The sequence below is a fragment of the Sciurus vulgaris genome, assembly GCF_902686455.1.
Source record: "Sciurus vulgaris genome assembly, chromosome: 10".
Classification (NCBI taxonomy): domain Eukaryota; kingdom Metazoa; phylum Chordata; class Mammalia; order Rodentia; family Sciuridae; genus Sciurus; species Sciurus vulgaris.
The window spans coordinates 135,019,460-135,152,519 of NC_136470.1; the positions used below are offsets into that span (position 1 = coordinate 135,019,460).

General features: G+C 42.3%; 2 protein-coding genes across 6 annotated transcripts; one reads left to right on the plus strand and one right to left on the minus strand.

Moving 5' to 3' along the window:
- The first annotated feature begins 28,364 nt into the window (after positions 1 to 28,364).
- GYG1 (glycogenin 1) lies at positions 28,365 to 59,762 on the plus strand. The gene is given in 8 exon segments (XM_079100506.1): positions 28,365 to 28,541; positions 28,544 to 28,553; positions 30,894 to 31,029; positions 32,567 to 32,741; positions 32,985 to 33,147; positions 44,532 to 44,658; positions 56,851 to 57,070; positions 59,448 to 59,762. Coding segments are annotated over 8 exon segments (1,167 nt in total). The 5' UTR covers positions 28,365 to 28,379; the 3' UTR covers positions 59,622 to 59,762.
- Positions 59,763 to 61,530: 1,768 nt separating this feature from the next.
- HLTF (helicase like transcription factor) lies at positions 61,531 to 112,613 on the minus strand. 5 transcript variants are annotated; one of them, XM_079100500.1, is made up of 26 exons: positions 112,393 to 112,613; positions 111,092 to 111,299; positions 104,802 to 104,968; positions 103,478 to 103,611; positions 102,533 to 102,630; positions 100,034 to 100,108; positions 99,715 to 99,906; positions 96,529 to 96,624; positions 91,557 to 91,641; positions 90,246 to 90,339; positions 88,674 to 88,753; positions 88,542 to 88,586; positions 87,402 to 87,491; positions 86,122 to 86,219; positions 82,143 to 82,286; positions 80,894 to 81,032; positions 78,154 to 78,289; positions 76,470 to 76,649; positions 74,419 to 74,543; positions 73,748 to 73,938; positions 72,274 to 72,399; positions 71,749 to 71,861; positions 71,123 to 71,303; positions 67,597 to 67,677; positions 64,940 to 65,111; positions 61,531 to 64,084 (listed from the first exon to the last, which is right to left on the minus strand). In XM_079100500.1, exons 1-25 carry the CDS (start codon positions 112,410 to 112,412, stop codon positions 64,959 to 64,961), a joined length of 3,051 nt encoding a protein of 1,016 aa, XP_078956626.1. In that variant the 5' UTR covers positions 112,413 to 112,613; the 3' UTR covers positions 61,531 to 64,084; positions 64,940 to 64,958. The 5 variants fall into 5 exon arrangements, with proteins under 5 accessions (XP_078956626.1, XP_078956629.1, XP_078956627.1 ...); XM_079100503.1 differs by having other exon boundaries at positions 61,531 to 65,111; positions 73,748 to 73,926; positions 87,402 to 87,488; positions 112,393 to 112,612; XM_079100501.1 differs by having other exon boundaries at positions 61,531 to 65,111; positions 87,402 to 87,488; positions 112,393 to 112,612.
- Positions 112,614 to 133,060: the final 20,447 nt, after the last annotated feature.

Here is a 133,060-nt window from a genome sequence, read left to right on the forward strand (position 1 = left end):
GGGAAGCCTCAGCTTGGTGGTTTCCTGCGTGCCTCATTCCTCCCTCAGCCCCAGAGTCCTCCTGTGACAGGACACTGCCACCCGTGTGCCAGTGTGGATCCCCGTGTGCCAGGAATCCCCACAGAGAAGCCTGAGTTACCGTTTCCTGCAGTCTCACTCTTTTCTAGGATTTTCCAACCAAAGAAAGGCGGCCAACTCCTGTTTTTTTTTTTTTTTTAAAGAATGCCTTTTGTCACACAGCTCTCAGGAAGGAACTTGGAGGGTTTCCACAGGGCAGGTGGGTTCAGGTAAACACCCACCTGGCGGCCCCTCTTCCTGCAGGTAAGCACTACCCATCTGGTTCATGGTATTTGCTTGACCTTGAGCTCTAAGCTCCTCCGCTTTCCACCACTTCCCAAGATTGGTTTCTATCCCCTGCTTCGTCTAATTATATTTTTCTTCTCATTGCCCTTTCGAAGGACCTCGGTATCGTCTTTGGTCTTGCTTTGATTCCCACCATGGGACTCTGACTAAAGGGCAGGAGAAGAGAAGGCACCTGGTTTAACCAGAGACCATAAACTGTTACTGACATCTGGACTCAGATCAGTTCTGCAGGAATCGGCCAGGCCAATGCTCCAAGTTCATCGGGCCCGTGAACTTAGAGACAGCTGGCAGGGCAGCTGACCTCATTGCTGTGTGTCTGCTACGTCCTGGACCGGCTGGAGGGGCATATAAACGGGGTGAGGGGCACAGAATCCGTGCTCAGGAGCAGATTCAAGTATTTATTTGGGATTCTGACCACAGGGCCTTGGCAAGCACACCTTTCTAGATTCCAATCAAACTTAACTTTGAGAGCAGACTTCGGCAGCTTAGAATATCCTGTCCAAGGCAGCCCAGAAACCGGCTTCCAGCATCTTCCACTGAGGAGCAAAAGTGGGCTGGCCATGTCCGGGGCGACCTCGCTCTTCACGTCCCCCTGCTTCCAGCCAGTGTCTGAGTCCTCCTCCTCCTCCTCCGTGCTGACTCATCCTCACTGACCGCCCTCAGCCTCCCCAGTCCCTCTTCCAGGATCAAACCAACCACTCAAATGCCCCAAATTTTCTCCTTTGGGATTCTGATATTTTTCATGTGCGAGGACCAAAGAACTATCACTCTCCTCATCAGCCCACCAAGAAGTAAATGAAAAACTCTGAAATCTCCATTTACTCAGGAGGCCTCAGTTAAGTGAGTTCTTACCCCTCATTTATAAAGTGAGAGGTCTGGACAGTGTTGTCTCCAAACTCCTGGGAATCTACAGAGATCTGTGGCAAAATGTGAGCCCAGAGGATATTTGTATGCCGGCAGAAGACTTTGTAGGTCTCTCAAAACCCTCTCCCCTCCCCCCCATCATCTCTATTTGTAGACTGTGTGATATTTAAAGGTGTCTGGGGAACTGGGTCACCGTCCCGCCCACACACAAAGGCCAGAAGAGCATTGAGCACCTCGTCACACCACTTCTGAATGGTGGCTGGCTGCTGCCCCCACACCAACACAGCTGGAGAATTAAAATTAGGGTCCACACCTGTCACAGACATCTACAGGCAGTCTGAGAAAATACGGGTCCACTTTACAACAAGGGACCATTTTGACCGGAAGCAGTGACCTCAGGCTTGCAGAAGCATGGCAGACTTTTTGAGCAGACTCTATGAGCAGCCATGGACACCACCCCCGCCCCCACTTCTGGCAATATTTGCAGATTCAGGCTGTGGTGATCTGACCTGGGGATGGCACTTGCCATGACAGTGGGTTTGGTATTTGATGGCTGGTTTGTCAAGCAAAGGACCATCGGTGGCTCTAATGCCTCCTTAAGAACCGGGTAATGGAATTATGTGCCTAAGATACACAGCTGGCAATTATATTCTCAACAGATCACTTCAGGCAGCAATAAAGATAAAGTGTTTTATAATGTATTCATTCATTTCAATACAGTGAATAGTGATGTTAGAATTTGTTTGTATCGAGAAATGGCTGATCCGCATTTGAAAAGCAGAAATGTGTTTTCTTAAAGAGATTATTTTGGAAAACCAAATGAATGCACATGAGCTACTTCATTAACTCGTAAGTCAGTTTGGCAGGTGATGCTAATATGCTCCTGGCAAGAGGGGGAATTCGAGAAACGGAAACCGTGGAAACAAATGAGCTACAGGTGTGCATTGTGTTTGTTTGTTTTTTGACTCCTTTAGATTTTTATGGGTTATGTCAAATGTATTTCAAAAAGTTTGTAGCAGATTATCCCAATAATTACATTTCAAGTTTCTAAAAAGCACCAAATAAGGAGATGATGGACAACTCAAGAGAAAATGAGAATCTACATCATCCTTTCGGAGACCGAAAAGCTCCCTGGTGTGTCCTCTTATTCCAAGGCTGCTCTCCTGGGAAAAGGTGAGTCACACTGGGAAGGAAATATACCCCTGCAATAAGGTGGAAAACCCTGAGAAACTACCCCCGCAGGAGAGGGACTGTCCACCTGGGTTATTCTGATGCCTAGAGATGCTCTGGAGAGCACGCACCGCATCCTCAGCCGTAACCTCTTGCCAGTCACCACAAAAATAATTTCTTCTAGAATGATCCATGCTTAAAGTTAACTCATTATCTTCCTCCTCCTCTTCCTCTCACCCAAATTAGCCTTTTCTTTTAACTTACCTATGCATCAATTATATGCCAGGCACTATATTCAGTGCTGAAGGCATCATTTTAAAAGAAAGAGATAATCTGTGTCCTTAGGACCTTACATCCTAGTAAAAAGAACAATAGAAAATAACCAAACAGATGGCTAAATTTATAATCTATTGTCCGTTGAAGCCTGTGATGGAGAAAACTCCAGCATAGTGTGGAGAGGAGAGTGGGGTGGTCAGAGAAGTCCTCTCTACGGAGGCCACCTTTTGCTTCTCCATGAGCCTAGGCTCTCCACGTCTACATTATGGTTTGGATGTGAGGTGTCCCCCAAAGGCTCCAGAGTGAGACAGTGCGAGAGGAGAAATGATTGGGTTGTGAGAGTCTTAACCCAGCCAGTGAATTAATCCCTGATGAGATTAACCAAGTGGTGGCTGGAGGAGGTGGGGCATGGGGTGTGGCTTGGGGTATATATTTGTATCTGCCAAGTGGAGGTCCCTCCTCTTCCTCCCCCCTTCCCCCTCCTCCCCCACTCCGTGATCACCATGTGAGCTGCTTCCCTCTGCCACACTCTTCCGCCATGATGTTCTGTCTCACCTGGAGCCCCGAGGAATGGAGTTGGCCGTCTAGGGACTAAGACCTCTGAAACAGTGAGCCCCCACATAAACTTTTCCTCCTTTAAAATTCTTCTGGTCAGATCTTTTAATCACAGCAATGGAAAAGCCAACTAAAACAGTCTGTGAACCTGCAAGAACCCTGCAGGGGAGTGATATTACCGCACTGTGCATTTGTTGGTGGAGAAGACCAGGTGGGGCTGAAAGTGAAGAAGCAAGCCAGGTAGGTAACCAGGGGCAGAAGGTCCCTGAAGTGGGGCCAGGCTGGCTTTGCTGGGGACACAGCTGGGAGACCTGTGCGGCTGGAGGCAGGTGAGTGAGGTGGGAAGAAGGCAGGGCAGGTCTGCCACCTCTTGCTCACCTGCAGGTTGGAAACAGTGGCCTCTTTCACTCCCCCACCCTTTCTTTCATTCATAGATTAGGTATCTTTTCCAAAATATGACTGTCTAAATTCAGCCCTTCCTTGCTGCCCTTCCTCTCTCGCCTTAATTCAGGGCCCCATTTACTTTATACTTGGATTATTCAAAAGCTCCTAACTGGCTTTCCAGCGTCTCGCATCTTCCATTGCTCTAATCCCCTTAAGCTCCCAGACTGATCTTCCTCAGCATCCCATCTGCCCCTCCCTTGCATACAAGTGGCTTAGCATCAGCTCTAGGGTCACGCAGAAGCTGTTTAACCTGCCTCCACCTCAGTCTGGCCCAAAGGGTGTCGCCTTCCAACTCCATTCCTGTCCCTCCAACTCCATTCCTGTCCCTCCAGCTCCAGGGTCATTCCTGTCCTTTCAGCTCCAGGGTCCTCCACACATCACGCCAGACTCTGCCTCATCACCCCAGGACAGTCCAGGAAGCCCGGCCTAGGGCCAACGGTAGTCTACTCTGAGTGACCCAGTCCTGAACAGCGAGAGCACTGTGTGTGTGCGTGTGGCCCCTTGCTTCCTTCTGTAGTCCTGCCTCTCCAGTTAGACCAGATGCACTGAGAATAGGAACCATATCATATAGATCCCCTATGTCATCTGAGTGCCATCTGTGCTCATGACATACTTTATATCATGTGAATAATAAAAATTAACAAAGAAAGATGGCCAGGTTATCATTGAATTGGATATAAAGTGAAAAATGATCATATTGTGTCTTGGAAGCCCTACCCTCTCTGCAGATCAAAGGGGCTATTTAGTGTAGCCCTGTCTTCACCTTAACAAGCAATGCTAAGTCCAGCCGATTGGCCACTAAAACTTTCTCATCACCCCCTGTACTCAGCTATTAGCTAGAAAGGTGATCAGATATCTAACATACTCATGTTAAGCGTGGAGTGTATGTAACTGCAAACTCTCAAAGGAAACCCAACCGACACGCTAGAACCAAACCTGGAAAATGTGTTCACAGCGTGGGGGGCGGGGCTGAAAAATCTCACGAGCCTTCTAAAAGGGGAGCAAGAAGATTCATTTCTTCAGCCTCTTCCAAAGCACTATCAGAAGTCTGGCAATAGCAATGTTTTGCCCACACAGAAAGTTCACATGGGCGCCAAGGGAAACATGGGCAAGACGTACAAAGCCTGCATTGTTACGGAGAAAACATAAAATCTCATTCTTGAATAGAAAGGTCTTCAATGAGAGGCTAAAGTAAAAATTCTTTTCAGCTTCAGTTGCCTGATGGCCTTGCACAGAGTCGCCCAGCAGAACTGGACCGTGTGGACAGTGTTTTATGTGGTTCTTTGAAGTTAGCACCTGCTAACGTCTTTGAAGTCCTATCTTTCAAACTACTAATCATAATAAAGTTAAAGATAGCAGAGGCAGGAATTCTGTATCCAATTCAGATTTTACTTGTTTTCAGCAAGAGGGAGCATTCCAAGGGAAAGGGCTGAGTGGAGTGGGGACAGGTCACTAGCCTCCAGCTGGCTCTCCTGTCTCACTTTCCACTGACCATTCCTGGAAGTCAGGCTGCCCTGTGGCCACAGAGGTGAGGACTCAGGCAGGTCTCACTTGCAGAGGAAGTAAGCACAGGCTTTCCCTGACATGATATGCAGATATCCTGCTGTCCCTAGGTCCTCCCATGGCCGAAGCCTGGAATTTCATTCCTCCAGTGTAACCTCCATAGCTCCCTAACTTCTCTGTGAACCTGCAGGAGTTTGGAGGCAAGATAATACTTGACTATTTCCTCTATGTCTTCATGCAAAGGTTGACACTTCAGTGTTCATAGGGCCAGACTGGGTTAGGAGAGGCAGGAAGCAGACAGCCCAACTTGGCTCCAGTCAGAGTCACGAAATGAGGGCCCAATGGTGTGAAGTCCTCTGACTAAAAATCCCCAAATCCAGATTTTTATGGAAAATGTCCCTTTTTTTAAAAAAATAATGACAATTAACTCTGATTTGTTAAGACTATGCAGAACAAGCCAAACTTTCCTTCACACCATCAGTAAAACATGTTTTCAACCTTGCCCAAATGGTGCCCACAGGAAGTGTGAGAGCCAGGCCCTGCTGGATGGCAAAGGCAGGAAGACAGCTCAGCAGGGTGGCAGCTCCGGAGCCTGAGGCAGGAGGATGGTGAGTTCAAGGCCAGCCTCTGCAACTAAGTGGGCCCGAAGCAACTTAGCAAGACCCTGCCTCAAAATGAAAAAATAAAAAGGGCTGGAGATGTGGCTCAGTGGTTAAGTGTCCCTGAGTTCAATCTCTGATGCCAAAAAATAATAATAATAAATAAATAAAAAGGGCAGGAAGGGGGAAAGGGGGAAGGGGCTCAGGGGAAGCCAAAGAGAAGTGTCATGAGGATTAAATGAGTTAATAGATGTAAAAAGGAGCACCGTACCTGCAATAGCAAAAAATAAATGTTAGTGTCCCCCCAACTGACTTTATGGATCTGGATATTAATAAAATAGTTAGGTTCACGTGTCAGTACTCTTAAAGAACCAAACACTGAGTTCATGAAGGCAATAGAATAGCTTCATCATGATTTCCTAAAGGTGACTTAGCTGTACCAGATGCAAAAGATGGATGACACGCAGGCTTGCCTTGGCTAGTTCTTAATGATACCATATTCCTTTAGTCAGCTGCCTGATTTGCCCTCATTTGTCTAAAATTCAAAATGAAACACTTGAGCTTAGAATTTATCCATGGATCTAAAGAGACACGGTCTTTCAGCAGGCCCTGCAGCCAACCTCAAAGTCCCTAGCAGCTTTCCTATACTCAAAACATGATACGAGGAGGCAACACATTCAAAGCAGCTGCAGGCAAGAATTTTAGAAAGTTCCACGCCAATGGGCTCCAAGTGCCAGTCCTTCTTGTGTACCGAAGTGATGATCAACTGTGATCTCTACTGTGATCCACAGAATGGTAGGGCAAGAAGGAGCCTCTGGGGACACTCTCACTCACGAGGGAGATGAAGGCCAGGAGAATTCAGGGTTTCCACAAGGTCATATGCATCTGTGTTTTCCTCTGTGTCTGCTCCAGCCACCTCTGTCATTTTGTTTATACTGAATTGTTGGACCCAATTTACATCTCTAATGCTAGACTTGTTGTAGCTAAAGATGTCCCGATCTCACATTTCTTTGGATGAAAAAAGAAAATGGTGGAAAAGGAAAATGTTGGTATTCAAGAATACGTGTTGAAATGAAAGTTCTTGAAGCTTTTATGTCATACCATATTGCTACTCCGTGACTTCCTTCCTCACCAGTTCATGAAGTGGCAGGCGGAAATGGAGACCTCGTCTGTTATGTTCTTAGGCTACATAGAGTCCATATGGTTCATAGCTACATATGGTTTAGGTATTGTGAAGGCATGAAGCATTTTCATTTCCAAATGTTCAAAAGGTTATATTAAAATGAGTGCTGTTTGATTTTGAAAGACCTGATGAAGATGTATCCAAAGCCACATGATTTGGTGATTCCTGAAGACAAGAATAAGCGATGGCATACGGAATTGCTGGCTAAGCTAAGGCTTTATTCTTTGCTCTCCACACATCATGGACTTTTAACTCCCCACAACTGCGAGAAACACTGATTCTCATCTAATCGGGAGGAAATGGCACAACTTTAAATCTGTTACATGAGCCAAGAACAAATGCATTTTTCAAGGCACATGTTTACTACAGCATAACAGTTCCCTTCCAAAAACTCAATCAGCAAAAATCCCATGCACATTTGCAAAATACTGTAATATCGCTAATTCTCCCCCAATCACATTGTTAGCCCATTTTATAGCAAAGGTGCTAGAGAAAGAGGCATATTCTGGAATTTATATAACTCAAATTCTATTCCGTTGTTGAGTGCTCTGAGCCATGCTGTGCTCTTAATAGATGTCTGTGTTCTAATAGATGTCCGAATCTTTCTTTGGGCCAAAATAAACCAATTGGTTGCATCTGAAATGACTGCTTTGTTAAAAATTGGTGTAATATATAAACAGAATGGTTATTTCCTTATAGCAAAAGAACAAAACGCATTCCTAACCTATGCTCACACACGACGTTCAGCTCTATGGGCCAAATGCAATTCCTAAACATAAGCCACGTCAGCACCAAGTGCCTAATGCAGGCTAATATGGTGGCTCTTTTTAACTGGACTATTAAGTCCATTAACACTTAATGAAACAATTTTAACTTTATCCACAAAAACACTCGCAATGCCTTTCCATCAACTCCCTAAAGGCAAAACAACATAAATTTAAAAGAAAAATCACTCGCTAAGTGCAAACAATTTCCACTGCACAGGTTAAGTCCTGAATTTCTGTCTCAACTCAGTCCACATTTGATTTTTACTACAAAGATAAACCCAAACTGGTAATTACCCTTTAGTAACCCTACCAAATAATCTCAGCATGAAAACACCAGCATTCTTCTTAGTACAGGGTAATGTATATAGAATTAACCTACATCATTTCACAAAGTTTTACTAATCCATTTCAGAACTATGCTACAAATCATTATCTTTAAAAAAATATCACATCAATTCTTTTCCCTTAGAGCAGTCTCAAAGGGAAATTGTGTTCACTTTCTCTTGAATGATTAAGAGCTAGAAACTTGAATGCTTTACAGAGATCCAACTGTCCATCTCCGCAGAGAGAAGTATATGGAACACACACACAAAATCTAATTAAAATTGGTCCATTCATTCAGCTGTGCAACAGTCTCTTCAACACACATGTTCATATTGGCCTGAATTGTAAGTCTGAACCTTTTTATAAAGATATTTTTTCCGAAGCCTATTTTGAAACTCCTAAGGCAGAGAGAGTTCAATTAGCCCCTTTACTAAGCTTTTTTAAAAAGTAAACTAGAAATTTTTATCTATTTCCTTAGTGCGACACCACTGTTGGGACAATCCTTTAGTTTTAACAATTCTATACCCACTTCTTCCAAATTTGATCCCTTTAAAAACAGCCTCCCTCAATTTAAAAAAAAAAAAAAAAAACATAATTCATGACTTATAGCCATTTTTTTTTTTTTTTTGCAAACTGATTGAATCATCTAATGATTAAAAAGAAATCTTTTTTGAAACACCTGCCTTGAAAGACCTCAAATGACAGCGTCAGGGATTTGAATACCTTTGAGAAACCTGAACATCTGAAGGCGGTAGTGGGCCGACATGGTTGAGGCCCTGAACATTTGACGTGGCAGTTGTAGGACTTGTAAATGCACCACAGTTGGAAGCAGCTTTCCCTGGACTTCAAAGAGCACGGCAGTTAATTATCTGGCTTCCAGGAGCAGCGTGGACTTCCCGTGACAGCTGGTAGGCGTGGACACGTGGGCACCTCCACAACCGAACATCAGCCTTCAGATTGTGTCATTGTTCAGCTTGGATCTCATTGGAAAGAAAAGCTTAAGGTCTCAGCTTGGTTCAATTCAAATTAGTGCAAGGGTTTTCCCAGATGGCTTCCCCGCTCCGCCCCTCGGAGCTGCCGTCCACAGGCACCTGCAGATGCTCAGGCTCCATTGGTAACGCCCTGCTCAGATGGAACCGTTCGCACTTTCTCTCCCCATCACTATGGAAATCAACCTGGAGGTCTTGTAACTTTGGAGAGAAGCGAATATTTCTTTTCAGGGAATATTTTAAATCATCTCTCTCTCCCTTCTCCCCACCCCCATCCCACATTTTTTTTTAACTGACAGAGAAGATTGACTGTTCCTGCCTTGTGCTTAACAGGTGGGATGTCTGAGGATGTTCTCCATGGCTGATCAAATATAGTGGGCCCAACAATTATTTGACTTGCATGAATCCAGCCAGGACCAGGCGCGTTCACAGTACCCCAGACATCAGCTTCTATCTGTAACCTTGTCAGGCTCCAGACCAATCATGGGAAAGTCCCCAGTGTGAGTTCCTTCTGGCTTCCAGGACCCCACTTCCAAATCAGGGGTCATGGTCAAAACTGTGCGCTCTGCTGTGTCTGGCACCTTGTATAGACCCAGAACTCATCTTCCTTGAACCATATCTGGTGGTCCACAAGCATAAGGCGTGTGCCCTCAAAGAAAGAAGAAAAAACAAAGAAGAATAAGTTCTTCTGATTGGACCTGTTAAAGATAGGAACAGAATTTTTTAAATAAAGGTTTTTTTGTTTTTAAAGGGATAGGATAAGAGGGCTCAGACAGCTAGTTAGGAAGCATTCAGGAAAACTTTTTAAAAAGGAAATTTACAAAAATTATTCAACGTGACCTAAACTAGCTTCCTCCCTTTTAGAAAATGTCTGCCTTCAAGTACTCAAAGTTAGTGACGTCTTGCTCTTCAAATCAAAACGTTAAAAAAAAAAAAAACTCCTGAACAAAAGTCCCCAGCAATGGCCACCGTCTTTTTGCCCAGTGTTTCTAGCCCATTCTCTTCAATCAGCCACATACTGTTTCTTGACACGTCCAGAGTCCCAAATGAGGCCTTGCTGATTCAAGCAGCTGATAACTATGTGCAATATATGCCAGACCATCTTCTGGGGACTTACAGAATCCAGGTCTCTCCTTTCCCTTCCATCTCCAGGAAACAGAGAGCAAATACTTTCATCTTTCTAGTGTGCAAAATGTTTTCAAGCTGCCTATAGAAAGCATGATGTGAGTGATTTGACTGAAATATTACACATACTTATTAATTATCTTTTAATGTGTTTATCTGCAGTTTTCAGTTCATCTTACATTAAGTGCTGAGCAAAAACTGACTTTGTTTCTTGCAGCCAAATTACACAAGAGGCATCAATCGTTAATATTCTTGATCCCCTTTCATGCTTCGACTTCTTCTAGAAGTGTCAGAATACCTCTAAAGAGCATGCTGGGTAAATTTCCAAGATGCCAGGCTGTTGGCCAAAGTACTCAAAGGTGAAAGATTACAGCTGCTTCCTTCTTCCTGGGAGAAAAGATGAAGGTCACTGGATGCTCAACACACATGTGAAGGCCTCCCAAGGAGATGCTCAGGAGGCAGTCAGAGCAGGATGCACCGTGCAGCAGGCTTTGGTTTTGTGGTCTAAATAAAGCAATAATCCATTGACAAATTATAAAATTGAATACGAAAAGGTACTTTAAAAATCTTATGGTCCAGAGATCAGATCCAATAATTCCCTGATAATGTCCCTACCAAGCAATCATATGTTTTGGACACGTGTGGGACAAAGAATGTACTCTGTGCTAAAAGAGTTTCCATGCATACAATTGTAGATAATAATCTCCTTATATACAATTAGACAACTGTAATTCATATCAAATTTCATAATATATAAAGAGTTGCTGAACCACACTCACAAAAACCAGTAGTCCCACAGAAAAGTCAGCAAAGGATATGGAGAGAGAAAGAAAGTGAAATAACTAAAATACAAAAAAAATGATAGAAGATATGCTCAAACTCACACATTGTAAGATAAACGCAAAAGTCAAAATTACACTGCGTTATTACTTTTCAAATATCTCATATCTCACTGATGTGGGTCTAAACTGATATAACCTCCATGGAGGGTAAATTAATAAAGTAACAAATGCATACGTGCGTGTGTGTATGCTTTCACTTGCCATTTCAACTTTTAGGAATTTTCACATGTGCAAAATGACCTATATATATTATCATTCACCGCAGCACTGTTTGTGCTAACAAAATATGTTGAAATAACCTAAATATACAGTAAGAGGGATCCAGTTAAATAAACAATGGTCTATCCATGCAATAGAATGCTGTGCATCTGTAAAGAAGAACAACAGCAACAGCAATAATAATAAGGTGATCCTTAATGTTCATGATAGAAAGAACTTTAAACTATGTTGTTCAGGAGACAAATGGTGCCCTCAGCAAACTAGGAGTAGAGGGGACCTCTTTATTGAATTGTATGATCAGGAATGAGGTCCCTCTCTCCACTGCTTTCCAACATTGCACTGGAATTCCTAGCTAGAGCAGTAAGATAAAGGAATAAAGAGTATACAGATTGGGAATGAAGAAATGAAACTGTCTTTGCACAAAGATGATGTGATCATCTATATAGAAAATTGGAAAGAACTGAAAAAAAATCTTGGAACTAATAAGCAATTAGAGCAAGTTTGCAAGATTCAAGGCTAATGTATAAAAGTTAATCATGTTCCTACACATCAACAATGAGAAAATGGAATTGAAATTAAAAACACAATATCATTTACATTAACTCCCTGCAAAATGAAATACTTAGATATAAATAAAAAAACTGCAAAACTCTGAAGGAAGATATCAAAAGTGAATTAAATCAACAGAGACATATTCCATGTTCATGGAGAGGTCTCAGTCCCTTCAGACTGCTATAACACAATGCCATGAACTAGGTGGCTTATAACCAACAGAAATTTATCTCTCACCGTGTTAGAGGCTGGGAAGTTCAAGATCAGGGCAGCAGCACCCATGGTGCTTGGTGAGAGCACATTTCCTGGTCTGGAGATGGTGCTTTTTGCTATGTCCTCACCTGGTAGAATGAATGAATGAATGAATTTGTGCGTTCTGCTTTACAAGAGCACCAATCCCATTCATAAGGGCTCCACCCTCATGACCTCATCGCTTCCTGAGAGCCTCACCTCTGATACTGTCACCTTGGGAGTTAAGATCTCAGCACTGGAATTCTGGAGGATACAAACATCCAACCATAGCTGTTAGGAAGTCTCAATATTGTCAAGATGTTAGTTTTCCCCAATGTGATCTCTAAGTTCAATGCAATCCAAATCAAATCCCATTGAGTTACTTTGTAAGTAAAAACAACCCTAAAGTTTTTTTGTTTTTGTTTTTGTTTTTTGTTTTTGTTTTGTTTTGAGAAACAAAAGGCCCAGAATAGCCAACTCAATGTTAAAGGAGGACAAATTTGGAGGACTAACACTAGCTGACTTCAAGATTTTCTATGAAGCTATCATGCTCAGAACAGTGTTGGGAAAAAAAATGAAAAATACATCAGTGGAACAGAAGACAGTGCAGAAGTACACACACATAAATACAGTCGATTGCTCATTGACACAGCATAAGCAATACACTGAAGAACACAGTCTTCAACAAATGGTGCTGAACAACTGGACACACACACACACACACACACACACACACACACACACACAATGCAACTGTGACCATCCCCAAAATTAACTCAGGATGGATCAAAAAAATTACATGTAAAATGGAAACTATAAAACTTTCAGAAGATCACAAGAAAATCTAGATGACCTTGAGTTTGGTGATGATTTTAAAGAGGTGACAAAAGGTACAATCCATGAAGAAACTCAATATCTGGATCTCTTCAAAAATTTCTACCCTGCAAAAGACATTGTCAAAAGAATGAAAAGATGAAGCACAGACTGGGAAATATTCATGAAATATGCATCTAATGAAGTATTCATAAAATACTACCTACTGAAAGATTAAAGAATTTAAAAGTATATGAAAAAGAGCCTGTTTTTCCCTATATTCTGTGGTTTAGATACAATCTGTCCCTCAAAAGTATCATGTGCTGTAAAGAAGAATGAAATGATGGTATTTTTTGGTAAATGGATGGAACTAGAGAACATCGTGCTAAGTGAACCAACCAAGCCAGACTCAGAAACTAGAAGGCTGAGTGTTTTCTCTCACATGTGGAAGCTCAAGTAAAATACAGGAAAGAACAGGAGATCACAAAGTTCTAGGGAGGATCAATAGAGTCAAAGGAGGTCGAGAGACAGAGTGGAGGGGTGGAAAAGGGAAGCAAAGTGGAAATTCCTAAAACATCATGTTAAATGTGCACATATTAATATATCACTGTGAAGTTCACCTTTATGTATAAGAGCAAAGAACCAATGAAATATAAAGAGATGAGTAAGGAAGGAGGACAGGAGGAAAAAGGGGGGATCATGAACTGAAATCAAAGTTAATGCCCATATGATTTTGTTGGGATGACCCCAACTACTTTGTATAACTGTAAATCCCCAATTAAAAAAATAAAAGTAAAACAACAACCAAAAAGTCCATGTGCTGGAAGTTTGCTGTGCAGGGAGGCAGTGTTGAGGTGGTAGGACCTTTAAGAGGTCGGTCGAAGTGGGAAGGAATTAGGGCCCCGCCCTCATGAGTTGATCAATCTGTCACTGGGAGTTGGTCAGGTGTCCTGTAACTAGAAGAGTTCAATTGAAAGCCGATTAGCATATAGCAAAGTCACCCAAGCACACAGCCAAATCTCGTTTTGCTCCTCTGCCATGTTTGATGTAGCCAGGGATTCCTCACCAGGCGGCCAGAGCCCTGCTGTTTGAACCCTTTAAGCCACCAGCTTCATTTACCCAAGCATTTTGTTATAGCAACACAAAACAGACCCAAACAGCTACCTTACTGTCAATTAAAATGCCCATTTCTAAATTGAAATCAAGCCCCAAATAATTACCTCTTTTATTAAGACTTTTTTTTAGCTAAGACAATTACATAATTATTTGTGGAGTCTAACCATGAAAATTTGGATCCAAACTTCTTGAAACTAAATAAAAATATTTTAAACATTATAAAATCTCCAAAGAAGAAAAATCAAATCATAAAGCATATAGGATGATGTAGAGACTATTTTCTTCCTATTTTAATCTCTGCCTTATTTTTTTCTTTATCTAAAACTTCACCTTAAACACCAGCCGTCTGTGTTGGTTATCTTGCCACCCTTTAGAATCTTGTTGGTGATCTCTTATCAGGGACGGAGGCAGAGAACGCACCATGCGGCCTGGGTCAGCCCTTGGGAACAGCTGGGCACCTCACCCAGCCCTTCTTACCAGCTGAGCACGGTCCTCGGAAACTGCTGCATGCCCTTCAAAGCATTTGTCTCCTAACCTCAAAAACAGCTGAACACCTTTTCTACACAAAAGCTCTTGCTTTCAGAACCAATTTGTCCTGCAAGTCTGTCAGACAAATCACCAGAAGTGGTAGCTTTGATAAAAGTCACACTTCTCGTGTCGCTGGGATGTTTCGTACCTTTCTCACAGACATCACCTTGTGATTTCCACATCTCTCAATCTTCCACTTTGCTGGAGAATCTGATTCTAGCCTAATAAGACACCAGAATTTTAAGTGAGCACTATTCAGGGCCCTCGGCTAAGCAACTCTGCCTCACCCACTGTGGATAGAACTTGCTTGCTTCCCAAAAGGGCTGCCCTCGGCTGACACCGATAGAACTTGCCAGAAAATTCACATGCTGCTTTTTGGATAGGCCTAACGGAGGTTAGATACTATCACTCCTCTAAGCTTTTGGCCGCACCAGAAGCTAGGTGCCTGCTAATGATAAACTGGCCAAACCCTTCTGGCAGTAGCATCCCGTTTGGCAGTAGAACGGTGAGGTATCAAATTCTGGTGACAGATTTCAGCTCTGTAGTATTCAAGGAAGATCCTAGGCTATAGGAGGGGTTTTCCTGATGCACACTGGCAAAGAAAAATCTTTATCTCAAGGTCAATCTGTGCTCCACGAAAGTCAGTCTACCCGTGAGACCCTAAATTACTGATTACACGTCTGTTTCCAGAATACAGAATTTAGCAAACCATGGTTCCTAAATAATTGCCAATGAAGATGAACGTGGTGGATACATTGGCACACTTTTTAAGCTGCTTAAATCTAAAACACAAATTCTCAACCATTCCACAGAGGAAAACCTGAAATATTGGTAGAACTGAACTTGTATCTTATCACAAGAAACTCTGAAAATAAAGAACATGAAAGTTCATCAAAAGTAGAATTGAAAAAAATTAGAAGCACAGACTTAGGAACCTTGTAGTTCAAAAATGAAGCAAGACAGCATTTGACAGCTCAAGAACCATATGGACCTGTGTGGGATAACAAAAAGTCACTTGTTTTCACTTTCCTTTTAAAAAAATGCTCAAGATACATAAGTGAAAGAGAAAAAGGTAAATACCCCTTTAAAAGTTTGAGTTCCAGAACTGAGTAAATGTCTACTTTTACATAAATACTTTTTCAGTTCACAAATGACCACAGCAGCCCTAGATATTCATGATTCCAAGAATTATGTTACTATAATTGACTTAAGTGCAAACTAGTGAAGCTTCAATCAGTGGGTCTTCTGAAAACATGTTGCTTTATTAAGAAACCTGTTTATATAATTCTTTATTAATCATTTCAAGAAAAAAGTATATATAATTATGTATGACCAAAATATCTTTGGACACAGTTTATTTACAGTCCATAAAAGGCATATTCACATTGAAAGCACACCGTTTCTTAATGTCTCAGTTTAATCCCTTTTTTTTTTGCATGTGCCAACTAGAGCTAAGTAAACCTCCTGCCCAGGATACTGAATGATGCCTACATATGCGTAATGCCTGTCTTGCTGGGCCTGGTACTAATTAGCTATCAAAGTGAGTGTCTCTTCCTCTTCAATCAGAATTCATTTTTCTCTCTATTTGGAGATGAAATGTTTTTGCCCTCTGTAAAAGAATTTGTGGGGGTTTGGCACCTTCTGACAGGTCACGTAGCCTTCTTCCCATGACCCCTCTCTGGTGTCTGGAGGAAGGGGTGGATCTAGCCTAGGAGCCGTCTGGGCCATGTGAGAAGCCAAGCCACACATTTCCTTGGAGACCAGCTTTTCCAGGAACTTGGAGGCCTAGCCCTGCCCTTCTCCTCTCAGCCTCGCCCCTCTCCCTGTGCCCCCTCTGGAACCTCATTTGCTCACCTACCTTCTGGCCCCTTTTCTCCACCTAAGGACTCTTCTTCTTCAAATACCAACACCCTGCTCATTCCCCCATTTCCTTTGTATCAAAAGGAGAGGCAGAGCTGGGAGCTCTTGGGTATAGTGACTCTTCTGCCACTAAACATCTTTGAGGTCCTAAATCCTGTACATTTCTTTCTTTCTTTTTTTTTTTTTTTTGCATTCCACTCAAATTTCCTGAAGCAGAAGAGTTTAAGTAACCCTAGACATACCTTTTTCTAGCAAAATGACCTTGAGCAGTTTTCTAACATCTTCGAGTATTGGTTACATCATCTGTGGTATAGGGTTGATAATCCTCCATGCGCTGAAGAGTGTCACTTTCACCCAAAGGAAAAGGAAAAAAAAAAAAATCCTCCTTTTTGTTTCCAAACATTGTGTACAACAGACACCCCTCAACCTCACCCTCACTTTGGAGGTCTGGGTCTGCCCAGGGGTGATGTGCAGTTTTGTGATGCCAAGAGGGCTGGGGCCTCAGTGAGGACCTGCTACAACCCAGCCTCCAGATGGCTACATATTTAAAACTCAGAGTTGACTGATTCGTCTCAAATACAATTGTTGCTGGTAGCCCAGTGGCTTTGTGGACGTGTCATGTATCCAGCCAGATCACTTGATAAATTGCTTTGAGGATCAAATGGGACAATCCACAGAAAATCACCTTCCATATTATACATTGTAACCTAGAGGTGACACTGATGTTCCCTCTCTCTGTGCTTGTGCTCTTCAGGCTAAAGTCTTGTAGTTGACAGAATGGCTAAGATGGCACATGTCTGTAATCCCAGCAGCTTGGGAGGCTGAGAAAGGAGGATTGTGAGTTCAAAGCCAGCCTCAGAGAAATCAAGGTGCTAAGCAACTCAGTGACACTCTGCCTCTAAATAAAATACAAAATAGGGCTGGGGATGTGGCTCAGTGATAGAGTTCCCCTGAATTCAATCCCCAGTAGCCTTGCTCCCCACCAAAAAAAGAACAGCTAAGACTAGTTTGCAATGAACCTTGAGGTCATCTCTTCTAATCCTTCACAAATGAGTCCTGGGAGTTCACAGGCTGGGTGCAAACAGAAACAGATGGCACTAAAGGAAAGAAATTCTTCAGCAACACACTCAGGCAGTGTGTCCTTTCTTCCTCAGTTACTCTGAATGGATACCAGATCATCTTAGGCTATAATCACTTGTGTATAAAAACAATAGCTCCTATTCTTATGGGTCTCATCCAAGTTTGGCAATGAACTTTGTTAAATGCCATTCCCATCAAGTTTAATATAGTGTCTTTTCAACTCAACAATCTCACTCCTGTACTTGAATATTCGTGGCAGTTTTATTCATAAAACCCCAAAGTAGAAGCAACTCAAATGTCCATCTGCTGATGAATGGATAAATACACTGTGATATGTGCATGCAAAAGAACTCTACTCAGCAATAAAAAGGAGTGAACTGCTGATATAATCAGCAATATGAATAAATCTCAAAAGCATTATGCTAAGTTAAAGAAGTTAGACACAAAAGACCGTGTGCTCTATGATTGCATTTGTATGAAAGTTCCAGAAAAGGCCAATCTGTAGGACATTAATCAAAGCTATGCTTGCCAGGGTCAGGGTAGGGGACGAAACTGACCATAAAAGGATAAGAGGGAAATTAGGGGGATGATTGATTTCAGAGATAGCTTTATGATTGTCTATAGGCCTGTCAAAGCTCATTGACATTTATACTTTTAAAAACTGAATTTCACTGCATAAAAATTTTACTTCGATGAAGCTGATTTTAAAGAGAAGGTAATAGCCAAAGATACTCTTTTAATTTTAGCCCACTTAAATGATCTAACCACCATCTAAAAGATCACAAATAGGGTAACTAAAGTCTATAGGGTAACTAAAGTCTATCAGCAGCATTTCACATGTATATGAAGTGTTGGGAGATAGAGACCCCAAAGAAATTGATCCTTCTTTTTTGACCACTCTCAAGTTGATATGTTACTGGTAGAATACATAATGAAGTAAAATTGAAAGATCAAGTAATCATTTTGTCTTTTGAAGAGTTTTAACTAATTACAGAAGGCTATTCCCATGACTGAATTGATAACCACACTGCTCTGAATCATGAACTCTTCCTGTTACTGACAAATCACTTTGAAAACCTCCAGAGTCACCCAAATTGAGCTGAAATTTCATCTTCCTTGTTTCACTCCCTCTTGAAACTCTCTTACCATTTAATTATTTACTAATTAATTCCCTGTTCCTCTCATACTTCCAAAGGATCTCAAGCAACTTCATTAATAAGTCAGTAAGGGTAAAAATGAGGGGGAAAGTTAAAACACTGATAAATAGAGGGCAAAGGGCCTACATAACCATGGGAAGTTGTAGCAAATTTTGCTCTAAGTTTTTAAGTGGCCCTACAAAAGGAGAAACATGCCTTGATATAAGATTCAAGATGTCTATAAAATAAAGAAAACCAAATGTCAAAAAATAAAACATTCTTTCTGTTACCAAAATTTAATGTGAAAAATTTTCCACAGATCCAAAAGAGAAACTTGTATGAAATAGCAAATGGATTTAATATCACAGTGGGAAAGTCACACACTGAGTTCCTTGTGGCATCCTTAAAGCCACAGGAAAAAATAAGAGAACACCACACTAAAGAGGGCAACATGGTGGCCAGGGGACAAAGGGAGTCTTATTGGTCACTGTGACTGTGACTTTTTATGTATAACCTTTTCAGTTTTCGAGAAGTGCCCAACTTACCCACACTACTAAACAGCAGCATTTCAGTATACATACTGGGGAGGGAGGCTGCAAATAACCGGTTGAAGAATGCTGGGCACCCTCTGTGTCTCAGCTCTACCATGGGGATCAGAGAATATCTCCCACATTAGGTAGCTGGTTAAATGGGTTAATATGTGTACAAGGCTGGCCATCAGCTAAGTGTTCACTGTTACTAATGATAATGTCAAAATGCAATTTTGTAAAGGTGGTCTTGTGAAAGGCCAAAATGTTGCTTCATGTGGAAAGCTCAATCGTGATTCGATTTTAGTCAAGAATATAAATTTAGATGTGAAAATTAGTTGCCATGCCTGTGGAGCCTTTGCAGATAACAGATCCAATTATTTTGAGTTTTATGGTGTGTTTTCAAAGGCATTGTACTACCATATATTATGGAGTGACAGCCAGGAATATCTCAGTAAATGAAAAAGACATCCCATGTTCATGGATCAGGAGCTTAAGTTATCTAACTGACAAGACTCCCCAAGCTGATCTTCAAGTTGAACCCCGTCTCTAACAAAAGCCCAACTTCTTTTGCTGCAGAAATGAATGAACTGATCCTAAAATTGATACGAAAACAAGAGATTCGGAACCGCCAAAACAATCACGAAGAAAGTACATGGGAGGAATCACATTTCACAATTTCAAAGTCACTACAAGCTGAGCATCCCTAATTTTAAAATCTTCTCCAAATTTTGAGACTTTCTGAGTGCTACCATGAAGCCATAAGTGGGAAAGTCCCTACCTGACCCCATGTGAAAAAGCTGCAGGTGCCCAACGTACACTTTATTCAGCATTCCCAAGGGGAAAAAGTCCCTCCTACACTTTGTATGGTTGCTATATTTTCTGTGCACACCCGATTCCATGCAAGCCCACCCACAAAGTGTCCTGAAATGGTGAGGGTGCAGATTGGATGCACCAAGGACACTAGACAGTGCTGGTTGAAACACCTTACGGAAGGGGATGCTGCGGAATGGCCATCATGTGGGACCTGGAGAGAAACAGTCGAAATTCCATGCTGTCCAAAGAAGTCAATGAAAAACAGAAATACTCAGCATAACGCTAACAACAAAGTTGTCAGTCTTGTAGGGAAAGGGAGGATGTGTCAGCTTCAGAGTAAAATATGCTACCTAATGCTAGGCTGCTAAAGAAGCAAGCAGTGATCTATCATGATGAACTGAAAATTGGACAGGCTGCTTGCAGAAACTGAAGAAAAGACACAGCATTGCATCTTTAAATATTTGTGGTGACAAAGCATCTACTGGTCATGAACCAGCAGAGAAATTTGTTGATGAGTTTGTCAAGGTCATTGCTGGTAAGACCCTAATGCCAAAACAAGTCCATAATTCTGAAGAAACATCACTATTTTGGCATGATTACCCCAGAAAGATACTGATAACAGCTCATGGGACAGTCCCTACGAAAATAAAGGGTGTCCAGGACAGAATAACTCTTCTGGGATATGCTCATATGACTGGTATATAAAGACAAACTTGCCATGACAGACAAAATCTTGCCTTCCTGGGGCTGGGGTTGTGGCTCAGTGGTACAGCGGGTTCCTGGCACATGTGAGGCCCTGGGTTCAATTCTTAGCACAATGACTAAATTAATTAATTAATTAAATAAAGGTCCATTGACAATTGAAAAAATATCTTAAAAGAATATCCAATCAGCCTGATGTTCCTCTAACAGAGGTACAGATCACCAGGGACATTCTTTTCCAATTGGTTTCACATTTTGTACCACTTGATCAGTTCTCAGTGCAGGGAAGCTGGCCTGGATGATGAATGTGAAATTGTATCATTCCCTGATGACCATTCTGCTCTTCCTCCAGCAGAAATACCCATCAGAAATAGTGTTTGGGTCATATACCGTCCCCCCAAATGTGACTTTATTAATTTGGCAATGTGACCAGGTATCCTTAAATCAACAAAGAGTAAATATAAGAACCCTTGCCTGAATGTCATACAATCCCTTCCCTTCTCTTCCCTTCCCCCTTCCCAGCCCCTCCCTACCCCTCCCCTCCTCTCCTCTCCTCTCTTCAATCTCTCTCTCTCTCTCTCTCTCTCTCTCTCTCTCTCTCTCTGGCCTGAGCCCAGGGGTTTAACCACTGAGCCACATGTACAGTTCTTTTTACTTTTTCATTCTGAGTCAAAAGTCTTGCTGAGTTGCTTAGGGCCTCACTAAGTTGCTGAGGCTGGCTTTGAACCTTACATCCTCTTGAGTCAGCCCTCAGAGCTGCCGGGATTACAGGCATGTGCCCTGCACTTAGCATGTGGAAGTTTTCAAAATGAGTGCAGTCTGAATAGTGCCATATGAGCTCTTGCCGATGTGTGCATCACCATGACTAAAGACGCAGTTCTGCAGACCAGCCACAAATGGATCCTTGACTATGTTCAGTGACCGTGATGAACAAGGTGGTAACCAAAGGATTCCGTAGGTCAAATAAGAAAAAGAAGTGATATCTGACCTCCACAGTCCATCAGTGAACTGGAAGAAGTGGCTATCAGAGAACTTTTCAAGGTCAATATTACTCCAGTTTTGCATTCTTTGACCAATGGTGAAAGAGAGAAAATGGTTCTGCATTGAGATAATCATGAAGCTAGTGACAATGAAGATGATGTTGTTAATACTGCAGAAAAAGTACCTAGACTCAACGTGGTGAAAACGTGGGATGGACGTACCGAAGGACTACAGCAGCATGCATTCATAACCAAACACGACATTTTTTCAATTTATAAAATCAAAGAGAAGCTGGGCACAGTGGAAGGTGGGCTGGAAGCCCCAACTACTCAGGAGGCTGAGATGAGAGCATCCTTAAGCCTGTGAATTGGAGACTAGCCTTAGCAACACAGAGAGACCCTGTTTTTTTAAAAAAAAAAAAAAAAAAAAAACTAAGAAGACTTCTAAGATTAAAAACCATTGTTAAAAGCAGATGATTCTGGGGAAAAAAATTTCAAATTAGCATCCAGCAGAATTCTTTCTTTTCTCTAGAGGACTCACTTCCTGGTTTCTGATGATTTTTTCACCAAAAAAATAAAATACAGTGTATGGCAACCTTTTGGTTGGAATACAGCATTGCAGGTGGAGACTGAAAACCTGGTGTTTGTTGCTGTTGTGGTAGGTTCAGGCACTCCAGCGATGCTACCGTGCTGATTACCCAGAACACAGTTAATGGCATGTTGTATTTTTACAATTAAGTATTCATGGTGAAATTTAAGTGTAAGAAAATGATCGTTTACTGGCAGCATAAGAATCCAGAGAGTCAGGAAAGAGGGTGATGCCAGATAACCAGTCTGTCCACACGGGTGACTGACATGGTGACACCTTTCCTTTCTAATGGTGAGTGTATACAGACTTTGTTTCATGCACAAAATTATAAAACAGATTATCTAAAACTAACTTCAAGCTATGTATCTAAAGTATATGTGAAACAGGAATTTTATGTTTAGACTTGAGTCCTATCCAAGATATTTCAGTCTGTTTATGCAAATATATTGTCATTAAAAAAAAAAAATCCCAAATTTAAAACACTTCTGATCCTAAGCATTTCTGAACAAGGAACATTCAACCTGCACAAAGCCACAGAAATTGAGACACTGTGGAATTATTATTAGGATACACACATCTACCAATGGAATAGAATTGAGGCCAGAAATAAAATTGACATTTATCAACCATCCAATGGGGACAGAATAGCTTTCAACAAATGGTGCAAGGACAACTTGATATGCAAATGCAAAAGGCAGGAGCTGGGCCCCTACTTCTTTCTTCCACAGCTTTTATTAGTGCACTACAGTTGCACATCATGGTGGAATTTTTGGTACATATTCATACATGCACACAACATATCAATAAAATTGGGCCAATACCAGTCCCCAGTACTTCCCCTTTCCCTTCCCCGCTCCCTCCCACTATGCCCTTCCTTTTATTCTGCAGATCTCCCTTCAATTTTTATGAGATTCCTGCCATCTTTCTTTTCATTTTTCCTCTCCAGCTTCCGCATATGAGAGAAAACACACAACCCTTGATGTTCTGAGTTTGACGTATTTTACTTAAACTAATGGCTTCTAGTTCCATCCATTTTCCTGAAAATGACATAATTTTATTAAACACTCCATTGTGTATATAGACCACATTTTCTTTATTTATTCATCCATAGACAGACACCTAGGCTGGTTCCATAGTTTGGCTATTGTGAATTGTGCTGCTATGTATGCATGTATTTCTATTGTATGATGACTTTGACTCTTAGGATAAACATGGAGGAGGGGTACAGCTGGGTCAGATTTTTGAGGAAACTCCAAGCTGATTTCCATAGTGGTTGTACTAATTTACAACCCCACTAACAGTGTAAAACTGTTCCTCTCCACATCCTCTCCAGCATTTGTTATTGTTTGTATTCTTGTTGGCTGCCATTTGACCGGTGTGAGAAGAACTCTGTCTTGCTTTGATTTGTCTTTCCCTAGTTGCTAATGATGTCCAACACTTTTTCATGGATTTGTTGGCTATTTGTAGTTCTTCTTTTGAGAAGCGTCTAATTCGCTTGCTCATTGAATTGGGTCATTGGTATTTTTGATGTTAAATTTTTTGAGTTCTTTATATATTCTAGATATGAGTCCTCTGTCAAAAGAGTAGCTAGCGAAGATTTTTCTCCTATTCTGAAGGTTGTGTCTTCATATTCTCCTTTCCTTTGCTGTGTAGAAGCTTTTTAATTTGTCCATTCATTAACTCTTGAATTATTTCCTGAGTTTTAGGTAGACCCTACTTCTTACCATACAAAACTTACCAAAAAATAACTAATAAAGGACTAAGTTTAGACTTCAACTTAAAAGCTAAAACTATAAAATTCTTACAAGAAAACACAAGGGTAAATCCTCATAACTTCAGTTAGGCAACAGTTCCCTAGGTATGATGCCAAAAGCTCAAGCAATAACAAAAAAAAAACAAATTAAACTCTATCAAAAATTAAAACTTTGTGCTGCATTCAGTATCAAGAAAGTGAAACGTTAATCCACAGACTGGGAGCATATATGTGCAACTCATGTATCTGATGAAGAATCAATACAAAAGAGTATAAGAGGTTCTCTTTTGACTCAATAATAAAAATACAGCCCAATTTAAAAATGAATGCAGGGCTTGAATAGGCATTTCTCCAAAAGAGATACACAAGTGGACAATAAGCAGGTGGAAAGATGTTCCTTAGCAGAAGTCACTAGGGAAAGGCCAATAAAAATCACAACTCGCTGTCACTTCAAACCCATTAGGATTTTTGTACCCAAACAATCGCAAAAGTTAGTTAAGAAATTCACATTGTATTAGACAAAGGGGAATGAAGGGAAGACAGGGGGATGGGAACAGGAAAGACAGTAGAATGAATTGGACATCACTTTCCTGTTCATATATGAATGCATGACCAGTGTAACTCCACATCATGTACAACCACAGGAATGGGAAGTTATACTCCATGTATGTATATGCGTCAAAATACATTCTACCATCCCGTACAACTAAAAAAGAACGTATTTTAAAAAGGAAATTGGAATCCTCAAACATTGCAGGTCAGAATGAAAGACTATGCAGACATTTCAGTCTGGCAGCACCTGAAAAGTTAAAGTTTTCATCTGATCTAGCAACTCTACGTTTCACACATATCTAGGATAAATAAAATACCCTGTCTACACAAATATTGTATACAAATATTTGTAGCAGCATTATTCCTACAGCCCCGCTGACATGTTTATCCATGGCGAATAGATAAACAAAAGGTGGAGCATCCATCTTGAATATCACTGACAATTTAAAAGGAATAAAACACTGATATGTGCCAAGCATGGAAGTACCTTGAAAACATTATGCTAAATGAAAGAAAAGAGTCACAAAAGACCGCATATTGGTAACTCTCAACAGACAGCGTGGAGGAACAGGACGTAGATTAGCAGTTGCCTTAGGACAGTGCAGAGGGAGGATCGAATGAACAGTAACTGCTAAAAGGCATAGGTTTCTTTATGCAGTAACAGTTGTATAACTCTGAATATCTAAAAATCATTTGTACACTTCAGATTGAATTCCACATTAACAGTTGATTTTTATGGAATGTGAACTGTATCTCAATCAGGACTTAAAAAACAAAATGTAACTAGTCACCAGATCCCTGTACCTTGTGGAGTGTGGGATTCTATCTCTTGAGTGAATAAAGGCTGCTTTGGGCCGCCAAGGATGTTATTTCTTGAAATTAAACTTTTGATTCAAATGAGCATTATGATCACTGCCAACAATTCTGGATATAGATAGTTTATAGTTTATAGGGCAAATTTTTAAATAGTTAACTAATTAATTCCTATGTCTGACCAGATGTGGCATATTCATTTCATGGCCTGTCTGTGGGAACAATTAGAATCTTGGGCCAGTAGGTTGCCTTCGGCTCTGGAATACATTTCCAGGTCAGTTGCCCCACTGTCAATTAGTGTGTGTGCTCAAGGGGATGCAAGCTGATTTCAACACTATCTTAAACAAAACATAATTAGGAAGGTATGTGTCTTGCCAAAAAATTACATAATGCATTCCAAAGCCAATTAAAAGTGAATTTTAGACCAACCATGCTGAATATATGCTTTTAGCATAGCTTTGAGTGGCTAATAGTTATGCATACTCATGTAGAGTTTAACTTTTTTTTTTTTTTAACTTCAATTTTTCTTTTAGGATTCAGTAATTCTGCTCATTCAGGTTTCACAAGAAAAGGTTAACATGTCTCAGACGCTTGCCTCATGATAACATACCCATTCACTACCTCTAATGCCTTACAACCCAAAACGTCAAAATGGCTCGCTCTTCAAAACTGGTCTGCAGCCTGAGGATCACCTGAGAGACCCACCTCACACTATAGAGTCTTAATCTGCATTTTAACCAGCTCTCCAGGCAATCTGCACATTAAAGTTAAGAGGCCTTGCTCTTCCATTCAACTGAAGTTCAGTGGATAGACACCTCAGGAAAGTAAGCCAGTGGCTCTCGACCTATAATCTTCTTTAGGAGCTGCCTATTGCAACCTCTAAACATCTCTGTTTGATTGAAAGAAATAAAGGCCATAAAATTCATGTGAATACACATTAAGCCCAGGAAAGAAAGTTGTAGTGATCCCTTTTAGTTAAAAACTCTGGGAAGCTTTCCCATGTTTTCCAGTTGCCCCTCATTTTTCCTCCTGCCTTTGCCCCTTTGTCCCAGTGCCACATTCCTGGAGAGGGCCAGCCTGAGACACTTAGGCTGAGAGCAGCAGGTGGTGAAATACCTCTGGTGGCAGGAGGATTCCTGGGTGAAAGACAGTTCACCCATCCATCTGGAAAAGAACAATCCGACTGGGAACAATCAGACCTCTTTCTATCTCCCCACTTAAGTGCAACCCAACTCTAGCCTTTATGTTCCTTAAGAGGCTCCAGTTCCTCTAAGCCTACAGGGTTCCAGTAAGTGGAAACACATCTCTTGCCCCTTCACCCCCATGTTTCCATTTCCTGCAAAGGAAGTGCACAAAGCCAAGTAACTGGGAGGTCCTCCCACGGAGACCAGGGCTCTCCAAGACGTAGTGGGGGTGGAGGGACCAGGAATGACTCCAGAAAGGCTCCTGGGGGGTGGTATTTTGAATGCTGATTCTCAGCCTCTACCCTTGTGTTTCTCATTCAGGAGACAGATAGCCAGTTACTCAGATCTGACCACTACATGTTGTCTACCTGTATTGAAATGTCACACTGTACCCTGCAAATATGCTTACTTACTGTGTGTCAATTAAAATTATATTTTTAAAAAGATTCTGATTCAGGGTCTGAATTTAGGCCCAGAAATTTGCCTTTTAACAAATACCCCACAAAGATTCTGATGTTAAGAGGTCCAGGCCCACATATGAGACATAGATGCTTCTGGAATTCAGGGATGGGGTTATATCCCCATGAACCCATTGCATAAGCAGAAAATATTATAAGCTGGAGATGCTCTTAATACACCTAACAAACCAAACACCATAGCAGCATAGCTTAGCAACACAGTAAAATTTCGTTGTTTACCTTCGTGATCCTGTGGCTGATGGAGCTGGGGCTCACTGCCGCTGCCTGGCATCCTGAAAGAGTACCACATATGGCTAGCCCAGCAAATGATCCAAACTCACATTTCAAAGTACAGTTTCAAACGATGCATGCTGCTTTTGCACCAAAGTTGAAAAGGCCTAAATTCAACAAGCATTGCACGTTGAGGGCCCACTGTGGTTGGTGGAGGACAGCAGTACTACCTTTGCAAAGAAATCACTCCTTCTTAGGCAGCCCTGTCGTTTTCTGAACTGATGCTGTCAACTTTTGTCATGTTCACTCTGCATTTCTGAGAAATTGCTGTTTGGGACCGCCCATCCTACCTGAGGCTTTCCTGCTGTGCTGTGCAGGGTGGGGTGTACGGCTGCATGGGAACTTGTGAAGGGGGTGACCACTTTAGAGAGCCGTTTCTCAACTTCCTAGAAAAAGAGACAAAAGACCATTTCAAGATTTGTGAAACCTATTAACCAAAAACAACTGCATTACCTAATCAGAGTTACCATCATCTACTGTCAGGGACGGCTACTGTACCAGAGGCAACAAGGCTTTGAGAGCGAGAAGGCCAAGTCGGCCAACCGCCAGGTTCAAAGCCTACCTTCTCCATTGCATTCTACGACCGTGGAAAAGTGTCTGAACTTTTCCCTCGTCACCTTCTTTATCTGTAAAATGAACATATAACACCTATCCCACTGAGTTGGGATGGGATTAAATGAAGCGCTCAAATATCTCATGAACTCATGCAGCTCTAAACATCTAAATAATGATGAAATATCCATTATACTTTTTAGGTGAAACCCTCAAAACCATTGAGTACACCAAGAAGTGATTCCAGAGGTTAAGGTGGAATCCTAGGTTTAAAAAAACAAAAACAAACAAACAAAAAAACTGGAATTGAACTTGATGTTTAATTTAAGCAGTGCGAACGAACGATTATAACCAGAGTGATCTGAGGCATGCTTGTTTTTCAAGATTCCCCAACTTTTAGCTTCTTGGGAAGTCAGGACTGAACGCCACCCTCTGCTCCACCCAGTCCCACTTCAACTCGCAGCCTGCGGAGGACAGGGAGGCACGCAGTCCCAGGGGGCGCCCCGCGGGAGCAGGGCCGGGGGCACCAGGGAAGTGGGTCGGGAGCCCAGCCGCCGGGAGAGGAGCCGGGACCGGGTCCCGCAGTGCGCAGGCCGCCGCCCCCGGGGCCGCGCAGCTGGAGGATGCGGCCGGCAGCCGGGAGCGTGCGCGCCCACGTGACGGCCGCTATAAGAGCGCTCGGGGCGGACGCTCGGCTCCCGCCGCGCCTCCTCGCTGGCCGCGCTCCCTCCCGGCGCCGGCTGCTCCGACCCCGACCTGCGGCTGCCGCGGCCGCAGCCCGGACTGCACCATGACAGGTACGCGCCGCGCCGCGCCGCGGACGCCGCCCCGGCCCCGGCCCCGGCCCCCGCCCGGCGCGGGAGTTCCCCGCGGGACCCGAGCGCTCGAAGTTGCGGCGGGCGGCGCGGAGGGGCTGCTGCCTGCGTCACGGCCGCCCGCGCCCCGGCGCGGAGTGGGGGGCGGCCGGGCGGCGCGGGCCTCTGCGGAGCCGCCTTCGCTGTGTGCTCGCCCTGCTCCTGCGCCTGGCGGGGCCGAGCGCCGTGGGGAGCCGGGCGGGATCCGGGGAGCCGCCCCGGCCTCGCGCAGGCAGGCACCCCGGGCAGGGGCGGCGGCGCGGTAGGGACACCCGCGGCCTCGGCCCGCTCCTGGGCGGCCCGGCGCGGCTCTGGCCGCCACGCTGAGCCTATTTTTAGGCCTATGGGGCCGGGTTTCGGGGAGCTGGGAGCCGGGCTAGCGGCCCCGGGGGCGGGCCTCGGCCCCACTTGTTGCGCCGGGAGGGTCTGCCCGCAGGACCGGGAAGCTCGGGGCCGGCTGGTCCTTCCGCGTCGTTGAGACCAGTAGCTGGGGTCATTGCAGCAATTGGACTGCCGAAAGATTGCAGGTGTCACCCAGAGTTGGCTGTCTTTGGAAGGTTAACACCTACCCAGCTGTCCTTGCTCTTTCCTGTTCCTTTACAGTGTTTGCTGGTCTGTCTTCAGCCTATGTTCCTAAGGATTTGGCCTCTCCCTTATTTAATCTTGGACATCATCCATGTCCTTGCTTCCCGAAATCCTTGAGTCCTACTCAGAGTGAATTTTTTTCTCCAGGATCTCCTGGAATCTGCATTGAAGCATAGTTTAGTTTGCCCAGAGTAAGTACCTTTGTACAGAATAACTTGGAAAAGTTACAGTCTGTTGTTGGGTCGACGATAATAGACGCAGGTAGAGGCAGAGGTTGATCCTGCACGTAAAGAGACAAGTGTCACAGATTTGGGCTTTCTTGGAGTGTGACTGACTGGGGTCGGGGAACACCAGTTAGTCAGATCACCACTTAGGAGTGGCCTGCCCTGCGAGAGGGCCGTCAGTATGTTTGAAGTGGCAGTCAGGTCCCTACCTGGGGATGCGCTGGCCCACTGCACAGCCCACAGCTTCCTCTCACTTCCTCACGGAATTTCCACTACTTCCAGCCTCCACGTTGGAAAATGGGCAAGGGACAATGAGGAAACCTAAGACAGGAGAGTGACTTCATGACAAAATGTCCTAACTCCCTGATTGGGCAACAGTGCCCCCAAGTGACCCCAGCCAGAGTTTGATCCTAAGTGTCCTATGCATTTGGATGCCCACCAACCTGCTGGTGTTCAAATCCCCTCGGAGATGACGCCTTCAAGGCTGGAGGGTGAGGATTATTCAGTCGGAAAAATAACCCATGTGTTTGCCTTCTGTTCTCACAAGTGATTATTGGAGATTAGTGTCTGTCTGTCTGTTTTGGGGATGTAGGGGACAGGGCAGGGGGTTCTGTTGCTTCTCCAAAGAAGAGGAACAGGTTTCCTGGAACTTGTGAGGTGGTCTCTAAATCATTTAACAGTGACTGGTGCCTAGATAGCAGCATCAAGGAGGGACGGTGCCATTTGAGCAGAGACTCAAAGTGACTCTACAGGGGTGGTGGGGCAAGGGAGCTTTTGCTTCAGGTAGAGGAAGGAGTAAGTGTAAAAAGCCTGAGGCTTAAACACACACCAGCATGAAGGATGTGACCTCTGCTTTCAGACGGTCTCAGTTGAGGTTGACAGTTCCATTGTTGCTTATTGAAAATATTGTGTACCGCACCCTGGAGGAGAAAAGGAAGATGGTATTACCGGTCTCCTCCTTACTACTTGCTTAAAGTTCACTCCCTGGTGTTAAGCTGTTGTTCCATCATCTGGTCTGAGAGTTCAGCATGTCTGGATCTAATTTGTACAGCTCATCCATCCTTGTGAAGGTTGTCAGCCGTTCCTCCTAAACTCTAGTCTTGAACCATTCCCTTTTCTTTTTGCAATGCTGGGGATTGAATCTAGGATGCTCTACCACTGAGCCACATCCACAGCCCCTTTTCTTTTGAGATGGGGTCGTGCTAAATTGCTCAGTCTGGCCTTGAACTTGCAGTCCTCCCACCTCAGCCTCCCAAGTAGCTGGGATTGCAGGTGGGCACCACCATGCCCTGCATGAACCATTCTTGAAGTGACTACCTGGGTTCCCTCTCAGAGATCCTGCTGCTTTACTGATAGAGCAAGGTGACCTCTGAGAAGCTGATTTTGCTGAATTATTGTTTGAAAAGGGTCCTGGGGCAAGACCCTTTGCAGGTAAGATATTGTAACCAGTGTGTCTTCTTTTCTTTGTATTAAGATCAGGCCTTTGTGACACTCACCACAAACGATGCCTATGCCAAAGGTGCCCTGGTCCTGGGCTCATCTCTGAAACAGCACAGGACCACCAGGAGGCTGGTTGTGCTTGCCACTCCACAGGTCTCAGACTCCATGAGGTGAGGACTCGCTCGATCCAGGTGTTCATGCTCTCTGCTTAAACGCACCATTAGGTGGTCACAGTTCACCTACACTCCTGTCCCTTAGTACAGCAGGGCTATATCGTGTCCTGCTTCAAACCAGGGAAACCCTCCAGTGAGTTTGAACAAAAAGTAAGTTTTCTCATTGCTAGTTGACATTGGTAACCTAAAGATGTTTATTTGTAATATAATACACCAGAATCTTTATCAGAGAGCTGTCTGAACTAAGGATTTTGCTGGGGAGCACCTGAGTAGCACATGCTACTCTGTTAGTTTACTTTGATTTGTTGGAATTAAATTTGGGGGCATCTGAATGAACTACCTGATTCCTGATTCTAACTTTAAATGTGTCTGGGCACACTAGCAGCTTCCTAGGGTGCTCAGTTTGCAGTCTCCCAGACTTCCTAGAAATTGAACCCCCCCCCCACCTTTTTTTAAAATGTAAGCATAGGCCAAGGGCCTCTGAGAAGTAGGCATTGTGTGTAGATACACATATCCTTCCCAGGAATGGCCTTGCCCCTAAGGCCAAACAGCTGGTTCCTAACGTGCAGTCCATTAGTGAGGTGTGTGCAGGAATCCAGATCTCAGCTCAGATCCCCACCACCCCAATCCACTGTGGTTCAGTGGTGCCCTGAGCAGTTCTTATCAAAATATCATTTACTGCATACACTAGAGCATATTTTTGAACAGCATTGGAGACAGAATACACTGCCAGCTTGTCTCTTTTTATCTCACTTTGTTACAAACTTTCAGTGAAGGTGTTTGTGACATACCTTTTTTCCCTAGTGCTGAGTTCAGTGTCTTACCTAAGTCCACCCCATTAACCAACCTCAGGAGCTTTCTAAAATAAAGATTTAGTTAATTCTGGCTGTGGAGTAGTGTTGTACCTCACAGACCAAACTGAGTCTCTCATTATGCCTAAATAGAGTGCTAAGCACATGATACATGTAGGTTATATTGTATTCACAAAGATGGCAACCTAATACCTAAGCCCTGTAGCTTCTTTTTGGAACACAGGGCTTCAGGCAATTCTTAGTCAATTGCTTTAGCAAAAGTGACTACTTAGAGACTTCATTATGCATATTATATGCACATTACTCAGCATCATTTGTAAAAATATGCAATAGTGAGAATCATAAGAAGATAGTGTCAAATACCTAGGCTGTTACAAAGATATACTCTTACCAAATGTCAATCACATTTTTAGAAACTATTTCCACAACTTGCCTTGTATTGAATAATACAATAAAATTTTCAATATATAATAATAATGCCTTAAGACAAGTACTTCATCCTTCCCACAAAGAGTTCTTTTGACTTTATAAAGTTAGGTTATTGTGCAACTGAACACAATTTGTTCTGAAGTGACATCAGGACAGCTGTAAGGGGGTGTACTATAGCAAAGCAACAGATTGTTCTGGTGATTGACAGGGCAGTGAGGCAACAGTCTTATATTAGAATGGTCACTTGTTGTGAAAAGACTCCGAGTGCTGTTTTCTGGAATTTGTTTTGACAGAAGAGCTTTAGAGACAATCTTTGACGAAGTCATCATGGTGGATGTCTTGGACAGCGGTGACTCTGCTCATCTGACCTTAATGAGGAGACCCGAGTTGGGTGTCACGCTGACGAAGCTTCACTGCTGGTCGCTGACACAGTACTCAAAATGCGTGTTTATGGACGCAGATACTCTGGTGAGTATGGCTTTGGAGGATGAAGAGATGGAGACCTGTAGGCATTTGAGGAATGCTGCGAGGACTTGACAGTGGAGTTCAGATAAAACCCCTATCATGGAAAGTGTCGAGTGAGGAGGGAGAGTGGTCCCTCCCAGCTGCCCGACAGCTGTCGTCATCTTTTGTCTTGGGTGACATGGGGAGAACTTCAGAGGAGCGTGCTGCCAGAAGCATTTCTGTAATGCCTTTCTCCCCTTGAATCAGGTCCTAACAAATATCGATGACCTTTTTGAGAGGGAAGAATTATCCGCAGCCCCAGACCCCGGATGGCCTGACTGTTTCAACTCCGGAGTCTTTGTCTACCAGCCCTCCATGGAGACGTATAACCAGCTGTTGCACCTTGCTTCTGAGCAGGGTAGTTTCGATGGTACGTATCTGTGTCTTGTCTGACAAGTATCAGTAACTTCTCAGGGCTGTTCTTCTCAGAGGTAGAGTTGTTGCTGTTTCTTATGCCTGGAAGATAAGTGAGATGTGGCAAGCATTTAAAATTGTGTTCTTTTGCAGTAAATACTGTCGCGTGTCACTGTCCATACATCTTTTTTTTCTATAGATGCATAAGATTAACCTGAATTAAGACAGTTTTGTAGGCTTGCCTTTAAATGACCTTCCTGGGTCTAAATTAGAGTAAAATGAATGCACAATGGTAATTCAAAAATAAGACTGATGAATAAAAACTTCTGTCTTTAGGGCTGGAGATGTAGCTCAAAGATAGAGTGCTTGCCTAGTATGCATAGGGCCCTGGGTTTGATCCCCAGTAGTTCAGAGACAAAAACAAAAAATAACTACTGTCTTTAAACCTGAGTGAACTCTTAGCTCAAGAGGGTTTGACAGCCATTGCTAACATGACAACCAAGTATTGTCTCCATGGAAACTTGAGAAATAAACCTGGTAATTTGGCTGTCATTCTCTTGGAAGGCCTTAAACACCAAGACAGAAAGTTCGTGGGAAAAATCTTTGTTTCTACACTCTCATTTTCTTTCAGGCTACATATCAGATCAGCCCTACATATCAGATCAGGCTACATATCAGCCCTGCAAGGCTGAGGAGTATGCCATTGACAGAGTTGGCTAGCATTTTCTCCTACGGGTAGCCTCCGTGTAGGCAAAGGGCAGGCTCCGTGATACAGGACCACACCCTCTTCGGAGAACTTACTTTTCCTTTTGTGGTACTGGGGGCTGAACCCAGGGCCTTAACGTGCTAGGCAAGTGCTCTCCCACTGGAGAATCTTAATGAAGTGAATTAGCAGGCATGCTTCCATTTCAGGCCCATCCCTGAAAGAACAAGCCAGTTTTTAAAGATGACAACAGCAGAAGGCAAAACCGGTAGTTAACATGCAACGGCAGTTCTTTTTAAAATGATTCCTCGGGGTTCTTTTGCCCTGTATAGACAAGAGGAAGGACATGCTCCAAGAAGCCCTCCCGGCTGTGGTTCCCTGATGCATGACACTGTGGCAGACCACAGGCGTGGAGGGCGGGCCCGGGCCAGAGGCCTGAGCGCTGCAGAGACACCTGCAGCCTTTCCCTGCAGAGCAGGCCTCAGGCTTGCGGCCAGTAGATCTTTCTGAACAGGCAGGAGCAACCTTTCTCGCTCGATGTCAGATTCAACCCTGGGTGCTGCCTTCAGATTCATTTCTATTAACCAGTTAATAAAGTTAAAAATCAATATTAATTTTTTTTTTAATTTAGAAGATTAGAAGTTGGTTAGATTGCTAAAATTAAGATTTTGAAACTTAAAACATTTCAAGTTATACATAAAACTGAGATTGGGTCTTTTGACCTTGCCATTCATAGAAATTGGATTCTGTTTATTCACTCCACTGAGGATTTGGGATTTGCTATTATTTGAAATCTCACTGAGAAGAAGGAAGTTTAAGTTTCAGTCTTGTTTCACTATTTGGCTAGTTTACATCCTAAGCCAGCTGTCTCCATCGAGAAGCAGTTCCACCCACCAAGGGACATTTTGCAGTGTCTGGAGACATGTTTTATCATCTCAAGGGAGAGGGTAGGTGTGCTGCTGGCATCTGTAAGTAGGAGCCACAGATGCTGCTAAACATCCTACGATGTCTGGGACAGCCCACCACATCAGTAGTGCTGAGGTTAAGAAACTGTTCTATGGCTCATGCCTGTACTCTCAGTGACTCAGGAGGCTGAGGCAGGAGGATCACAAGTTTGAGGCCAGCCTTAGTAACTTAGCAAGACACTGTCTCCAACAACAACAACAACAAAAATTAAAGGTGGTGTAACTTAGTGCTAAAGCTCCCCTAGGGTTAAATCCCTAGTACCCCACCAAAAAGAAACTCTGCTGCAAGCTAAGACATTGCATGTTATAAAACAGAGCAGTTGTACATGGACCACAATGAATGGCAGCATCTAAGATGTGTAGTCTTCTCCCAGCAACCTTAAATAAGAAGATAATGTGTTCATCATGGCCAGGAATGAAACTGCCTTGAACTTCACAGACCGACTATTACATCCTACTCTTGACCTTTTCTGCAAGGAATGAAAGCTGTATTAGCGTTCAGGTGCAGAACATGCATTCCTTGTTTCTGCTGCTGACGCCTGAAAGGAAGAGCAGAGCCTTTTAGCAGAGTCCCCTTTGGGCTTGGCCTTCTCTTCCGAGCGTGGCTTTCTTCACCTCTTGCACTCTAATTGAAGGAAGGAAGTGGAATCCTGACAGAGATCCAGAAAGTCAGTCACATTCTAAAATAGATCTGTGGCCAGCCAACTGCCTGAAATCCACATGATTTTAACCGTGTGCAGAGAACCAGCTTCGACGCTGGGCGAGTGTTACATGCTGTTGGGAGATAAGAGCTCAGAGACCCCACAGCTGTGTGCCACAGTGCATTCTCCAGGGTGCGCTTTGAGAATATGAGGCTGACTGTCTGCGGAAGCTCACTCCGGCCCGGCCCGGGGACTGTGTGCTGGCGGCGGGAAGCCCTGGAGGGGCTGGTGTGGAGCAGAGTGCTCCTCTGAAAAGCACTTCCTGCTTTTTCACCAGAACCTGACACCACCGTGGGCTCTCTGCACCCTGCTGCCCATTTCATTATTCAGCAGGGTTTCCAGGCCGGGCCTTCCTCTGAGGCACTCCATTCCCTGCCTGCTTGAGGCCAAGGACTGAATTTTCTCTCTTAATAGAAATGCGTTAATTGAAAGAGTGAAACAGTCAGGTACACAGATGAGAAATGGCAGTTAGTTCTCAGTGTGTTGAATTCAACAGAATAAACAACTACCTGTTCTTAAACGAAAGGTTGTTTATGCTTGAAGTGCGTGTTGGGGGCTTTCCTTAGCACCGGAAGCTCCTCCCTCTCTGGAAGCCTGCCCTGGGCTGAAGGGGTTTACCATTACCTGTGGGACCTGAAGGTTGGCGGGGCTAATGAGTGATAGCAGTGAAATATTTGTTTATGAACAACATTCTTTTTTTTTTAGCACCGGGGATTGAACTCAGGGGTGCTTGACTACTGAGCCACGTCTTTTGTATTTTATTTAGAGACAGGGTCTCACTGAGTTGCTTAGTGCCTCGCTTTTGCTGAGGCTGGCTTTGAACTTGTGATCCGCCCGCTTCAGCCTCCTAGGCTGCTGGGATTACAGGCCTGTGCCACTGCGCCCAACTTGAACAACCTTCTTGTCTGAAGGCAGTAACCATGCTTGCTCTGCCTTGAGTTTTCAATACATTATATTTTGTAAAAATCATAACTATAAAAATATTTTTATTTTAAAATTATTTAAGAGTGATGTAGAAATAATTTTGCTTAGGTGTCGCCTCATAGGCATCAAGGCAGACATTTCCAGATGTGGTTTTTTTTTTTTTTTCACTGTTCCATGTTCTAAAGTCTATCGGTTTCCCCTGCCCCCTCACCAGGCGCTTAAATCCCAGGCTTTTTAGATTAGTATTCCAGAAGACCAATTTTGCATGACCTTATCTGTCTGAATATCTTGAAAGTCCTGCTTAATCTCTTTCCCATGTTCAAAAAACCTGACGGGGCTTGGTGTCCACTGACAAGCCACACAGGCTGCTGATGACTGAGCTTTCGCAGCTGCTTTCTGGGTCCTTCTGATGGGAAGGAATGTGGCTGTCTCTCTTCTAATCACCAGCCCTCTGACTGCATCCCCCACCCATGCCTCTGGCCAGGAGAGTCACCCTAATATGGCAAAGCGCGCATTACCTGGCGTCTCAAGCATTCGAGTTCAGAGCTAGTGACTACATACCTAATTAATGGCTGGTGTCTAATTCTCCACGGGGCAGAGTCCAAGTTCCTGTACTGTTGCTTTCTGTTTTCACATTGTCTTGACCCTTTCTTCATCACTGAGGTTAGTTTCCTGAAGCGTTGAACAACAGCTCTTGTGAAATAGACATACTAGCATTTTATAGGGTGTGACAAGATAAGATTCAGGGCTTGTTATCAGCCAGAGGGAAAAGGGGTCTTGCTCTCCTAGGTATGATCAGCAATTTCGTTTCTTCCACATACTCCTATGAAACGAAGCTGCTGCCCTTGACTCTTGATGTGAAGAAATCAATCTGAATGTGCGTTGAGGTTTATTTTTCTTTCCCCCTGTGACTCTAAAGCATCCTAAATTAAGGGTTCTTGTGCAGTTGAAGACAAGAGTTTAGTGCTTGAAAATTGACATCTATTAAATTGCATCTGTAGTGTTACTTTCAAAAACCTTAGTGAGAGGAATGCATATTTTCCAGTTTGGAGTGCCTTTAAAAAATAAAACCTTGGCACTTGCTTTAATTACTATAACCTAAGTACCCTCAGCTTTTTAATGGTGTGCTCGAATTGTGCTCTGTAGTTGGATTTTCAGAAAGAAGAAAAAAAAAAAAAATAGCAAATAAATTGGTGGCAAATATTGTTTGGTTTTACTTTGAACAAAATAAGATTGGATGTGATCTGCATGTTCCAAAGTCTCAGTGGTCATTGGTACCCTTAAATAGAGTGAAAAATGCTTTCACATGAAGTTGAACAGAAAGGATTTGGTCCTAAATTCTAATAAAGATTAAAATTGACCCCAGAGTCACCTTATCTAATCTTCGTAATTAATTAAGCTACATGTGGGACCTGCCCAAAAAAGGAACGAAGGACTGAGGTCCTTCAAGATAGCACTTGTCTTGCCCAAATCACAGGCTCAGAGGCTCAGGCAAGCGTCCCTTGGTTTCCTGACCCAACAGGCTGTGTCTCAAGTTCTCTTCCATGGAAGGCCTGTCCCTGCTGCCCAAGCCATTGCCTGCCTTTTGCCTTTCGAATAGTTTATCAGTTGCTTTGAAAATAACGTGCTCTTGCTTTTATAGCATTTAATTGATAGTTTAAATAATAAGTATCTTAAATAAGTAAAGATGAAAAGCAAAAGCCATAAAATATAATGGCAAAATAAATGAGCCCACATAAGTTTTTTCATGAGAGCTATTATTATCTCATTGTGCCCATGAGTCTTTTTCTCCCCGGCTCCCACCCCAGTCCCTGGCTTTGCAACCAGCAGAGATCATGAACCCCATGAGAAACAGGGAGGGAGGGACTACGGGCCACGTATGTGCAGGATCTTAGGCCAGGTAGTGTCTTAATAGTCCTGCGAGGTCCACATTCATGCATTCACTCATCTAACAAATGTCTGTACAGGGCCCACCTTCTAGCCAGCGTGGGGACCGACCCTTGTTGAAGCAGCTTTCCTGGGCTGTGCAGAGGCAGGTCTTTCTCAGCTCTGGGCTCTGTTATGGGTGTGCGTGTGCGTGTCGTGTGGTCTGGCCCATGCTGCAGCATCTTTCTGCTGCATCCTTGGGATGGAACGGAATGGAGGAAGAGCCCTGTGACCCTGGCCTTATTATGGACTAATTACTTAAAATGCACTTCTCTGAGCCGGCAGAGCAGCCGATACCATCCTCACTTCGTAAGTGGGGAAACGGGCTCCAGTCTTCTGTCTGCAGCTGCTCTTCCTCCTCTGATCCACAGTACCTGTGAGTACTCTGTCCTCTTAAGTCAGCAGCAGTGTCGTCTCTCGGTGTTTTATGGGCTCCGCAAGTATTCTTAGAAGTTTCACTCTCATCCTCGTTTCTGAGTACGTCCATTCACTCAGTGTAGATATGTTTTTTGTACTAGGGATTGAACCCAGGGGTGCTTTACCACTGAGCTCCACCCTCAGCTCTCTTTATTTTTTTATTTTGAGACAAGGTCTTGCTTATTGCTTAGGACTTTGCTAAGTTGCTGAGACTGGCCTCGAACTTGTGACCTTCCTGTCTCAGCCTCCTGAGTTGCTGGGATTCTGTCACTCAGTATTTCTTTTTCTTTTCCTCTTTTTTTTTTTTTTTTTTTTTTTTTATTATCTTAGCTTTTAATCTGGGCAAAATGCTAAGTTAAGAGCTATGGATAGGTGTAGCTAATAAGATTTTTATCCCTGCCTCTCTAAAAAGCTTATGTTCTTTGAAACCTTGCAGGTATTCAATAAGTGATTATACAATTATGTAACATGATTCTGATATGTTCAGAGTGCCAGGAGAATATAGTCATGCCTTTGAGAAAAAGAAATTCAAGCCAAGAATTAATGGTTCCTTGCATTTCTGTAATACTTTAATAACCTTGTTATTAAGAATCTCTATTAAAAAAAAAAAAGTGTTAAGCAAAAGCTGTGACATGAAGTGGTGAGCTAAATCGATGGCTCCTGGCTTAGGCTCAGGCCAGTGAGATGCGGTGCTGTAGAGACCGAGTGCCTAGATTAACCTGCGGCTGATCCGCTGATCCTCAGTAAGCCTCATGGGAGAATCCCCAGAGTCGGGCCGTTCATGGCTGCGATTTGGTAATCCTGTAGGTGCTAATGAGATCTGCCAGGTCTGCGCTAGGAAGTCATTTTAAAGATGGAGTCTTTCCTTGACCATTTCCATTTTGGCTCCTGTGGCTTGATCATAGCATAAAGCATGTTTGACTTTACTTTTGCGGCCTCTGCCCCTTCACCCTCTGACTGGATCCAGAATGATTTGAGAGCTGGGACCTCTCTTATTCATCTGCCTGTGTATTATGCCTGTACCAAACTTGTAGAATTTTTGACATTTTCTGTGGAAAAGATATTTTAAAGAGCCGCATCCTCTGATACCATAGACTTTAAAAAGGAGCTCGTTGTCTCTAGACCCCTGATTCTCAAGTTTTCATATGCAAACACATCACCAGGGAATGAAAATGGATTCTGATTCTGCAGGTGGGGCTCAGCATTCTGCATTTCTCTCTGGCTCCCAGCTGACACCTGTGCTGCTGGAACCTGGGCCACACTTTGAGTAGCACGGTTCCCACCCTCCTGTCCCCAGCAGATGAACCCCCTCCTAGCAGACTGGGAGAGCACGTGAACCACACAGCATGGAACGGAGGTCAGGTTTTAAAAGGCAACACTCAACTCCGTTTGTCTTGCCAAACTGATAGAACCAGTTTCTGACCCTGGTGTGTCCATGGTTACCAGGTTCATGCCCAAGAGGCATAGGGAATACCCAAGTGGTTGAAGGCGACTACCAGCATTTGGGCAGCCTGGTGGAAGCGTGATCCAGAACCAGACACCTGCTTTTGTTTGCAGGACAGCTGGCATGTGCTCTCGGTTCTGTTTCCTTTCTCGCCCTCTCCTGTGTTGCCGTGCCCCCACCTGCCCATCGCAGCCGCTGGCGAGGGCTGCTGGTTGTTTGTTGGTTCTGAGATGATTGAGATTAAAAGTGTCTTGACTTGTCAGATTAAATGAAGCTGTCTCCAGAAGTCTGAACAGAAGCGCTGGGCAGACCGTTCCATTTTTGTGGGGGGCCCTCGGTCCTCTTCCCGGCACCCTGTGTGCTTATTCTGCTTTGAGGTGCATTCTCACCTGGAGACTTCCAAAAGGAGACGACATTGCTGTCACCCCATCGGTCTTCCTCCCGAGGAAGGTGTTACCTTGAGACCTTGAACTGGGCATGTGGAGAAAGATGGCTGGGCTCTCTGGACTGCTGAATTAAAAAAAAAAATCATGCAGGAAGTCACAAACTGCTAGATGGTATTTAATTCTACTTTTACGCGACACTTTGGGGACCAGAAGGTGACCCCTTGCAGTGGTGCGATGAGTGGCCACGGTGGTTTCCTGGTCTGCGCCGTCCCCTCTGGAGGCCAGCTTCTTGGGTGTTTCAGATTTGCCAACTTTATAGGCACCGCTGGTTCCCTGCATCTGCATTGCTGCCTTTCTCTTCTTGCTCATTTTCGGTTCCGCAATTCAGCCCAGCCTTCCTGTGGCACAGCCTGTGGGCCAGTGCTGCTTGCAGGAGGCCTGAGCGCACGTGGAAATGGCCTTTGCGGCCAGGGGTTGTGAGGGATCTGCACGTTGGACCTGAAGGTTAAGCCGCTACTCAAGCCCCGTGGAATTAGATTTGCATTTCGGGAAGCCAGTATCATTTTAGGTGAAATTGTTTAATTAAAAAGGTTTCAGATTGTGCCATTTAAAAAGCAAGAAATAGAAAACATAGAGTGTGATGCTCAGTTTTGCAAAGTTCAAGAGAGACTGCGTGTGTCGTCTGGGGATATAGACACGTGTCGTAAAATACAGGAAAGCAAAGCAATCACAGAGGTCGTGTCTAACAGTCACCTCTCGGCGGGAGGCAGCGGGAGAGAGGATGGGGACTGCTCCCAGGGAACAGAGGGGGTGACCTTCAGCCACTGAAGCTGGTGGATATGCAGAATGTTAGTATCGATCTGATCTGTAACCTGCATGTCCATTTCTCTTCTGATGTCACACTTCATCGTAAGTAATAAGAAAGCTTAGAGAGCAACAGCTTAGCACGGTGCTCATTTTTGCCCCCTTTGTATTTTAAAATTACAAAAATAATGAAAGGAACAGCAGAGGGAGGGAAGGTCCGCAGCCCACCCCCAGGACACCGCTGCCGTTCATTATGCTCCCTGTGTAGAGAGCCATGAATGGTCAAGTTCTCCATTACAGTCACAGCATCTGCCGCTGTCTGTCTTACACAGCAGACCAATGGTCTTTCGGTACTTGGTTTTAATGGCCCAGTGATATTTCCATGCGTACGTTCCCACAGTGGAATATTTAAACTGCTTCATCTTTTCCACTGTTCCAGCTTATCTTCAGGTTCTTATATTTATTCCACAAATCATTTTCCTGCACCAAAGGCATTCTGCTGCATCCTAGATTTACTGTGATAAGCCCAAAGAGTGGTAATCTCTGTCCTCGTGGAATTCAGAATCTAATGACCAACAGTTCCTGACGGTATTTTGCACTTTGACCACGTCCACTCTTGAACTTTAACTTTCTACATTGAATGAATTTTGGATTCACATGTTGTGAGAAACAAAGGAAGATTCCATATGCCCTCCACCCAGTTTCCCCTGTCAATATCTTGCAAAACTATAATATAATGCCACAAATAGGACATCGACATCGACACAGTCCACCAGCCCAGTGGCACCAGCTTTAAGTGTATTCCTTGGTATGTCTGTGCGTCTGTACGTGTCTTCCAGGCCATTTTGTTTTGTATTATACTGGTGCAGCCACCACCACCATCGAGACTCAGAACAGTTCTATCCCCAGGATATTGTGTGATACTCATTTACGCCCATAGCTATTTCTCTTCTCCTTAGCAACCATTACGCTGTTCAGTCTATATCTACAGTTCGAAGGGTATTATAAAACTGAAACCACACACTATACAACCTTGTAGTATTGGAGTTTTTCACCAAGTGCAACTTTCTTGAGATCCATCCTGGTTCTGTGCATCAGTAGCTTGTTGCTTTTCATGACTGAGTAGTATTCCACTGTAAGCATGTATTCACATACCTGTTGACATTTGGACTGTTCCAGTTTTGTTCTGCCATGAATAAAACTGTTGCCGACATCTCCTTAGCCTTTATTTTGATGATTATGTGGAAGAGGAAATTAGTAAGACTTCTGACCTCTGTACCTCAGGGACTAGAGTCTGTTCCCACATTTGGAGGATCTTTATTGAACTCAAAATTAGCCTCTGGTAAATGCATGGTGTTTTGGCTTTAATATTTTGGACCTCAATATACATTAGTTGGTCTGTGTGGCTGAACTCATCTTTTGTTCTCATGTTTATTTAGTTATGGTCTTAGTTTGTTTAGACTGCTTTAACAAAATACCGTTGACTTGGGGAAGGGAGATTATAAATTACAGGAAACCATCTCCTGCAGTTGTGGAGGCTGGAAGTCCAAGGTTGAGGTACCTGCAGATTTGGTGTCTGGAGAGGGCCCACTTCCTGGTCCATAAACAGCTGCCCTTTGACTATAACCTGACATGGCGGAAGGGGTGGGGGCCCTCTCTTGGAGCCTCTTCTTTAGGAATACCATGTCACTTCACTCCGGGGTATAATCTCAACAGTACACTTGGGGGACGTGAATATTTAGCCCACCGCATCTTCATAGCAGTGAAGTGTCTCCTGTCTTTATTGAACTTTAGAACTTAGGAGGTAAACCCTGGTTTTCCTTGGGTTGCTTGTCCCTGAGGAAGGGGGACCCACCGGATCCTCTTCATACAGAGCGGTTTCTCCATAGACGCTGGCTCAGTGGACACCTTGACCCTTGGAGTTGATGGGAGGCATTTGGAAGGGGTGGGACACTCAAGGGTGGATAAGCTACATCTGGACTTTAAACCTAAAGCTGTGATCTTATGTCTGACCTCTAAAAAATAAACCAGATTTTTGAAGCCTCCTTGGAAAACAGAAGCAGCAGCACCGTATCGCAGCCTGCTGGGCTTGCCGTACGTTGAGACGGAGCCCTGGAGCTGGGGGCAGGCAGAGCAGGAGGCAGGGTGGAGGCAGCGAGCCAGCCGCGCCCTTGGAAGGAGCAGGCGCGCCCCCCTGCGCCCCCTGAGCTCGGGCACTGTGGTTCTGCTGCGAGGAGCTCTGGAATCTCCCGGTGGAGGCGTGTGCCAGGGACCTGTTTGGTGACTTCGGTGTTCACGATGCAGGTCCGGCGCTCCGCTGCTTAGATTGTTATCGTTCAATCGTTCACCTTTTGCGTGGTTGGCCATGGTCCTCGCTTTCCGAGAAGGTGGAGAGTCCAGCAGCCCCAGGGGTGGGAGCCACTGGCCACAGGTGAAGCCGGCCCTGGCCTCAGGATGAGTGGCCGGAACGTGCCCAGAGACTAGCTCGGTTGGGGGTGAAGTGACCTTGGGGCCCTGTCAGTGAGCCGACTGGGGGTCCCTCAAAGACAGGTCCAGTACCCCGGGGGCTCTCTTTTGCCCTTGACTTCTTTTTCTGTCCCACTGCACTCGAGGAAGTCTGACATCTTTACCCGGGAATAAGGCCTGAGATCCCATCCTGAGGTGCTTGTCTGGGCTTCCCCGCTGCCGTGAACACACTCCTCACTCTGCCACTGCCTCACGGTCCCCTCAGGCGTGCGGCACGTGCCAGTGGGCATGCCTGTAGCACCTGCACAGCTGGGACACCTTCCCAAGCCGCCTCCCCAGGTGCTGTGGTCCTCACCTGGGATGGTGGCCCAGACTCGTGTTGCTGCCGCCAGCATCCAGTGCCCCAGGCTGTCGTGAGGACGATGACCCTGTCCCTGTTGACCATTGACTCTGTACTGCCTGGTACAGCACCTGGCACACAGTAGCTACTCATTAAGTATTTCCTGAATTAAAGAATTAAATCAAGCAAACACTGACATGGAGCTTATTGTAAAATGGAATCAGTGCATGTTTTTAAAGGCCGGTTGTATACTGCTCTAAAATTATTGAAGTGCCTCGAGGCCTGAGAACCATAATTCCTGTTTTGTTTTGTTTTTTCTTTCAGGTGGGGACCAGGGCTTACTGAACACGTTTTTTAGCAGCTGGGCAACAACAGATATCAGAAAACATCTGCCATTTATTTATAACTTAAGTAGCACCTCTATATACTCCTACCTCCCGGCATTTAAAGCGTAAGTGCAGGCTGCTTCCTGCTGTGGGAGGGGTGGGCTGGGGAGGGGGTGAAGGTTCTTGGGGTGCTTCATTGTCTTTCTGAGGGAAATCATGCTTGGGGACTTTGAGGGAGTCTTTCTCTTGTGAGGAACAGGCAGCAGATGGGAGAGGTTTGATATCGATTGCACTGTGCTTGGTGTAAACTGGGGGTCCTGAGCTGCCTTGGGGACAGCGTTCCGTGGACGCTGGGTGCCGGCCCTCTGGAGAGTCCTCATGCTGGTTCAGAACACAGAATGTGCGGTCCACAGACTGGACACAAGCCTCTGCCCGCACAGGCCGCTGAGCTTGGGTCTCCTTCCGCCTGAGGTGTGACCGCTCCTGCAGGTGGGTGTGGAGAGTCTGCAGACCCAGCTGTGCGGGCTGTGGTTTGGAGCCTGGCACAGCCACTTGGTAGATGCTGCCCTGGGCTGGATGGGCATCGGCCTCCGCCTGGGGGTCTTCCTGAGAGGTAAGTGTGCCATGTGGCCTGGGAGCGCCCTGCCTGCCCTTAGGGCTCAGGAAGTGGGAGCTGATTGTCATGTTGGTGGAGCCCAGGGCAGGGTGAGAGCGCTCCCTGAAGTCAGGGCGTGGCCCATCCTGCTCAGCCCATCCTGTTCAGCCCTCCGCCATGTGACCCACCCCCTGCCCCAGCCCCCTACAAGCTAAAGGAGGTGGAAAATGGCGTCTGCCTCATGGGCTGTCAGGAGGATGGGGTGAGTCAGTGCACACCGAGTGCTGATGGACACCTGTCGCCCTTTTGGTGATGTCCTTGTGCGGCATGTCCCGCTGCAGGGCCGGTCCCGCCGCCCTGCTCATCTCCCCGGAGGCCTGGGCCTGCGCTTCAGCCTCTGACTCATTGGCGTAGAACTCGGGGTGACTCAGATGTCCGGAACAGGGGCCTAGCTGTCAGGTTGAACCTGAGACGCAGCCGTGAGCACCAAAGCCCTCCACAGCTGAGCTGGGCCTGTCTCGCCCATCCCTGTCTGTCGCGCATGGACATTCCCCAGGGGCGGAAAGCCAAGCGCCCTGCACTCCTCCTGTTGCAGACACGCGAAGCCCTAGCCGTCAGCCTTGTGCCACGGCAAGGAGAGCATCTGGCTTTTTGTGGCAGAAGTGTTTCCTTTTCTGTTCTCTTTTAGGGCACACTCTGTCAGCATCCCCCAGATAAGGGGGACAAGGATCATACCACCTCGTGTTCTCTCCTCCCTTCCCTTGGCATCTGCCTCTGACTTACTACAGCCTCCCCGTCCCCCTCCCGTGGGCAGGGACGCAGGCGGGCTCGGGAACCGACCGTCTGCACCCAAGTGCAGCAAACCCAACTGGCTTGCCTGTTATTTCACTGCTCAGGCCTTGGCCTTGTGAAATAGGCATCCGTCAGATCCGTCATGCCTGGGTGGTGGACCTGAATTATCATAATCATTTAATCCTCATCCCTAACGCTGCCCTTTTGAGCAACGTGTCTGTACAAACCATGACGGCTTAGCCCTTTAGAGTCAAATTGGACAGTAGCAGGGCAGGTGCTTATACTTTAATTGACTCAATTTAGCTCAGCAAGCAAAGCTGAGTTTTTGGTAGTGACCATTGCCCCCTGCACAGGCGTCTTGGGATGAGGCCTTTGGGAGACACGAATCTGACGTCTTCCAGTAGGTCCGAGTTCCCAGAGAGCTGAGTGTTTAATGAGTAACCGCTTTCCCTGTGGTTTAGTTTGACTAAACCATTAACACGGAAGAATCGGAGCAGGTGGAAGGGAGTTTACTTTGGGGCAGGGAGATTGACGTCTGCTGTGGCTTTGCCTCCGTTCTCTTAAGAACCCAGTTGTTTTATATCCTGAGGTCTGAATTACCCAAATGGCTGGACGGCTTCTTGTTTCTGGCTCAATGAATGAGCGCTAATTTTGGAAATCTTGGTTTATCGCCCTCACCACGGAGTGTGTGACGCTGTGGAAATGGGGAGCGTGGCCATGCGTTGGCCCGACGTCAGCTGGCCTCGCGCCTACAGGCGTGATGCGGCTTCTGCGCAGGCCTGGGGTGTCCACTCCACATGCCTGTGACAAGACTCAGAGTCCTGCGCCCCCACCCCGCCTCCACCCGGTTGCTGCCTGTTCAGGAGTATTGAATGCAGGCCAATCTCTCTGCCAGATCTCTCTGCCCTTCTCTCTGCCAGAACACATTCTTGGTTTCCTTGCAGAGAACTATCTTCAGGGACATTTCTTCTTTTATTTCCTCAACTTGGGGAAAGGATGGAGAGATGTAGGAAGTTGCTTTTATGTTTTAGGTTCAGTCATCTAAGCCTTTTTACAGAGGTAACCCGTTGCGAGTGGCAGCCAATACTGCTGGTCCTCAAAGGGTCTGTGACTGTGAGGCCCACCGCTGGGACCTCCAAAGCAAACTACAGTCCCAGCGGATGGGGAGGCTGAGGCAGGAGGATCACAAGTTCAAAGCCAGCCTCAGCAACAGCAAGGCGCTGAGCAACTCAGTGCAACTCTGTCTGTAAAAATACAGAATAGGGCTGGGGCTGTGACTCAGTGGTTGAATGCCCCCAAATTCAATCCCTGGTAAACCCCCCCCCCCAAAAAAAAAAAAGGCAGACTCCAGGACCAGGTCCCTCTGTCGTAAGCTGCCTTCCTTAGGTTGCCACCGGTGGTACAGGCGCAATGCATACAGGCGCAATGCAGACCAGGGAGTGGTTTGGAAGGACAGCTGGAGAATTTGCCTCACATCTCCAAATGGCTGTGTGCCATGAGATCACCAAGTCATATCCAGACACCCCAGAATCTTGAGCTCTAGTATCTTAGAACAGTGTGGCCCTTGAACAGTGTGCCATTATGTGAAGTTTCAGCTAAAGAACAGCCTGAAGCGAATCACACGTGACGTGAATTTGAGCCTTGAAGTGGCTCGTCTGTAATGGCTTTCCCTGCATACCATGTGGATAGAAGACGGCACCAAGGAAGCAGACTCGATAGTTTTCCGCTTTGAATATAGCTTCTGAGAAACAAAGTTAGCAGGTAATTTTTCTTTGTACTAGAAGATCCTCTTTAACCGAATAATTTGAGAGCTGAAATATTTGGTTTAAAGTCATCATTAATTTGCAGCGAAGGTATTGGGAAGTGAATTACAAATGTGTTTTTTTAATGAAATGATATTATTAAAAGTACCACGGATAATGTTTGGGATATAGTTGACTTTTAATGAATGTTAGTTTTTCGGTTTTTTTGTTTGTTTTTTCTGTTTTTACATTTTCTCCAACTGGAGGGTCTGTGTTATTCACATAGGATAGAATTTAGTTTGTGCATAGTGCTTGAAAAAAAAAAAAAACTCAGTGGTCTTTTAAAAATCAGTTATTTAGTGCTGTTTTAGCTTTCTGTTACTTCCTCTAACAGCTCTTTATATCATGCTACATAAAATTTGCCTGAAGCAAAAATGCAGAATTTTCTGGTATTGCTTCAAATCAGTACAGGAATGAATGGTCAAATGGACTGACTACACAACCAGATTTACGAAATACTTCTCATGTGAACAGTTTACCCTCTTGCTTGAGTTTATGCCCTCAGACCTGGTCTAGTGAAAAATCTTTAAAATCTTCAAATTATTTTGCTGTTGGCAACTTTTGTGAAACTATTCATATCCATTTCTTTTTCAAGAATGTGGCTGATTAACAAAGACCTTATGGAACATTTTTAAAAATATTTCTTTAGTCGTCAGTGAACCTTTATTTGTTTTATTTATTCATATGCGGTGCTGAGCACCGAATGCAGGGCCTCACACGTGCCAGGCCAGTGCTGTACCTCTGAGCCACAGCCCAGCCCCTCAAACCTGTTTTGCATCAATATTTCCCCGAGGCCCTGCGGCCTCGGTTCTGCCGCTCACAGCTCCCACTGCGGCTCCTCCTTGGCCCCTGGCCCTGGACTCCTGCTGTCCCCAGGACTATTTGTTCATCTGGCAGACCTGGAGGTGGCTCCCCGCAGGCCCCTGCGGTGAACGCATCTGCTCAGGTGAGCAACGTTTCTTGCGCAGCTTGGCTCTGACCATCGGGTCGAGGGCAGAGGACTGGAGAGGCCAGCCACTGTGCGGGTGCCCGTTCCTCTTGTCCGGGGGTCAGAGGTGCCAGTTGAGCCCAGGCGTGGCCCCTCCTGATGTCCCTCTAGTGCCCCTGAGCTCATCTCTAGATGTTGGTCAGAGGATCTGTCCCTGCCACCTGTTCCTGCCCTAAGTTCCATCAACAGCCTTTAGGTTTTTTGTTCTTTCCTTTTTCTCTGTGCTGGATTGAACCCTGGGGCTTTGAGCCGTGTTCGCCAGCCTCCCTCGACCACCAAGTACACCTGAGCCCCAACCCAGCCTTCAGGGGCTGCTCTGACATCAGGTAAAAGGCAGCTCCAGGGACCACGCTCCTGGGCAGAGGTGTGGTTAGCAGTGCTGCCTGGGTGGCTAGGGGCCTGGGAGGGAGCAGAAGGCCGGCTGTCCTCAGAGGTCTCAGACCGGTGGGCTGCATGCTCTCTTTGTCCCATGGCTAAGTTTTGTTTCTACTATGCAGAATTTACTTTTTTTAAAAAAAATTCAATTATCGAGGCTTAAAAATTAGGGAATTTAACATAAAACCCAGGTTTCCAACTTCTTTTGAAAAAAATCAAGTATCTGATGGGCTGTGCCCGATCAGCTAAAGGAGTTCCGTCTCCTGAAATGGGAGGATGTGAGGCAGGCGGGTGGTCAGCTGGGCACCCAGTCTAGGGGCTGTGGGTGCCGGAGCTTGAGAGGTCCCACTAGGGCTGTGGCGGTGGAACAGGTGGAAGCCAGCTGGGCGAGTCGCCAGCATTAGATGGCACAGCCAGGAGCCAGGACCATGCAACCAAGGGAACAGTCACCCACGGAGAAGAGTCCTAAGGTGGAGCCCGAGGCAGGACATAGCGGGGAGGGACGAGAGACAGACAGCAAGGTGAGGGGGACCCAGGGAAGTGTGGGGGTTCAGATGCCACGCGAGGACAGTGTTTCTAGGAGGAGGGAGTGACCCGTTTGCATCACGTGCTGTAATGGATCAGACAAGGGGACAGTGCAGAAATGTCACTGGATGTGGAATGTGGAGGTCACTGGTGACTTTGGTGGTACCTCTGGTGGAGTGGAAGAGGAGGAGGCCTGATTCAACCCACCCACGGGAACGGAGGCAGTGAATGCAGACAGCTCTTCTGAGGCACCTGCGCAAGTGGGGGGCGGTCGACAGGGGTGTCCGCCGGGTGGGGCCATGGGCTCTGGAGGGTGGTACGATAGTTTTGCAGAGGCGGCAGCACTGCTGCCTGATTTTATGTGGATGGGGTGGCGGGTGCAGGGGGGCCCTTGGAATGATATTCTAGAGCAGGTGAGGGGAGGGGTCCGCCTGGGGAGGTCAGGGCCAGGACAGTGGCCTTGGAAGCAGGAAGAGGGGAAGCAGAGTGTGGTGCCGTTCAGATGCGGCTGAGCGGCGCAGGTTCTGAGTGAGTGAACGAATGAGCGGTCAGCCAGCAGTGGAGGGACGTGCCCTCTGGGTCCCCCGCGCCCTGGCAGTGTTGGTGAAGGGAGCCCACCCTGGTAGGCAGTGTGGTCGACCAGGACCTGCCCACGGTTGTGGAAGTCCGGGTTGGAGTGCTGACATCGTTCAGGGCACCATCTGGAGGATTCGCTTGCCGGGCAAGGACAAGTTGAGCGTGTCCCTGGTGGCTACCATGGTTCGCCATACTCCAGGGTGGCCCCGTGGCTCCCAGCTACAGCCCCACCTCGGCCACCGCCCTCCTCCGCACCGTCCGCCCGCCCTTGAGCCGTGTTGGTGTCTCCTGGTGGGCTGGGGTGAGAGGTATGCTTTGGTGAGGGGGCGGAGGGGGCTCGCAGGCGCCGTGCCCCGGTGCGTGGGTGAGTCTGAGAAGGTTCAGAACAGAGGACATGAGTCATCGCAGTGGGCAAGAGGATGGCTGGCCGTCGCCACGGTTTCCAGGACCTGTCACACTGTGTGCTCTGTCCCTCTCTTCGTCTCTAACGCATCGCCACATACAGCAAAACCCAGGGAAGCCGGAGTTGCCTCTGTGTGCGCCTCTCGTGGATTCGTACCCGTTCCCTTCAGACTGGCTCGGTGGCTTCCGCCCCATGTCACCAGCTCCATTTCTCAACGACTAAAGTAGTCATGAAAATTCTATCTGTTGGTAACATCAGGTCATAGGGATTACTTTAACGGCTAACATAAGCAGTATTATTGCTGGCCCGGGTTCAGACTCGGTCTTGTGATCTGGACGACTCTGGAGAGATTCTATCAAGTTAAAATTAGAACACTTATTTTTAGACATGTACACAAGCTGAGCCCAATCCCCCTCGCTGGTCAGAATGAATGGCCCTCCGTAGCCTAGAGACCATTGTGATATGTACCCAGCTTTTTTTTTCTGATTTGCTGGCTGATAATGTGGTGAATAAACCAGGGAGTGAGTCAGTGAATCTTCTGGTTACCCTTGTTCTGGGTGGAGGTCAGTCGAGCTTCATCTTCTGCATCAACATTTCCCTTTGCTGTTCATCTGCTGTTGTGCTTTTAGCTGAGCCCTTTAAATTCTGACCGATTCCTGACTGTTGACTTTGGTGGGGAAGATGCAACCCTAGAAAAGCATCCCAGGTTACCCTTTCGTGAGCTGTTCCCCCAAATTGCATTCACACAGAAATCATCCTTTTTATTTTTATTTTCTTATTTTATGGAGCTGAGGCCTCAGGCACCTGGGCAGGCACTCTTCCACTGAGCCTATTGCCAGCCCTTAATTTTTTTTTTTTTTTTGTTGTTGTTGTTGTTTTTGTTTTTGTTTAAGCAAGAAGTAATTTTCCCTTTAACCAATGCCCTCACTCCCACGGATTTCATTTTGGTTTGATTAGTTCAGATTTTCATCAGTGATTGAGGGGTGAACTGATGGAGAAGATAGAAAATGATGAAAACCATCAGGGAACATAATCCAGACTGAAAAATAGTGACTTGAGACCTACATCTAGATTAATTGAAACTGTAGATTAAAAAAAAAAAACAAAAACCATTTTTGGAGACTTTGGCTCCCTTTTCTGTGTACAGTGTGCGGTCCTGAGAGCTTGTAGCCGCACACGCCTGCCAGGCTCCTGCGCTGCGTGATTACGCAGCTCTGCCGTGGGAGCGATGTCCTCCCACACCTGACGCAAGAGGGCGGGTGTGGGCCCAGACGGCGCCCGGACCTGAGTCCAGGGCGCCTGCGCTCTGATGACCACCTTGCTTACATCTGCCTGACCCACCTTGGCCTCCCTCCCAGGCTCCTGTGCGAGCCTCAGGCTGTTCCCCACTGAGCAACTGCCTGAGTCCACACTTGCTTGGCCCTCCTGCCACCTCAGGGGTCCCTGGCTGCCCAGACCTGCGCTTCTCACAGAGTCCTGGGCCGCCGCCTCCTGCTCCTGCTGCTGTCCCTTCTCACAGATGTTAGGTGAGTGGCAGGCGCAGTGATCTACATACCTGAAGCATCCAGAACCATTCTGGTTCCTTCCTGGACAGAAAGAGGGCTGATCACAGCCTGTCTGCTGCCATCTGAAGCCTCTGCATGATTTCTGGTTCCCTCTGCGTCTTCCTCACGCCTGCCCTCTCTTCCTCCCACCCGAGTCCCCGTGAGATGCTCCTCTTGTGCCAGGAAACCTACCGCATCCTCCATCAGGGTCACTGCTGGGGCATCTTCACCCTCTGGAGTCCTGCTCCCCTTCCTGTCCCTTCCCTCTGGACCCCACCTTTCTTGAACCCAGGGAATGCCTTACCTTAGGGCACAAGGGGCAGTTTGTCCACATTAGAACCCTCAAGACCTGTTTCTGCCTCAGTCAGGCTCATCAAGAAGTCCTTAAGGGCTGGGGAGATAGCTCAGTTGGTAGAGTGCTTGCCTTGAAAGCACAAGGCCCTGAGTTCAACCCCCAGCACCGCAGGGGGAAAAAAAAAAAAGTCCTTAGGCTGAAGACTGCTCGGTCAGTGATGGGTCTTCTAGCAGATGCAGGGTCTCTTGTAAGGGTACAAGAGGGAAAGAACGCGTGTTGAGGAAGAAGGGTCCCCCTGGCCGGCGAAAGGTGACAGTGACTTGGCATTCAAGAGACACTGGAAAACCTGGGCTCCTGAAGGTGGGACCCGCCCGAGGCCCAAGCCACAGGGAGATGCAGGGTGTGGTCTGTCCCCAAAAGGCATTCCTATGGACATTGAAGAGAAAGGCCCTGGGCCACCTGGGGAGGTACCTAACCAGCTTGAATCCAGGGAGGGAGGTTGCAGAGGCCTCTAAACCAGTCACCTGGGGGACCTGAGCCACAGGAGGATGGGACACAGAGCAGAGGCTGAGGGTGAGCTCCTCCCCAGCAGAGGACCAGCTTCTCCGTGGACAGGTGCAGAGGACCTCGTGCCCTTTTCCTGTGTGAGCTCCAAAACAGACCGCAGTGCTGGGTGGGGAGCAGCTCCGGAGGACACGGACGCTGCCCAGCACAGCCCTTGTGGGTCGCCTGGTCCTAAGAAACACTACCTATTTCTTGTCCTCCTTCCCGTTCGCCCTGGACTTGGTGCAGACCGCACCTAAGATCAGGCCTCCTCCAGGCTGGTCAGTTGTGTGCCTTGAAACTCTTTCATGTGGGTTACTTTTGTTGCTGGGTCCTCACCTGCACTGGGGTGTCCCTGTTCCACATTAAAACTGACCGTCTGTAAGTGGGGAGTTCTAACGGACATTAGTCTGTCACTACCAGACGTCACTGTCAGCGCCCTGACCATCCTGGGAGCGTCTCACAATAGCAGCCCAGTCGTGCTGAAGAGTCCTGGCTGGAACCCAAGCCCTGCCGCTCCCCAGCCAAGTGATCCTGGGCCACTCTTCCACCTCATGCCGTGGTTTCCTCACATAGTGGTTTTGGAGATGAAACGAGGTCTACTCTGCGCACATGCTCGCCAGGGCCTGCGTTCACGTATGGGAGCCGTCGCTGTCACTATTGCGTGACGTTTGTGGACCGTCAGGAGAGCACGACGTTCGTTGTCCTTTATCGTAGCTGGCGCCGCACCTGTGGTACTGAGTACCGCAGGCTAATGTGGAAGTGAATGTCCCTGCAGGTGGAGCTGAGAGGTCGCTTAACAGGAGGAGCCAGGCAGGGAAGTCTAGTCAGCAGCAGAAGCCTGGAGCGGGCGGGACCTGCCTGTCCCCCTCCCTGTGTGCGCTGCTCCGGCGGAAGGTTTGTGCTGCTGGGATGGGCGGGGTCTGTCCACCCCTGCCCCAATGCAGTGCAGACCTCTGGGTGGGTCCTGCCCTTCATCAGAATGTTCTGATGAAGACGAACCCTGCCGTCTTTCCCAGGCATCGTCTGGGCCCTACTTCCTGTACAAGTGTCCACTGAGAATCCTGCCCACCGGTCGTTGCTTGGGAATACCCACAGCCCAGCGTCAGCTCGGCCCTGGGAGTTCTGGCTTGTGCTGCTAATGCTTATTTGGCCCTGTGTGGACAGAAGCATCCTGGACACACGTGGTGCACAGCCGCTATGTGTGACAGTGTCTGTTTAACTGATAGTTCATCTGTGCTCAAATGTGGGTGTGATGACTCTCTCCCTGTCCCTCTAAGTACGGGGTCTCTCTCAGGCACCCCTTTCACTTTCAGAGGGAACAGCGTGGAATGAGCACTTGGAGGAAGGGGCGGATCTTTACAAGATCTTTACCAGTAGACCTCCTTTTCCTCACCTATCTTTGGAGGGACAGCATGTAGAGCTCAGGCCTCGGAGAGAAGCAGAACCACCAGATCTCACCTCTGTCACTCAATAGCTGGATGGCCTTGAGTGACTCAGTCTCTCTGAGCCTCAACTACCATGTTAATAAGGTCTACCTCGTACGGATATTATCATTTCTAACCGTGTCACTAAAGAATTCAGGGCCCCAACATAGTAAATGCTTAGATGATTAAAAAAAAAAAAAAAAAAAAAAGCTTTAGGAGTGAGGACTGCTGTCTGAGCAGACTGCTCCAGTGTTACCTCGTGGTCAGCCCCGTCAGCTGCCTCTGGCTGGGTCCCCTGGACTCCACCTGGTGGCCCAGTGCCCGGCATCTGCCCTGCTTTGCCTTTCCTCCTGCCCAGAGCTTCCTCTCCGGCTCTGATGGGAGGGGAGCTGGTCAGGCTCGCCACAGGTGGGCACCCATACCAGCCACCTCCATGCTTTGAATTCCCTGTACTGTCACGAGCCACCCTGTCCCATCTGCCCTGGAGCTGAGTCTCCCTGCTGTCCCCTGGAGGCCGGCTGGGTGCCCTCCACCTCTGACTTCTCGGCACCTGCTGTTCCTGCTTCCCCCTTGGCACCTCTGTGGTCATCTTTTTTTAAAATTTTAATCAGTTTCTTTTTTTCTTAAAAAATTGTCATTACATATCGATTCTGCCTGATGGTGGGATTCACTGTGACATATTCAGACACCACACAGCGGAGTCTGGTCCATTTCTTCTCCCAGTATGTCCCCTTTTCTTCCTCTCCCCTCCTCCCTCCACCTGACCTCCATTCTCTCCTGTTCTCCTTCCTGTTTTTGTGAGATCCCTTTTTGCTCTCTAGCTTCCATGCATGGCCCTTGACTTTCTGAGCCTGACCTATTTTGCTTAACATGATGATCTTCATTTCCATCCATGTTTCTGCAAATGACAGAATTTCATTCTTCATGGCTGCATAAGATTCTAATGGCTGCATCACATACACTGTGTGTAAATAGCACGTTTTCTTTAGCCACGCATCATTGACCGGCCCCTAGGCTGGATCCATAACTTGGCTACTATAAGTTGTACTGTTTTAAACATGGGTATGCATGTATCGCTCTAGAATGTTGACTTTAGTTCTTACAGATAAATACCAAGGAGGGCGATGCCCCGGTCACATGCTGGATCCATTCCTACTTTTTCTGTGGAACGGCAGTAATGATTCCCGTGGCATTACAGTTGTCTTTATGGTTGTCTGTTTTATGTGGATCTTTTGGTTCTAGCTATTACCAGACTCCTCTTAATGCCTACTCCTTTCAGGATATGATTAATTGTGAAAATATGGTTATATATACAAAAGAGTATGCCCCCAAAATGTGCAGTGTTTTAAAATACCCATTACCCAAGTGAAGAAATGGAAAGATACAGTTGGGTGACTGTAGATAACAATAACATAGTACGTATTTCAAAAAGCTGGAAGGAGTTTGAAATTCTGTGCCATCAAGAACTGACAAATGTTTGGGGAGATATCTTTAACTTGATTTAAATATTATGTAGTGTATACATATATCAAAAAATGACTTACCTCATTAATATGTATATTTTTAATATTTTTATGTGTCAGTTAAAATGACTTTTAAAAAAGAAACAACAAAACCAAGGCCTTGGAAACCCCTCTTGGGCCCTTTCCCAGTGATAGCTTCCCTTCCCCCCAACAGGTAACCCGGTGTGGTTAAATACATGTGGCTTCAAGTTTTCTAATCTTTAAACAGTACATTTTTTAACTTGGACTTTATGTAAGTGGAAGCAAATGTATTTAATTGTTTGACTCGATTTTGTTCAACATGTTCTTAAAACTGGCCAGTTTGCTGCACAGAACCTTCTCCGGGGCAAGCTGTCACTTCCCGGGCAAGGGAGCGGACCCCAGGGCCGGCCATGCTCCCTCCTGCTCACTTTGCACTGGCCGGCTCCCTCGGGCCCCTGTCCATCCCGCACTGGGCCCTGCAGGCTGCGGGGAGCATGCGCGGGCTGAGCAGCCGCCTGATCTGACCCACCACAGGGCTCTTTCCTTTGACTCTTTCGAGCGCGCTGCCCTGCCGCGTGGCTGTGGCCCGCTCCATTGTGTCCCCTGATGCACACATATGGCGGCAGCTGAAGGACGTGCCCCTGGGAGCTTAGCTTCCCGGCGGTGGGCATTCCCAGTTTCCCTGGGTGACACCGAACGCGTTGTGCGCAGCCGCGCCTTTCCTGTGCGCCCTGGATCTGTGCCTGGGTCGTGCACTGAACCCCTGCCACCTGCGCATTTCTGAGCGTTCTCTTTAGCCCAGGACCGAATGGTTTTAAAAGCGTCTGCCTTGCAGTTTTGCAGCGAGGTCGTTTCTTTTCCAGTCGCTGCTACGGGGCGGAAGGGGCACTGTCACAGCCGCAGGACGAAGTGCCCATTATCTTCCCGTCAGCACTGGGAACCCACTGACCGTTGTGTTTATTGGGCAGGTTTGGTGCAGGTGCCAAGGTTGTGCATTTCCTGGGACGAGGCAAGCCGTGGAATTACACTTACGACGCCCAAACAAAAAGTGTTAAAAGTGAGTCCCAGGATCCCACCATGACTCACCCAGAGTTTCTCCACCTCTGGTGGGACATCTTTACCACCAGCGTCTTACCTCTGCTTCAGCACTTGGGCCTTGTCAAAGACACCAGCTCCTACGGACATGTGGTAGGTTCTTTTCTCCTTTAGTTTAGCACTGCACTTTTAAAATTGAGGCCTAACAATAGAGTTGGGGAACGTTTAGTCATATTTTAAACACAACTAAGATTTGGGGGAAAGAAAGCAGTGACCCTCACAGTGTAGAGAAATATTGCCACCACAGAGGTGGCAAAGGTAGATTGTGGAAAATTTCATTAGATCCGAGTAGATAAGAAAGATGTTTAGGTTTTTTTGTTTTTTTTTTTTTAATATTCACATATATATTTTGACTGTAAAATTCTTAGCCCATTGTCCATAAAAAGACTCTAAGATCATTCCTAATGGAGTAAATTTAGAGAGAGCACCAGGCCAGGGGTGTGGCTCAGTAGTAGCGGCTTGCCTAGCATGCGGAAGGCCCTGCTTTGATCCCCAGAACTGCAAAAGAAGAGAATGCCTCTTCTAAAGTTTTAAAAACTTCAGGTATTTAAATATATTTTATATTTGCCATCTGCTCAGATTTCAGTGAAAAATCACCATAGTATGAACATACAATAAATACTTTTCTCAGAGTATTTTGATTTCCTGTTTGCACTCCTATTATGTAGGGCCTTTAAGAAGAAATCCCTGTGTAGGAGGGAGCAGACATGTTCCCATCTACAGTAACAGCCTTCTTTAGCATGTATTCTGACTTTAAAGGTCGTCCTCCAAGGTTTATCCTTTGGATGAACTGGAAGAAGATGAGAAATTAAAATGTTACATATTGTTATAAAAACAGAGCCAAAAGGGTAAATTACAATCAGGTAACCAGTTAATTAGCTGACCATAACTGTAAGAGATTTTATAATATTGTAGGAGATTCTTTTTTACAGTAGCTTAGATTAGTTATGTCACTTCACTAGTATTTAAACCAAAAGTTAGAAATGAGAAAGGGAGAAATAACTAGCACTTACTCTACGTACTCTGTACGGATCATAGAATAACACTTGTACGGTAGTTGGAACACTGCCTGGCTCATTGTATGTGCTTAATAAAAGTTAGCTCTATTTATTTAACCCTTAGAACTACCGTCAGTAAGTCTCCTCCTTTCAGATAAAGTAACTGAGACTTGAAGTAGTTGCATACCTTGTCTCAGTTACCTAACAGACTACAGTGGCAGGACGGAACTCAAATCCGGCTCTGAAAGACTGTTCGCCTCACAAAAATTTGAGCCAGACCTTGGTTAAGGTGGGAGAACTTGTCAGAGCCCAGGATGGGAAAGCAGGCTTGAAACGCCCAGGTACAGGGAGTTGGATCCAGTACACTCCAGGCCCTCAGGGCCTTCTCCTGGGGAGGGTCCTGAGAGGCAGAGCGTCTGGAACAGGCTCTCTCCACCGCTGTTCCAAGTGTGAGGCAAAGGCAGGGTCAAGTGTGGCCCCTGTGTTTGCCCAGCTGCAGCACGGCCTGTTCCCAAACTCCTGGGAGCTCCAGTGTATTTAAATACATACACCGGCCCTTATGGCTACGTCCGTAGGGAGCAACAGAAACAGGTGTTCAAGACGGGGTCCGCCATTTTCTTTGTTGAGAGCTACAACTGTTTTTCTTCATTCCCTTTTTTTCTCCACCGAGATTTCCAGTGCCTTCTCCCCGTAGCGCTCTTTGCAGGATAGCCCTGGCCGCCTTAAGGGCGCACGGAGAATGACTGCCTCCCGTGTGGCACGCCAATCAGACGGGCCTAACGTAGAGTAGGTTGGCTGCGTTGGCCGCCTTCACATGTTTTTCCCGCAGCACGAGGGAAGGTGAAGACGGGAATTGAGACAGTTGCTCAAAACCAGCCAAGTTAACAGAAGCTACGAGGATAGATGCTACCTGGCAGTCCAGATGACAGCTTGAGCAGGCAGAACACGTGATCCACAGTCTCAGCCCTTCAGCTGTGCCTGCAAGTGGCACCTTGGGTACTGTGGTGGCTCTCTGGGCAGGCTCTTCTGAAACGTAGCACTAGGTATCGTTTTGTTTAAGTTCTCAACCTTTCCGAGCCCGCAGATTGAGGACTGACCTGAGACGTGTGTTCCTTTGTCCCCCCCCCTTACGCTTTCTGATGAACTGTTCGCAGCTCTCAGACTTGGTCTATACACTGGCCTTCTCTTGCGGCTTCTGTAGAAAGGTATGCAGAACTTAAACATCGACCCTAATTCCTTTGTTCTCCCAATGTTTTCACCGAGTCGAGAAGTCTTCATTTCGTTAGGAAAAACAACCAACCATACGACCCTCGTATTTGCGTGTCTTTTTTGTTTGTTTCACGTACTGCTTTTCAGTTTTTGCTACTCTGCATGATAATTCATCCTGGCTTTTCTCACCTACTCCACCTTATTGCACTCCTGAAAGTGGTCTGACTCGGGCTCTCAGGGAGTCTCTGTGCTCTCTCCTTCAGGAACATGTCTCTGCAGCCATATCACACATGTCCCTCGGAGAGAGCCCAGCCGCACCTCAGCCCTTCGTATCCTCCGAGGAGCGGAAGGAGCGGTGGGAACAGGGCCAGGCCGATTACCTGGGAGCAGATTCCTTTGACAACATCAAGAGGAAGCTGGACACTTACCTCCAGTAGCAGCGCTGCCATCCCCCTGTGGACACAGCCACTTCACAGACACCTGTTTCTGGCACTTAGCGTCTCGCGTGGGCTGAGGAGCCTGCTGCAGTTCTTACGGCTTTCACTAAAGCTCAGCAGGCCAGAGCTGCTTGCAGGACATCAGGTGAGAGCTAGACAGAAGCTGTGCAGCTGTCGTTCTGTTACGGACCGTGCTCTGCTTTTTAACCCTAGACCGGCTTAGCTAACGTTCAGAAGTTCGCCGTTGTGGCCACTGCCAACGGATGTGGCAGGGGAGACCCAGTATTAATATCATGATGGCTGTACCATCTCTGAAAGTGCAGAACCACACTCCACGTCCCTCTCCCCCCCGATGGGACGTGCACGTCCCCCGCTCGCTTGTTACACCCTTCACTGGACGCGCATTGCCCGATTGTTCAGAGCCTGCCAGAGTGATGACAATTCTGCTTTCAGGTAAAGGCAGCCGCTAACACTGCCCCGTGACTCGTAGCCATATTGACAGATGGCACCGACCCATCTCGTATCCTAGCCCTAGTGTCCGAATACGCTCACCAATGCTCCATGCACCGTGAAGGCAGCATGCTTGGTTCTGTATATTTGAAAACAGCGGTGTGTCCTCTGATGGTAACCTGCAGTAGCATCCTGTATGAAAATAAAGACTTCCTGCCACCTCTTGGTTGTTTAATTACGTACTTCCCCCACCTCCTCATGAAAAATATCTATTAGGACATTTTTCATAATTTGTAGAATTTGTCAGTCTCAAAAAACAGTGTGAAGCTTGACTGGGGTATATGCATTAAAAACTGTTACCTAAGATATTTAAAACTAATGTTCTGCAGTGATGGTAATGGATCTGACAGATGGAGGAACGTGAGGTCAAATTTATCTGGTCTGTCACCCACAGTGCATCCCAGCGGGTATTCAGATGGAATATTGTAACCTTAAAATCATTAGGCTGTTCCTGAACATACTCAGTGATCATTCAGGCTGTCAGAATCAGTGTTGGACCCAGTAACTTCTAGTGTTGCTACTCAGAAGCAGCATTAAATGATTGTTTGCAAATGATTCTGGGCTACCGGGGACATATGCAAGGGATAGGATCCAAAATGGCCTTTTAATCATAAAATGAGTAAGCAGAATAACTCAGGAGAGGAGTATGACAGGAAGAAACTTGAGAGGTGTAATGAAGCAAAAGTCGCAGTGCCTTTTATGTCTGGTACTGGGGATCGAACCTCGGGGTGTTTCACCACTAAGCCACATCCCCAGCCCTTTTTATTTTCAGACCGGTTTTCACTAAGTTATTTAGGGTCTCACTGAATTGCCCAGACTGGCCTCCAACTTGCAATCCTCCTCCCTCAGCCTCCCAAATTGCTGGGATTAGAGGCATGCACCACCGTCCCTCAGCTGCAGCAACTTTTGTGACCTAACCTTCACGGTCACCCCTGTTTCTTCTGGCTACTTGGGTCATTCCTCAGTATGAACCAGTGAACATCCAGGTTTGGATGCCTGGAGGCTGGGCCACCATGGAGGCTGGGTACCTGAAGAGCTTGAGAGCCTGAGAGTGTAACTGAACTGCACAATACTAAACGACAAGTGACTTCTGAAGATTCAAGGATTATCTGGACTGGTGGAGAATTGAGGTGCTATCATTTTTAAATACATAAAGCATTTAACAAAAATTTAAGTGCCTCCATGGGTCAAGTGGTGTGGGTGCACAGACCCCTCTGGATGAAGTGCGCCTCGAGAAGCTTCTGCCTTTGGGGCTTCTAGGTCCCTGACTGAGAAACCTAAGTTCTCAGATAAATACCACCTTATTTTTGTGGCCATGCAATATGCAAACTTGGTATTAGAAGAGATAAAATTCAAATTGTTTGAGAAAAGATGTAAAAGCATCAAACTTTTTTGTTAGGGGGGTTCAAACATTATCACCACCCCAGTGTTTGCATGTAGTGCCTTTTGTTCCTTTTTACACAGTATATGAGGTAAAGCTCTAAAGTGAAAGGGCTTAATTTTGAAATTTTATTTCCTTAGTGAAGGCGATTAACTTTTAGAATCAGAAATGGTGACAAGTTGACCTAGAAGATAGTATGTAATATGCATAAAGGTGTGTCGGGCTGTAGCTGGGAAGCCACTGAACTAGGTAATGGATTTCTTTTCCTGCTCTTCCAAGGACAGGTCTTACATCAGGGTGAAGGACTTTTTTACATCAAGCAGCACAGTTCATTCTTCAGGACCTTTTCCAGGGACCCCCAAACACTAAGGGTTGCTTGATAAAATGTACAAAAAGGCCATAATCAAATCGTGGGTGTGCACTTATGGTGATCAGCACTTGACTTGTTACCCCTTGTGAACAGTGGGGACCAGCAGGCTCCGACCCCAAGACAGACTTCCCACACGCAGGTGGGGTCCACCCCATGCCTGGCCCTGGTCTACGTGTAGGTGTGAAGTATCTATCTTATTCCTCCTTTACCTGTGTTGAATACACCTTGGAAACAGTCTTAATGTGTTCAAACCTTGACATTAATGAGTCATCAAGAGTCAGACACCCACTCTGCTCTCATGTTCATGAATCTCGTCTAGACGCTCCTGAGGACAACCTTGGCAAGCTCTGCACATCAAGTAAGGAAGACACACGTGTCTTCAACCCTCACTGGCACAAAGCCTTCGCTTACTGAGGGCAATTTCATTGGTACGCACGGGATTATGTTCTTGATTGAACTATATCCAGCCTAGAGTTGTACAATTAAGGATAAAACCTTCAATAATTTTACGGTATTATTTGTATATACAGGTATCGTGGCAATTGCATTCTTACAGATGAGGAAATTGAGACCAATGTTTTAGATCAGAAAATCTAAAACGAATCAGAAATTTAAATTCAATACACAATCTAATTCCTCAATTAGAACTTTTTGGGAGGACAGTACCAGGGACTGAACCCAGGGGCGCTTAACCACGAGCCACATTCCCAACCCTTTTTATTTTTTAGAGACAGGGTTTCACTAAGTTGCTTAGGGCCTTGTTAAACTGCTGAGGCTGGCTTTGAACTCGTGATCCTCTTACCTCAGCATCCTGAGCCACTGGGATTACAGGCATGCACACATGGCCTGAACAAGAATTTTAACCAGTTAAACTGCACAAAATTTAAAGAGGTGGAAATAGGAGTAAATTATTCTCACCATACTATCAATAAAAATTATGTAATATAAATCTCATCTTCACGTAAATGAGATTTAATGATTCATTTTATTTCATGAGAAAATAGTCATAAAACTATGGCACCAAGCAAGCTAATCAATTTTTGATATTTTTATTGGTTTTAAAACAAAATCCAGTTTGAACCACAAAATTCAGTTTGAACCACGATTGGAAATACAATGTTTACAATATATTTCTAAAGTTATTATTCTATGTAATAATAAAACAACAGCATAGCATAATGTGAAGTTTTCATTCCAGTGGTTTATATATTTTCTTAGGATGAATTAAATTTTTTTAAATTTAACACCACTTAACTGTACAAAAACAAAACCATTTTTAAATGACTTGCCAAACATCATTTATGACTGTGTTTAAAAACCAGCTTTTCAGTGTGTGGGCAAAGCTGCGAGTCGTCTACACCTTCACAGCGAGTTGGAAAGGCTTTGCCTTTACCACCTATAAGAGTAGACTGTGGGATTTCTTTCCCCCAAGAATCATTTGTACTTGATCCAGCAGGAGTACTGGTGTACACGGAAACCTCGTGCCACATTTAATCAGAATCTGATCCACCTGATTTTGTGTAATGCTAGAGCTACTGGGTGAAGAACTTCCTGTGCTCCTACGCCAGCAGACCCACCCAGGTCATTCCACTACTATCCCCGCAGAAGGTCTGTCTTGATGAGAGCGGGCCCTCTGCCCCACCTGAGAAAAGGGGCTGGGAGGACTCCTGCTGACAGATCCACTGCTACTCTAGACACAGGGAGAGGAGGACTTAGCTGGAGAAGTATTTAGCACACACCTCAGGTGTGTCCCCTGTGCCCCACATTGCCCTCCTCTCTCATCTGTCAGTCACCTCACCTCTAAGGCTCGAAGTAAAGTCTTAGGTGCTCTGAAGTCTGCCATCAAGCATGATGCCTCTCTTACTACAGTGATTTCTTCTTTGGATTAAAAATAAATTCCCTTAAGGAAATAAAACCACTGAATACCTAAACCTGACTGCGCAGCTTCTAGTTTTTTTCTTTTAAATGACCTGAGTCATCTAAAATTCTGTGGCAACTACTATGAGTTTGCTTATTAACATAAAGTAAGAGAAATGTAAAGATGAATTACTTAAGTTACAAAATCAAATTCTGATTCTAAACACACATAACAAGGACATCTGTACATTCAGGATTAAGATGTCTTTAAGAGTTGAAACGAGTTTGGAGGTCATCCAGCCCAACTTCCATCCAGATATCACGCCTCTCACATACAGTAGTCTTCTGAATTATAAAAATTTATAGTTATTTCCAAAAAAAGCTACATAAATAAAAAGTATCTATTTATAGAAATATCTATTTAAATTCCATAATTTAAATATTCAAATCAAATTGGGTAGAATTGCTTCCCTCTCACCCCAAGACTGTATTTACACCCTGTATATCAAATTACATTTAAACAATGAAGTAGTACCACCTGACAAAAATGGAGAAAATAGTATTCTAACACAGTCCCTAAATTTTTCGTGAATATAAAACTGCAAGTCACATGTGAATTATATCCCAATGAAGCTGTTAAAAAAAAAATATTGCAAGCAACTTGCTAACATGGACTTTGGTCTCTCATTAAGGTTTGGTTTTGGAATGCAAATGTGGTTTTTCAAAGTCTAATAAAATCATTCTCTTATAATCTGTATATATCTATATATTAATCATTTACAAGGACTGTAGATCCACTGCATCACCAATCAAGAGGCTTTGGTGAATAACCAAATGTGTCCAACATAAAAAATAAGTCTTTACTGGTCAAAAGTATAAAAGGTTCAACCTTACTAGAAATATGAAAAAGCTGAGTACTTGGAAGATATATGAAAATACTCAGCAGAGATACTATGAAAAGCTGAATAACAAAGTAACTTTTTTTCCAAAAAATTATTTTAGGCCACAGTATATAACGGAACTTATTGCTATTTGAAGTATCATTAAAAATAGGTTCATATATAGAAGAGATTGTGTCAGTAACACCCCTTTACTAATATAAAACAACAGGCCCCTTTTAGAAGACACTTTCTCTAGATCTCATTCCTAAATCTCTGTACTGTGTCTCATGTTCAAAACTTAGTATCTGATCAAACTGACCTTACTAACATCCCAAACATTATAAATCAATTAAAGTTCGAATTTCATTAATCTTAGCTTGTTTCATTTCATTAGCATTTGATTTTTTAGTTCCAAAAGCTCCAGCTGCAAGTTCTCTTTTTGTGTTTTGTATTTTCAGCATATTTTCTTCAACAGAATCTTTCACAATGAACTACAAAAAAAAAAAAAAAAAAAAAAAAAAAAATTGGTTAAGAAGTTTTAAAGCAGTTATTTAAAATCTTTAATACTAAGCCCTATTAATATCAAGAATTGCCATGAAGTATAAATATAACAAGACTGCCCACTAAAAACAAAAAATAATTCCAGACATGATGAGAATGCTGGTTTACTACAAAAGGATTTGTATCTTATACAGCTTTCCAAAATGTGCAGTAATTTCTAAGAAACTGTTCAGTTCCTCATTTTTCCTCAATTGCCATGAGAACAGCACGTGATGGAGGAGCACTGGAGCTGGGCTCTGCTCCCCTGTACCTCCCAGCATGGCTTCTCATAGGAGGACTACAGCCCACAGGACACAGGTGACATCTTACAACTTCAACAGATGAGAACAGAAGGAAAACAACCCAATAACTATATAAGCCACTCTGTCTAACTAGAATACAAGCAAAAAATGAATTTAGCCTTATCCTAAAAAGGTTGAGAGAGAAATTCCAGAAAGGTAAGAATGAGCCTTTATCTAGTATTAATTCATTGCATTAAACAAACAGGGAGGGGAAAAAAACATGTAGCTTCTCAGCGGATGCTTAAGAAGCATTTGATAAAATTCAACATTTATTTCTGGAAAAAAAAAAAATCCACCCTGACTTAGTCTAGGAATAAGACAAGTGTTCAACCTTATTAAGGAAGCTACTAGAAATTTACTAAGAAAACCATTTAATGTAAAACAATAAAAGTATTTCCAACAGGAACAGGAGCAAATCAAGTGCAGAAGTCCCGGTTACCACAATAACAAAAGAAGTTGTATTATAAAACTTTACTGCAATACGTAAGAGCTAAATAAATGACGACAGAAACTCTCTGTTCCTGTATGGAAACATTCCTTGTTGCTAAGGAAGAAATTAAATTAATTCCTATCAATAGTTCTTGCCTAAGTTTAAGAGTAATAATAGTAACAGCCCATATGATTTTCAAATGAAGGATAATGAGAACACTCTATCCTCTCAGGTACCAAAACATACTTAAAAAAAAAAAAAAAATCATTGCTGTGGCTCAGTGGCAGAGCACTTGGCTAGCACGTGTGAGGCACTGGGTTCAATTCTCAGCACCATATATAAATAAATAAATAAAAGATCCATTGCCAACTAAAAAATATTTTTTAAAAACCCATCACTGTTATAAAAACTAATGTTGTCATGAGAATAGGAAGAGATCAATGGAACAGAACAGTCTAGAAAAGAGCCACATGCACATTTCATATTAGGAAAAAAGTCTTAAGAAAAAAAAAGTGACCAAATGGTTCTGTATTTGGAAAAAGAATAAAATTAGACCCATTTTCACCAAACACAAATCTTCCAAAAGAACCAGAAATAAGTGGAGAATAGTTTTTAAAATCTAAAGATAAAGCCTTCTGTTCTAAAAAGACTTAAAAAAATCCAGAAGCTATAAGAAAAGCTGACAGTTTTAAATCATAAAAATTTTAAAGCTTTTTCAAATAGATCATAAGGTTTAAAAACAGGCAAGAGAGAGCCTGGGACAAACCATTTCTAATATACAGAACCAATGACTTAGAATGAATAAAGGCATCCTTTATACTGTAAGACCAGATTCCTGCTGTAACTGAAAACTGGCAAAAGATACAAGCAATTCAGAAAAACTTGATGAATAGAAATGTGAACATGTTCAAGGTCTTAGGTAAATGCGAATCAGAAGGGCACTTTTTTCACCATAACATAAGCAAAAATTTATACTAGTCTCATATACTACAAACTCTTTTGATAAGAACCTGACAGTTATCAAACCAAAATTCTAAATCCAGAATTCTACTTTTTTAACCTATCCTAAAGAAGTACTCATACATATGCACAAAGATATATGCAAAACAGTGCTCATTATAGCATTATTTTTATTAGCAAGAAGAAAAATGGACTAAATTTTTTATATGCAGGTTTTAAGAAGGAGTCAAAATCACAGAGAAGAGTAAAATCCTGGTTACCAAGGGGACAGGAGGGAGGAATGGGGTACTGTGGTTTAAGTTTGAGATGACAGAAGAGTTCTGGGGATGGCTGCACAACCATCTGCAGTGTGCAGGTACTTAATGCAACTGAACTATACACTTAAAATTATGGCTAAAATGTTAAAATTTGTTGTGTGTATTTTACCACAATAAAAAAACATGTTGATCTAAATGTACTTACATAGTATGTTTAAGGAAAAAGAATATGTTGGAGGATAATAAAGTATGATCCTGTTTATTTTAAAGTGATTTTTTTTCTTGAGATGTATGCCTAAAACAATATATGTAACTATGGGGAAAAGGACCTTGAACAACTTATTTTGAAGGAGGAGGAGAAAAAAGTGAGTTTTGCTCTCTGTATTTCTACCTCAATCATAACAACAATGTATTCATGCATTACTTTAATAAGTTTCATTAAAAAACACACTGACCTAATCTTAAAACAGGGGGTTCAGAAACTCACTTTAGTGATGATAACTTCTTGCTTCTGGCCAAGTCTGTGGCACCTGTCAAAGCACTGGTCCTCAGCAGCAGGGTTCCAGGCCTGCAGAACAGGATTGCTTTAGTACTGCCTGCCAGATGAGTTCTGCATTAGTCCTTTCATTTCAGCAACATGCACCATCTTTTTCTGACTGAATTCAGATGCTGACACCGTAAATACACTGAGGAAAAAAACCCACTTCCACCATCACTCTGACAAGAGGCAGACAATCTCGCACGTCATCTCACTTCACTGGTGAATACTGGCTGAGTATCTCTTCTCTGAAAAGCCTGGGACCAGAAGTGTTTCAGATTTTAGTTTTTCAGATTTGGAAATTTTTGCAAAGACTTGATTGGTTGAGCATCCCTAAACCAGGACTCTGAATTCCAAAATGTTCCCAAATCCAAAACTTTTTGAGTGTTGTCATGATAGTCCTTAAAAAGATCCCAACTTCAGAGCACTTCAGATGTTTCAACCCTGAAGTTGCTCAACCCGCACACTGAAGAACAAGAGGCTGACGTGGTCGGCACCCAAGGTAAGTGTCTGCTGATTAATCAAGGAATTTCTGATTTTTTCACTTTAAAGTGGGTCCATGTATGCTTAATGGATAAAAGTTTATACATTCTCTCAGATGACAGTTTATAATGGAAAAGATGGAATTCTCGGGCCCATTTATGAAAACGTTTTCTCCCCCTTTGCTGGTCACTGGTTCTTTTTCTTTCAGTTTCCTCCATTCATGAAATAAAAGTACCAAACAAAATCTCAAGACTAGTCAAAAGTCCTAAAACCTACTTAAGAACTTCTTGATACTATTAAAAATCAGTCTGACTTCCAGTTAATACAGACATTATTACAAAAACTGCCTAAGCTGAAGAAGAAAATGATGATGTAATAAAACGGGGGTAATATCCAAAAAGATAGAGGTCTGTAGTCTAGAAAAACAGTAGTCAACTGATTTTTAAATAATATCAACAAATTATCAAGATAAAGATCACTAAGTTTTACATGTAAACTATGGGATGACTGCTCAAAATCAAAATAGAATTTTGAGGAAAAGGTACATTATACAGCAAAGTACCAGCTGAAATATGAAAAAAAAATCAGATGCATATGTAGATGAGAGTTTTGTAACATTATACTTTAACTTCCTTTCTTTTTTAAGTTCCCTTGGGATCTGGGGGAAAGGATGGTTTTGCTATTAACTTGTAATTTGAATTTGGGGTTCCTTTTCAGTGTGAAAGTTAGATTTAAGGATACACTTAGCATATGATTTCCTAGTACTGACAGGTATGATACTATCTGAATATTTTATATTTCAGACACATTTTCAAACTGGGACAAGCAAGAAGCCAAGTCAAAAGTCTTTGGCTGTTGCCTGTATTTTATCCAGCAACCTAAAGCCAAGTTGACAACATACATCTACGTGACTATCAGAAGGCCCATTTTTCTCATGATATATAAAACTCATAGCTCCCACTCTCATGCAGTAATTAAGTATAACAATGAGTCACTTCAGGAGGTCATGTTTGCATGAAAAGGTAAAAGATTTCACAAATTTTTTAACTGAATTTTGTCTTCCTGGGACTTGATTTTTGTTTTAAAGTTAGAAAAAACATTTGTCTGTTCTTTGGTTGTTTTTTTTTGCTGAACCAGGGGCTGAACCCAAAGGCACTCTATCATTGAGCCACAACTTCAGACCTTTTTATTTTTTATTCTAAGACAGGGTCTTACCAAATTGTCCAGGCTTCCCTCAAACTTGAGATTCTCCTGCTATAGCCTCCCAACTTGCTGGGATTATAGATATGTGCTGCACATGGGCCAGATAGTGCTTTAAAAGTGTATCTAACTGATAACAGAGTGTGGTGGCACATGCAGCTCAGGAGGCTAAGGTAGGAGGATCACAAGTTCAAAGCCAGCCTCAACAATTTAACAGGTCCTAAGCAACTTAGTGAGACCCTGTCTCAAAATAAAATATTAAAAGGGCCGGAGATGTGGCTCAGTAGTTAAGCACCCCTGGGTGCAATCCCTGGGACCAAAAAAAAAAAAAACCCTTTATAATAATAAGGACTCTATTAACAACCTCTTCCTTATCCAGTACTAAGATTATATAAATAAGACACAACAATATGGGAACTGTTCTAAAAATTAGCTTCCTAGATAAGTACTACATTTATATGAAACAATCTTTATGGTGACTTTTTTTGGTACTGGGGGTTGAACCTGAGGCACTTAACTACTGAGCCATATCTCCAGCCCTTTACTTTGGAGACAGGGTCTCACTAAGCTGCTAAGGCTGGCTTTGAATTCACAATCCTCCTGCCTCAGCCTCCTGAGACACTGGGATTACAGGCATGTGCCACTGCACAGGGCATAATCACGTTTAAATAGTAACCATAAACCTCTTTTAATATTTAAAACTTCACGCTAAGGCAAATATGGACCTCTGTCAGCCATGATCTGTGCCTAGGAAAGCCTACATATGACTGGATGTGATCTTACTGTGAAGGTTACCCTCAGTTGAGGGGAAGGAAAATTTAAAAAGCCTTGATGCACTGGTACATGAATCAACTAAAACCTCACAGAATAAAAGATCCATAACGTTTTTACATGTTGTAAATCTGAATTTCAGACTACCAGGTGAGACCACGAATCTCCCATCTGTAAACACACAAACAGTACAGGATTGCCAGCAGCCCATGTGGTACCCGGCACCAACTAGAAATTAAATTAGTTCAGCCCCTGGTGCGTGGGGAACAACGCGCTCCTGTGCAGATGCGGCCTTGGCTCCACACAGACGTCAGCTTTCTTCCTGCTCTAGGTCCATCGTGTACATCCACAAGTGACGGCACAATATTAGGTGAGAAAACTTTCTGCACACGTTCTATTTAGTTATTTGTTTCTCAAATTGTGATCCCTGACCACCTGCACATGAGTTAACTACCTATCATCAATGTTAAAAATGCAAATTGCTGAGTCATACCCAAGGGCTCCTCAATCTAAGGATAGAGGCTTACAATTCTTAGCCATATAAAGCTCGAGATGATGAGCACGTAACAGTTGTCAGAGTCCCAGTGCCTGTACCACTCCTTGACACTAAGTAGGGTCTCATCTCTTACTGGCTGAATGAACCACTTAGGCATTACAGTTCATAGGCATTTACTCTGCATACAGAAGAGTAGCAGAATAGCTCAGCAAAACAGTACTTAACACAGATTTGACTCTGGTTTTGCGTGCTATTAGCTGTGTGACGCCGGGCAATTTACTTCTCTGCTTCAGTTCCTTCATCTATAAAATAAGGGTACTATAAGAATTCTGTGAGGATTTTAGTTGACATGTGTAAACCCCTTAAGAAAAAGCCCCCAAAATACACATTTACTAAGCTATTACCTATTTTAAAGTCTGCTTCAGAATTTTCATAATCAATTATAACTGAAAGTATCTGCCAAAGAGTTTGTTTTTAACCTTTCTGAAAGAAATAACACGTTGAAAAGCCTATAAAGCTACTTACTGGATCCATTAAAAATACCCGAGAAGCTGCACAAAGATTCAAACCAACACCCCCTGCTTTCAAGGACAGCAGCATTATAGTCGGAGATCCCGCTTCGGTGTTTTGGAAACACTGAATTGATTCAACCCTTTTCTTCTGGGCCATGGAACCATCCAAACGAGTAAACACAAATCCGGAGGCTCTAATTGGGACAAAGAAAGAGGAGTCACACTTACTATATAGTATTAAAAAACAAAAGTTAGTTACAAATAGTAGTCAATCAATTCTTTCACTAATGTTTGCATGTATGTGTTTATTTTTGCAGTACTGGGGATCCAACCCAAGGCCTTACACATGCTAGGCAAGTGTCCTCCCTCCCACTAATTACCCCAATCCTCGCTAATTTACTTTAACGTGTTACTGAGCACCCTAACTAACATGCCAGCTACTACGTTTTCTGACAAATTGGAGACCTGATCTTTGGAATCCTATGCTGCCATAAAACAGTCTCTTTTGTGACTCTGAACATCACTTTTGAGAGATGAAATGACTAAAACCGGCAAAACATTAAATAGGTGTTTTTCTGTGATTCAAGTCAATACAAATATATTATTCTTTTTACTCAAAGTGAAAAACACTGAACTCACTTAAGTGGTGTTTCTATTAAAGACAGGAACGTTGTAAACTGAGAAACAACTAAACTTTTTATGTTGGGATTCTTCTTTCTTAAGTCAATCAAAGCATGCATTAGAGCATTAATCTGAAAAAAAATTAAGATACCCATTAGATTCCATTTTCAAATGGTAAAATAAGCCCCCAATTTTTAAATTTATCATATGTTAATTGTTCATATTAATGGGGTTCAGTATATTTCTATACATACATATAACATGCACTGATAAAATTCCAAAATGCTGTCCAAAAAAGTCCTGCCATATTACTTAACTAAAAGGCAAAATAAGACTAAATTTTTTAAAAAGACTCAAAGAATACTATAATAAACTGAACCCCTTTCTCTCTCCTCTGAAATTCACCACATACAGTAAGCAAAATGTCAGAGCCAGCAACAGGAAATTCAAAGGACAGAACTGAAAGTAGAACGACTGTTTTGTTCCATGATATGTATTTCCTTATATGACAAACACGTGAATATCTGCACGTGTGTACTTTACCTTTGAGCTGGACGTCCATTCCATATTGGACTTTTTCTCACTGTCACATGCCAGTTCTTCTGGAGGACATTCTAATAAATTGTCTCCATGTATATCATTTCTGCATAAAGGGCATTTAGCATGTGGCTGTTAAAGAACAAAATATGAGCCACACTGATTAAAGAAATAGAATATAAATTTGCCTAAAAATTTTTAAATATATGAGAGACTCTGTGTCCCTCATGCCAGCATTTTATTAAGCCAGATTCAGTCCCTTAAGGTAAATCTGTACATGTTGAACTTCAGTGTAACGGCCTTGGAGGCATGGGGTAAAGGAGGCAGCAAAAGTACGTGGCCTTGACAGACAGCAAGAGCTTGAGATGCTAAATACCACATCATCTGCAGACAAGTTAAGAAACCACGAATGAGAGTGTCTTGAACCTAACTCTAATGTGCAACCCTATTTGGAACAATTCTTCAGAAAAAACAAAATCATTCTTACTGGCTTGTGAAGCTAACGGTTTATAAAGCTTATGACAGCTTAAATATACAGTTGTCCAGATCTGCCAACCCGTATCAGGTTGTGATTTATTGCTTTTGTTGTTCAAAGCAACATCTGTCGTCTGTTTATACTAAGACCTGCTAGTAAAATTAGATCATATCTTAACTACATACAACACCACTACAATAAGAAAAGATTCTGAAACTAAAACTCTTAGAACTCAGTATGCTAGTGCTACCTTTTGGGAGGATGAAGATGGTAGAGGATTGGAAGGAGATACAGGGATATGTGGGCAGCAGTTTACATGGATGTGTTTACCTTATAATTATGATAACTCCCTACTGTACAACTGTAATTTGTCCATTTTTTCTAAATGTATCCTACATGTTACATCAAAATGTTAAAAATATTTATACTAGTTGAAGCACTGCTTAAAAGGATTTATTCTACCTCAAAAAATTTTATGACATAGAAGAATTTAGATCTACTTTATCCAATAAAATGGCAAATAATCACATGTCAATTAATTTTAAGTGAGCCAAACTTAGGTGACAGGTGTGTACAATACCACCAAAATTTGAAGACTTAAGTTAAAAAAAAAGTAACGTATCACATTTTTATTTTAGCTACACTGGATTAAGGTGCATTATTAAAATCAATTTCATGTTTCTTTTTATAAAAAATATGGCTGTTGTAAAATGGAAATTATCTTTGAGCCTTACCTCATCAGTGTATTTATAAGCAATGATTTAAGAAGTACACAGAAGTAGGATTACTGTCAAACAGTGCTCCAAAAAAGTCTTTTTATGTTAAAAGGGAATAACCACAAGAAACGTTATCATCTATGAAGATATTGAAATAATTAACCATTGAAAAGGTCGTTATTAAATACAAGTGCAAAACTCCTATTTCCTTGGAACTGGGTTTCCATTACACTAAGGAAAGGCACGCCAGTCCATACCGCAGTTATGCTATACTGAACAGAGTACTTACCTGCTCATTCTGAATGACCTGGCAAATACAAGGTTTACAAAATACATGTGCACAATGTGTTATCACAGGAACTGTCAAAGAATCCAAGCAAATTGCACATTCTTCATCTGAACCTGAGCTCAGAATTAACTTCATCTTCCCTATTAACTTCTTTCTCAATTCTTCAGGTGTATCATTTCCTAGAGAAAAGGCTGAAAAATTAATTTCAGAGCAAGATTTATAACATGACTAGACAGTTAATCTACCTTACATAAGGCAAAGGGCCGCTTGCCAACATAGGTAGTCTTTTCACCTTTTTTTGGTCATGGGCAAAAAGCATGGCTTAAATTTGAAATTTTAAGAAAAATTCAGAAGATAAAACAATAGATGACCCTAGCACACCTCCTATAGAAGCCCTGCTGCGGCCTGACCAGGCTAGAGGAGCAGAGTGAGAGTCAGGTCCGGCCTGCATCTTTCCCCCAGGTGTCTACCTCCAGCAATCCTGCAAGAGCCCCATAATTCCCTTTCGCTGGTAAAAAGTTCTTGAGTATATTCTCGGTTAAGCCCTTTAATAAACAATGTCCACGTGGCAGAATGAAACAAGAAACCATTTTAAGCCACATAAAAAACTTCTCATCCTGACCGGAAGTACTTCTGACAAACACAATGCAGGTCTCCGTCGCGCTTCTTACCTGAGGGGCCGCCGGAAGACACTGCATTCGTGAGAAGGTGAGTGTGACAACAAATCTGCCGCAGTCTAAGCAGAAGACCCAGGACGTCTGCGTAGTGTGCGAGGACAGTCCCTTCATTAAAGTACCTAAAACAGAAACACCAACATTACGAGAGCCTCTGAACATCTTCTCTGGAAGTCACTTCAGAACAAGAACGAAGGCCAGAGGCAAACTTCCAAGAAGCCGAGAGAGGTGTGTTCACCAGCAAGTACGACAGGTGAGCAACGGCTGCCAGCTGCGGAAGCAGCTGGACAGGATGCCGGGAGGAATGGCCCGTGAACCACCGTTCTTCAAGCCAGACGGCACGCTCTGAAGGGACAGCTGGCCTCTCCCACGTGCACACGCAGACAGCCAGCCTGGTGACTGAGCTTCTCTGCACACGTTTACAACAAAAGGAGGCAAGGCCAGCTGCATGAGGAAGTGTGTGAACACAGTGTTTCAGAAAACAGGCACCGCACAGCACTCCATACAGACACACTGCAGTGCCTCACATCTGTTGCGTGCAGACCGATAAAATCTAGAACAGACATGGATCCCGAAAATGTAAACTGAGATATTTCCTGCTGGCCGGGTACATGGGCATGAACATCACGTGAATCTGGACAAGCAAATACTAGTGCAGAAAGAATTCAAGATACTTATTGTTAAGTACTAGTGAGCACAGAGCAAGGTAGGCAGCAAAAGAAGTCACCAGAGAAACACTGCATAGAACAAATTATGACCAAGGATACCGCCACGACTTCATGGCACTCAATAAAACTCTTCTTCCTTAAAAAAATATCCTTAAGGTGAAGACAAAGTGCTCTGAAAAGATGACCTGGCTTCTACCATGGCCACTCTGGACCCAACCCCACTCAAGTTCTCGGGCTGGGAGGAAGCCCTACTTCTGCAGTCCTGCTCTCCCACACGCAGCTCTTCCTTCTGGTCCCCAGAGGCGGGCACATCAAACATGCTTTCGCTTGGCAGACTCAATTTCAACCAATTCCTACTCCTTCGTGGTCAGTTTCATCAGTTCCCACTCTCAGATTTCCACATTTTGTTCATTTTGTCGGCAAGTCCTATTGTCTAATTTCTCTACACATATCCCCCGCACAGAGAGCACCCTGCCACTCTGAACACCTTGCCTTTTAAAGACAGCTGCGAGGCCAGCAGATCTGCCTTCCCCTGGAGATGCCTGGCCTTGCGGCCCACTGCTGACTCTGGAGGCTTTTTGCTCCCTCTGGGCTTCCCTCCCTCTACACCCCTGCTGTCTTCACCTCTGAATCCGTAGCACTGTCCATTCTCTTCCCCTTAAAAGCAGTTCCCAAGCCCATTAAAAAGCAGGGCTAGCAATCAAGCATCAACCCGACATACTGGTCTCATTTTCTTCTTCCTTAGTGAAATCCGGTCCAGTCCCACAGCCTCCCTTTCTCTGCAACCCACTTCCTCGTTCTGAGAGTTTACCCCAGTAACTCCTGATCACAAAATTAGATGGTTGCTTCTGAGTCCCCTCACCATGGGACACTACTGAATACCCCTTCTTTCTTGCACTATAACTTTCTTAACTTTCTTCATACTTTTCTCTTTGATGAATCTACAGTAACTTTTTAAACTCTTAATTCATTTAAATGTGTACATCCCCCTCACGGTTTTGGCCCTTAATAAGTTTACCTATCTATCTAGCCATCCATTCATCTATCCATCCATCCAACCATTTCCCAATGATTTTTATGTACTCCCACGAGACAGTCAAAACCAAAAGCAAGCAAGGTCTTCTGACTAACAATTCAGAACTTATGATTTTATGTAATTTTTTTCCAGCCTTAAGGAATTACTTACCTGGTGAAATACACTATTATTTCATTCACCTCAACTATTAATTTAAAAACAAAAAAGCCTGTAAACCACAGAAGCAAATTATCTTTCAATACATTTGAGAATTTAGTGCTAAGGTAAAAAAAAAAAAAAAAAAATTGCAATTCAGTTAATGGGAAACAAAGAAAGAAAATTTGAACATGGCTCTTTCTTCATACCTTCCAATAGTAGCTTTGCCTTCATTTTTCACTGATTGATAAATCTTTCTCTCTTCATCTGAAAGTGTAATGTGCTGAATAAATACTTTACGTTCTGGTAACTCCAAAACAGGCTTTCCTTTAATTTTGCTTGTCTTTGTTCTTCTAAGTGTGATATTTTTAATTAAGGACTGTAAACGCCTAGTTGGAAAAAAAAAGATTATTTAACTTTTTATTTCTACGTAACAAAAAAGAAAATTTTAACTTACTATCATCTTATAACCTGAGTAAAGCTTTTTACAAAAATCCCTGTTTGAGGTTTTATCCAATCTGATGCTCCCAGACTCAGTCTACAAACAGAAAATCATTATAAGTGCACTGAAATTTTGTCTCAACTAAATACCAATCATAAGTTTAAACTTCTTAAATCCTGTCTTCTTTTCTTAAGTGCTCTCTCCCTTTTTGTTCTAGTCATTAACTCTGAATTGTCTCATCAACTACATCATCAAATAGTCAAGGCTCAAATTCTTATGCTGTAATTACACGGTGCTTCATTAAATGTTGTAAGAATACAAATATGGGTGAGATCCTACCTTCCAGGAACCAAAATAAACAATTTTACTTGGTAAGTTAAAGAAAAGCTTTAAAAAAAATCTTATGTTCTAGCATATGAAAATCAACAATGTCATATGAAAATCAAAAGTAATTTTTGTAAGTAGTGAGTGTCCCCAAAATAAAAATATGATGTGAGAATTCAGGAGGGAGAAACACCATCTTAATTCCACAATCTTTACATCTCCCTCTGAGCATCAGAATTAAAGGAGGCATATCACCTCTTTAGGAATCGATGTATACTTCCCCAACAGTGAAATATAAATACAATTCCTTAACCTGAATTTAAATAGCTAGTTCTGAGAAGTCAAGTGGACAGTTATGCCAACTAAGATAGTGGCTTCTGAATCTTTTTCACTGTAACTCATAGTAAGAAACACACTGAAATCTGCCAAACATAAACACATATAACACAGATAAATACTTCTCAAAACAATACTTATCATGTATGATGAACTCTGAACTCTTATTTTCTCTTCTACTGTTTCATTTTCTGCTTTCAATGCTGACTACAACCTTTGTAACAACTTTATAACTCACTAATGGGTTCCAATTCCTCAGTTTAAAAATCACTGCTCTAAGACGAAAAATGAACCACATTAGCCTAGCACATGGCAAAAGGCTGTCACCAAGTTGAGTTTTCATTTATGTGCTCGACTTTTATCTGTGTCCACCAGAAACAACCATACGAAATATCCTCTCATAAAAACTTGTTGAAGTCACTATATATCACATCATTCAGTCATCACTCTACAAAACTATATGAATCATGGAAGTTTAAGGCTCATAGCATCCTTAAGGATACTGCTTTTCCTGTCACTGCTCAATCTATTAGTGGTGGCTTCAGAGGTAACAGCAACACAGAGACCACAAAGCTCTGCCTTTCCTTTCAGTCTGGCTAAAACAGGGAAAGAGTAGTTATTGGTAATTAGAAATCTTTGGTCTCTCCAAAAAAGTCACTATGGGATAAAAGTCAAAGGGATAAAGTACACACTTTTTTAGAAAGTGAAGTCAAGAGTCAAAAAGAGTAATAGAAGTGGCAATCAGTTCCACTGTCACTAATGAACACATCAGCTATAGTGCAATGACTTACCTAAGTCCTCCTTCATCTCCCATTGTGACGGGACGCTGTATTGTCCTATGCCACCATTCTCTATCAAGAAATGGTTTAAGTTTTAAAAAGGAGAGAAGAGACCACAAGTCCTTTAAAGAATTCTGGATAGGTGTACCTAAAAATAACAGGAAACTGTTAAAACTCCTCCTATTTCTTTTCTGGAAGTTCTGAAACCAAACCTGGGACTTCACGCATGCTAGGCAACCACTCTTAGCACTGGATCACATCCCCAGTCCCTATCGGCTCTTAAGAACATCTGTCCTGTACAACCCAACAAAACAGGTAAAACAGACACTGTATAAGCCCACCATGATCAGCTGTGCCTGAAGTCCTCTGTTAAACATATATACATCTCAAAATAGTTTTACTTTAACTTTTAGCTCTCACTTGTCAACTTAGGTGGGAGAAAAAGACTACAAACCCAGTAAACTCCACTTTATCTTCAATGTATACAATCTAGCTTATCTGGTTTTAAAATAAATAGCACTAGCAAGAAAAATAAGCAACTAATATAAATTTATATTCTGTTTCCCATCTTCCAATAAGGGTATCATGAATAGCAAACAGGCTCTAAGATGGACAATAGAAAAATCAAGATTCTGATTATAGGACTAAAGTGTCTACTCTTCCCTGAGGTTCAAGAATAAGCAGATTCCATAAATTAACTATGACCCCAAAGATGTTATATCATGGGCAACTATAAAGAACATTTCGAAACATTTGATTGAATCATTTCTATGATTAATTTTAGGGTAGACTCTTTAATCAAAGTTCACAAAGTTACACCCCACCAACTTACTTAACAATACGTTTTAAAGTTTCTTTCTTTTGCAGTATGGGGGCTTGAACCCAAGGTTTTCTGTATTAGATAAGCACTCTACCACTTATATCACAGTCCCCAAAATTAATTTTTTAAAAAATTTAACACAAGATACCCCCTTTTACCACTTTCATATTGGTTCTAACTAGAGTAACCAAGCAAGAGAAAAAAATAAAGTGCATCCAAATTGGAAAAGGGGTTTAAGACTGTCACTGTTAACAGAGGACATGGTTTTACACATAAAAAACCCCCAAGACTCCCACAGCACCTCCCCACCAAAAAACTTTTATAACAAATTAATGATTCAGCAAAGTTGCAGGATATAAAAATCAACATGCAAAAATCAGGAGCATTTCTGTATGGCAACAGCAAACTATCTGAAAAAAGAAATGGAAAAATCCCATTTACAACAGCTACAACCAACCAACCAACTTAGGAATAAATATAACCAAAGAGGCAAAAGGTGTCTACAAGGAGAACTAGAAAACAGTGATGAAACTGAAGAGGATACAAAAATAAAATGAAAAACATCCTGCCACAGATTGGAAAAACCAATACTGAGAAAATGTCCACAGCACCCAAAGTGATCTACAGACTCAATAAAATCTGTATCAAAATGCCAAAGACATTCTTCACAGATCTAGAAAAGAAAAATATATTCTAAAATTCACATGGAATCACAAACTCCTGAACAGCCAAAGCAATCTTGAGCAAAAAGAACAGAGCAGAAGGACTACACCACCCGACTTCAACCATCAACCAAAAAGCTGTAATAATCAAAATAGCATCACACTGGCATAAAAACAGATACACAGGCCAGTGGAACAGAACAGAGAGCAGAGGTGCTGAGACCAGGCACAAGAAAAGGGCCTTTTCAATAAATGATGCAGGGAAATTTGGAAATCCCTGTGCAGAAGAATGAAACTAGACTAGACCCCTATATCTTACCAGTTTAAAAAATCAACTTGAAATGGATTGAAGACTTAAATGCAAGACCTAGAACTCTTAGAAGAAAACATGTAAAATGTTTCAGGACACTGAAATGAGCAAAGATTTTCTTTCTTTTTTGTTTTGGATAAGATCCCCAAAGCACAGGAAACAAAATAAAAAATAGACAAATAGAATTAACATGAAGGTAAAAAGCTTCACACAACAAAGGAAACAATCATCAGTGAAGAGACAACCTACAGAACGGAAAAAATTATCTGAAACTCTGTATGTGACAAGGGTTGGTATCCAGAATATATAAGGAACTCCAGAAATTAACAGTAAAAGAAAAAAAATATTTTTAAATGGGCAATACATCTAAGTAGACATTTCCCAAAAAAAGATACAAAAATTCCTAGCAGGTATATGAAAAATATGTTCAACATCATTATTCACAAAAGAAATGCAAATAAAAACCATAAGGAGACATTGCCTCACTTCATTCAGAATGACTATGAGCAAAGACAAAAGACAAATCCTGGCAAGGACACGGGAAAAGAAAGCCCTTGAGCACTGTTAGTGGGAATGCAAATTAATACAGGCGTCACGGAATATGGAAAACAATATGGAATACAGAGCTGATCTCACAGAAGTGGTGACCAGAGGCTGAGGAGAGGAGCAGGCTGCGGGCAGCGTAAGCTTCCTCAGTGGGTTCTAAGGTACAGCTAGAAGTTAGTTCTGGGGGGACTACAATGTTAATATTCTCCAAAACAGTCAAAAGAAAGGATTTTGTTTTCACCAAGGAAGATAAAAGATTAAGGAGCTAGATAAGTTTACCCTGATTTGATTTTACAATGTATATGTATCTTGAAATATCAATGGTACCCCATAAATATTATAATACTTACATGTCAATTTTAAAAAGGAATCAAAAAAGATGTAAGGTAAAAATAAGTTTAATGCTATGATTACCTGTCAACACCCATCTCCTTTCTGCTTCTAAATCAAGTACAGCTTTTGTCTGCTGAGCATTTGGATTTCGTATGGCATGGCCTTCATCCAGGATCACTCTTAACCACCTTATGCTATGTAATGGACTATCACCTTTAGTCTGAAATGAATGAATGGGTTGTGAGAGTTAAAAAAAAAAAAAAAAAAAAAAACCCAGGAAAGTAACACAGTACTTCATATAATTTGCTTAATAATAATTGCTGCTATTTTTTGACATCAACACTTACTATGTGCCCACCACTGCTTTTAATTCAAGAACTATACACATTAAAGTACTGAATACTCACAAGCTGAGAGCATTATTATAGGTAAGAACACTGAAGCCCAAGGCACTAAGGATGTTGGCCAAAGAACCATCACTAGGCAGTCGCAGAGCCTGCCCTCAAATCCATGTCTAGCTCTCTGCAGAATCACACTGGCGGATGCCCTGAACTGTTCTGCCTCAGATTTACACACAATGATGATAAAAAATTGTAAGAATTCTTCCAATGTAACAACCTTGATTTCTTTTATATAAAGGTAACATTCTTACCAGAAGTCTAAAATTAGTTTTTCCTCCATCTTGTCTTTTTTTAGGACTACTTATTGGTGCTTAGTAATTATACATAGTGGTGAATTCACTGTTACATATTTGTACTTACACACAATATAATAATATAATTTGGACAATTTTGTTCCCGAGTACCTCCCCTCCTCCCTCCCCCATTTCCTTTCTCTGTTCTACTGATCTCCCTTCTATTTTCATGAGAACACTGAAATTGTGACTAAAAGGTATTTTCAAAAAAGTTTTAACTGAATGACTTGAATTATGTAAGTAAACAACAATTAGATTCCTAAAAGAATCAGGAAACTCATTAACTGCAGCTGCAGAAAAAGCTTATGTTTAAACCAAAATACTAATCAAATCATTATGACAGAAAACGATTTTCCAGGATAAAAAATAATTCATTTATAAACTGCTACATTTGTTACAAATCCAAAGTTAAAATTTTAACTAAAAATGTCCTAAATGGAAAACATTCCCAAATTAGTATCTAAAGAAAATACAATCCTCCCTTTTTTGACCAAGTATTTTTAAAAGATTCTAATTATTTTCTACACACTAAGAATTAGGAAAAAAAGTATAGTTTGCATTTTAGAACACATTAGAAACCTGAAGAATAACAGTCCTTAAATTCAACCTTAAATCTTTAAATATCAGCATACTTACTCCATAGTCATGGGTTAAAATGTTGTATGTAGTCAAAACAATATCCTGTTTTGAAAGCAAGGTTGGGTCTCTAATACGATCAGGACCATAATAAACATAAAAATTCAAGTGCACTTCTGATTTTATATGTTGTCCAAACTGGTCCTAGAAGAAAATGAGAAATATTTTTAATGATGTATTATGTAGATAAGAAATACAGTCCTGGCAGTAGTGTCACAAATCAAGCTACCAAAATTGCATGAAATAAATTTCTCTGTAATCAAAACTAATGAAGATAATAATGACAACTATTAATTATTATTACGTCGTCAGGAAAACTGACACATATAGTAGTATATTACATATATTCTGCCTGGGCCTACCAGAAATAAGCCATTCCATTTTAAAGGAAAAAAAAAGTTATCAAGCTTCTTTCAAACAGAAATTAGCATTTTTAAAATTTAATGTTTTAATAAAAATGCTTTTCAATGCTTTCAATGAGTTATGAGACTAATATCAAAATTAAACATAAAAAGAACAGCAACTATTATTTCCAAGGAAGTAGGGCGAGATTCAAGCACAGTACCCGTTCTTTCGTTCACTTTAGCAGGCCTGCTATCTGACAAGTATCGACCACAACAATGGTGCAGCTGAAAAGGGGAAAATAAGAAACTGTCCCTGCCTTGTGGCCTTTCGTTTTGTTTTCATAAAACATAAAAACAAGAGACCTGGAAGATTTTAAGGAAAAAAAAAAATTAGGATTAGAATGCACAACAAAAATAGAAGGTGGTCAGGCAGCATGCCTGTCAATATTGAGAGTGCTCTCACGCGTGTATTGGGAGAAAGGGTGTCACACTTCAGCAAAGAAAAGATGCAAATGTGTCCAGCTTCTGGTAATTATTAAAACTTTCTGAGTAAATGCAGATCTCATTAAATGCCTCATAATTTTAAAAAATACCATGCCTTAAAGGATAGAAGAAAAAGCAGACTTAACAGGAAGCAGAAAAAAGGCAGAGAAACAGTGGTTGGAAAGTTTGGGTAGCAAAGACACAACCTGAGAGCCAAAGGTCAGATTTCAAGAAGGAATACAAGGATGACTTTTAATTTGTAATTCATGTTCATTCTTTCTCTACTTCAAAAGGTTTAGAGATGAGTTACAAAATTAGACGCACAGAGAAAGGGGCTCAGTGGCCACCACAAGGAGGTCCAAGAAGGTCTCTCAAACGCTTCCAGAGCAGGTGAGAGTAAACCCAGACCACTGTGGTTTAAAGAGAGCTTGCAACATGAAACAGAACAGGAAAAACGCAAAGAAGTAAACGTGAAATATGAAGAGATAAACGTAAAAATATGGAGAGAATTTTCATCAGGAAATCTGACAGAGAAGAAATCTAGTATTGAGAAAGAATTCTACATGAACACTCTGAATCAGAGGGTGGTGATACAACAGCACAGCGTACTTGTGAAAGGGTTAGATTGAGAATAAGACAAAACCCACTTTTCTGGAGCAAGAACTACCACTGCCGTGTTTCTAGATACTGTGCCAGGTACTACATGTATACCTACGTCCTCTCCACAGAAAACGACAGGCTAAGTGTTGAGGTGGACCCAAAAGCTCCTACTACTACAGGGGTATTCAGAGGTAAAATGAAGAGATCATAAGCTGTAACCTAATCAGTCCATCCTAATTTGAATGGGTGGGTGGCAACCATATGCAGGTGGGGCGTGGCTGGAGGAGGTGGGGGGAGCATCATCCTCCCTATGGGTCTGTCACCCCATCCCTCTGCTTCCTGCCCACCATGAGCTGACAGCTGTCCTCTGCTGGGACCTTCCCCATGACATGTTGTCTCAGAGTAATGGACTCAGCCATCTGGGGACTGAGACCTCTAAAACCACAAGTCCCAAATAAACTTTCCCTTCTCTAAGCTGTTCTTCTCAGGTGTTTTGGTCATAGCAAAGAAAAAGCTGACTAAAACATTAAGCAACACGTCCAAATATCCAGAATTAATATGTGGTAGAAGAGGGACTGTCCCCAGGCCTTAATCCCTTAACTGGATTATTCTCCTTATTTGGAGGGGGGGAAAAAAGAAAAATAAGTTTCCACCTGCTCTTTAAAACATTTTGTCGCTTACTTGAGAGAGGGCAGACTGTTGAGAAACTGGAAAGCTCTTTACCTCCAACCCCTACATGCCCAACCACCCCTCATTCCTTTCCATTTTCATGTAACCTCAGTAGACAAGACTTTGGAAGTTTCATTTACTAAGTTAATATTGCTCAAACTTTTGGTTTCCAAATATAAAATTATAAAGAAATACTGATAACCCAGTTTTACACTACATCCCCACATACCACGCCTTTGAAGAATCACCATTACACTGTGTGTGCTTCCATTAGTATTTTTAAGCCTCACCACACAGCCATTCAGGGGTGCAGGCCCTGCCCTCCCAGGAGAAACCAAGCATCAAAAGAAAGAGAAAGTTGTATTCAAAACAAAAAAGAGGAAGAGATCACTAAAACTCATCCAGTCCTAAGAGGAAAATGGATGCACTGAGAGAAGAGGTGTCATCATTTCCTTTTTGTAAAACAAACCAAAAACTTAAACAGAGAAGCCCTGTCATGGAAGTCAAGTCTGCATAAAGTGAAGAAGAAATACGTTACGCCAATACCTAAGGAATACATGAGGTCAAGAAGAAACACGTGCAGTCGAGAACAGGCCCAGAAGTTGACAATTCGCTAATCACCAACTTTTCCAATGCAATTCCGACCACTGGAGGCAGCAGCCCGAGGACCACGAGGAGAGAGTAAGAGAGGCACCAAGCAGACCAACCCTGAGGTCTGGCAGTGACCAAGAGCAGGGGAGCAGCAACCAAGGTGAGGGCTCCTCAGAGGAGCGCACAGGAACATAAAAAGACCCGGCGCGCCTCATGACCGCCCGAGGGAAGAGGATGAGTTATCAAGTGGGGGAAGAGCAAGGGCAAAGTGCACACCAAGGTACAGTCTCAAAGAGAGGTGCGAGAGTTCCTCCTCTCACATGAAAGGGGAGACAGAGCAGACAACCTCGGAGGCTACAGGAATGCAAGTGCACACCCAGTGGACGCTCACTGTGCTTCCGAAAGACTCATTACTTCATTACAGTATGAGGCCTGAAGCTCCAACTGCCAAAGAAGCAGGCTGCTCCTAACACTTGCACATAAAAGTGATTCTGTTCCAATGTTATGACTTGGAAGAGAAAAGCAATCTGTGGGGTGGGGGTGGGGGACACGAACTCCTCTGGTGGGCAACCTTGAACGCACAGGCTCAAGAGTCCCAGTGTTGGACACTGCACCCAAGTTCCATCATGGGCTTCCTGGGTAACCTTGGGCAAGTTACTTAACCTCTCTGTTTCAATTTGATCACCTAATAAATGAGAATACTAGTTGTGAGGATTAATGAGAACAATCTATAAAAAGAACTTAAGAACAAACCAAGCAGACAGGAGTTCTTTGTGTTATAAAAATAAATTACCATGAATGGAATTATCAGAAAAGGAAGGTCTGATAGTAAGTTGGTAAATATGGTGGAATCTTAAATTATATATCCTTTCCTTTCAGGGAACAAAAGTGGCAAAGGCAAAAATATAAATCAAATTTCACATCAGAAGTTCTTTACCATAAATCTCCAAAGAAAAATTACTTTGACTCAGCAGACATAATCTCAATTCGCCTAACACATAAAATCATGACAAAGCATATTTCTTTTGTTTTTTTTTTGTACTGGGGATTGAACTCGGGGCACTTCACCACTGAGCCACATCCCCAGCCCTATTTTGTACTTTATTTAGAGACAGGGTCTCACTGAGGTGCTTAGCGCCTCACCATTGCTGAAGCAGACTTTGAACTTGCGATCTCCTGCCTCAGCCTCCCTGGCTGGGGGATTACAGGTGTAAGTATACTTCTAACAGAATACATTTAATAAGACAAATATAAATTACACCACATTTTAAACAATGGCTTCAAAAACTTACAATCCAGTTGCTTAACACAGACAGTGGGCAGATAATCAGTGTTGTTCTTGGCCTCTCTTCAACATCAGTTTTCTTTGAACCCTCCACTGCAGATGCTCCTAAGGAGAAATCATTGACAATGATTTTGCGGGGGGGGGGGACACGTCAGTAAGGAGGTAGCAATCATCTGCCCCATGAGAAGAGAAACTGAGCAGAATTAAAACGAAGCAGCCATGAAGGAATAGGGACTCGATTTTGCTCTGTCACTTTAAAAACCTAAAGCCCCAGAGAGTGCTTATCAGAAGAGCAGAAGACTGTGCCCAGGGACGCTCGAGGAGGCAGCCTGCACCGCTGCCCGGTGTCCACAGTACTCATTCTGTCAGATCTGCTCTTACGGCTCCTGACTCTCGCAGCGTCTGCACTCCAGGCTGCCCCAAGTGAGCTCTACTCTGCCACTCCAACTGCATCCCTCCCTGTTCCACAGGGCAGGTCTCTAACCAACAGGACACAGTCAGAACGACTCAGGTGCTTACACGCCAGTGGAGGAGGTGGGCCGCAGATGTACTCAGTGACGCCAGGCAGTGACAGACACAAAGAAAAAGATTAAACATGACGTGAGACAGAAATTGTGGGCTGGAGGAGGTTTGAGAGGGAGGGCTAAGGAGGGTGCCGCATTCTGGGTGACAATCCCTAAGAAAACCAAGTGGAGCAAGAAAGCGAGCTGAGAACATAGCCAGGAACGCTGAGCTGGACACCAAAGTCCCACAACAGCAGCTGATAAAAGCAGAGAAGTGAGACATGTCTGCTGAAATGCCGAGTGGACAACAGATGAGACCAAGGGGCAGAGACATGAACTGCCCCAGATCTCCGTGACCTCAGGTCAATCTCTTTCCATGTCAACTGCTCACTCTTAAGCAATGTTTTCATATTAACTACAAAACACAAACTTATCATAAAGATCGCTAATTTTCTTCAATGAAAAGCAAATTTTAATCATAACAAAAATAAACATCATAATTTAATCCAAATCAAATTAAGCAATTATACTCTAAAGCACCCATAAATCACTTTGCGTCTTCACTAGAGACTACCTCTGCTTCCAGAAGGGACCCCATCGTATTTTTGCCCTTTAAAAAAGTACAATGGGAAAAGGCACTGAAGGAAAAGACATCACCATGTGGCTTTTCCCCTTTTCTCTATTTTCTAAACTTCTTTAATATGGCCTTATAACTTTTGTAATTTAATTTTTCATTAAAAAATATAAAAAAAACAAAAACTGGAAAACTAGCAGATTCACTTACCTCTTTTCAGCGTTTTCTTCTTTGTTGTAGGGCTGGGTGAAGTGAGTGCGCATGCGAACGCTGCGTCCTCTTTGACCTTGGAAGACCCTGCTGAAGGAAAACCACAGAGGATCAGACTCTTTACAACAAACTCTTTCCTGTGCTTTATGAGAGGAAATGGAATACCATTTTTACACTCTGTAACAAGCCTATATTATTGAATAAAACTATCTGGTAACAAAAACTGTCACCTCTGACAATAAGCATGTGTCTCTAGCTCAGAGAGGAGATGCAATCACTCATGGTACGAAAGTGTGAGCCTGCTCTCGGGTGGAAAAATTTTTTCAAGGAAACAGATGTTTGACTCTTAATAACAAGATTACTAAATTTTCAGATCAGTTCAATGATGATCACTTAATTTTCAAATGCAATACAATTTCTTAATTCAGGACAACAATATGATCTGAATTAAAGGAGAATAAAGTAAACAATGTTACTTTAGAGATGCCAGGCAGAGTGGCACAGCCTGTAATCCCAGCATTTTGGGAGGCTGAGGCAAGAGGACTCCAAGTTGGAAGCCAGTCTCAGGAACTTACCAAGACCCTGTGACCCTGTCTCAGTTTTTATTTAAAAATAAAAAGGACTGAAAGAATACTGAGTGGTAGGGCAACTCTGGGGTTCAATCCCCAACATAGGGGACAATCCCCAGCTGTGTGTGTGTGTGTGTGTGTGTGTGTGCGCGCGCGCGCGCGTATGCGGAGGGCTGGGATGTTTTAAGGTTAGAGAAAAGAAATAAAAATACTAATTATTTTACTATTTACATCTGTTTAAGGGAATATTACCAAAAAGGCACTCCCAACCTAACTGTTAATTACTACTTATACATAAAAATATAAGTTATTTTATAAGTAGTAAAAAGTATTTTAAGTTGATCTAAGTATGACCCCTTATATTTTTGTTTGAAACTATTCATTGAATTTTCCTTATTTAATTCATTTAACACATATGAAGTTCTATGAACTGTTCAAATGTAATACAGCAGCAAAGTTGAAGATGTATTCATAAAAATTTCCAAGCTTCAGAGATGCAAACCAATGTGTTTTGCTTTAATAATCCTTCAATGTGGATTATGAATATTGAGAAGATACTGTACACACATACCTTTTGCCCTACTTTTAGTCTCTGATTGTACATTTTTCAATTTGCCTAAAACAAAACCAAAATAAACATTAAAATGGGCATACAAGACTGAAATACAGGACATATTAACCAATCCAACCCACTACACATTACCTTTCATTTTCTGTGGCAATTCACTTGCTTCAATTTCCTCTGAATCACTGCTTTCCACGTACTGGACAGTAAGTTTTCTTCTAAAATTAAGTACACACAAAGAAAATCAATCCAAAACAAAATGGGATATAACAATGTTTAGTAAATGCAATTCAAATGCTTTGTCATGTCACTGTTTATTTTTTGAAAAATTTTTGAGAAAGATCTTATTTGACTTATAAAAGTCAAATCTGTTGAAAACATACTGCTTTCATAACCATATGCATTTTATTTACAAAGTACAGTATAATTACTGTTAAATTTGAAAAATTAAGTCTAAAAAATCATTCTAATAATGAGTTTAATACTTCAGAGTTCAAATAAAACGTTTATTTAAAACTAGAACAAAAAAAAAAAAAAAAGGTTCTTATCAAAGAAAATCCTTCTAATATAAAGAAATAAGCAACCAAAGGCAAAACTGATTCATCCATGATGGAAAATTTCCTAAATTTCGTGTAGAACATGTAACTGGTTAGTGGCTGGAGCAATGACCCTGGAGTGATTCAAACCACTGACATTCAAATCCTCATCTGCCACTACTTTGCTATGGAGACTTTAAGCAAGTCGCCTTATGTTCTCCTAAGCAGCAGTTTCCTCAGTCAGAGAGGGAGCAGGAAGGTCTCCCACAGGGTGACAGCGAGCCTGCTGTGCAGCTGGCACAATCCACCAACTGCAGGGGTGTGCAGCCTCCTGTCCTCACCACTGCACGGCCAGTCCTTTCACCTGGTGAAGCCCACCTAACGGCACCTGTAGCCAGGTTCACAGTTCCCACCCATGAGACTTGAGATTTATTTAGATAAGAAGAAAACCGACGAGTACGGGTTCCGAGTTCAGTTCCGATGGGTATCAATGGCAGACTGATCATCCACACCAGTCAAGAGACTGTGGTTGGCAGGAGAGCCGGCAGAACTCGACATGGAATCACACTTCAGACCCCACAGCAAACTGTGGGACAAAAGCCATATGTGCACATCCTTCAGAGGTAAATAAAGTTGTTACGTTAAGACTCGAGGTGGGATCAGAGGGTAGGATGTATTTTACTAAAATTCTTCCCATATTGTAGCCTAAGTCAGTACGATACTCTCCACAACTATCTAAAGTCTTATTTCCATTACAGGTGAACTGAAAAAATCTGAAACGAGCAAAGAGTGGTTTTGTAAGTCATCCAGTAAATATTCTGCAGTGTTCATCTCCTAAAATCTATTAAGAAAAGTCTTCTAAAGTCTCAACAAAAACAAAAACTCAGGAGCTAGATCTGAATTACCAGGTGAAAGAAATAAGGAAAGAAGTGATGGTAGAATGGTGAGTGATCGTTAACAATTCACTTCTTATGCAGATCAAGATTACTTTTTTTCCAACTAATAAAAATGAGAACGGTCTCTATCTAACCAAGTCATAGTGACTGGCAATTAGAAATAAAATATTTGAAATAACTATGTAAATGAGATATAATGGTCATCTTTCTTTCCTATATGTAAAAAAAACAGTTTAAATAAAAATGTTTCATATAATCAAACCTCGAAAGGAGTTTACCTTTTGGGGCGAGAGCTAGACAATTCTGACGTGGAATACTTATTCTTCTCCTTGATATGTGAAATACTGGGTTCTTCACTACATCTAGATCTTTCTATTTCAAAGAAAAAGTCAAATACACAGATAATTATCCAATTGTCTTAAACCAGCATCCTCCCCTCTTAAAATCTTGGTTTTTCAAATACTGATCTTCAGTTTTCTCAACACTCACTCCTTTCAAATGCTCTATCTTCTCGGTGAAACAGACAGTGGCTACGTTTCTCTCAACCTAGAACCCAGTCCTTCCCCAGGTGTCACCCAGCCAGTTCCCAGGCTGGCTGACTTCCTCTGTACCAGCAAGGCAGCTGAGAGCTGCTGGGGCAGGGGTCCCTGAGGCAGAGCAGAATCCCACACAGCTGCTGCTGACATCGGCAGCTGCCGCTGTCACTGTCACTTACCAACGCCTTCCTCCAGTTCTCGCAGCCATTCTGACCACAGGACCTGCACCCTCTGCCTGGCTCTGTCCTCACATCTGGATCGCCTGTCCCTCACAAGGAAAGGCAGCGCCTCCACCGATCCAGTCCCACCCTTCTTTTTCTATCGCCTTACTCGTTTCCCTACTTCCTCCACTCTCCCCCTTTGCTTTAATGTCAACTCATCCAACTGTCCTCATGCCCGTCTTCTTCCGCAGGCCTGTGAAGCATTCTCTTCGTTATATCCCCAAACCTTCCAACCTACAGCTTTCTTTCCTACCAAAAAAAAAACCAAAAACCAAAAACCAAAAAACCCAAACCCCACCTTCAACTTTGTTCTCTCTCAAAAATGTTTTCCTATGTATTGTTCCTCTCCCAAATTTTAGTACAGTTACTACCAAACAGTCACCTTATTCTTACCTAAAATGCGCTCAGTCTCACAATGCTTTAACCTATCTTCAGAAAGGGATTCTGTGAAGTCACATCACTGCCAAGTCCACAAGTCTCTCTTCATTTCTCCTCTGACTTCAGAATGTGGCTCTAACCTATCTTTCTAGCTTTATCTGCTGCTATTCTTGTGCAATGCATTATAAATAACATGAAATACACTGAGCCCAGAACAAAACATACTTATTGTCCTTCCATGGGATTATGTTTTTCAACCAAAAATGTTCTTCCCAGCTTTCTGACCTGTGTAGTCACCCAGTCACCTCTGTAATGAAACCTTTATTGAAAACCAATCCTCATGAGGTCATTCAAAAAGAGATCCTAAATTTTTGTACAATAAAGCCAAAATTACAATTATAAGGTTGGAAAAATATAAAGCAAGTATCAGGTCATATTTAAAATTGATGCTTACCTTTGCTTTGCCCATCTGCCTTTTCACTGGAACTGTTTCCTCCAAGTTTCTCAGACTCATCTTTAACATTACATTCCTTACATTCCTGGGTGAAAAAGCATTATTTACTGGTGCTATCCGTTTTGTTTGTTTGGTTTTGGTACCCAGGACTGAACCCTCTGAGCCACATCCCCAGTCTGTAATTTTTTTTTTTTTGAGACAGGGTCTGCTAAGTTGTTTAGAAACCTTGTTTCTGAGGTTGGTCTGATACTCCTGCCTCAGCATCCTGAGTCACTGGGATTACAGGGGTCTGTCACCGCACCAGCCTAGTAACAGTTTTAAACAGATTTAAAGATCCTGTCCTGCACTGCTTTACCTCATGTAAGCAAAGACATTACTTTTCTCTTGAAATCCCGGGACAGGAAGATGCAGCAGTGCAGGTCCCAGAGAGCCTCCACTCTTACCCTAGCAGAGGTTTCCAGTCAGCCCTGCTTTTCCACTTTCTCTCCGTGTGTACCCTTTTTTCAAATTGCATTAATGTATACATGAATTCAAAAAAAAAATACTATAAAAGTGGAATTTTAAACACGGCATAAAAATCTTATTAAAGTTCTACTAAAACTGTGGTTGGAGCTGGGGTAGAACTTAGTAGAACACTTGCCTAGGACACAAGGCCCTGGGTTTAATCCCTAGCACTGGGGGGTGGGGTGGGGGGATTGGTTGAAAAGAACCAGCCCCTTCTAATGGTACCAGTCTCAACAAATTAAAATCAAAAACATTTTCAGAGATAAATATTAACTGGAAGAGTTAATAGTTAACTTTTCTTTTCCCTCCCTCCCTCCCTCCCTCTCACTTCTCTCTGATACTCCTAGGGCTTGAACCCAGGAACTTTTCTTTTCCCTCCCTCCCTCCCTCCCTCTCACTTCTCTCTGATACTCCTAGGGCTTGAACCCAGGCCTCCTTGCACATGCTAGCCAAGCAGACAAGTTCTCTACCACTGAGCCACATTCCCAGCCCTTTGCATTTTATTTTGAGACAGTCTCACTAAATTGCCCAAGTTGGCCTTGAATTGTGTGATCTTCCTGCCTCAGCCTCCCCAGCAACTGGGATTACAGGCATATGCCACCATGTCCAGTTTGGATACCTAATTTTTAATGCATTAGCTCTAAGAAGATGTTAAAAATGATTTTTGTCAATTTTCCAATCAAGTCTTCAATCTAGTGCAATCATTAAATTAACAGTATACAAACTATAATCCCAAAATTCATAAACATGTAAAGGATGTCCTTTACATTACTCATTATGTTATTCTGCACAGCAAGCATATTCTTCAGAGTTCAAAGACATATGAACAAGAGCAAGCAATTATGAAATTCATCTGGAAGAATAAGAAACCCAGAATAGCTAAAGCAATCCTTAGCAGAAAGAGCGAAGCAGGGTGTATCGCAATACCAGATCTTCAACTCTTCTACAAAGCAATAGTAACAAAAACGGCATGGTATTGGTACCAAAATAGACAGGTAGATCAATGGTATAGAATAGAGGACACGGACACAAACCCAAATAAATACAATTTTCTCATACTAGACAAAGGTGCCAAAAATATGCAATGGAGAAAAGACAGCCTCTTCAACAAATGGTGCTGGGAGAATTGGAAATCCATATGCAACAGAATGAAACTAAACCTATATCTCTCACCATGCACAAAACTAAACTCAAAATGGATTAAGGACCTCGGAATCAGACCAGAGACCCTGCAGGTTATAGAAGAAAAAGCAGGTCCAGATCTTCAACATGTCAGCTTAGGACCAGACTTCATCAACAGGACTCCCACAGCACAAGAAATAAAAGCAAGAATCAATAACTGGGATAGATTCAAACTAAAAAGCTTTCTCTCAGCAAAGGAAACTATCAGCAATGTAAAGAAAGAGCCTACAGAGTGGGAGAAAATCTTTGCCAATCCATAGTTCAGGTAGAGCACTAATCTCCAAAATCTATAAAGAACTCAAAAAACTGTACACCAAGAATGCAAATAACCCAATCGACAAATGGGCTAAGGAAATGAACAGACACTTCACAGATCTACAAGCAATCAACAAACTTATGAAAAACTGTTCAACATCTCTAGTAATAAGAGAAATGCAAATCAAAACTACCCTAAGATTCCATCTCACCCCAATTAGAATGGTGATTATCGAGAATACAAGCAACAACGGGTGTTGGCAAGGATGTGGGGAGAAAGGTACACGTATACATTGCTGGTGGGGCTGCAAATTAGTGCAGCCACTCTGGAAAGCAGTGTGGAGATACCTTAGAAAACTTGGAATGGAACCACCATTTGACCCAGCTATCCCACTCCTTGGCCTATACCCAAAAGACTTAAAATCATCATACTACAGAGATACAGCCACATCAATGTTCACAGCTGCTCAATTCAGAATAGCCAGATTGTGGAAACAACCTAGATGCCCTTCAATTGATGAATGGATAAAGAAACTGTGATTGATATGTGTGTATACACACACACACACACACACAATGGAATATTACTCAGCCATAAAGAATGATAAAATTATGGCATTTGCAGGCAAATGGATGAAATTGGAGAATATCATGCTAAGTGAGATAAGCCAATCTCAAAAAACCAAAGGACGAATGATCTCCTTGATAAGTGGATGATGACACATAATGGGGGGTGGGAGGGGTTAGTGTTAGGGTAAGAGGGTTAGGGAGGGGGGCAAGAATGGAGGAAGGAAGGACTGTACAGAGGGAAAAGAGGGGTGGGAGGGGTGGGGAGAAGGGAAAAAAATAACAGAATGAATCAAACAACATATCCTATGTAAATTTATGATTACACAATTGGTATGCCTTTACTCCATGTACAAACAGAGAAACAACATGTATCCCATTTGTTTACAATAAAAAAAAGACATATGAACAGTCAACAAATACATGAAATAATGTTCCACAACTCTAGCTATCAGAGAAATGCAAATCAAAACTTCACTGAGATTTCACCTTACTCCAATCAGAATGGCAATTGTCATGAATACAAGTAATAATAAATGTTGGCAAGGATGTGGGGGAAAAGGGTACACTCATATATCGTTGGTGGGATTGTAAATTAGTGCAGTCACTCTGAAAAGCAGTTTGGAAATTCCTTAAAATCCACTGTTACATTCTTGAGGGCAATTGGTAATATCTCAAGGGTCTAAGTGTTCATAATCTTTGACCTCATCAATAATTTCTAATAATCTAACACCTCGCCTCTCTGAAAAAACTAGGAATGGAACCACCATTTGACCCAGTTATCCCACTCCTCAGTTTACACCCAAAGAAGTTCAAATCGGCATGCTAATACAATAGTGACACAGCCTCATCAATGTTTACAGGAGTTCAATTCATAGCAGTTCAATTCACTAAATAGCTAAGCAATGGAACCAACCCAGGTGCTCTTCAACAGATGAATGGTTAAAGAAATTGTGGTATATATACACAAAGGAATATTACTCGGCCATAAAGAATGACTTCTTGACATTCACAGGTAAATGAATGGATCTGGAGACTATCATGCTAAGCGAAATAAGCCAATCCCAGAAAACCAAAGGTATAATGTTCTCGCTATTATGTAGACACAAACCATTAACAAGGGGATAAGGACAGGGACATTTCAGTGGATGAGAAATCACATTTTCAGTTTCCATTTCAAATAGGATCTTTAAAATGAAGATCCTTAAACCTTCCTATAACACTTCAAATGCACTGCTAATCTTGGAGAAAAACAAAGGACATCTTTAGTAATAACTGATAATTTTTCAATTGATAATTGATGCTGTAAACAGTTGTATATGCCTCTACCAATTCTGTAACCCTAGAACTTTCACTTTAGTAACTACATGTAGGAAGAACAAGACAAATCAGTATACTACCCACGGCAGGGCACTGAACCTGAGCTCCCAACAGGTTTACCTCCCAATAAAAGCAAAAAGAAGGCAATGCACCTAGGTGGGGACTAAAAGAGCACACTGCCAGGAAGAAGGCGGCAGGAGAGCAAGCAGCAGCCGCTCAGAAACTCAGCACAAGGAGAAAACAGCTGGGTCAAAGAAAGTTATTTTGCACGCATCCTTTTGCCCTAGCCTACTTTAAAGTTCTTGGGATTTTCAGGTAAAAACAAAGAATAATGTTTTTTTTCTAGTAACATTTACTTTTCTCTTTCTACTGATTTTTAATTCTTTCTAATCACATTTATTTTTCCATTAAAATGATTTTTAATTCTTAGAAACAACATAAATACATTATGTGTATACACCTTAAACACACATACAGAAAGTATCAAGAAAAGCCACCCACAGTCTCATCACTAGGCCATAAACTATCATCATTAACACTTTGGTACCCACAGAGTACGTAAGTACACTGACGACATGAGTATTACACATCTGTACCTGGCATTTGTTCTTTTACTAAACAATATCATGAGGGCTGGGAGTGTAGTTCAAGTGGAGGAAAACTGGCCTAGCATTCACAGGCCCTGAGTTTAATGTCCCACTTAGCAAAACAATAAGAACAAACAGATACGAAAGTAAGTATTCTTCATCACTTAGATTTTACAGTTGCAGAGCATTAAGTTTTATGGCTATGTGGTAATTTAACAGTTACCTAAAAAGAGACATTTCAAATTGTGTACTTAGAAAACAACGCTGAAGAAATAACTTGAACTACTATCTTTGGAAAAAAATGGATTGCTGATAACTTCCTTGGGCAGATTATTTAAAATTACTGATGAGGTCAAAGATTACGAACACTTAGATCCTTGATATGTATTACTAATGACCCTCAAGAATGTAACACTTTGACTCTTATAACACAAGAGACATTCTTTTATCGTACCATCAAATGTATCATCAATTTCTTAGCAATTACTTTTTAATGAAATTTAAATTTCACAGTAAGCCAGAGACTTCACAGAAAAACACACTTATTAATACTTTACCTTCTTTAGTTGATTCTTTTTAATTCTCTCAACAGGAAGAGGTCTGCCATCATGGAAGTTGGTAAGAATTACTGCAATGGCTGTAAGAGTTTTACCCTTTAAAATGTTTAAAAGAAAAAAAAAAAAACAACAGTCAGATGCTGAAACCCAGTTGTCAGAAAATGTTCTAAAACCAATTTTAAAATAATCAAATACTAAATATCACTCAAGGTCACAGAAATACAGATTCCTTACATTAGATGATAAACATGCTAACAAAAAAAGAGAATCTTTCCAGTTAAGAAATGCTTTCCTCACCACATTAGGAATTATTAATTTATACTATAAAATAGTGCAAGCAACTCAGATAATGTCATTTACTGAATGACTACTTTTCTAAGATTCTGCATTAACTCAGAACTATTAATTTTATCATGATACTATTTACAGTTAGCTTGCCAAGAAAATCCTAGTATGCTTATGAAGACATGATTTTATTAAATCTGATTTAAAATGATAAACACTTAAAAGCCACAACTTAACTAAAGTACAAAGGGCATGATACTTTCTGTATATTTTTCTTAAATGAAAACATGTTAATTTTTCAGTTTTTTTCTGCAGTATAATTCGTAGTTAACAGTACAGAGGTAAATATCTGGCAATTTTAAAGCAGTGTTAAATAGGAATTTTCACTGTGTGGGCCCCAAGACCCTTTCAGGAAAATGTGAGGTCAAAGCAGTTTTTATTGTACTGTTAATGAGACCTCATGTGGTTGACAGCAGCACTAATGCTCCCATAGCCATGTGGAAAGTGCTGGCACCTTGGCAGGAAACAAAGCTAAGGCAGGACATGGCACCCAGGCCCTGTGTCCCCAACTGCCACATGCTCAGAGAAGCAACCAGCCAGTTTCTCTTAAGAATGCTGCTGATGAACAATAGGTGTTGGCGGGGATGTGGGGAAAAAGGTACACTCATACATTGCTGGTGGAACTGCAAATTAGTGCAGCCACTCTGGAAAGCAGTGTGGAGATTCCTTAGAAAACTTGGAATGGACCTACCATTTGACCCAGCTATCCCACTCCTAGGCCTATACCCAAAGGACTTAAAATCGGCACACTACAGAGATACAGCCACATCAATGTTCATAGCGGCTCAATTCACAATAGCCAGACTATGGAACCAACCTAGATGCCCTTCAATTGATGAATGGATAAAGAAACTGTGGTATATATATATATATATATATATACAATGGAATATTACTCAGCTATAAAGAATAATAAAATTATGGTATTTGCAGGCAAATGGATGAAATTGGAGAATATCATGTTGAGATAAGCCAATCTCAAAAATCCAAAAGACGAGAATGATCTCACTGATAAGCTGATGATGGCAAATAATGGGGGGTGGGAGGGGGGCAAGAATGGAGGAAAGAGGGACTGTATAGAGGGAAAAGAGAGGTGGGAGGGGTGGGGGGGAAGGAAAAAAATAACGGAATGAATCAAACATCATTACTCTATGTAAATGTATGAATATGCAAATGGTACGCTGTTACTTCATGTACAAACAGAAACAACATGTATCCCATTGGTTTACAATAAAAATAAATTAAAAAAAAAAAAGAATGCTGCTGATGAAGCGGTCCCTGTTCATTTGACCAAGTCAGACCTCTGAAGTACACGACCTTCCAATGATTCTAACAGAGCAGGAGGTACACATGAAACACTTCTGTTGCATATCAAAACATGGGGGCTCTGGAGTAAAATCACTTGAGGCAGCTGCAAGCTCAACCAGCCACCTCTTAAGGACACCATCACTTTTACTTGGAAGAATGACTGGCAACTATCACTGTTCATTACTGAGTATCCAAAATAAATCTCGAAAATTCAACAAAGCAAGGTTATCATTTTTAAAAAGAGAAAAACAACTGAGAGTATTTGTTGTTCAGGGATAAAATCTGAACTTTCAAATGAAAATCAGAATGTTGTAAAACTTGTGACACTACAAATCCAGCAGCTTCCTAAAATATATATGCTTTTCTAGTAAAATCAGTGGTCATACTAAAGAATGAAAATTTTTAATATTGTATAATGAAATGCACCAACATTTGGCACATCTGTGTCACAGTGAGTCAATATTTTCTCATGGAATGAGCCTGGTTATAAAATCACGCACAGGTAAAACACCGATTCAGCGTGGAAGATACACTAAATTTTAATGCAGTGCTATTAAAAGTTAACTGGCGTGATTTCAAATTCCATATTATAACTATTAACCTGTAATAAACTAATTCTTGTTGGGTTTCAGCACAGAATCAAATCTATAATTATCTAAAAAGCTATTAAAATACGTTTCTCTTCATAACTAAATATCCATATAAACACAGTTTCTTCATATACTTCAACCAAAAACAACATATTCACAACAGACTGAAATAAGAAGCAGACACAAAAAAGTGGGTGTCATCCAGTCATTCAAAACATCAAAAAAGGTTTGGAAAAATGTAAAACAATGCCAGTGTTCTCAACAAAATTGCAACTGCTTTGGAATACTTTCCATTTAAAAATGTGCTATTTATGTTAACAAGTAGTTTTGTCAACTGTTCCTTTTAATATTTTCAAGCCTAATGCTATAAATATTAATATAGCTCACAAAAATAAAAGTTCTTTGTCATCTTCAATAATTTTTAAGAGTAAAAAGTTACTGAGACCAAATTATATAAAAAACGGCTAGTGTGATTCGTACATATCTACTCAGAATATTCGTGAATGCCCACTGAGTACTCCGTATTGGTCACAATACTTGTGAGAGAATACCATTTAACCTAATGTTACCTTTACCCATTTTCTGCTGTGCTGGGGACTGAAATCCAGGTCTCGTGCATGTTGGACGAGCACTCTACCACTGACCTGCACCCCAGCCCTGCCGCCCTGCCTTTACTTTTTTGAAGAAAACCTATGAAAGTGAGGTTACCCCAAATTTCAAAAAACAAAGAAAATTCAAAAATACACATTTATACCACAACTGCCACCTAATAAATTTCTCTTTAACCAAACAAAAAAAACTGAGCATTAAGTGAAGCCCCCCTACACACAAGGCCTGTCTTCACTAAAAATGAAATCTAGTCCTAAACTGACACTTATCCTGCAACTTGGACAAAATCATAATCACAAAATAAGGTTTTGTTAATTTGAGAAAAATTAATTACCAAACCCATGTCATCAGCTAAAATTCCTCCATGGACATTTTCCGGCCGGTCTTTCTCAGAAAAATTTGTTATTGTGTTATAGTACAAGTCATCTCGCTGCTCCCAGAACGGCGGGAGCTCTTGACTGTTCTCCCGGGATATCATCCAAGCCAGAGCTTGTTTTTGATGTGGAAGCAACAGTGTTTCAACAGCCTAGAATCAAAGTGTCACACAGAGAAAAAATGTTAGGTCCTTCCTTTTTCTAAGTGCAGTAACTAAAAGAGTTGATCTTGTGCTAAGAAAGGTAGAGATCATCAGGATATTTTAAAATGCCCAATACCTCAGCTGGTTCCATTTCATGAGTTTTATCATCTTCTTTTAAATCTTCAAATAATTTGTCAAATTCTGTTTTAAGCTGTAGTAAACAGCAACAAGAAAAACCATTAAGCAAGTCAAAGCGATAATTATAACCTAGTTCAGAGATTTCATGTCTTTCCCCCCACCCCCATACTAGGGATTGAACCCAGTAATACTTTTACCACTGAGCTACATCCCTAGCCCTTTTAATCTGGGGAGACAGGGTCTCGCTAAATTGTCCAGGCTGACCTCTAACTTGTGATCCTCCTGCCTCAGCCTCCCAAATAGCTAGGATTATATGAATTCATATTTAATTCATTAACCAAAGAGTCAAATAACAAAAGGCACATAAATTAACTTCTTAAGATACTATATTGCTCACTGAAGGAAGAATGAATAGGTTTTTCTCCTTTTTTGTTATGAAAAATAACTGCAGGGGCTGGAGTTGCAGTTCAGTGGCAGAGCACTTGCCTAAAACATGTGAGGCACTGAGTTTCATCTTTAGCAACACATTGAAAATAAACATATAAAGTAAAAGCATGTTGTCCATCTACACCGACAATTTTTTTTTTTAAAAAGTAACTGCATTATAGTTGAAAGCCTACAGAGGTTGGGGATGTAGCTCAGTGGTAGAGCACTTGTATAGTATGGACAAGACTCTTGTTTTGATACCCAGCACTGTGTGTGTGGGGGGGTGGAGATTGTTAGTTACAAGTTGTTCTAGGTTTTAATCACATATTTATCACAAATAAGCCCATATACATTTGCACAAGGTGCTTAAGCTTTGTGGGCCTATATATTATTTGTGTGAAATTAAAGAAATAAACAATTTAGATGGTCTCAAAGTTTTTTTCTGCCACTAAAATTCTGTGAGTCTGTTAGTTGTATCTGAATTACTTTGACAATCCTACCAGGTATATTTCTTTTCTTTTTATAGTCCTATGGATTGAACCTAGGGCACTCTGCCACTGAGCCACATCACCAGCCCTTTGTTAACTGTATTTTGAGACAAGGTCTCACCAAGTTAACCCAGGCTGGCCTCCAGTTTGTGACCCTCTTCCCAAACTGTTAGGATTACATGCATATGCCATGGTGATCAGCTCTGACTCTTTTTTAAATCAATGACATTTCATTTATTATTAACAGAATAAAAAACTTATGTGCTACAAAATATTAAGATGATTTCATTATTATCCTAATTCAGGTGGTCCTAAAACTGATTCAATTTTACAGCAACATATACGGCAGGTGTTAGCATTGCAAATTAACACATGGATGTATAGCAGTAACCTAGAAGAAATCAGGACAGGTCTAAAAAGTTAGCAGAGGTAGCCAGGTTAGCCCCCAAGGTACAGGCTCAAGTCCTTTTAAGAACATAAAGGGAAAACATGGTAACCACAATTAGAAGACAATAAGACTAACACTGGGAGGTAGAGACCTTGAAATATTTTGATGTATTTTTAATTGATCTGCATTTATTTATTTTATATACTTTGTTTCAAACTAACTTGGATAATAGTATCCTAGATTATAAATTGGACAAAGTAAGAGCTAAAGCAATGCCAAGATTTGGAGTTAATTTTTACCATTTTATTTGCAACCTTCCTGAAAGGAGGAGTAAGTTTCAAACTTTGATGTTTTAAATTACCACTTGACATTTTGCAAATCTGAAAAGGAACAATATCCCATGCAGATATAGTCAAGTGCACGTTCTGGCAGAACAGATCCAACCAGCCAAGGAACAACGTACAGCTAGGCCTACAGTGGCTACACCTGTACTTAACATGTAAATATTTTTTTTTCTCGTCATTCCCTAAACAATATAGTACAACTGTACACACTGCATTTACAGTACATTAGGTATTATAAGCAATCCAGTAACAATTTAAAGTATACTAGAGGATGTGTATGACTTTAAAGAATGGAGGAACCTTAGATTATGTAGAAGGAAATGAGAGGGAAGAGGGTATGAGAAGCAGTGGAATGAGACAGACATCATTACCCTGTGCACATGCATGACTACACAAATGGTATGAATCTATACTGTGTACAATCATAGAAACGAAATGATGTACCCCATTTGTGTACAATGAATCAAAATGCAGTCTGTAAAAAATTTTTTGAAAAATTAAAAATAAATAAATAAAAATAAATAAAATAAAGGAAAAGAAAACTACTATGCCATTTTGTAGAAGGGACTTTCGGATTCTGGAACCTATCTCTGTGGATGCCAAGGGATAACTATATTCTTTATCACTGCTTTTAAGATACTACTTACAAACAAATATAAATATGTGTATATATGTATATGTTTATAGATATATACACACATATACTATTTATTATATAACAGCTTTTACCATGTTAACAATATGAAGATCATTAATACCAGCACATAGATAGTATCCTACTCTTTTAAATATCAACCTTCTACATTTAAAATTCACTTTAGACCACAGTACAAAATGAAAGAGAAGCACACCTGTTCAGTTGTCATCTGCACTGCAGCATGAACTGGCACACTGTAGCTCGGTCCAGCTCTTCCAGAGCCCCAACTATTTTCCAAACTGAATCCCACAGCTATAATTTACAAATAAAAATAAAATCATCACAGGAAATAAAAAGAAATGGGTTTTAAAGCTTGTATGACAAATTGCTAAAAATTTCCATACAGTTAAGGAAAGTAGCTCAGTGATAAAAAGATTTGTCTAGCAGGTCCAGGGCCCTGGGACCAGTCCCAAGAACCACCAAAAAAAAAAAAAAAAACTTAAAACGAATTTAGGTAAGCATTGTATCATTGAGCTACACCCCAAGCCCTAGAAAAAAAATTGTTAAATACTAATTCAAAAACACATTATTAAAATAATTCCACAGTACTTGAATAAACTCTTGCCAATCGAACAATCCTCTTCCACCCCCTATTGGGAGATGCATTTTATTTAAAATTTTTCAAAAGGAATGTTTAAAATCAGGAATTTTCAGACATTAGCTTTGGGGGAATTTAAGACACAGTCCATGGGAGCTCTTTGCATATATGTGTGTGAATCCAGTTAAAGTCATGCATCATGTAATGACATTTTGATTAGTGTCAGACCAGAGAGAAGACAATGGTACCATAAGATTATATGGCCTAGTAACATCACGATCTTAGCTTGCATTAAGAATACTCTATGATGTCTATACAACAACAAAATCACCTAATGATGCATTTCTCAGAATCTGTTCCCATTAAGTGATGCATGACTCTATTTCAAAAGAAAAACAAAAGTAAAAATCAGAGATTTCCTCAAAAAGACTCCAAAAACAAGTAATAACTTAGGGCCTTCAGCACAAATTAGTCTGGCCAACCAAACTTAAAAGAGACAGTAAATGTTACAATTCTTACATTTATAATATTAAATATCATCAAGTTAAATCCTAAACTTACTTTTTGGTGCAGGGCCCAATTTAAATCCATGTTTCTTCAACTGATCTAAAACTGCTTTTCTATTTTCTTCTTTCCCCCAAAAAGTCATATGCAGAGGCATGGTAAAAGCATTGTTTGCACCAAAGGGAACTACCCTATTATATTTAGGAGAAGGGGAAAAAGGGAAATTAGAAGAATTTTTTAATCCTAATTAAGAATGTTAAATATTCCAATTGCAAATTCAAATTTTGTATAGAAATAAAATAGAAGGAGACTGACCATTTGGACGGACTTGAAAGAGAAAAAGGACAGGAAAGACAATCAGCAACAATCAGAAGGCAAAGGTACTTTTCAAGAACAGAATGCCAAAAGAAACAGACCAAGGGATAAAGCAGTTCAAAATATAACCATTTATAGACAAAATTGCAAGATAAACATTCTGTAACTTCATTTGAGGATGAAGCCCTGGCTAAGAAAACCACCGTGGCAGCCACCACAGGGAAGATGGGGAACGACCTGGAAGAACTAGTTCTAATCCAGGATTCACTCAAAATTCATTCTCAGTATCTAAAAACTATGAACTGACAAAGAAGAAAACAAAATGAGACATTGCTGAGCACTCATTTTATCTTCCAAACTCACCTGTGATTAAGATAGGAATATCCTAAGCATTAGAACTGGGGTATGAATATTCCAAATACTTAAACACAAAGGCCTAAAAAAGAAAAGGTAACCAAGAGGAGAATATCGTAACTAAAAAAAAAAAAAAAAAAAAAAGAGGCGGAAGAACTGAGATAGCACATGCCTGAGCTAAGAGTTCCTATCAGCTTCAGTCAACTGATGGCACGTGGGAACAAGGGTCCAGCATCGGCGGGTCTTCCATTCATAAAGAGAAAAATCTTAAGTTTTACACTGAGAGGAAAAAACTAGTCAGTATAAAATGTAAATATCCAGATTTGGATACTGGAAATAAATGAAAATATTTCCTAAAATAGCAGGCAAAACAAAACTCACCTACATTTGATCACAGGCTACCAGTTTACAAGCTTTGATCTACATACATTTCTGAATTCCCAAACCTATGCATGATAAGGTTTGGAGAGGTGGAGTATACTTTCCAACCTATGAACCAAGGTCTTTTTCTCGATGGTAATAATTTAATAGGAAAACAAGAGGACAGTTGTTGGATGCCTGGGTAGTGGAGGCAGTAAGAGAACTGGACATGTTAACTGAAGGGATAGTGACAAAAGGTACCATAATACCTTCCTAGGTCTTATGCAGCTCTAGCAAGTTCTAAGATAGCGTTAACTCACAATATTAAAACTAAACTCTAAAAGTACATTACCCTTCCACTTGTGCCAATTTGTTGTCCATGATATAGGCCAAAGCAGCTGCCAGATCTTTCTTTAAATGCCCAACCTGATTTCCATTCACATTGTTTACTTTAATGGCATTCTTATCATAGGGGTTATTAGGTTCTCGTTGTAATGCAACCATTTCATTATTGTTAACCTAATAACAATGAACAGATAATAACATTATATTAGAAGTACGAACAGACAATAGCAACTTGACTTCATTATATTTTACTTGGAATTACTATTCATTTTTTAATGCTACTGCTAAACACAGCTTATAAGAACAATATAGTCGTTTGGAATCAAACTAGAAATATAAAGGAAAATGTTTTACCATGATTCTTTTGTACTACTTTTCTAATTTATATTCATTGGAAAGTTAATAAACCAGTGACAACTTCTGAAAAATACCTTTACTGAGTGCTTACTATATGCCAAACACTGTATACTACACATGTACACTGCACTATATACACTGCACATATTGACCATTTAAATTCTCATGCTTCTGTTGATAGGCATATTATTATTCTCATTTTATAAAGAAAGAAACTAAAGCACAGAAAAGTTAAGTCATTTGCTTGAGACCACAAAGCTAAGTAAGTATCACTGCTAGGATCTGAACCCAGGCAGGCTGCTTCTTGAGCCACAATTCTCTAGAATTTAGAAAGGAAAAAAGGCAAATGCCTTTTTTCTTTTAACTCAGAATGGAACTAGTATAGGAAAAAACCTATTGAGCCTTCAACCCATGCTATTTTCTGATTCCACTTGATTAAAAAGTTGTTGAGGATGGAAACATCGAAAATGGCATAAGGACTTCCAAAATTCTCTCCTCCATAAAAAAAGCAGAAAAACTGATAGAATCAGGTTGGGGTTATGGCTCAGTGGTAGAGCACTTGCCTATCATGCATAAGGCACTGGGTTCAATTCTCAGCACCACGTAAACAAATAGATAAAGATATTATGTGCATCTACAACTAAAAATATAAAATAAAACTGAATCAACTTTTTTGTAACTCTGTAAAATAATCAAAGACTGGCAGAAATCGAAGCAGTGCTTATTCAAGAAAACACGGCCGAATGTAAATGTCTTAGTTCCATTCCCAACTCCCCAGCTACAGAGCAGCCTTTAAAAACATCAACCCACTGAGATTCTTAAAGCAGCCTGGCACTCACCAGAGACAGCAGAGCTACAGTGCTTTCAAAGATCCATTCCCAAAGAACCATTGTTACCTGACCTATGTGAGGGTTCCCTAGAAGACTCCACTTACGGGCTATAATTGACCTCTTAGGCCACCTCAGAGGGCAGGTGAGAAAGCCTCCCAGGTGAGTGTTCTCAAGCACAATTTTACAGGCAAATATCTTAACATTATTGCTGCTTGAGGAATGGATAATAATTAGAACAACAACAACAAAAAAAACAACAGAATAACCAAAGGCCTAAATGGAGAAGCTGGGGAATGAGAAGTCAGTAGGTGCTTTGAAAACTCCAATCTATCCCTGGCACTCTGAAAGGCCACATGCAAACAGGACTATCCACATCATCACGGATGTGCATAATCTAAGCAAAGACCTAAGAAAATCCTCTGCTCTTGCCTCTAGCTGAATTTGAGACATTTAACAAGCAGGAAATAAAGGCTAAGGCAAAGCTGTTCCCTGCCCTGGAGATTTGAAGGAATGTCCCCAACATACACAGGCACTCTAAACAAAGGCTGGGAAATCTATTGGTTCCAGTACAACCATTAACTGACCACTAAACCAACCAAGTACAGACTTCAGTAACTACACACAATGAATAGCCTTCATAGAATTAATTCAGAAGAGACACTAGCAAACACTAATTACCAAAACTGGCAATAACAAACAACCCTAGAAAGAGAGAATCTGATTTCCAGAGTTGAACATTACTTTAAACGTCCATTTTACACAAGAAAAGCACAAGTCATGCAAAGAAAGGAAAGAAAGGGCAAAGCATGGTCTATACATTAAAAAAAAAAAAAAAATGAACTGTCCCTAAGGAAGCACAGATGTTCAACACTAGAAACAGAGTTTAAGTCGACCACTTCAAATATGCTGAAAGACCTACAGCAAACCATTTCTTCAAACATGAGAATTTGATCTTGCCAAAGAAATTCTGGAGTCAGAAAGTATAATAACTAAAATAAAAAATTCAGTAGAGGGGCTTAATAGGTGACTTTAGTAGACAGAAGAAATAATCAGTGTAACTTAAGATAGGTCAACTGGGCTCTAAAGAACAGAACAAAGAAAAACAAAAAAACATAAACAGAGCCTCAGAGGTCTGTGTATCACATCTGGTATACAAAAGGAGACATAACAGAGTGCCAGAGGAGAGGAGAAAGGAGCAGAAAAAATATGACAAGAAATAAAGGCTGAAAACTTCCAAAATCTCATGGAAAACATTAATCTACACATTTAGACAAACCCCAAGTAAAATCAATTCAAGAGACCTTCACCTGGACAAAACATAATCAAACTGTCAAAAGAATCTTGAAAGCAGCAATAGAGAAGCAACTCATCACATACAGACTTGATTTCTCATCAGAAACCATGGAGGCCACAAGAGAATGGAATTAAAAAAACAAAGAAAAAAAAACTCAACAAAGAATTCTGTATCTGGCAAAATTACCCTTCAAATATGAAGTAGGGCATAAATGGTGCATGTCTACAATCTCAGTTACCTGGGAGGCTGTGGCAGGAAGATCCCAAGTTTAAAGCCAACCTCAGCAACTTAGCAACACCCTGTCTCAAAGTAAAAAATAAAAAGGGCTAGGGGTAGCTCAATGGTAAAGTGCCCTTGGGCTCCATTCCCAGTACCACACACACAAAAAAAAAGGAAGGAAAAATTAAGACATTCCTAGAGAAACAAAAACCAAAAGAATCCATCACCAAGCAGACCTGACCCACAGAAATACTAAAGGAAGTTCTTCAAGCTGAAATCCAAAAATACTAAACGCTGACTTGAAACCACATGAAGAAATTAAGAGCAGATAAAGGTGACTGCTTAGATTTAAAAAAAAAAAAAAAAAAAAATTTAAAAGACAGTATAAATGTATTTTTGTTTGCATTTTTTTTTTCTCTTATTCATTTTTTCTTCTTTGTGGTGTTAAGAGATTGAACTCAGGGCCTTGCACACACTAGGAAAGTGCACTACCACTGAGCTATGTCCCCAGACCCTCTTAAATGATTTTAAAGTGCATAAAACAATTACTATAAATCTGCGTTGATGGGTACACACGTAAATAAAGACATAATTTGTGTAATAAGAGCACAAAGGAGATACCTAGGAGCAAAGCTTTTACTGCAATTAAGTTGGGCCAAATCCAAACCAAAGTCTTACAATGAATTCACAAGTTAACTGTAATGGCAATCACTAATAACTTGAAATAATATTTAAAAATAAACAAGGTTTTATGGCACACTAGCAAATAGCAGTTTCACACACAAGAAGGCAGCACTGGAGGCCAGACCCAAAGGCCACATACTGCCTGATTCCATTTACATGAAGTGTCTAGAACAGACAAATCTAAGCATCAGGCAGGAGTTCAGGGACACCAAGATGGCAGAAACTGATGTAAGAAAGAAGCAACTGCAGGTTGAGACAAGGAGTCATGTCCCTGTTTACAATGAGTCCCATTACCATGACCACTCCTGCCACTGAGGACTTATCACCATGACAATTCCCACCCAGGTTCGATATTTTTAAATGACCAACTGGGTAATTAGGTTTCCTTAAAAAAAAAATAAAAAAATAAAAAAAAAAAAGGAGGAAAAATTGGAAAATATTCTAACAGGTACCATAAGGTAACCAATGGTGGCAAATGGGTGAGGTCTTCGATCAGGTCTGTAGATCTGTATAGGCAAAGAACATCCCACTGTTCAGCATACAAGACCCTAATTTCCAGGCACTGGGTCCTTGAGCATCTCTCTCTTGCTCAGTCCACTTCCTAACTCTACCTGAGGGCTACCTTCACCTTCAATAAATCTGTACTTTGCCTGTTACTTCTGTGTGTCTTGCTCAATTCTTTGTTCAGGACATCAAGGACCAAGGTGGACAGATATCCCAATAGTAACCTGAGCAAAAGAAAACAGCTGAGGGTATACAGCTCAGAGGTAGGATGCAGCCTGGCCTGTAAGGCCCTGAATTCCATCTCCAGCACGCACAAAAACACAGGACTAGGAATATAATGGACCCCCATCATGAGTCCTGAGTTCCACCCCAACACATGTGCACTCTGCTATTGCTTTACAGAGATGGACATGTGTGTGCCTGTGTGCTGGTTTAGGGCTGAGGGCACTGATCAGCAGTAGAATGCTTGCCAAGCAAGTGGGAGCCCCAGGTTTGACCACCAGCACTGCAAGAAAGAAAAGAAAAATAGTGAAAGACTTTTTTGTGTGGTACCAGGGATGGAACTGAAAGGTGCGCTACCCCTGAGCTACCTCCCCAGCCCCTCTTTTTTTTATTTTGAGACAGAATTTTGCAAAGTGGCCCAGGTTGGCCTTGAACTTATGATCCTCCAGCCTCCATGTCCTAAGTAGTTGCTGGGATTATAAACGTGCACATCCAGGGCCAGTTGAAAAATAAATAATAAATTTGATAGGATGTGGATTATCTTAATTTTTTAATTTCCTGAAAAGATACCGGAAAAGTTGCTTCAAACCTCTCTCAGCATCTGTCTACTGACTTGAGACATTTTGAATGGCTCTGTTTCTTTCCCATTGCACCAAGAAAACACGTCCCAAGCAGTTAAGACACAAAAGGATATAAAAAAACAAAAAGGATGCGTGTAATCACAGTGGCTCAGGAGGCTGAGGCTGGAGGATCAAAGGTAGCCTCAGCAACTTAGCAAGACTCTGTCTCAAAAACATAAAATAAAAATAAAAAGGACTGGGGTTGTGGCTCAGTGGTTAAGTGGTACCTGAAATTCAATCCCCAGTAACAAAAAAAAAGAAATGGAGAGAAAATTTGGGTCTAGAATTTTATATTCAGCCAAACTATCCTTTAAGCATAAAATGTCAAAATTATGAACATACAAAAACTCAGGAAATACTGTTCCTTCCTAAGTGATCTCCTACACAACATAGTTCAATCACCAAAAAATTTGAGAAGCTCCAATGTAAACAAAATATGAGAGAATAAAAGACTAGACAATTCCAGAATATGGAACTTTTACCCAAGAAATCTCCTGCAGAACATACTTCAGACAATTAAAAAGCAAGCTTCAACATAGGAAGAGTATGGGGAAATGGAAGAACTACCAAATCCACAAATTTCTACAAAAGATCTGGTTTTTGCCACAAACCTAGAGCATGAAACAAAAAGGAAGGGGCCTTAAGACCCACAATGACCAAAGATAACTTATATGCCATCCTGATGCTGATTTCAAAACAAAACAAAAAAAAAATCAATCACAAAGACATTTTTAAATAATCAAGATTATCTATTTATGGGTTACTTATTAGATGTGATATGAAAATAAAAAATAAGAAAAGTTAAAGATTTTTAAGAAATACATTCTGAATTATATTAATGTAAAATGACACATTCAGAATTTGCTTTTACATTACAAAATGACAAGAGAAAATGAAACGTGGAAAAAGCGCTACAGAATCTGGACCACAGATATAATGTAAGTTTATTATATTCTTCTACTTTCAAACATTTAAAATTTTTCATAAAAGTTCATAAAATCAGAGGTCTACTATCCAAATAACACAAGAAGCATTCTCGATGACCATAACAAAGACAACTCCAACCAGAAAGTCATATATATTCTCTGCCTTCTTCCTTTCTCTCACACGCACATATAAACACACAATTCAGAGAACAGACACAGAATAGAGGAAGAAAAGAAGATACTCGTATTACAAACAAACAAAAAAACTTAAAAATTAGTTCCCTTATCTAGTAAAAATTGACCTTTACAAGTCATTTCCAAAATTCACCATATAGCATATCTGCATTTTGGGCAAATCTTTAACCTTGTGGAGCTTCACTTTCTCTGTCACAGCAAGGGGAAAACTCTCTGAGTTAGTCTAGGAATCAAATAATAGTGCAAAGCCCTCTGAATATTGAAAGCAGGCTATAAATGCAAAAGAACATTAGTAAAGTAAGTAAAATAGGGTATTTGCCATCTCTTGCTTACACATATTTCAGTTAAAGTAAAATAAACATTAACTTTACATATCACCGTCTAATACTCTTGTTTTCTAAATTAATAGCACGAATACACCACAATTTATCATCTTTTATACTCACTACTCCTGTGTAATAGCGTAGTCCAACTACATGACCTCTCAAAGTTCCAAATAAAACTGAATCTAGTTCTTCATCACTAGTTAGGAAGTCGTCTGGAGGAATAATATCTTGGAATTCAAAACGTGGAAAGAAAGTTGGATATGAGAGGCGTGGAAAATTTCCATGGACTCCATACTGGACAGTCTGCAAATACTTCCAAACAGGATCCCTAATAAAGACCAAAAAAAGAAGAAAAAAAAAAAAAAAAAAACACAGAAAATCTACAGTATTTCTCAAAACCCACAGACCAACAGCATTTATAGATCAATGTTTTCTTCACTTTATTGTAGCAAATGAAATCTTACGTGGGAATCCCTATGAACAGATAAATTGCTATTCTGGTTCAAGCTGGATCTGAAGAAGTCCAGGAACCCTACCTGTTCAACACCAGTTCTTTCACTACCACCTTAGCCCCAATTCAACATGAAAAATCGGTAAGGGGTGACAAAACTCCTTCCCAGTGAAAATCACCTATGGAAATTGATACTCCTGTACCTATGATTATATGCCCAAATTCCAGGGGCGACTGATCTAGAAGAGTCTCCAATAAACACAACTACTGCACGTGAGGCCGCTGGTACCTTTCCAGGTAACCGGGCCAGCATTCAGGAGCAGGCATTGTATTCGGGGATGCACACTATGCCACCCTGGAAAGCTGACCTCAGCAACCCCTTACCACGCTCCCCGACCCCGCTGGTTAAAGATAACCTCAACCCGCCCTAGGGAATATTATTCGGGGATAGGCAAAAAAGCCACTTTGGACGATGAAAAACGGGATGTCCGTGCGGGAGCCTCCAGAAGTTTCCAAGCGACAGCCGCGATTGGCTCTGCGTGCTCCCGGCGCGGCGCGCACGCCTCCTCGGGCTCCTCCGCAAACACACTGGCACATCGGTGCGTGCACACACTCGGTGACTACCTGGGGACTGCGCGCCGCGCTCGGCCCCCTCGGGCCGCACGGCCTAGCGCTCGGGGGTGTCCACGGGATGCTGCGCGGGACGAGGCAGGGCCGAGCGGCGGGGCGCGACCCCCGCAGTCCGTGACAGGGCTTTCCCCAGGCCCCGGCTCCCGACCGGCCCGAGGAGCCGCTCCTCGCCCGCCGAGACAAAGCGTCGAGTCCTGCGGTGACCGCGGCAGAGGCGGCCGCGGGCAGGCGAGCGGCTCAGCCCGCAGGGAGCGCGGCGGCCCGGCTCGGAAGGTCAGGTTCACCCGGGGACGCAGCCAGGCCATTGGCCCCAGCGCCCCACCCCCGCTGCCCCCTTCACCTCTTGAACATCCAGGACATGGTGCTGCGTGGGATGACCCCGGGGACGCTGCGCGCCCGGGAGAGCTCTCGAGCCGCCTCGGTCAGCTCCTTCCAGGCCCCGCAGCCCAGAAGCCAGGGGCAGGCTCCGAACGCAGGACCCCGAGCGCTGCGCTGAGGAGCAAGACGCCGCGCGTCTCGGCGGACGTAGTCGCCGTCTGCCGCTAGCAACAATCTGAGACCCGCGACGCTCGGTGACTGGCACTGCGAACGTCCAATCCGGAGGAGGAGCCTGCGGAGGCGGCCCAATCGGGACACGGAAGGGGGGGGGCAACTTCGCCCCGCCCTGCGATTCAAAGACGGCGGGGGGTCCCGGCTGCAGGGGCGGTTCCATCCGGGTTCTTCCCCGCCCCCAGGCCGGCGCGCGGGAAAGCCACGCGGCCTCGAGTGCGAGCGCGGTGCCCGAGGTGCCCGCCGTGTATGTTGGCCTCCTTGTCCACACGCGGGGAGACCACGCTCCCCAGCAGTGTTGCCCCCGAAGTCTGGCCGCGTTCTGCAGGTCCGACCTCACCCTAGCTCTCGCTTGCTTGTCAGATCTGATATGCCATGCGGTCTTCACCCAGTGGGTTTTGCATTTTAGGGGACCAGCGGCAATCAATGACAAGCTGCTTACCTTCATTTTCTACCGCCAACCCTGGGACTTAATGCTTACTTTTGTCATTTTAAAGCTCGGTCAGCGTGTGTGAGACACATCGAGTTCAGAAAATGTTAATGGAAATTTATGGATTGGCCCTCCCATTTTTTGTTGTTTTAAAGAAAATTTTTCACTTTTTGGTACAAGACATAGGATAATAGCACTACTAACCTGGTTAAGTATTGCTGGAAATGGGTGCCATCAGTCCCAAGCATATGGTTGCTATGGAAGCAAAATTCGTGCTTGGGCCTGCTGCAGCCTAGAGCTGGCAATGCTGGGCCTTATGCCTTGAGGGGTCTAGTAGATGCTGCTGCCGGTGAAAGTGGCCTCTTAACTGCCGCTGCATCTGCACCCGCAGCAGGGTAGGAAGCTGGTGGTGGCACTGATCTGCACGTAGCGTGCAGTGTGGCTGTCAGAATTGCTGAATCGGAGAGGAATTATTTTTGTATATGTGATAAGTATTGACACTTGCTCTCCATCGAATGGTCCACTTAATGCCCCCATCTGCAGAGCATGAAAAGTGGTCAATGAAAGTTTCTCAAGAAGCATTTATTCATTACCTTAAACTGGGGTAATCTGTTACCAGAAGCCAGCAGGGGAATGAGAAAGTGTGTGTGTGTGTGTGTGTGTGTGTGTGTATTTTGCTGGGGATGGAATCCTGAACCTCAGGCTTGCTAAGCAGGCACTCTCCCACTAAGCTACATTCCTACCCCCAGTGACAGATTTTGAAGCAAATTTATTACTTCATTTAACCAAACAGAAGGAAGTTAATGAGGAATATAATGCTAATAGTATTTTCAAATTATTTCACTTTCTTGAAAGTCTTAGGAGGCAAATGGCAATGCCATTCAAGTTTGTTGTGCCAACCTCTAAATACATTTTTGGAAAATGCCAGAAAATGCCCAGACTGATAACATTTTGTGTGTAAAGTTAATGATCCTATATTCATTAGATGGAAAGATAAAATCCCAAATGTAGAAACGTGGCTCTTTCAAGACTTAAGATCTATGAATAATGACTGTCCTGTGGTTAAAGAATGTGACATATTAAGTAATATTTGCTACTTAAAATCAAAACTTGTTTTTCCATTGTCAGCATTTTTACATCCCAGAACCAAAAGATGACCTTAAGCACTGTTTGACCTAATCATTTTTCTTTACTCTTTTTATTTTCCAAAAGCAAGCACAATTTGTACTAGTTTGATTAAAATGCTACAACACTTATCACACTAGATAATGTTTTCTGAAAAATGAACATTTGTAACTGGAAGAACAGTAGGGTGGCTTATGTGTTGAATGAGTAAGGAGGAGAGATGGCACAAAAAGAGGAAGGAGAAGAAAGTCAAGGCCAGATGATTTAGGAACTTATGATGCCTCCACAGTAAAGTTTGTGCTTGATTTGAACTGATGAATAGCCATTGAATGCTTTACACAGGTAAATGATGATCTAGGCTTTTAAAAATTTCACTCTGGTAGCTGTGTGGAGAATGAATTATAGGGGATGAAAATAGAAGCCATTGAGAATTAGGAAAATATTGTAAGAGACCATGGTGACCTGGAATGGGGAAGTGATAAAGCTAAGAGAACCAACAGAGCTAACTGAAAAGTTTGCATATGGGTGATGAGGAAGGGGAAGGAATTCAAAATTACTCCAACCTCCCATCTCCTGGTCACACTTTCTCTTCCTCCCCCACCCTTTATGCAAATCAATCATGTCGCCCTCCTGTGTGATTTAGCGAGCATAAACGCCAAGCATGGCATGTGTGGCTCTTTATGATTTGTCCCCTCCCTTCCACTCCAATTAACTCCCTTCACTTCCCAGCCCCGCGCCCAGAATGTCCTCACCAATTCCTCTGACAACTACGGATATGTTCATGTATAACAGAAAGGCCATTATCATACCTAGTAAAATTAATAATGAATCAGTTCTTAGTATCCCCTAGTAACTAATTCATTGAATTTTCACAATTTACCCAAAAACATTTTTTCACTTTTTTTAAAACAGAATTTTAAAGCCTTTGACAAAAAGCAGACAACTTTAAGAGAAGACTACGAACACTCGGATGTGTGGCTTCAATACAAAAACTTCCAGGTTTATGTTACAATGAATACAGTTTTGTTTGTTGTTTTCTTTCACCCAAAAGAAAATAAAATTCAATGAAGGAGAATGTTCCGGAATGACAGATGGGAGGGTTTGAAGAGTAAATTTCCTAGGTGGCTCTTAAGAAAAGGGGCCTGGACTGCCATCACACAGGATCAAGGTCCACAAAGGGAGAGGAGACTGAAAGCCTAGCAAAGTCTCTGGAGATCCCCATAAGACAAGGAAGCTGAGCCTTATTCCCCAGTGTCTAGTCTAAAGATCCTGCTGACTTAGAGAAAGTCTCAGAGACCAGAAATGCAGCAGAGCAGCATAGGAGCAAAGGGGAGTGGGGAGGATTCTGCTAGAATCCTAGGAGAGTCCCCTAGGAGTCTGCAGCACTCTGGAGGCCAGAGGCCTTGGTCAGATCTTGGTTCCAGCAAGCAGAAACAGGAGGCTGGCCCCCAACAATGCGTTGGGAAGAGTTGCATTTCCAGGGGTGTCTGCAGATGAAAGGAGCTCAAATATTACCCCCTTGGAGAGGAAGCGGAAGGGGACAACATTTGAAACCTGAACTTAATTTACTTCAAATCTTAAAATGACTAAATTATCTCCCATTGGGTAGACTAAAGTTCTAACACAAGTTCAATAAAGAAACAATGTTTACCTTTTCAAGTGGCATCAGTGATGGCAATTCACCCATCCTGTCCACCCATATACACACACAGCTCCATGAGTTGACACTAGGTTATATGGCAGATACTGCTGGCAGGTCAAACTACGGGGTTTTCTTTCTTTTTTTATGGTACAAGGATTCAACCCAGGACCTTGTGCATGTTGGGCAAACATTCCATTATTGAGCTACATCACAGCCCTTTTGTCCTTTATTTTGCAACAGAATCTCACTAAGTTGCCCACGCTGGCCTTGAATTTGACCTGCCTCAGCCTCTCAAGTAGGTGGCCTTACAAGCATGTACCACTACACCTGGCTATTTCTTCTTGTTGTTTATATGTATGCAAAATATTCTTATATTGAATATGTATTTTTTTTTGTCAAAACAAATAACAACAACAACAACAACAACAAAAAACAATAAACTTGGGCTGGGGTTGTAGCTCAGTGGTAGAGCACTTGCCTAACACACATGAGGCACTGGGTTCGATCCTCAGTACCACATAAAAATAAAATAAAGGTACTGTGTCCATACAGCTAAAAACATTTTAAAAACCCAATAAGCTCTAAAAGAAATTAGAGTAATGAATATTTTTCAACTACTTTTGACTAATTTTATACTTACAAAAACCCTCTAAAATTAGTACAAATTCTTCCCTTGTCTCCCTTCCTCCTTATTTTAATACCACACAGAAACAGTACGATGATCAAAACCAGGAAATGAACATAAATACAATACCATTTCTGAACCTTTTTAAAAAAATTACCAAATAAGACAATGTAGAGGAGATGAGAGAATAATTTATGACTTAGTTATTTGCAGCTGAATTTTCTTACATTTAATCAGTCCCCTACAGATTCTGTGGCAGAATCCTGGTAAAGCAAAACTGGCAGGGCAAAAGAAGTGATGTAAAAATAATGCCCAGTTAAAATCCTAATTAAATAATGCAATGAATATCAAGTGCCTGCCGTGAAGTGAGCACTCAATAAATGTTCTTATTATCATTACTATTATTGCCGTAATGGAATTATTGCCTAATGAGTCTTTCAGTGCTTAGCAAGGAATATGGTTGATTGAGAACTATTTCCTGATTGGCACTCCATCAGCAGGGTTGTCCCTAAACACCAGAAAAGGACTTTGCTGAAGCTAGTCATTTTCCCAGATGGATGTCCTTGAAACTAACTGAACTGTTTCAAATGCAAGACCAGGAGACTGTTCAATCTGGACTCCCACCCAGAGAGGTATGTGGCGTTCCAGATTGCACAGCTTTTTCCCAGGAGATAATTCTTTCCTCCTCCTTTAGTCTCTAAATGCTCTTCTGTTGCCCAAGTCCAGAGTTGCTGAAGCATCAGGCCTCCCTGGGACCGGTGACCCCCTTGCCTTCTGCCCAGTGAGCTCCCCCAGCTTCAGTAAAGTAGGGCTCTAAGTCTCACTTCATATTTAAATGTAAGCAGAGTTATTTAGGGTTTCTTTCATAGCCACGGCCAAAGTTATCTTTTTATTTTAATAAATACTGCAAAGGTTGGTGAACTTTTTTCTGCCTCTTTTATGGTTCGAAAATTAAGGGACTAAAACTTTAAACTCTGCCTGCACTTTTGATATAATTTAAAAATACTTTTTTAATGTGAAAAAGCGCACTGTATTAATAGAGCAGTGCTTTTAGTGATCATCAAAATTCACCCAACTCCTGCATCTTACAACTAACTATGCAAATGTGAGAATGAAAGTTTAAGTTGCCATTTCAAAGAGTCTTTCAGAATGTTTTTTAATGCAAAATATCAAACATATTTCTCAACTGAAAGAGAACAGAAAACATTTCGACAGATTTTTAGAGGAACTTAATCTCCTGATCCAATAGAATTAGAAATTCAAAGAGAATCAGGTTCATGAACAGATGAAATTTTAGGGTTATAACATATTAACATTCCATTCCTATTATTGATTAATTTATATTAAATTAACAAATATATATCATTTTGATGAATCAAAATGCTAATTTTGTAACATTTATAAGTAAAATTTCAATTTCTCAAACTCATTAGGTAAAGTGCGGTGGTAAGCTCCCAAGTTAAAGCACTGAGCATATTGGTCAACATATTCAAAGTCAGCTCAGGTGGTTGTCAGTTTTCAAAAATTCAGCTTATCAGGAAATATGAACAGTTGGATAAATAGAAATTTGCAGTAAACAAACATAATCAAAAGAAGGATAAGACATATATTTTTATCCATAAAATTAATATAGTTTTTTTTTTTTTTTCTTCAAAAGAATGAGAAACGGCTAACCTGGCATTCTAAGAGAAATTCAGGTGGAATTCTAAGAGATAGTCTGGGAGGATCCTACTGTGAAATTACTGCATAACTAGGATGTTGTTATCCTCCTTTGCTGATTCACAAAACCCCCCATTCAGAGAACTATGCAGTCATTAGACACATATATTGCTGCCTTATGTTTCTGACCTTGAGTTAGTTCCAAGGCCTGAAACAAAAGGAACAAAATTCCACCTTTTTCTATAGCACCCCTGAAGAGTAATTGTCCCAAAAGGCCTAAAATCCCAATCCTAATTTCCTGATTCTCAGACCTTAAAATGTTCTCAGATCATGAACTTTAACATCTGAAAATGGAAACAAATTAAAAGTTACACAAACATCAGTAGTTCAAAAACAACAGCAGCAAACAGAAACAAAACCTGCCATGGTGACCCACGCATAATCCCCGCTACTCTGGAGGCTGAGGCGGGAGGATCACAAATTCAAGCCCATCCTGGGCAAGTTAGCAAGACCCTGTCTCAAAAGAAAAAAATGCCTGGGATGTAGCTCAATAGTAGGTCTATTCCTTAGCATGTGTGAGGCCCTGGGATTGAGACCCAGTATCAGAACCTCAAAAATAAAATCAAAGGTAAATAAAAAGAAATCAAGTGGTACCACGCTAACAGACTAAAGACCAACAAATTACGTCCCCCCCCCCCGCCCTTGAAAGCTATAGGTATCTTAGGAACTACGTGAGAAATTAAAAATTCACAAAAACAGGGTAAAGATTTTAGACTGGGACTAGAAAACTAAAAGCTCATCTCACTTTAACAAAGCGTTGTGGAAGATTGTGTCTGCAGGAGAGAACTTGCTGAAACTCTTCTGAGTCTTAACCATACTCGGGCTAATGTTCAAGCGAATCCACTTTGCTCTTTTCTTCATGCCTGACTCATAGGAGCAGGGACATTAGAGAAGCCTGTTCTGGGTACACCAGGGCTCTGGAACACCTGTCAGACAATGTCATCCAACACCTGCACCTGCTGTCAATGCCTTTGTTTCTTTCTTTTCTTTTCCTTCTTTTTTTTTTTTTTTTTTTTTTTTTTTTTTTTTGGTAGTAGGGATCAAACCCAAGGGCATTTAACCTCTGAGCCACATTCCTAGACTTTTTTAAAGATTTTATTTAGAGACGGGTCTCACTAAGTTGCTTAGGGCCTTGGTAAATTGCTGAGACTGACTTTGAACTTGTGATCCTCCTGCTTTAGCCTCCCCTGAGTGTTGGAATGACAGGTGTGCATCACTATGCTGGGTTGCTATTGCCTTTATTTCTTGACAAGAGCCTGTTTCTATTGTAATTCATTCCTTAGTTTCAAAGACATCTTCTTTGATAACTTGCCCTGCTATCCTGATAGATAATTGTGGTAATTTTTGTAGGACAAAGAAACATGCTTTCCGTCCTGCAATATCCAGGAACTTCTGGATACACTGATCAACACCCGTTTGAATTCCTTCCTTGACAATTCTGACTCACTAGAGAAGCAAAGCAGATGGAGAAAGTTGATGTCAGCTTCCCACCCAGATGCCGTTGGAGATCTTTGATGCACCTAATATAGCTCAAAGAAGGACACCTCGTCTAGGGTTCCCAGCGGAGTGCAATGGGGGCTCCAGTGGTGGCCCAGTGGTGGCTCTGTTAGCGTGGTACCACTTGATTTCTTTTTATTTACCTTTGATTTTATTTTTGAGGTTCTGATACTGGGTCTCAATCCCAGGGCCTCACACATGCTAAGGAATAGACCTACTATTGAGCTACATCCCAGGCATTTTTTTCTTTTGAGACAGGGTCTTGCTAACTTGCCCAGGATGGTCAGAAAACAGTTTGACCGTTAAATATATAAAATGTTAATACTTTCTTACTTTTTATCCCCCTAGTAAATTCAATCTGGGGAATCTATTTCAATAAAATATTTTGAAATAAAAATAAAAAAGCATTGTGTATATACACTTCAGTATCATTTGTAGTCATAAAACCTCTAAATTATATTAGCATACAAGCTGCTGCAATAAACAACTTCAGTACAAGAGAGGTTTATTTCTCTCTTATATGACAACCCTGGAAGTGCCATGTGATGACATGGCTCAGCTCACAAGTTCAGGGACCCAGATGCCCTCCAAGCCTGTTCCACTTTCCCTAGAGCATCCTTTTCTTCTGCAGGGCTCACGTTGAGCTCTGTGACCTCCATGGTCTAACTCCCATTAGGTGTGGAAATCAGTGTAGCACAAGCGACACCATCCTGAGGTAAGGACACCGTCCTAAGCTAATGACATTGAAGGTGTGCATGTCACTTTTGGTTCATAGTCCAGTGACTTGTTTGGCCTATCCAGTCACCTCCCACAGCAAGAGAGGCTGGAAAATGCAGTCACGAGCAGGGTAACGATGTGCCCAGCCAACAGTTCATCTCACCACGGAAGAAGGAGAGGACAGATTCTGAGGTTTAACTAGTGACCTGCTACAGACCTTAGTGTTCAGTAATATGAAGAATGACAAGCCTACAGGATGAAATGCTATTCAATCATTAGAAAAGATGTTCTTAAAAAATGCTGCTATTATTGCATTCATGTTGCAGAAAAGATGCAAAATCAGAGTCAGGATTACCTTAACTATGAGATATACATGATATATGTAGTATATGCATACATATTTTTGAAATTTATATATCATAGTGCATATAGCAAAAATCAGAAAGAAATATTCCCCAGTGCCCATGATGTTTCCCTTTAGCTGGATGGAATGTTTATGCCCACTCCACCAACTCATGTGGTGAATCCAGAAGCCCATTCTGTGGCTCCTACTGCCTAGCTACACATGCCTGTTTCCTGCCTTCTGTGCAACTTTTCCATATCTTCTCTTATAAAAGACTTCCTGGCCTTTGAGTTTTCTGAAGACGGTAATTTGAAACAAGAAAAGTTTCCTTTATCTTCCTTCAGAGCTGACTTTGAATAAAACTCTGCGTTCCTGCCAATCTGACTCCCCGGTATTTGTGCAGCGTGATAAGCAGCAGAACCTGGCCCCCAGCCCCTGCCTGGTAAGAGTTCAGAGCAGCGACAAGACAAGTTTGGCAGCCCTGAGAGAAATCCTAAGCCTGGAGGAGAGGAGAGGAGGTCTCCTTGGCCAGAGAACGTTTGGAGAGTCCTCACCCCTTCTCTCCCCACAAAAATCAGACTCTCAGTTCACGTCCCTCCTCTCCACATCCTCTTTCTGCCATTCTTTAGACTTTCCACTTAGATCTGTTATGTTTCTTACATAAACCAACTATAATCAACTTTATATCTAAAACTATTTCTATTTGCCATCCAATTAAATATTTATACAACTCTGAAAACAAGCATTGAATGAGTCTGAACTTTTATCATCTGAAGTCAGAGGCAGGAAAACCTAAGAATATTGACCAAAGGAAGAACTGATAAGAAAAAAGATTTCTAATATATATATATATATATATATATATATATATATATATATAAAGATTAAGCCAGAAGCATAGTAAATGGTTTAAGGGTGACTCTATGATTTATCAATATTAAGGAGAACTTTACTTTCTGAGCAAAACTGTACTTCAATTTTTCCTCCATTATTCATTATTTTATTGCAGTCGTTAACATAGCCCTGAATATTTTGTAGTTAATATTTTGTATTTAAAATATTTAATATTTTGTATTTAATTTTTCATTTCATTATTTAGAAAATGTTTATTGGTCACTGTCACCTCCTATGTGACAGAGCCTTTTACCAGACATTGGAAATGACCAGGTGACAAGTAGCTGAGAGTCTAGCTTAACTGCAGAGGTCATGGGTCTGCCTACGAGTCAGACTGATTCAGGTCCTCTCTGCTGGTTATAGGAAACCAGGTTAGGTTATTTTCTGGAGTTGCTGGGAAGGAAAACACTTCAGAAGGGTACATGCTCTAGAGCTTCAAGGGCCTCTCCAGCGTGAGCTGAACAGGGGAGTTCCACTGAGTGACAGCCCTGTCTTTTTCCCATTGCCCAAGGCAGTGTCCCTCTGTTCCTCCCCACCCACCACACACGCCCTTTACATTTTTAAGGAAGTTGCTTGGGCCCCCGCCAGGATTACCTGGGAAGTTGCCCTATGCCAAAGGCCTTCTCTATTAGGAATCTTTCCCCCACGTATGGAAATTCCTTGGTGACTAAGAGCTCATACCATTCCCAGTTCATTTCCTCAGCAAGAGGGCAAGAGGCTAAGGTTTCTCTGGTCCACAGTCATCACCTGGGAGCTGGCCCAGAGGGAGCTGTATCACTGGAGACTTGGGGTTTCTCCTGCACTGGAGGTCTCCTCTTCTCTGTTCAACTTGGGGTCTCCTCTGTTCTCCTCTCTACTTTCGATTGGAGTAAAATCATGACCACAGTTGTGTGAATCATTGTTCCTTCCTGGAGGTATATTCCTCATCACATGGAGAGGAGGCAGCTTGGTTTGCACTTTCCTTTCCCTGAGGGCAAAGCTGGATCCCTCTTACGCTCCTCTGTGCTGAAGATGCTGTGGACCCTCTCTTTAGCCTAACCAACGAGAATGTGCCAGTGTGTGGCTCAGCCTGACATTGGTCTGTGGTCTAGTCCCACCTTTGGAAGAGCCCCCAAAGCAAATGACCTTTTAGTTTCCCTGCCATTTCCCAGCTGTTCCCCAACATCACAATGCATGCCGACAGTTCTGTGGTCTGAAGGAGAGGCTGAGTGCTTGTCTCTCTCTCTGCCATGAGCGCCATCTGGTTAAACCAACACGGAAGAAGCCTGATCCCCGACTTCCACGTTTGCATTTCTAAAGTCTAGAGATGTGTTTATTTCAACCCTTCTCTCCACTTCTCTTTGCAGTGTTGGGTTCCTGGGTTCTAAGTGAGCATTTCTTCTATGGACAGACACACGGGAAGTCTCTTAGCACTCAGGGGTCAGGCTGCAAGTGTGGCTTCCTATTAACAATTGCCTGGTCCCTCCCTGAGCGGTTCCTTTTGGAAACTAAGCCATCAAAGGTTAAGTGACTTGCTCCAGAGCTCAGTGAAGAGGAGTAGACTCTGGGCATGTGAGGTGAGGGGCGAGGAGCAGAGACCCGCCTGATGCTGTGTGCCCTTTCAAGTCTAGCACAGATCCCGCGAGTGTTGTTTGACCAGCGTGGTGCCCATTACATGTGCCCACATGCACATATTATGAAAATCCCCTTCAGTTCAGGTTTCTAGTGGGAAAGCATATAAAGCACACCTGTGTAAGAATATTGTAGGTACAGAGATGTGAAATTCCCTATCCAATAAATGGCACACCCCAGGGCAGCCCAAGTAATCAACCATCTCGGACCCAATCAATGCCATTCTTTCTGTAGCTTAGGTCTAAGCAATTACCTTCATTGGGCTTATTCCCCTACTCTGTAAAAGGGGGTCAGTTCTCCTTAACCAGAGGAATGATGACGATATCCATCAGTTTGGCCTAGCTAAAAGTGCAACTTCGCCTTCCTGCCACCAAAACCCCAGGGCATGGAGCAGAGGGATCATGGGTGCTTTCCAGAGACTCTGGCTCAGCTAAGCTATGAGGCCATGTTTGGAAGTTGCAGAAATCAGGGTCACGCTTGGGAGCAAGGAAAAGAAACTGGAAGCTTTTGGCAAACACTGGTGTTGCTCATCCTGGGAAGGTGTAAGGGGAGGCCACTCTGGGGGCGGTTGCCCTTAAAGGAAGGGGAAGAGGATGTAGCAATCAGGTTCCATGGCTGTCAGTGATTCTGGCTTGACCTTGGTCAATCTACTTTCTAGGTCTCAGCTTCCCTTCTAGATAATATGTGCACGTGTGGGGGCATGGGTGTGGGGGTGGGTGGTCACTGATACCCTTTTCCTGTATCTAAAGTGTTCCTGCACCAGAAAATTAGATCGCTAGTTTATGTTCTCATTAAACCACCAGAGGTCGCTGTTGACCATCAGTTTTTGTCTGAAGAGTCATTCTGAATTTAAGGATTTCCATAATTTTTCACACTTGACTTCTAAAAATGAAACGGAATCTCAGGGCAAGAGCTTTGATTTTTCAGCACCCTAGACACAAGGAAAGAGAGCCCTTTTAAGCCAGTGGTTCCCAAATTTTGTTACATTTCGAAATCTTTTAAGAATATTGGGCTCTGACTCCTCTCTCCAGGTATTTTGATTTTGTGAATAAGGAGTAATAAATATGGATAAGCAATGTGGCCATCAGTATTCTTAAAAGTTCTCCAGTGGGGACTGGGATTATGGCTCAGTGGTAGACTGCTTGCCTAGCATGTGTGAGGCACTGAGTTCAAGTCTCAGCACCACATATAAATTTTAAAAAATAAATAAATAAAGGTCCATGAACAACTCTCTCTCTCTCTCTCCATATGTGTGTGTGTGTGTGTGTGTGTGTGTGTGTGTGTGTGTATGTGCAATCCTAATCTGCAGTGATATCCACGGTTTTAAGCACTCCTCTACGGAAGCCCTCGATGGTGAACCTGACCTAGCAAGGGCTTAGGAGGCATTTCTAGGAATATGTTTGGATGCAGCCTGAAGGACAGCAGACGGTACTCCTCCTCTGTGACCGTAGTATTTCCAGGAGCCGGAGTCTCAGTGGAGTGCGAGGGGACTCAGTGGGGGAAGAATAATGGTGCAGCTTCCACTTGGTGGGCTCTCACATGCTCCAGGATCCTCTTAACCTTTCAGGTTTCAGTGCATCTAATCTTCAAAACAGCAGGTTAGGGACAGTCGTCCTTCCCATTTTCCACAAGAGAAAGCTGAGGCACAGAGCGGTTAAATAATTTGCCCAGGATCCCACAACACAGCAGGCAAGTTGCAGAGCCAGGGTTCAAATTCAGGCAGTCTATCTCCAAGAGCCCAAACTCTGAATCGCTCTGCTCTTCTACTTCCTCATCTACGAATGGCAGAGTTCCCTTACTCCCCACATTCCCTCCATCAGTGACGACAGCCATCTTCCCTACCCTCCAATCTCCACTCCCATCTGCGAATCCTGCATTTCTAGCATTGATCATTCTTAGGCTACTCAAGATGCCAGCACCTTGTAGCACTGTGTGCCCTGGGGACATACAGGGACCGAGGACTATTTATGTTCTATGTGGCAGGCTCTTCATTAAAAACCAAAAGTGTCACCTCCTGTCAGTCTCATGCTATCAAGAAACAGGCTTGTGAGGCTACTTGCTCAGCTGGGATGTTTTGGGATCAAGCTCTTTGCTCTGATTTCCCCTAGAGCATTTCCATCTCTTTTACTAGGGTCCCAGCAAATATTTATCAAAAAGGAGAAAGAAAAAAGAAAAAATGAAGGAGAGAAGAAGAGAAAGGAAAAAGAAAATGGATAGAGGCTTCTACTGTTAAAAATACTACTTTTGTAGAACAGGTCTACCTTCCCTTAGTCTGAGGGTGAGCGAAGAGTGTTTCCTAACAGCACATCTCCAGGATAGAATTCAGAAGCACTGTTACTTGGCTTGAGCTGGTATCTTTTTTGTGTCCCCAGTTGAAAAACTTGCAAGTTTCTCACCCCTGCCCCCCATTTCTAGTGAGTGTATACTAGAATCAAAGACTCACTGAGAGGCTTGGAGATGGAAGCACCTGAGCCATCTCCCTGCTGTCTGTCTCCCTTCTGTCTATCAATGTGGACACCGGGTCTAGGAATAGTGAGTGTCCACCAGTGTCACAATTAGTTGCAGAGCTGGGACTAGATTTCAGGTCCTTACCATACTGAATTATTTTTGCACTTTTGTCAAAAATCATTTGTCCATGTGCATTATAATATATTAAGTTATGTTGATTGGTTTTCAAATGCTAAGCCAAACTTGGGTATCTGGGGGTGACCTCCTCTTAATTAATTCATCTTTTTTTTTTAATATATTGTTGGATTCAGTTTGATAAAAAGGCGTTTAGAATTTTCGCATTTATTATGTTCATGATGTACACTGGCTTGTAGTTTTCCTTTCTCATGATGTCTTTATCTTCATTAGAGTAACCGGGGCCACATAGAATAAGTTGAGGCCCTCCCTCTTTTAAAAAAAAAAATTCTGAAAAAGGTTGTGTAGACACTACGACTACTACTTCTCTCAGATGTGAGCTGACAGATTCAGAATATCATTACTGTGTGCCTTGAAAGTATAATCAAAAACCTAGTTCTGGCCTGGGACCTGGGGTCAAGAGAAATACTTTCAAAACCATTAGATACATAGCACAGAACTGGGAGGGAAGGAGGAGAGACCAGAGTTTACAAAACAAAACAAATCTCTTTCATTTAAAATAAATGTGTATACCAAAATTTTTTTTAGAAAAAGATTGTGCCAATTTATTTTTTTTTAAATGTTTGCTAAATCTGCAAATGAAGCCATTTGGGCCTGGGTATTTCTTTTTGAGGAGGTTCTTAACTACAAATACAATTTCTCTAATAGATAAGTGGCTATTCAGATTATCTACTTCTTTTTTTTTTTTTTTTTTTTTTTTTAATCTACTTCTTGAGCAAGCTTTGGTAGTTTGTGCTTTTCAAGAGTTTTTTTACCCACTTCTTTGAATTTGTTCAAATATTGGCACAAAATTTTCCAAATATTTCCTTGTTATTGTTTTACTGTCTGAAAAGTCTCCAATGATGTCACTTCTCTCATTCCTGACGCTGGTCATTTGTGTTTTTACTTTCTTTTGTTCTGATAAGTTGGACTAGAAGTTTATCAATTTTATTGATCTTCTCAATGAACCGATTTTTGGTTTTATTGAATTTCTCTATTGTTTTTCTATATTTGACTTCACTAAATTCTGCCCTGAAAATTTTTCCCCTTATTTTACCCACGTTTGGCTTGATTTACACTTTTATTTTCTAGTGTCTTAAGGTAGCAGCTGAAGCCATTTATTTGCGGTTGTTTTTCTTTTCTTATGTAGGTACTCGGCGGTATTTTGGTTATATATGTTTTCACCTTCATTCAGTTCAAAGTATTTGCTGATTTCCCATTTGCTTCTTTGACCTAATGGGTTATTTAGTAAGTTGACTGATAATCTGGTCAAATCTATATCCTTACTCAACTTCTGTCAGCTTGCTCTATCAGTCTATCACTCTGAGTGATAGGAACTGAAATACCTGATTACAATTGTGGATTTGTGTATTCTCCTTGTAATCATATTATTTTTTCTTTCGTCTATTTTTAGACATGATAATTTGATGAATGATCATTTATGACAGTTTTGTCTTCTTGATTAATTAATTCTCTTATCATTATAAAATGGACATTTTTAACCCTGACAGTATTCTGTTCTTTGCCATCTGATTTATCCAATAGTATTATGGTCATTCATTCTTTCTTTTGATTAGTGTCAGCTTGACATATTTGGGATCCTTATATTTAAAGTTTGTTTTTTTGCAGGCAGCATTTATATTTTTAAAAAACCACATGTGTTGGTTTTGTTATCCATCTCTGAGGCAAAGCTCTTCCCAATGCTGCTAAAGTTTGGGTTTTTCCAGCCTGGCTGATAAGAACACTCACTATTCAAGTCCTGTGTAAATGCCAGGTTTATTATCTCTAGTTTTTTGGACACCTCTTTGTCCAGCTTCAAGCAGTTACCTCAGTTACAGGCAAAATTTTTTTTTTTTTTTTTTTTTTTTGGTACCAGAGATTGAACCCAAGGGTGCTTAATCACTGAGTCACATCCTCAGCCCTGTTTTACTTTTTATTTTGAGACAGGGTCTCCCTAAGTTGCTGAGGCTGGCCTTGGACTTGTGATTTTCCTGCCTCAGCCTCCCGAGTCACTGGGATTACAGGTGTGCACCACTGCACTGGGCACACATGATCACTACTTGATTACTACTCTACCTGATCCTCTGCAAATCTCTGGAGTTCTTACTCAACAAATGCAGCTACCTCCTTTCTTATTGAAGTAAAGCCAAATTTCAGGAAAACCCAAAGACCAGAGCACCTGGCTCCTTCTAGGTGCTGCCTCCTACTCTGAGCCTTGGGAACTCCCTGGACAGGAAGCTAGGACCATTGCAGCTCCCACTTTGCTGGTTTTCCATCTCTCAGGCACATAGTCCTGCCTGACCTGGTGTCCAGTGTCTTGCAGACCCTTACTCCATCCATTGTGTCTGGTTTGGGGTCATTCAGACAAGAGAGTAAATCTAGTCCCTGTTACTTTATCTTGGCTGGAAGTAGAAGTACTTATGAACTAGGCTGCCATCTTTAATTTTTATTATTTTGAAATAATTTCAAAATTACTGAGAAATTTCAAATATGGAACAGAGTACACTTTTTTCTTTAACTATTTGCAAGTAAGATGCTGATCTCATGCCTTATTATCACTGAAAACTTCAAAGTGTATACTCTTTGTATGCTACATGTACACAAAGTGTTGGAGTGTTCCTATATGACTACCACGCCACCATCAAAATTAGGAAATTAGCAATAATATATCACTACCATCTAATTCCCAGAGTCTGTTCAAATTTTGCCAATTGTTGCCACATCTTTAATAGCAAAACAAAACAAAAAAAAGTATATTTAGCTGTCATGTTCTTTTAAACTCCTCTGTCTGAATTAGTTCCCTATTCCTTTCTTGGCTTTTTTTGACCCTGACACTGTTGAAAATTACAGACCAGCGTTTTATAGGATCTCCTTCGATTTGCATCAGTCTGAGGTTTTTCTCATCTTTCTTGCAATTTTGGCATGACTATTACAGAAATGATACTGTGTTGTTATTGCATCCTATCACATGATCCATAATTTCAATTTTTCCCATTCCTAAGTTTGCTTTTTCTCCTTTTTGTGATTATACTTTCCTTTGCCAGCACTAAGAAACTTGTCTCCCACTTTTTTTCCCCAATACTTAGGGTTGCATCTAGGGATGCTCTATCACTGAGTTACAGCCCCGGTTTTTTTAATTTTTTATTTTAAGACAGAACCTTGCTATGTTTCCCAGAGTGCCTTGGTTTCTCCACTAGCTGGGATAGCAGGAGTGACTCACTTCTTAACATAGTTACTGAACAGATCACTCCTCTACGCCAGGCTGCCCCTCTCCCGTGGACACTCCCCTTGCCTGCTCTGGCTGATGTCCCATGGCAGGTCAACCCTTCCCCCTGCATGGACACTCTTCACCTGGCACAGACTCTCGCCTGCTTGGTGGTGACCTCCTTGTCCCGCTCAGCTGCCCTCCTCACTACAAACAGACTCTGCTGCCTGACTCCTGGTAATCCTTGCTCCTCACCCTTCCTGAAATCTGATTCCCCACAGGAGGCAGCATTACCCCATCACAGAAACCCCTTTCATCCTAGGACTTCCACCGTCCATTGCTTCCTCCTCCCACTGTGGCAGCTTTATCTTACTCTGCCTCACCTAATTGCTTTTGTTTTTTAATTTTTTTTTTTTTTAGTTGTCAATGTACTTTATTTATTTAGATGTGGTGCTGAGAATCGAACCCAGTGCCTCATGCATCCTAGGCAAGTGCGCTACCACTGAGCCACGGCCCCAGCCCACCTAACAGTTTTAAGATGAACTGTTCAACACTGGAAATAGAAGGGGAGGGAAGAAAAAGTGCTGACTTTAAAAAGAAAATAGTGTCTGGATGCTCTATGGAAAATAGACCACAGTGGGACAAAGATGTGGCAGGTGAACCAGTCAGAAAGCATTTGCCAGGAAAGAAATGGAGACTGGGACTGGATAGCAGCAGTGATAGTGTACGAAGTGCCAGATTCTGGATATATTCCAAGGCAACACCGACAGGACTTGCTGACTGATTCTATGGGGAGTAAGTGAGATGGTCCTAGGCTTTTGGCCTAAGCAACCAGTAAATGGCAATGCTGGTTACCTAGTTAAAGAAGATAAGAAGTGGAGGTGGGAGGTGAATGAATCAGAAGTTTACTTTCAGATATCGAAAGTCTGAAAATGGCAATCAGGCAGTGGAAGGGTTAAATCCACAGTTGGATATTCAAGGTGAGATCTCCAGGGAGAAATGGAAAGCCTACAGATAGGAATTTGGGGGTCCTTAGATTGACAAAGTTTAAAAATTCATATGATTTAGCCAGGCACAGTGGGGCATCCCTGTATAGTCCCAGGAACTTGGGAGGCTGAGGCAGGAGGATCATAAGTTCAAGGCCAGCCTCAACAATTTAGCAAAACCGTATCTCAAAATAAAAAATAAAAAGGGCTGGAGACATAGCTCAGTGGTAGAGCACCCCTGAGTTCAATCTCCAGTACTGAAAAGAAAGCAAAATAAAACTATAGGATTTATAGATTTCACCAAAAAAGTGTGTACAGATAGAGCATGTGCCAGCACATCTAATTTTAGAGTCCAGAAAAGGAAGATTAGGATCTACCACAAGAGACAGTGAGGAGGACAATATGGGAGTGGAATACCAGAAGCCAAGAGGAGACAATGTTTTAAGAAGAGAAAGTGATAAATGCTGCTCAGAAGTCAAGAAGAGGGCATTATTTTTGGCAACATGGGGAATCTTAAGTCAAAGACAGATTTGTTTGTCTCTAAATGGAGCAGGCCAGCAGGGCTAGGAGTGCCCGCCATGCCATCGGGACCAAAAATGGGCAAGAGACGGGGGAGAGAAGGAGGCGAGGGAAGAGGAAGAGAGGAGGGGTGTCTGGGGCCTTTACTCCACCAACTCCCTGTCCCAGGCAGGGGCCGGCCACCTCAGCACTGGGCCTTGATTTCCGGTGCCCTGGGCGTCTCTGCTGCCCTGATGGTGGTGCTCAGGTTGTGGAAACCACTCCGGTTGCTCTGAGAAAGCCACATTCTGCTCTTCAGGAAGATGCTCATCTCCGTTTTAAAATATGTTTTTCAGGGTTGTTTTTTTTTTTTTTTCCAAAGACAGTGGAGTCATTTGAGAATTGCTACATTTTGTCTTTTGATTTTAGTTACTTCTCCAGAGAATGTTTTGAGGACATAGAGTAGTAGAAAAATGAGAAGCTCATCGTGTGGATGAATTTCTCAACACAGTTTCTGAGCTCTATGTGGATATCCTCCGGTGCTTTGCAGGTGGGATTGGGAATCGGCGCTCTAGGGATTCAGAAACCCTCTTTTCTAGGCTGGCTGGGTAGAAATTTTGTCGGGGCTAGGATCTTGGTTTAGTGGTAGAGTGCTTGCCTAGCATGTGTGAGGCACTGGGTCCGATTCTCGGTGCCACATATAAATAAATAAATAAAGCTTCTTCAATGACTAATAAAAAATATTTTTTTTTTAAAAAGAAATTTTGTCCATGTTTTTGGAGAACCATCTTTTTCCAAGGTTAGTGGCACCAAGGAGGAGACTTGGGCGGGATTTATACCTGTATGATTCCCCTGAACCTCCTCAGCAATACAGCTTATAGATATCCTCAGGACAGGTTTTTCCAACCAGAATGCCACCCCTAAGCACCTGTAAGGGGATACATTGTGATCCCCCTGAAATTCATATGTTGAAGCCCTAACCCCAAGTACCTCGGAATGTGACTCTATTTGGAGATGGGGCTTAGGGGTTAATCAAGGTTACATGGGGTCCTATAGGTTGGCTTACAGAGGAATGTGGGCATACAGAAGACAGACCACGTGAAGACTCAACAAGAGGTGGCCATCAGTAGACCAAGGAGAGAGACCCCAGAAGAAATCAGACCTTCCGACCTCTTGATCTTGGACTTCCAGCCTCCAGAACTCTGAAAGTGAAATGCTGTTGAAGTTACGCAGTCTGGTGGCATCTGTTATGGCAGCCCACACAGATGAACACCGTAGGTACCCTCCAGGAAATGATGGCATGCCACGGCTAACACAAGTGGGCAGCTACTGCTCACAGCTGCTAACAGACAGGAAGCCAGACACATACCCCCCCGCTTCACCAGTGAGACTCATTTCCTGCCATAGAATCTTAGATGAGCCAGGCACAGGGACTGTAGCAAGGGGGCAGAGATATCTGCAGAGAGCACTGGATTCTAGGCTTTGAAAACAAATCTCACTTCTTTATACAAAATAGACATTTTCTGTGGGTGTAATTGTATTAAATTAACATCAGGCCAGTCTTGAAGGAGGAAATTAATCAAAAAAAGACAACATGGTAGATAGTTTGAGAGGGAAAAGGGGTGTTTACAATTATTATCTACAACAGGTGAGTTGTGCAATGTTAGTCCAGTTTTTTCCTATAAGAACCTTCTAAAATTTTTGCAACCCTAGCTCCTGTCCTGAGCTACCTCTGGTCCATATCTCTGCTTCAGTGAATCTGAACCTGTTGTTTCCCAGAGTTCCCTGTGGGTTGGGGAAGGGAATGTTATCCCTTAAAGGTACTTGACTCAGCTGGAAGACACAGGAAGCAGAGGCTGGTGGAATTGTAACCCCATTGCACCTAATTTATCAGTTCTTGGAATGAGTGCTCCTGCGAGTGACTGAAGTGGAAATTGAAGGAAATTTCGCTCTTTCCAGTTCTGTGCCTGTGTCAAAATAAGACTCATCCCTCAATCCATACTTACATATTTTTGGAAAGAACTGGAAAGAGTAGTTGTAATACCTAAATTAAAGCACCTCTAAATGTGTTTTTTTAAAAAAGGGAGGGTGCAGGATTGCAAGGAGTTTCTGGCTGAGATGTCGCAGACAGGTCATATACAGGTTTGAGGTTACAGGACCGAGACCAGGAGATTTCCCTTCGACCTTCCATCTTCTGGGGGCTCAAACCAGTCTTTTGTCACAAATTCCTACAGAATGATGTCCACAGACTTTTTTTTTTTTCATTCAACAAACATCTTTTTGCACAGCACCTTCAAGGCTCAGCTCTTTCCCACAAAGCCATTTCAAAATCTCCAGTATTTTGGAGCAATTTCGGTGTAGGTAGCCCCAAGTTGAGTCGTCGCAACCTCTTTGTGTGTGCAACCCCATTTTTTCTCGGTAATGGGGATCCACCCCAGGGCTAGGCTAGCGCTACGACTGAGCTGCAACCTCGGCCCTTTTTAGTTTTTATTTTGAGACAGGGTCTCGCTAAATTGCTCAGGCAGACCTTGAACTTCCATCCTCC

Bases quoted from the DNA above. Each gene is read 5' to 3' on its own strand.
- HLTF (XM_079100500.1), bottom strand. From the start codon at position 112,412: ATGTCCTGGATGTTCAAGAG. The intron at 88,587-88,673 runs GTAATGTGTAGT...GTTTTGTTTTAG, and splicing joins ATTGCCACAGAAAATGAAAG to GCAAATTGAAAAATGTACAA. The intron at 74,544-76,469 runs GTATGAAGAAAG...TTTCTGTTTTAG, and splicing joins GGCAAAGCTACTATTGGAAG to GTACTTTAATGAAGGGACTG.